General features: G+C 33.9%; 15 protein-coding genes, 1 non-coding gene and 3 pseudogenes across 24 annotated transcripts; 10 read left to right on the top strand and 9 right to left on the bottom strand.

Moving 5' to 3' along the window:
* Positions 1-164: 164 nt before the first annotated feature.
* LOC145578378 (subtilisin-like protease SBT2.4) lies at positions 165-5,359 on the top strand (annotated as a pseudogene).
* A 386-nt stretch (positions 5,360-5,745) lies between these two features.
* On the bottom strand, positions 5,746-10,710 carry LOC145579593 (O-fucosyltransferase 15-like). 2 transcript variants are annotated; one of them, XM_081636828.1, is made up of 10 exons: positions 10,284-10,710; positions 9,715-9,804; positions 9,499-9,598; positions 9,345-9,406; positions 9,143-9,231; positions 8,380-8,500; positions 8,143-8,286; positions 7,683-8,017; positions 7,008-7,248; positions 5,746-6,562 (listed from the first exon to the last, which is right to left on the bottom strand). In XM_081636828.1, exons 1-10 carry the CDS (start codon positions 10,557-10,559, stop codon positions 6,254-6,256), a joined length of 1,767 nt encoding a protein of 588 aa, XP_081492954.1. In that variant the 5' UTR covers positions 10,560-10,710; the 3' UTR covers positions 5,746-6,253. The 2 variants fall into 2 exon arrangements, with proteins under 2 accessions (XP_081492954.1, XP_081492955.1); XM_081636829.1 differs by having other exon boundaries at positions 9,499-9,592.
* Positions 10,711-12,244: 1,534 nt separating this feature from the next.
* Positions 12,245-19,276, bottom strand: LOC145579592 (protein STRUBBELIG-RECEPTOR FAMILY 8-like). 2 transcript variants are annotated; one of them, XM_081636827.1, is made up of 16 exons: positions 18,745-19,276; positions 17,674-17,806; positions 17,479-17,550; positions 17,334-17,399; positions 17,162-17,233; positions 17,001-17,072; positions 16,782-16,853; positions 16,624-16,689; positions 16,452-16,517; positions 16,056-16,375; positions 15,312-15,559; positions 14,610-14,881; positions 14,387-14,522; positions 13,769-13,908; positions 13,521-13,677; positions 12,245-12,749 (listed from the first exon to the last, which is right to left on the bottom strand). In XM_081636827.1, the coding sequence occupies exons 1-16, from the start codon at positions 18,836-18,838 to the stop codon at positions 12,597-12,599; spliced, it is 2,139 nt and encodes a 712-aa protein (XP_081492953.1). In that variant the 5' UTR covers positions 18,839-19,276; the 3' UTR covers positions 12,245-12,596. The 2 variants fall into 2 exon arrangements, with proteins under 2 accessions (XP_081492953.1, XP_081492952.1); XM_081636826.1 differs by having other exon boundaries at positions 15,312-15,568; positions 18,745-19,274.
* An 8,423-nt stretch (positions 19,277-27,699) lies between these two features.
* Positions 27,700-27,772, top strand: TRNAV-UAC (transfer RNA valine (anticodon UAC)). Its single transcript has one exon. It is a non-coding gene; the product is annotated as a tRNA-Val (tRNA).
* Positions 27,773-28,821: 1,049 nt separating this feature from the next.
* On the top strand, positions 28,822-35,523 carry LOC145577560 (uncharacterized; annotated as a pseudogene). Its single transcript, XR_014098820.1, has 15 exons — positions 28,822-28,977; positions 29,202-29,311; positions 29,771-29,861; positions 29,971-30,096; positions 30,187-30,367; positions 31,385-31,522; positions 31,611-31,701; positions 32,534-32,592; positions 32,692-32,769; positions 32,943-33,026; positions 33,243-33,430; positions 34,131-34,259; positions 34,442-34,514; positions 34,725-34,810; positions 35,387-35,523. The product of XR_014098820.1 is annotated as an uncharacterized LOC145577560 (transcript).
* Positions 35,198-37,348, bottom strand: LOC145577561 (chaperonin-like RBCX protein 1, chloroplastic). Its single transcript, XM_081635051.1, has 6 exons — positions 37,167-37,348; positions 36,888-36,982; positions 36,340-36,457; positions 36,222-36,238; positions 36,075-36,137; positions 35,198-35,809 (listed from the first exon to the last, which is right to left on the bottom strand). The coding sequence occupies exons 1-6, from the start codon at positions 37,312-37,314 to the stop codon at positions 35,741-35,743; spliced, it is 510 nt and encodes a 169-aa protein (XP_081491177.1). The 5' UTR covers positions 37,315-37,348; the 3' UTR covers positions 35,198-35,740.
* Positions 37,349-39,858: 2,510 nt separating this feature from the next.
* Positions 39,859-43,973, bottom strand: LOC145579591 (vacuolar iron transporter 1-like). The gene is made up of 4 exons (XM_081636825.1): positions 43,657-43,973; positions 42,841-42,926; positions 42,249-42,363; positions 39,859-40,363 (listed from the first exon to the last, which is right to left on the bottom strand). Exons 1-4 carry the CDS (start codon positions 43,890-43,892, stop codon positions 40,066-40,068), a joined length of 735 nt encoding a protein of 244 aa, XP_081492951.1. The 5' UTR covers positions 43,893-43,973; the 3' UTR covers positions 39,859-40,065.
* Positions 43,974-53,960: 9,987 nt separating this feature from the next.
* On the top strand, positions 53,961-63,632 carry LOC145577559 (hyperosmolality-gated Ca2+ permeable channel 1.1-like). 2 transcript variants are annotated; one of them, XM_081635050.1, is made up of 12 exons: positions 53,961-54,318; positions 55,202-55,554; positions 56,285-56,431; positions 57,183-57,318; positions 57,869-57,970; positions 58,063-58,182; positions 58,268-58,348; positions 59,220-59,560; positions 60,219-60,464; positions 60,885-61,209; positions 61,613-61,846; positions 63,109-63,632. In XM_081635050.1, the coding sequence occupies exons 2-12, from the start codon at positions 55,241-55,243 to the stop codon at positions 63,355-63,357; spliced, it is 2,295 nt and encodes a 764-aa protein (XP_081491176.1). In that variant the 5' UTR covers positions 53,961-54,318; positions 55,202-55,240; the 3' UTR covers positions 63,358-63,632. The 2 variants fall into 2 exon arrangements, with proteins under 2 accessions (XP_081491176.1, XP_081491175.1); XM_081635049.1 differs by having other exon boundaries at positions 55,151-55,554.
* Positions 63,633-65,248: 1,616 nt separating this feature from the next.
* Positions 65,249-67,640, top strand: LOC145577558 (large ribosomal subunit protein eL15y). The gene is made up of 4 exons (XM_081635048.1): positions 65,249-65,344; positions 65,439-65,605; positions 66,572-66,769; positions 67,242-67,640. Exons 1-4 carry the CDS (start codon positions 65,341-65,343, stop codon positions 67,485-67,487), a joined length of 615 nt encoding a protein of 204 aa, XP_081491174.1. The 5' UTR covers positions 65,249-65,340; the 3' UTR covers positions 67,488-67,640.
* Positions 67,641-72,165: 4,525 nt separating this feature from the next.
* LOC145579588 (uncharacterized) lies at positions 72,166-72,962 on the top strand. Its single transcript, XM_081636823.1, has 2 exons — positions 72,166-72,250; positions 72,337-72,962. Exons 1-2 carry the CDS (start codon positions 72,235-72,237, stop codon positions 72,960-72,962), a joined length of 642 nt encoding a protein of 213 aa, XP_081492949.1. The 5' UTR covers positions 72,166-72,234.
* Positions 72,914-73,656, bottom strand: LOC145579589 (uncharacterized). Its single transcript, XM_081636824.1, has 2 exons — positions 73,250-73,656; positions 72,914-73,162 (listed from the first exon to the last, which is right to left on the bottom strand). The coding sequence occupies exons 1-2, from the start codon at positions 73,601-73,603 to the stop codon at positions 73,040-73,042; spliced, it is 477 nt and encodes a 158-aa protein (XP_081492950.1). The 5' UTR covers positions 73,604-73,656; the 3' UTR covers positions 72,914-73,039.
* Positions 73,657-76,982: 3,326 nt separating this feature from the next.
* On the top strand, positions 76,983-82,707 carry LOC145577557 (lysine-specific demethylase JMJ26-like). 3 transcript variants are annotated; one of them, XM_081635047.1, is made up of 12 exons: positions 76,983-77,189; positions 77,916-78,517; positions 78,611-78,826; positions 78,935-79,070; positions 79,154-79,217; positions 79,327-79,978; positions 80,884-81,213; positions 81,392-81,661; positions 81,832-81,904; positions 81,991-82,076; positions 82,166-82,285; positions 82,381-82,707. In XM_081635047.1, exons 2-12 carry the CDS (start codon positions 77,918-77,920, stop codon positions 82,459-82,461), a joined length of 2,628 nt encoding a protein of 875 aa, XP_081491173.1. In that variant the 5' UTR covers positions 76,983-77,189; positions 77,916-77,917; the 3' UTR covers positions 82,462-82,707. The 3 variants fall into 3 exon arrangements, with proteins under 3 accessions (XP_081491173.1, XP_081491171.1, XP_081491172.1); XM_081635045.1 differs by having other exon boundaries at positions 77,904-78,517; XM_081635046.1 differs by having other exon boundaries at positions 76,984-77,189; positions 77,904-78,517; positions 78,938-79,070.
* A 7,136-nt stretch (positions 82,708-89,843) lies between these two features.
* On the top strand, positions 89,844-97,316 carry LOC145577556 (leucine--tRNA ligase, chloroplastic/mitochondrial-like). Of its 2 annotated transcripts, XM_081635043.1 has the most exons (20): positions 89,844-90,300; positions 91,020-91,164; positions 91,275-91,331; positions 91,560-91,679; positions 91,761-91,865; positions 91,986-92,209; positions 92,302-92,368; positions 92,453-92,607; positions 92,770-93,034; positions 93,188-93,382; positions 93,582-93,661; positions 93,849-93,911; positions 94,026-94,107; positions 94,389-94,466; positions 94,538-94,639; positions 94,788-94,960; positions 95,083-95,260; positions 95,535-95,612; positions 95,905-96,036; positions 96,594-97,316. In XM_081635043.1, exons 1-20 carry the CDS (start codon positions 89,912-89,914, stop codon positions 96,834-96,836), a joined length of 2,931 nt encoding a protein of 976 aa, XP_081491169.1. In that variant the 5' UTR covers positions 89,844-89,911; the 3' UTR covers positions 96,837-97,316. The 2 variants fall into 2 exon arrangements, with proteins under 2 accessions (XP_081491169.1, XP_081491170.1); XM_081635044.1 differs by lacking the exon at positions 89,844-90,300 and having other exon boundaries at positions 91,031-91,164; positions 91,279-91,331.
* A 1,606-nt stretch (positions 97,317-98,922) lies between these two features.
* LOC145579587 (glycosyltransferase BC10-like) lies at positions 98,923-108,046 on the top strand. 2 transcript variants are annotated; one of them, XM_081636822.1, is made up of 11 exons: positions 98,923-99,087; positions 99,268-99,578; positions 100,386-100,502; positions 100,586-100,686; positions 100,871-100,942; positions 101,120-101,213; positions 102,856-102,936; positions 103,187-103,228; positions 106,970-107,029; positions 107,192-107,338; positions 107,570-108,046. In XM_081636822.1, the coding sequence occupies exons 2-11, from the start codon at positions 99,309-99,311 to the stop codon at positions 107,711-107,713; spliced, it is 1,128 nt and encodes a 375-aa protein (XP_081492948.1). In that variant the 5' UTR covers positions 98,923-99,087; positions 99,268-99,308; the 3' UTR covers positions 107,714-108,046. The 2 variants fall into 2 exon arrangements, with proteins under 2 accessions (XP_081492948.1, XP_081492947.1); XM_081636821.1 differs by lacking the exon at positions 98,923-99,087 and having other exon boundaries at positions 99,261-99,578.
* A 486-nt stretch (positions 108,047-108,532) lies between these two features.
* On the bottom strand, positions 108,533-114,143 carry LOC145579586 (peroxidase 29-like). The gene is made up of 3 exons (XM_081636820.1): positions 113,887-114,143; positions 109,862-110,207; positions 108,533-108,949 (listed from the first exon to the last, which is right to left on the bottom strand). The coding sequence occupies exons 1-3, from the start codon at positions 114,109-114,111 to the stop codon at positions 108,549-108,551; spliced, it is 972 nt and encodes a 323-aa protein (XP_081492946.1). The 5' UTR covers positions 114,112-114,143; the 3' UTR covers positions 108,533-108,548.
* A 1,941-nt stretch (positions 114,144-116,084) lies between these two features.
* Positions 116,085-117,750, bottom strand: LOC145578376 (uncharacterized). Its single transcript, XM_081635706.1, has 3 exons — positions 117,405-117,750; positions 116,518-116,538; positions 116,085-116,413 (listed from the first exon to the last, which is right to left on the bottom strand). The coding sequence occupies exons 1-3, from the start codon at positions 117,610-117,612 to the stop codon at positions 116,085-116,087; spliced, it is 558 nt and encodes a 185-aa protein (XP_081491832.1). The 5' UTR covers positions 117,613-117,750.
* An 821-nt stretch (positions 117,751-118,571) lies between these two features.
* LOC145579585 (pentatricopeptide repeat-containing protein At4g04370 pseudogene) lies at positions 118,572-121,199 on the bottom strand (annotated as a pseudogene).
* A 4,636-nt stretch (positions 121,200-125,835) lies between these two features.
* On the top strand, positions 125,836-126,315 carry LOC145578375 (uncharacterized). The gene has a single exon (XM_081635705.1). It carries the CDS (start codon positions 125,836-125,838, stop codon positions 126,313-126,315), a length of 480 nt encoding a protein of 159 aa, XP_081491831.1.
* A 1,606-nt stretch (positions 126,316-127,921) lies between these two features.
* LOC145578374 (LEAF RUST 10 DISEASE-RESISTANCE LOCUS RECEPTOR-LIKE PROTEIN KINASE-like 1.5) lies at positions 127,922-133,715 on the bottom strand. Its single transcript, XM_081635704.1, has 4 exons — positions 133,297-133,715; positions 132,614-133,017; positions 132,461-132,505; positions 127,922-128,090 (listed from the first exon to the last, which is right to left on the bottom strand). Exons 1-4 carry the CDS (start codon positions 133,713-133,715, stop codon positions 127,966-127,968), a joined length of 993 nt encoding a protein of 330 aa, XP_081491830.1. The 3' UTR covers positions 127,922-127,965.
* Positions 133,716-141,624: the final 7,909 nt, after the last annotated feature.

The raw sequence follows: 141,624 nt of genomic DNA, 5'->3' as shown, positions 1-141,624 counted from the left end.
CGAGTTAAGCTATACCAAAAGGAAATTAATAAATGGCCATTTTCTATATAATTTCCTTTATTCACATTACAAATGTGATGGTGGTTACTTAATCATTTCACTATATTAAATTGAATTTTCAAGTTGATTCAATAATTTATTTTATTTATTTTCTCCCTCAAAAAATGAAAACTGTGAAATGCTTGTCTTTGTTTACCTTGGTTATTGTCTTGCCTTTGCTATTTTTTCTAATCATCATATTAAAACCATGTCCTATATCTCCTTCCTATGCTAAACAAGAAAGATCTTTGTACATTGTTTTGGTTGAAGGTGATTCATTAGCTTTTCTTGATGAAAAATCTTCTCATGAAGAAACGAGGTTTTATCCTAACAGGTTGGTTTGTAGGAGTTTAAGAAAACATGTTTACTTATTATATATGAATTTTAATTAAATAGGAAGGTTATATTAACATCTTATTTGGTATATATGTAATATGTTAATGAAAAAAAGAGATCGCATGAAGATTAGAATATGAGACTTCTAGTAACACAAAACAATATATTCTCTTCTCATTTCTTGTATTTTAATGTGTATGTGCGGCTGTAAAGAGAATAACCCAATCAACATAGATGAAGTATTATTTGATACGAAGTAATATTTTGTAAAATCATAAGATTTTTTTTATTTGGGAAAAGCCTTTAATTATGCCAATGTTGTTAAATGTAACACATGATATGTCCCTGCATAAGAGTTAATTGTAACATATATCAGCCTCATCATGTTTATTGCGTAATTAGAACGCATAAAACACCATTCTCGATGCTATGAATACATGTAATAATTTGTCTTTTATCATCACTCTCCCTTTGTTCCTTATATACCTTTCCTCTTCATTTTTTTTACCACCTTTTTCACTTCAAACTTTTACTGCCTCCCGCAAATTATGTAGCATGCACAAAGACCATTCTTAAACATTAATTTTATTTATTTATTTATAATTTTTTTTTTTTTTTGGCTTTTCATCACTTTGGGATTAAGCCTTTTTCATGATTTAATTCATTATTTTTTTTTTATCAATTTAATTCATTATTAATTGATGTATAATATTTTTCCTTTTTTTTAATTTTTTATTTTTGCATGGATTTTCAGTGAAGCTTACCAACAACATACAAAGCTTTTAGAGAAGTCTCAAAACCAACTTCTCCAAAGCACCCTAGACTCCGGAACCTACAACAAACTCCATAGCTTCACCCATCTTGCTAACGGTTTCGCCGTCCACACCACTCCCTCTCAGGTACATACTATCATATTATATTAACGGACCAATTCAACTAAAAACTTAAGCTGACGGTTGAAATTAAGATTGATTTATATATTCTATCACGCCCTCTCACATTATATGAACCCTGGCCTTCTCTTTCAATCACATTCTTAAAAATCATAACATTTTTTTTTTCTCATACACATATAATATTCCTAAATGCAAAAATAAAACAAAATGTGCGTATCATTCATATTGTGCCTTAAAAAACATCATCCTATAATTTATTTGAATGATTTATTTTGTTTAATTTATTTAAAAAAAAGGCAGAGAAGCTAAGAAAGAGCCCAAGAGTGAAGTTGGTGCAAAGAGACAGGGGAGTAAAGTTAATGACAACATACACTCCTAAATTCCTAAATTTGGCACAAACTGATGAAAAAGGAGGTGACAAAAAAAATGCAGGAGAAGGGATTGTTTCATCCAAGCTTTGCTAATGATGACTTGTTCATCAACACTAGCTTAGTCTGCTCGAATTCGAGTCGGTTTTGCGGTGGTTGTGAGACGGGCCCTCGTTTCCCTGCGAGTTCATGTAATGGGAAGATAGTTTCAGCTAGGTTCTTTGCTGCTGGAGCTCAAGCTGCTGCTCATCTTAATGCTTCTCTTGATTTTCTTTCTCCTTTTGATGCTGTTGGTCATGGCAGGTAAAGTAATGTAACATATTTTTGTTGTTGTTTTGTTTTAATTTACCCTACTTAAAATAAAATACTCGTATCTTATAATATATAGTATAAAATGTCCCCTCCATCTCAACCTTATTTTATTTTATTTTCTTTCCTAGAAACGCCAAATGACCAAAATAATTTAAATATTTACTTTAAGAGATTTGTGTATCAACCCTCGAATACATTATTAGGGTATTTAATTATTTGGAATGTAATAGTTGACTATCTTCTCCTAACACGAATGTTATGATATCGTAACATATAGACCAAACCAATTATGTCATCTAATTAGTCTTGTTCTGAAAAACAAATAATTTTATATTCTAATACTATTTCATTGAATCACACAAGTACACAACTTATCTGCATGTTAATATGTTATGAATAGATTTTATTTGGCTTGTTCTTGTTAGTTTGGTTAGAAATAAAGTTGTAGTCTGTACACACTGTATGATTTGATGCAGTCATGTAGCGTCAACTGCTGCTGGGAATACAGGAGTTCCGGTGGTGGTGAATGGTTTTTTCTATGGAACAGCCAGCGGGATGGCGCCACGTGCTCGGTGAGTGCTAGAAAATATGACTGTGTGTGGTTAATTTTTGGGTTAAACCCTTACTGGTGTATATGAGGTTTTGAAGGTAACTAATTTCCTCCCAGAATTGCAGTTTACAAAGCTATATATCCAACAGTTGGTACTCTCACTGATGTCTTGGCTGCAATTGATCAAGTAAGCACTTCTCTGAAGTTGGAGCACCTTGATTATACATGTATGATTTAGTTAACAGTAAATAATCTCAATGTATATACTTGTATATGATTCTTGCAAGCTGAATCCCAAGAGGTTTTGCTCCTCAACAATCAGCATTTAGGTAGCGGGAACACTTTTAAAAGATGGCATGTCCTGTATCTGAATACCAAATTGTGAATATCATGTTTGTATACGTATTTGTTTCTTTCTGTGTAATGTACTCAGCAAAAGAATCTATGATTCCCTTTGAATTTTTGATAATTGCCATGGTAATTAAGAGTTTTGAGGTCCACTCGATTATTTCAGGCAGTAAAAGATGGAGTAGACATCCTGAACTTGTCAGTGGAACCAGATGAACCAGGAGAAGATACTATAACTTTCCTTGATGTATTTGAAATCTTCACACTGCTAGCAAGAAGAGCAGGGGTTTTTGTGGTACAAGCAGCAGGAAACAAAGGGCCTGGCCCGAGCTCTGTGGTTTCCTACAGTCCTTGGTCTGTTGGAGTTGCTGCTTGCAGCACAGACAGAAGTTACCCTGCTACTCTCTTTCTTGGAAATGGTCAGAACATTTCTGGAGTAGGTTTATCAGGTAAGTCTTTCGAATTTATTCTTGTGTTCTCTAAAGCTTTACATCCAAATTTGCTGAATTGCAAATATGATGTCTCAAATGCAGGGCCAACCTTTGGAAATGGAATACTGAAATATAAACTGGTGCTAGCAAAAGATGCTGTTTATATTAATGGTTCTTTCCCAAGAACTCCACCTTACATAGAGGAATGCCAGTTTCCGGAAGCTCTTGATCCCACAATAGTGATAGGCAGCATAGTGATCTGCAATTTCTCTGCTGGATTTTACAACCAGACTTCCACTCTCACTTCCATCATCAACACTGCAAAACATTTGGGATTCATGGGTTTTATCCTGGTTGCGAATCCTGCTTATGGCGATTTCGTTGCAGAACCAGTGCCTTTCCCGGTGCCAGGGATCATGATCCCCAAAACTGCAGATGCAAAGGTATAGATACATTACCTCAATCCCAAAAAGATAGTAAATTTCAAAATCTAACCAACCATAATATTACAATCTTTTCGAATTCTTTTTTAAAGATGATTCTTTTCGTAGATCATATCTAAATATTACGAAGAGGAAACAAAGAGAACTGCCCAAGGATGTGTAGTAAAATATAGGGGGAGAGCCTCCATAGGTGAAGGGAGAATCGCTTTTTTTGACAGACAAGCGCCTGCTATAAGCAGATTCTCTTCTAGGGGACCTGATATTATTGATAGCCATAGAAACCCCGCAGATGTTCTCAAGCCTGATTTCGTGGCTCCTGGACATCAGATATGGGCAGCTTGGAGCCCTCTAAGTGTCTCAGAGCCCATATTTGAAGGTAAGTAAAAACAAGAATTTTTCATGATTTCATGCAGAAAATATTATACTCCGGTTCTCCCTCCATCCTTCCAAGTATACATAACCGTATTTGGATGTCCCAAATTTAAGTATACATTCCGTTCATTGAAAGTTTTTCCTCTATTTCTTCTCTATAGTTAGGCTCCACACCCACCTTCCCACTTATTTCCCCTTTTCGCTCTCTCTAGTCCCATGCAAAATGCTTATGTATACTTCTTAAAAGGATAGAGGGAGTATAAGCAAGGATTGCACAATTTTGATTTTTTTTTAAATCCAAGTAATAAGAAATAAGTATCTAATCACAGGGCACGATTTTGCTTTGACATCTGGAACTAGTATGGCAGCACCTCATATTGCAGGAATAGCTGCATTGATCAAGCAACATAACCCTTCATGGACTCCGCCCATGATTGCATCAGCAATCTCCACAACAGCCACTAAATACGACAATTCTAGAGAAGTAATACCCTCTGAAGGATATGATCTTGGTAGCTTCAATCCTTCTACTCCCTTTGACATAGGTGGTGGATTGGTGAATCCGGCAAGAGCAGTAGATCCTGGTTTAACATTCATCCCAAGTAAGTTGTCATAAAACCAGAATATGGGAAGAAATAGGAACACTTTTATGAAAAAACTATGAATCTATGATCCACAAATTTTCTACCACATATTTCTTGTTTTAATTTAGAAAGAGGGTTTATGAAATTAATATCTGTACAATCTAAAGTTTTTACTAGTGCTAGAAAAGTTGTGCATTCCTGAAAATTAATTCTTAGACTGAGCTGTTAACCCCATGTTAAGTAGGAAGATGTTTACTTGCTGTTCAGGAGAAGGAGAATATGTAGCTTTCCTGTGCTCTTTGCCTAACGTCAACAAAACAGAGGTTGAAGCTGCAACAGGTGGCTCATGCAACCATCCACTCGCGCATCCAGCGGACTTGAACCTACCATCAGTGACAATAACATCTCTTGTTGGATCTAAAATAGTTAGGCGGATTGTGATGAACGTGGGAAGCAAACAAGAAACATACCTGTGTGCTGTGCTTCCACCAAATGGGGTCAAAGTTGATGTATCTCCAACTTGGTTCACCATTGCTCCTACAGAGACCCGAGATTTGGATATAAAGCTAAGTGTTACCCAGGCAAAGAAGGACTTCAGCTTTGGAGAGATTGTTCTAACAGGAAGCTTGGATCACATTGTGAGGATGCCCTTGTCAGTTTTACCTGTTTCAGTATCATAAGAGATCGATACCTATAAGCAACTATAGTTTTACTGATGGTCAAAATGAGCTATTAGAATTTAGAACAACTTCAGTTCATACAAAAAAATGTATAATTAGAAGTATGCATGGTTAATTGTGACATGCCTCAATAGCTGAGGGTCAAGTTATAGTCCTGATTCTTTACTGAAAGTAGTTGATACCAATATAGCAAAGCTCTGTTTTTAGAGGCACTGTACCTGATTCATGATACTTTTGCCTTAGTCCCATTTTGTTTTGTAAACTTGCATTTTTTTGGAGTCCCAAATTAAATGCACACTCGACTTTTCAAGTAATAATCTCTTGCTTCTCTACCAATATTCCAACCCCAATTCATAATCTTGTGCCAAAGACAAAGGTGCAAAATAATGTGGGATGCAGGGAGTAATTATTTTAGTCAACAGCAGTGTAAAAATGTCGAGTAGAAATAGAATAGATGGAATTTCAGATAGGGTGGAGGGGGTGTTTACCTGTAATGCAGTATTGCAGTCTGCACAGATATCTGAGAAATGGATTCTTCGAGGGTTTCACCAAAGGCTGAAACTGTCATCATCAAAATTAAGCAGGAGAGCAAAGAGAATAGAAATATGTTGAGACGCAGCAATAAAAAAAAAAATAGCATTGGCATTACAAAATTCTGTATTAGTGTATCGTACAAGAATTGGAACAACACTACAAGACTACAACTCAATACAATAAAAACCCGTTGCTTGCCAAAGTGGAAGCCATCAGTTTGTACTATGTAATTTCCCTTTAATGGGTAGAAAAAATCAGAGAAACTTGTCAATCACAACCTATGCATAAAAAATGGTGGATAATATAACCTGACAAAACACCAATATACAACAACTATTCTATGTTTGCTATTACAACACTCTACTCCAACAAGCACATACACTCTTTGCAACGAGGATGCCTATATATACTTCTCGCTGTTGGCCGTCGGTGAACTTGTTTAGTTTGTCTCACTGCTTTCCTCACTCTCTGCTCAAAAACCTTCCATTCTATTGTATTATTTTTCAAGAAAATGTCTGCAAGTCTTCGTTTGTTAGGCCTTATTGTTGGCATTTGTCCTCCCCCATAATACATGCGAAAACCAGACACTAGAGCTGACAGCTGACTCCCAGAATCTGTCATGGCGAAGGCTGAGGATGCTGTGCAACCTATAAAGTCCAGTGCTGCCAGCTAAGAAAGGAGGGAAAACAATAAGATCATCATAATTTAGCAAACCAATGAACAAAACAATTACTGTATATAACACATTGGAACCAAACCATTTAGAAGATTTTAAACATAACAGTGGTTAACTTATCCAACTAAATTTTATGAGAAATGGCCTGGTTGGTGCCATGGATGGATGACATATTGACACCGGCCAAAAACATAAGGCCATTTCATGATTTTTTTTTTATTCATTTATTTTTTTTTATTTTTTTCCTGCTACCAAAACTTATGTCCACAAATAAAGGGCTACCAATGAGAGCTTCCCAATTTTAAATCAAGACTAGATGACTGAAGTGATATATGAAAGGGACCAATCACACTCATTGCGTAACCAAATATCAGGCCACTGTTTACTCACAAAGATTTGCTAAAGTTACGAAACGGTAAGATTTTGTACTGCAATTACCTGAGACGAATAGTTCTTAAATGGTTCGAGTTCAGATGGTGAAAGCAAATTTTCTTTAGTAACCAAATGAGGATACAAGCTAGTTAAGGAAGCCAGCCTTGATTGTCCTCCATAAATTTGAGCACCAGCCAGAAATATATGTGTCTTACGGTTGAAACCCAGAGCAGCAAGCATAAGTACTGCTTCTTCAGGTGTTAATGGGCAAAGACCCTCTGACCTTAGTTCATCAGGAGTAGGTAACCTGCAATACAATTTTTAAAATTAAAATTGGAAATCACTAAGAAATTGATAACAATACAAAATTGCCATCACTGACTAGAGACCAGCTGAGGATATATCTGGAGATATTAATCAGTATACTCAACTCAGAAGACAAAAAAGGATTATGAAGTGCCCCTATCAGATATTCCTTCTGCCTCTTATCCCTATTACAACCCAAGCCTTCACCCAAAAAAAAGGTTTGATGTAATGAGTCCAGCATAAATTAAAAGGGAAGAGAGTCAAGAGACTCTATCTGTAAATTCTAAGTTAGGAAACTTAGGTAAGGCCTAACTTATAGGTAGCTTGTGACAAAGAAGAACCAAGATATCAAGGGAAAAACACAACAACGTGTTTGGCTCATACTAGTTAAATGGAAACTTGCTAGGGAATAACAAACACAATCATAGCACATACTTGTCATTCTTCTCAAGACGTGTTAATGCAGGGAAATGGATCTGGCGATATGCTTCCAACTCCTTCCTCTCTTCTTCACCCCCACCAAACTTACAAAGTGAATGAGCCACCATGTCAATTTCAAATCTCAGGTGCAAAGCTAGGTACTTTGGGCCTTTCACAGAATGACCTTTTTTTCCTTTCACCACTTTCTTTGCATATGGGCCCACAAGATAACTATCCAATAGTCCAGCATGAGAAGAGTTTTGCCTTATTCTTTGAAGAATCAACGCACCACCTTCTTGAATCTTTGGGACAAATTGCAGTGCATAGAAGTTACATCTGCATCGGAGTCTCTGAATGTAATCCTCAATCAGGAAGCATAACAGTTGAAGCAAAAATACATAATGAAAAGAAAAGGTAGATTATAGATCATAGATGCTCTAAAGGAGTAAAGGAACCTCATTCTCAAACAATTTACCTGAAGCTGAGATGGAACTGGATCGAATGCCAAGCGGTTTCCAAATCCAAGAAAATGGAGGATTCTGTTTCTTAATAAGAGAGGAAGGATATTTTTGCGGTAAAAGCTTGGCTTGGCCTCCTTCATGATGTCTTCATCAGTCACCTGAAGAAGCTTTCTAGTCAGAGCAGATGCAAGACAAAGAAGCTGAACCCAAATTTGCTACAAATAATTCTTTATTAGTTCGGGAAAACTGACCACACTGTCAATTGCATCTAGATCTAGAGACTGCAGTTCTTCAGGAAGTTCCTTCACTATCCGGATATCAGGTTTCAAGTAGTTGATAAAATGCTCCTCCTGGTAGATATCGCCGAATTGACTAAGAATTACGGAATATGATAGTCACTCTTCCATTCAAAGCACTAAAATGCTTGAAAACATGCATTTAGTCACTACATTGTTACGAATGATCACAAGTAAATAACAAGTTTACAAAAAGCAGTCTACCCTTATCAAGTTTTAAACAAAATAATCCAAGAGAACAATTCAACGGCATGCAAGATGCAATACACAACCACACATAGACAAGAGCATCTGCCGAAAGCAGGACAAGTCTAGGAACACAAGAACAAAAACAGTTTAAGCAAATTAAATGTGCTATCCGATAATCAAGCAAATAGCAAACTCTCTAGAAGAACAGTACAGAAATACTTCAGATATCTTTGACATTTTACAGCTGTAGAAACCATCAGCCCACAGTTAAGGTCACTACATTCGCCAAACAACTAACTCCAAAGGCATCATAAATAACGCATTAGATTTGAAAGGGAAAAAAAAATAAAAAAATAAAAAAGAAGAAGAAGAAGCTCCCCAAGCAAATAAAAAACCAGTTGACAATTTGAGCATGACAATGAAAAGAAAAACATTAAAGTAGGGGGAAAACCACACACATTAACTGAATTATTGATACAAAGTGATTGATGGAAAAAGAATTAAGCTGTCGAAGGATTCAGGATGATACCTCGCATCTCTCCAAACACTACTGAACATAAATTTTGGAAGGACGAGAGTTGCATTAAGTAATCGTGCAACAGCTACAGCATTGCATACCTGTTGTCATAAAAGTAGAGTAGCATACTACTCAGAACCCTTACTATAATCATGAGTAGCTCACCCACAGTTGCTTAATTTCTTTAGAAAAACAAGGGAGAAAGATTGCTTACTGCAACTCTCTGCTGGTTCAGCCCACCATTAGCAGTAACCATTATGTATCCATTGTTTCCTTCTGGTGAATAGACACAGCAAAAGCAGTGTCAATACAAAGAATTAAGGGTGAAAAACAATAGGGTACATAGGACCATGAAAGGTATTACTTACCACTAGGTTCCCAATCACGCTCCTCAGAACAGGGCTTCCAGTTGGAAGCACGATCGTAAGGCTCTTCCCACAGCCCTTTCGGTTCCGGCTTATTCTGTCCCTACAAATTGTGAAAGATGTGAACTTTTAACAGACTAAAAGACTGGATAGAAAATGCACGTACTCAAATAGATACAAACACTTAACTAAGCGGTCAACGCAAGAAAGAAGGCATACCTCTGCTAATGCATGGGCAGCTAACTTCAACAACCTTCCAAATGGTGTCTTTTGAGGCTTATTCACTTTAATTATCTTTCTCAGGTCTTCCTGCATTCAGTGACAAAAATCAGTATATATATATATAAATTGCCTTCAAAATGGCTCAAGCAGTTGTCAGACTAGTCTATACCAACAATGAACAAAGAATTAATATTGTTCTGTGATCATCCATTATTGCAGCCACTAAACAAACCGCGAATTTAAAGAAGATTAAATAAATCAAGGCTACTTGTACAGAAAAGGCATACAATATTAGGTCAATGCAAATTGAAAATAAATTCAAAGCTAAATTCCCTTAAAAGCAAAAATGAATAAAAATTGACACTTTCCCTCCAAATTTCCATTTTTTCCCTAGATGATCACAAGATCTTTTAACTTAGGCCGATACCTGGCCCGTTAATACAAAACCTACTAGACTCCGACTAATCCAGATTCGAACCAGGTCGTGCTTCCTTTACTATTGGCAATTAAACAACATACCATCCATCAAAAATAGAAATAATTATATAATTCAATTAGATTTATACCTTAATAACCACGGGAGACTTGGATTTTTTGAAGGGAGAACTAATTTTGGGAACAAACCCAGAATGATTTAGGCGGGAAAGCATCCACCAATTGACAAGAAAGAACAAACCCAATAATCCAATCAAAAATCCCAATCCCTTGAAACGTTTCCAAGGTGAAACCCTAATTACCCGTTTCTTTGAGCCCCGTTTTTTGGAGTGGTAAGTGGGTGTATCCAAGGATTGATCTGAATCAGAGAAATTCTTCGAAACGCCATTAATGGAGCTCAAATTCATTGTTTTGAGCTTGAATTTTGTGAGGAGAAAGAAAATGGGAAAAGGGGAGCTTAAAGAAATTAATTAATGGAGGGTTTACTAATTTAGGGAAGAATTAATTTGAGGAAAGATTGAAGCAATGGTTGAAAGGGTGGAACTTTGATGGAGAAAGTAGGGAGAAATTGGAGGGAGGAGAATGACTTGCGTCTTTTAGTAAGAATATTATTATGACTATATTTGACTAATTACATTATTATTACAAGATAATTGTATTTTTATTTTTAATTTTTTTTAAAAAAAACAGTTTATTTTGGCAAATGAATTTTTAATTTTTTTAGAAAAATTTCTCAATGTAAGATTCTTAGCAAGCAAGAAAAAAAAAAAAAAAAAAAAATAAGGGACAAATTTTGTGGACGGACATGGAAAAAATACTCCATAATACGAAGTTTTTTTTTTTTTTTTTGCAGGAATAATACGAAGTATTAGCAAAAAAAAAAAAAAAAAAAAAAAAAAAAGGGACAAATTTTGTGGACGAACATGGAAAAAATAAATCCATAAAATTATTATTTTGAATGTGATTTAAGCAAAACTTTTGACCGTTATAGTTACAAGAAAATCAAATTGATTGCGTGGAAAGAAGATTAAAATTGTACGGGTGGTAAGTAATTCATCATTATCATATTTTTTGGCCATGTTTAATCATGAGAGAAATTAGTAATAAAATTACATCTTCCAAAAAAAAAAGAAAAAAAAAAGTAATGGTCTGTTGTATTCAGATTATTTCAGTTCAGTTCATAATTTCTTTCTTTCATAAAATATTCAGTTCAGTTCAGCTCATTTCAGTCAATCAGAATAGACTTTGAGTTCCTTTTAAAATTTTGTGTTAGCACTTTAATTCCATATGTTACTTGTTTGATTGTGCATTCTAATTTTGTTGCTTCTTTTGATATGTTTTTCATGTTGGCCTCATTATAACACCAGCAATTTCATGTTTTTTAATGGTAAGGCTTCAATGCTCTTCAGCATCTTTCTAAAAAGGGTAAGAAAAAAAAGAGAAATAGAATTTAAGAGAATTATATCATGAAAATGCATGGCATGTGAATAGTAACAACCCTATATTATGTTGAGCAATATACTCTGTATTCTCATGTTACATGTTTGTTTACAAAGGTATACCATGTGACCAGCCTGTACTAATACAATATCATACTCCCACTTTGCTTGATTGCCAACCCTTTGTCTCTGGCCTCTTTGGCTGCCTCTTATGCCACAGCTCCTGTATTCAAGAGCGAGAAGAAGGATGATCAATGCGTATTCTTGGTTATGTATAGAAACATTTTATGATGCATAACCTTAAATACGCATTGATTTTATTTTTGTAAGAAAAACATCTGAGATTCAATAATTAAGTTCATCTCTCGAATGGGGTTATCTGACTTAAGAAAAGGACATCAAAGTAGGTTATAATTATATTACATCATCAATAATCATTTTCATTGTCGAGTAATGAGAATCACTTCAACATAAAACATCGTAAAGGGGTAACTTTTATGTGATGTGAGGTACATTTTTATGCTGATCTACTCGTAGTTGAAAGTTAGGATGGTTTCAAGAAGTTGAGACCAAGGAGTAAAGTGGATAGTTGACCTAGAATATATAAAATATCTTCGAGATGGGAGTACACCAGGAAATCAGCAACATAGGTATCAGAAATGCAGCTCATATTTGCAGCTCGGAGTAATAAGGTGTATAGATCCATGGAAACAGGTGAAGTGTTTCCAAAACAGTAGACGGCAAAAGTTCTGACTTTACACTCAGTATTTCTATTGGATGAAAAAAATTAATTACATTGCCAGTGAAATAATATATGTACCCAGGACAAGTTCTGTTACATGCTTAGAGACTAATTACAGATTCTATAGACTCCGATTATGATCAACTCTCGCACTCTCCATGTCTTCCCCCAAGGCTTCGAGCACCACAGGTAGAAGCGGTAATACAACTCAGTTAGGACTTCAAAACAAAATTGGTGCCGATTAATCTCATTTTCCGGACTTTTTAAAATGACATGTCGATTGCCTCATGATCTGGCGTCCTGAACCCAAAACCTGATTCATCACTGGATCGCCTTTTTGCAACACCTGCCCTCTGCACCAACCGGACTAATGCTTGTACTACTTCTGACATTGGTGGTCGAAACTCTGGCTCAGGCTATAAAGAGAAACAGATGGTTTTGATGTAAGCTTAATTTTACAAGATTTGCATGATAGAAGAACGGTTATGAGTTATGATCATGTCACAATTATTCCGTACAATAACTAAAAAGACTATTGTAGGCTGTAGCACACGAACAATATATCCTTGTCAAAGTTAAACAACTGAGGCACAATAAATCCACCTCTAAGGTGATATTATCCGATATCCAGGGCCTTTCATCTTCTGAAAAATACTCTTCTATCTAGTCACTAAAACCCCAAACAGCCCAATGTATGTCCTATATATATACGGAGTATTAAATTTTGTCACAAATATTGGATTTTTGTTGACCAGGCCCCTCTGAAATGGTTGAACTACCTTCTAGGTTATAAAATCAAGAAGATAAAATTAAACTGTTCATGGATAAGTTGTACGGAGTAGAATACTTCGTGTATCATATAATGCATGACATATATTGTCAACACAGAAAGATAACATGTCAAATCAGATGATCACAGTCATGTTCAAAGTCTGAATAGGAGCAGAATCCTACCATGTTTGGCTCAAGGTGAAGGTAAACAAACCCAAAGTTTCAGCTCATTAAGAGACTAACATATACTCCATAAACAAATTACCGAGTAAGAGGTTGCAATAGTCCTTCCAATAGAGAAAAAAAATCCTATTAAATGGTTTAAGACGCTAGTATATATTTGCAATTTTATGCTTTGGCTACTTATGATGCTCGTACACCATCTATATTCAGCAAAGAAAGTCAAAAGATGTTACCTGAACACAGAGAGCAATGATGTCAGCAAACCGAGATAAGGATTTTGCAGGATACATGCCATTAAGAGTGGGATCGACCATTTTGGCTAGAGCGTCTATATCATGCAGTTGTGGTGTAGCCCATCTTACAAGTGATTGTTCGGACCTTGGTCTAGAACTGAAAAGGACAGGATATTCTTAAGAAAAAAGAGCAAGCTAACATAAATGAACTATGAAACAACAAGAAATCAAGCGGAGGAAGATTGCACCTATCTAAAGGCTTACGCCCTGTCAAAAGCTCCAACATCACCACCCCAAAGCTATATACATCACTTTTTGTCGTGTATATTCCAGATAAAGCAAACTCTGGAGCACTGTAACCAAACGAACCTACCATTTGGGTTGACACCTGTTTTGGGGGTGTACCAGCAAATATATTAGATTCCTTAGTAATATATACCAGATTTTCTTTTACTCTAAACATTCACTGATCTAAAATGTCATGTTTCAAGTAAATATATTGATAATCAACATTGAATTTTAAAAGAAATGATAAATTTTTGATATAGGGTTTCAAATCCATGCTCTATAATCAGAAGAACTCAATACATCATTGGTAAAAATGGATCCAAAAAGTGTGCACTAACATCTGTTAGTGGGAGTCAATTTTGCTCAGGTATGATACTTGAACGCAACAACATGACAACATCCACTGAAATATTTGAGACTGATGATGATTAAACCATGAGAATACTACGTGATTGCTTATTATTTATCACACCACAGATAATTAAATTTTCCACACCATTAAAGAAGTCAAAAGGAAAGGTTATGCCTATCATAGTTACTATTGAGACAACAGAGCTTTTTTAGTCTTAATTATGTACCTGTCTCTCTGTGTTTGGATTCAAAGCAGCCAGTCCACAATCTGACAAATGAGGGTTGAACTCTTCGTCAAGAAGAATATTTGCTGACTTGAAATTTCGATGTACAACAGATGGCAAACAGACTTCATGCAAGTACCTATAGAAGATCAAGGTCTTCAGTACAAAATAATTAACAAATAGGAACAACGTTGAGTTTGTACAAAGTTAATGCAATATAGCTTACTCTAGAGCTCTGGCTGTTCCAAGTGAAACTCGGACTCGTGCATTCCATGTCAATCTCTTGCTTCCATCATCAGAGAAGTGTAGCATATCATGCAGACTCCCGCTCCCAATGTATTCATTCACTAAAAGACGCTGCCCATGTTCTGTGCAGTATCCTACAAGTGAGACAATGTTCGGGTGTCTGAGGCGCGACATATTTGACACAGCTTCAAGAAAATTATCCTCCTCTTGCAAGGATAATGCTGAATTATCAATCTTCTTAACAGCCAAGACCTGAACTAGCACACAACTTAAATGTAAATAGAAGGAATACGGGCACATAAATTACAAGCCAGGTCCATAGTCTCCATGCTCACTAATGAATGTTTTGTGTAAAACAATTAATCTGGACACTAATATGCAAGCAGCAATATGAGATGGAAATGCTGAAATGAGGATGTCACTGCATATGAAGCTTCTACTTAGGCAGAAATCTAGTGATTAGAATTTTGATACTTAAAGCAATAACTTCCGAGAGCACCTATGGGGATATGTGAGACTAGGGTGGACATGGCGCAGAGTTTACTTAACCATAACCATAATGAGGATTTCAGCCACCACAAATTTGAAAAGGCAGTAGCTAAACATAGGCTAATATTGCTTGACTAGTTGATTTCTTATCAATTACTACTTCAAAACCAAAACACGATGTTCTAAAACATACCTTGCCATTAGAAAATTCTGCTCTATAAACCCGACCAAGTGAGCCTTCACCAATAATATTTTCTTGACTAAAGCTGTTAGTAGCAAGTTGAAGAGAAGCAACTGTATATGAAGTAGCCGTAATAGGGGATTTTGCTCGTCTCAAAGATCCATTTTTCCCATGCATTTTCTCAACCACCGAATTTTCGGTTGGTGGGGGCTTCAGATCAACAACTGCAGCCGTGCTTGTGACCCTCTGTTCTTGCATCTCTGTATTAACTGAAAACTCAAGTCAACAGCACAATTACAACAAATAAAGGAGAATCCAAGCACTACGTGATATTGACCAAAGAACTTTAAATTTCAAATCATGAAAATAAGTACATCAAAATTCTAAATATCAATGGTTGATCCAATAGTACTTCATGAGCTAAGCTAGAAAATAATTAATAGAAGAAGCAATGGCAAGTCTGTTCAGCATGGAAAAAGACTACCAAAAGAAAGAAATAGCAGTTGAGCAGTATGAGCACGTGTTTCAGACTCTTTCACCACACTATATTGTCTAGATACTAATTTATAAGATAGCATGCAAAGTTGCAGATTTATCCAAGAGAAATCACTAATGATTAATGAATGCTGAATAAAACTGTAGCCAAGAAAAAGGACGAGCCTGTGACTGATATGGACTCATTAACCAAAATATTTATGTTTTCATATTTGTGATCAAAAGAGTTATTAAGGTTAACAGACATTGAAGGTTTTCTACCTTTTTCACTGCCATTAGAGGCACCTCGTACAGACATTCGACCACCATCATCTTTCTTTCTCCTTTTTCGCTTGCAGAAGAGAAGAGCAAGCAGGATGCCGAATAATAGCAAGAAAACAACACCTAATACTACCCCGATGACAGTTCCAACATGCGAAGATTTTTTCTTTCCATGGGAGGCCTGGCTATCAGGACTCTCAGGCGACTGAGAAGTACCTCCTGAATTTCTGTGCCTTCGCTTAGAAGGTGTTCCAGGAGGAGGTGGAGTGTATGGTGGCGGTGGAGGAGCTGGGCCATTATCAAATGAGTTACCATTATAACTGTACAAAGACAGCCAAGTTTAGGATGATAATCCACAGAAACAGTAATAAAAACAAAATGAGAACTACAACTTACATAAAGTTGGGTAATGACTTGAGCTCTTGTGGTACCCAACCAGTGAAGTGGTTGTTTGCAACATTTCTGTTCAACACCGTGATCAATTAAAAAAACTTGTAACTTTCTCTGTACAATAATCATAATTCATAACCACAGGCATCCGAAAAGAAAATTTGAGGGAAAAACTTACAGATTATCCAAAGGCAGAGGAACAAGAATATCAAGAGAACCAGTTAACTGATTGTTTTGAAGCTCACTGCAGTATTAACAGGATACTATGAGATGTCTGATCAACAAATAAATTAATAAGTGGAATGGCTGAAAGAAATGGCTTTAGCAAGAACTCACAGTGTTGAAAGATTAGACAAGGCACTAAAAGAAGCTGGGATATCTCCAGAGAAATTATTGTATGACAGATCTCTGCATTACATTGCAAATCAACAGGTAATTCTTTCTGAACAGTAAACATATTGTAATGCTTAAAAAGCAACTCAACTAGATAAATTTTTGAAAAAGAAATGGTATTACAGAATACCGACAATAACTGTGCGACTTTAGTAGTCTTACAAGGTTGCAAGGGCAGTATGATTAGCAAACACATCTGCAATTGGCTGGGACAGTGAATTACGGCTAACATTCCTGCAATAGTGTGGATTAACAGGTAGCAGACTAGTAAGAGAACCACAATATGACAGAACACGTTATGAAAAGTAAGAGGAGTTGCTTACAAATAAGAAAGTGAAACCATGTTCACAATGGAGTATGGAAGGCTTCCACTCAGATTATTGTGTGCTAGATTTCTGCACAACAAAGAACCATAGGTTACAACTGATGATGATTCGATTAATCTTTTCTCAAACGAAAAGAGTGTCATATACACATACACAACTAAAATCTTACAAGGATGTTAGATTTGGTGGCATTGAAAATGGGATAGGATCGTGAATATTATTATTACTCATATCCCTGCCAACAAGATTAAACTATCAATAATTGTTCAGCATTGACAAATAAGAGTAAAGAATCATGCAAAAAGCTTTCTCACAATGTCTTCAATGAGGCAAGGTTTGAAAGCAAATATCCCATGGTTCCGCCTACTCCTAAACCGGAAATATCCCTGTCAACCCAACAACAATGGTGCCATAGGCTCATTAAGTTACATGAATGCACAAGAATAAAACCATTAAACAATGCATTACCACTTAAAAAGCACACCATGAGTAGAATTGTAGAACCATACAAGGAAACAACAGCCGAACCATCACACTTAACCCCTTTCCAAGACTCTCCACATGGATCACCGCCACTCGTTTTCCATCCCGTCAACTGAGAAGGATTATTCAATGCACCATACAAAACTTGAAGTGCTTGAGCTGAAAACCATAAAAACGTTACTCTATATTCTACTAAACCAAAAAATTAATTGTTTGCGTAAAAAAAGCTGCCTTTAGCTCCTGAAAAAGTACAATAATTAAGGGAAGAAAGGAATTCAGTTTCCTTTCTCCCCTTCAATAATCTTCACAAAGACGACAACCCGGAATAGTTTCCCTAAGGACGAGGCATAGAGAGGTTCAGATGTACGCAACCAAACCCTAAAAGCTCATAAACTAGTACAGTTTGAACATGTGTATAAAACCCCACAAAAAATCCACCACCAATACCCATCAATCCATCATGGCCAAGGGTCTAGTGAGGTCCAATTGTATACACAATCATAACCCTCAACAACTAGTCATGAAACAATCACACAAAAACTCATAAAATCAATCAAATTTTAAAATATAGTAACAACTAACAACAAAATAACTAAGCACACTGAAATTAGCACTGAAATTAGATTGTACAACAACATGCAACATTTTTCCTTAAAAAGGTTCCCAACTAAAAACTTCTAAATAATCCAAAATAAAATTAATACTATCCTTCAAAAAAGGTCCCCCCTTCTTATTATTCTCTTCTACTTTTTAACCTTATCAAAGGTTAATTTTTGGCCACATTAGTTACAAATTTCAGAAACTCAAAGTAACAACAACACAAAACAAATAATCTGGACCCACTTCAAGAAAATCAAATTACTCCGTAGTAATAAACCCAGAAAAACTGTTCATTTTTTATGAATCATGATAATGTGCAATTTTCCAGAATTTTTTTTTTAAAAATTTTTGAGACTAAAATTGCAAAAAGACTCAAACTTTAACATACCCAGATGCAAAAAATACTTGAAATAAACCAAAAAATTATGAAATTAACCACATAAGATGATAAGATCAAAAAAAATTAGCTACTCGTAAAAAAAAGATGAAATTCTTACCGTCATTGGCATCAGTATTAGCTTGGACAAAACCCAATGAAACAGAGAACAAAATAAAGATGTAGAAAGAAGAAAAGATATAAATTTTCGCCATTTTTATTAAATTGAGCAACAAATTAAGATTTCAGAGGAGGAATAAATGCAGAGTGATGATTACATTACATTGTAGAAAAAGAAGAAGATGTTGAAAGATGAAGAAGGAGGAGAGAGAAGGAAGAAAAGGGTAGAGAGAGAAAGTGAAGGCGGGTGAGTTTGATCGCCATTAAAGGAGGAGAGAGAAAGAAAGGAGAGAGATTCGAAGCTTTGGTTAGGGGAGAGAGGAGTAAATGAATATGAATTGAATTGAAGGAGGGAATTGAAGAGTGTGAGTGACAGAGTGAGTGAGTGATTGATTAGTTGGAGATTTAGTAATATTTTATTATTGTAATTAAATTGAATTTGTTTTTTTTTTTTTGAAGATAATTAATTACAGTAAGTTAATTATTTTAGTATTAGTACTAAGTTGGGTTTTTTAGGATATTTGAGGATTTTAATGACTTTGTATTTTGTCGGCATCAAAATCAGGAGGAATAAGTGGGAGTTGGGAAATGGGGTTGTTATGTTATGTAGGGTAGTTCTTGACTAGGGTGAAATGTGGTCAAATTATTTGATTTCTTCTTTTAACTAAATTAATTATAATTATAATTAGTCATTGTCTTTGTTGAAATTTTGACTATTGAGTTTATGTTGCAATACCAAGTAATATGAAGTTTATGTTGTGTGGTCGTTAAAATATATGACTATTAATCATATTCTTAGGAGTAAAACCAAATTCAGTTATCTTGTGAAATTTGTGATGGACATAAGATGATTTAAGAAGCACTAGTCACAAATATAATGGTAGGAATTTTATATTACATATTTAGAAAAAAATCGGAAAAAAGTTGTTAATGATTCTAGCATTGAGAATAACAATAATGTTGTGTTAACAACGTGATTATTAATACGTGAAATGAAATAATGATTTGAAATATGAAAACAATTAAATATTTTTGATTAATTACTTTCATGCAAGTAGATGATTATTTATGGTTCAATGCAACATAAAAATCAAGAATGTAGTTAAATTGAATCCAATAATGTTGTTCCATTTGTTTACTTAAATTAGAAAAAAAAATATAAAAAAAATATTCAATTACACTACACTACACTTCACTAAAATAGGCATATAACACATTTGTTGAATTAGTAATCCATATTGTTTTGAAAATTTATGAAAAATCATGTCAATTTTTACCTAATATTTAATTTAGCCTATACTTTTATTTCAGGCCTCTTACAAATATATGCAACTCTAAGGGTCTGTTCTGATTAGCTGAACTGAACTGAACAGATTGGAGCTGAATTGAACTGAGCTGAATTGTTTATGAAAGAAGAAAATTAGAAACTGAACTGATTGGAGCTGAACTGAAATAAAATGAAGCTGAACAGAACAAGTCCTAAATCCCTAATATTGTGCATATCCTAAATAATATTAAAAAAAAAAATAAAAATAAAATTAAAAACTAAAAACAAACTAGATTAAGAGTGCTCCCTTAAGTGCCTCTTTCTTTAAATAGACAAATACGAGTTTAGGACATTGTGATTTTAGGTCATTGTTCCTAATTTGTCAATCAAGCAAAGAACCTGGAAACCTACAAATATATATGTGTGCAATGGAGCATGAATTTATAGGTTGTCGGTGAAAATTTGGTAGGCTCAAACCATGCTAAGTGTCAATAAATTTTCATGTGGAGATGGTGTCACAACTCACAACATTGGGACAAAGCTTTTGAGGGATTAAATAAGTTAGGCCCCTCATTTTTTTCGACTTATCTATGTATTGGAAATCATCATCTATGATCCTTCAATTTAACAAATAATAGTTGAAAATATAAAGAATCTAGTGGTAATAATTAGCTAGTGATATTGTAAGACAATTAAATTTTATTAACACTCCATGTTATTATAACGTGATATTCATTTTGGTTTTTAGGGTATGAATTATCATAAAATCTTGTATGGACCTAGTCCACAATAATATTATTGTGGACCTAAGGTTTATACACACGTAACTGGCATTATATTCAACATAGTGACCCCTAATTTTAATATAGTAGCCTTATTTTTAACATAGTAACCTTTTTTAAAACTTGTGTGACCTTTAATGTTATTATGAACATAAAGTACAACATTATGTTGAATAGTGACCTAATTAACACAGTGATCTTTATTATTCATATGGACCATTATATTAAAAATTTCATTTAAAAAATTAACCTCTTATAGTTTTTATAATGTCACACTAATTTTTATTTCAACATAATAGCCTTTATTTTAATATAATGACCTTTTTTTTATTAATAAAACAATTATATTATCTCTAATATTGGTGGTCCACAATAAATTAGTGTGAACCAGGTCTATTTTAAGAATTTGTAATGAACTATTAATTTTCAAAAAAAATATTTTGAAAAACATATATTGAGATAAATTCAATTACATTACATATTAATATATTATCTTATACTATCATTTTGATTTTCTACATATTAGAAAATTATGATCACAATGAATATTATAAATAGCATAAATAATCATAGTGAAACACCTAAATAAGATAAAGGGAGTACAAGTAATAATTCTAGTGATGGACACACTCATTTGTAGAGCGTTTAATTAGATTGAGATGGGCCATTGTATATTTGTATGTGTCTTTTTATTGACTTTCCTAATTACAACATGAGAAAAGGTCATTACATCCAATCATCAATCATGATCAACTAAAAACTCTCATAGAGTAGGAGCCACATTGAAAATGTATGCTCCACTAACCAATGGACGACATGAGTTAACTACTTTATTAGTTCTACTTGATGTCATTTTAGGGGAATTAACGTTTGATCATAATTAATAGTCATACTAGTATAAGAATTAGTTATTATATTATATTTTAGGTACAACATGTAAAATGATGATACCACGTTTATATTCCTTAAAATACGGATAAAATTAGATTTTACCTGACTTTTATTAAACCTTAGCTTCTAATAATAAGAAAAATGTAGGAGGCAAACACATCAAATTAAAGCATGTTCTAACACTTTTCATTAAAAATGTTTTAAATACGGAAGATAAGAACAAACAATAAGAATTAAAAAAAAAAAAAAAAAAAATACACCCTTTGAGGAATTTATAAATTTACATTTTCTTTTTATTACAAAGTTTTAAATTTTATATCGACCTACTCAACAATTTTTTTTATAAACTTTTTACATTAGGTAGGGTAAATCTCTTTAACTCGCTACTATTGAGGGCAAAGTGATAATTATGTTAACGTTTAAACATGCATTGGTACATGGTACCCACCCATTAAAAAGCATGGGAGTGAAAAAACAAATTTTCTTGGAAACAATTAAAAAGAGTATACTCCATTAGCACTTTAGGTAAAAGACACCTTAATTATGTGGTAATTTTAAAAGTTTCTCATTCTATTAGATTTTAATGGACCACTTTGAATTAAAAGTACTACTACCTCCGTCCCCAAATGATAGTCCCTTATGGGCAAAAATCACGGGAATTAAGAAACTTAAATAAAAGTAGTAAAATTACATTGGAAATATAAATTTACATTGGGTATGTAAAATAGTAGAGAGAGAAAGTAATAAAAGTACATTGAAAAACAAAATTTACATTGAAAAGTTAAATTTGCACAAATATTGTTGCAATTGGAGAGAATTTTGATAAAAAAATTGATATTAATGGTACTTGAAAAAAGCAAATGGGACTATCAATTTAGGATTAAAAATAGGCCATAAGGGACTATCATTTGGAGACGGAGGGAATATTATTCCTAGAACAAACTTTGGTATAAAAAGAAAAAACAAGAGATTTTCTTAGCACTATATTTATGCATAATTTGAAAATTAGGAAAATATATTTTTTACAAGAAATGGACTGAAAACGACAATAACGTCCAATATTAGAATTATTGGCAACTATGTGCAACTTTTTCATGAAAAATTTCAATAATATTTGCTGTCTTTTGCTCGTGAGTCGTGATCTATTATTAAAACCCCACTTTACCTTTTTTTTTGGTGGATCATGAATCATTATTTGGGTGGCATTCATAATATTCTTTTTTATCTTTCTAACATTAGAAAGGAAATTAAAAAAAGTGATTAATTATACTTTAGGCCGTCTTGGTTAAAATAAAAATATACTTTCGTCATTTTTTTAGATGTATCACTTTTAAATCATAAAATGTTAGATAATTTTTGGAGATAAGAGAAATTGAGAAAAAGAAAATAGGGACACATTACAAAATCTATTCCACATTTGGTAAAGTATGTGATTAATAAATTGTGAATCTTGTGATACACACGTTTTAATGGTCGATAAATATACTTCGTGTTTAACAATATTATGTATATATACAGTTGATACATACATTAAATAATACGAAGTGCAATATTCCTTAATAGAAGAATGTGATCTAAGTTTCTTCATACAACTATAAGCTCGTATTATATAAAAGGCGAAAGCTAACGAATGCCCCGGGGGCGTTGGATAAGCTAGCTAAAAGTATAAGATTAAAATAAAATTAACATTAATTACACCGATCGACGCGTAATTTTGTCATGCTTTTCCAAATTAATACCACTTTAGGTAATATTTTAAATGCTTACAAGATCCTTAAATAAAAGAGATGAGATTAAATAGAAGAATGTGATCCATAATTAGATTAACGTTACTAAAATCCGATCTCAGCTATAATTTGGCGTCAAATACAATCAAATACTCCGTATTTAATAATTGTACGACAGTATATGATTAAATTAGAATCTGGTAGATCACCTGCTACAACTTTCTAGATCCCATACTATTCTTTAATTATAATTTTAAAATAATTAGTAGGTCTATTATTGTCAGTATGTGTTTAATTATTACTCCGTAGTTAATAAATTCATCAAATTGCATGGTCCAATATAATTATGAATTAACACGATCGAGTACTAATATAGCAAGCTATGAATACAGCTACCTAACTAGAAACCTAGAATTAGGAAGATTTATTTCACATTTTCATTACTAAGCTAGTAAGAGATTGCTTCATGTTGTTACAAATGACCTAAAGTATACTAAAAGCATGTTAATACATTATTTATTTAAGGTATTAATTTTCCAAATCAATGTTAATACAAAGTCAGTATATTGAGTAGAAGCAATGTATTAATACTAATATTAGTAGTAGTAGGAATTTCTTTATTTAATTGACCTTCAAGAAATTTAGACTGTGCAAAAAATACTCTGTATTATTTTACTAAAACATATCCTAAATACTCATATAAAAGAAGATTGACTACACGCACAACTTATATTTTTCTCCATGTAAGGATTATACTGATCTTGATTTTGATTGACCTTCAAGAAGTCTCACCTCATTGATAGTCTTGTCGGCAAGAACGATAAGACAAATTTATATAGTAAAATTAGCTAGACATTAAAAATTACAAGTTATGTAATTTGCCGTCCCTACCCCTAAAAAAGTTATCCTAAAAATGACATACTATGTAGATTAAATAGATATAGCTAGTTTGCACATGTCATATATAGTGCAACCATTATATTTCACACTGTTAAAAAATAATAATAATAAAATAAAAAAAAAGAAGTATAATATTGCAACTAGGGCTGTTCATCGGTCTAAGACCCGACCGGACCAGACCGAAAATTAGAATTTCAAGAACCGAAGATCGGGCCGATTAAGCTGAGACCGGACCCGAGCCGAAAAAAATCGGTTCAAAACCCGGACCGAACCATTTTGGACCAATTTTAGGATTTATTAAGAAAAAATCTAATTTTTTTTATGGAAAACTATTTTTTTTTTATGGAAAACTAAAAAAATAAAGGAAAAACAATATTATAACGTCTTTTTATGAATGATTAGTATAAAAAGCTCATTAATTTTTTTTAGGCATATTGAGGATAATTTTAATCATTATTGAAGGTTTTATGCATATTTTTAAGTAAAAAATCGATCCGGTCCAAGACCGGTTTTTATAGGGTTTTGGACCGGACCGAAAAATGAATTTCTCAACCTGAAGACCAGACCGATTAATTTGATCCGGTCCGGTCTATTTTTTCGGTCCGGACCGATTTTTTAACACCCCTAATTGCAACAATTACTTTAATTTCCAAAGGTATAAATGATATGTAGCCATTCTTTTTGCATTGAGAGGCAATCTTTTACAAGTAATGAAAACACAGGAAGGAAAAAAAAAGGTTAAAGGGTTCAATAATGACTTGTGTAGAGCTTCCATCAAATTCATTCCTTTTTTTTTTTCTTGCTTTTCGGATCGCATTGACCATAAATCCAACGTTGTGTGATTATAATGAGAATTATGTGATGGAATATGAAAAGGGAATTCCAATTTCCTCTAAAAAGCAAACTATATTGGCAATTGCTCAGAAAGTTGGAGATTTTGCATGTCTTTCATGAATTTGTAACTTTATAATCTTTTCGGACAAAGTATGATTGTTTTCATACACAACAATATAAAGGTATGTACGACTTTTTATTTATTTAATTGATTAATGTGCTTGAGAAAAAATTATTGATCATGTGTAAAACTAAACGTGCATTAGTTGATGATTATAAGATGCCATCCATGAAATAAATAAATAATATAAAAAAAAAAATTAATGTTAATTATCTTGTGAAAACAAATTAAGCATGTAATCTCATTCAATATCATGGAGATTCTCTCCTTTTCTAACTCGATCACTTTCACTCTTAACTTGTACAATATAGGATAAATTCCTTGTACTGAGGGCTTCCAACACACCATTTCCAAATATTTGTACTCATGTCATCGATCACACCACTCTACATTTGCATATGTTCGAGCACGTACCAAGTCACCCATTTGGCCTGGTTTCTATGTTTGTCCGATCCTAGCCAAACCATTAGCTTTGATACCACTTGTATTGGACCCTAATCTTTTCACTTAAGTTGTTGGGCCGCATGCTCACCTTGACTCTGATTAGATGAGTAATTCAATATAATATTGTTCGCTTTGGACCTAGTTCACACATAATTGTTTTCAAACATCTTTCTAAAAGACTTCATACCAATGGAGTTGATGAACACATATAAACATGTCATTACTTCCTTACTGTATCCATGGGACTTGGATTGTACACCACCCGACAGAAGTATAGTCATACATACATTTCATTACAGAGTAATTAATATTCCAAAAAGATTATAAATTTTTGAATTAACATAGAGTGATCTCTTAGCTTCCATTGTTGCATGCATGCATACATACATACATGGTTCACAATAGAGGAAATGTACAACAACTCCCACATTAAAGAGGGTTTTTTTTAAAAAAAAAAAAAGAAACCATATAAATTAAACCTAGCTAAAAACAATCAATTAAACCATGTTACTCCATCTCTTACAACCAAAATAAATCTTTTATACAAAAATGAGCTAGACTTGCAAGATCTATCGAGAGTATATAGCTAACTAATGAGAAACGGAGAAAGTAATATAATACAGAGTAATAAAAAATACTCGTATGAATTATGCATTTCAAAAAATCCTATTGGATGATTCTATGCACCTTCTTTTGGCAAAGCACCAAATATAGTAGTACAATACAATTTGGCATTGAAAGCAGCAAAGAATAATTTGTAGTGGGTTAACTCTACGTTAAGGCAAGGAATTGAATTTCTATACCTGCCTAGTGGATCAACTTTATAACTTTCCCATTTTTCTCTTCAATCCTAAGCAAGGCACGCATATTTTTGTTTCAATATATTTCTTAATCTAGCACTAATATATATATTGAAGTAAGGCACATGAAGTATATAATATTATTATTAATATTAATAATATGTACAATAATTTAAATATAATATTATTATTAATATTAATAATATGTACAATAATTTAAAGTGATAATGTACTAATAAAGCTGCATGCAAGGTCCATTTTTAGTTTAATGAAGTAGCAGGTTGATATTAAGTGAATTTCCAAGGAAATTATTGGTGTTTTCAAAGACTTTATAAGTAAAGTTTTAGTTCATATAAATTAATAAATTAATCTATCATAACTAATATTAAAGCTAATTTGTCTTACTTAAACCTTTATTTGTTCTTGGCTTCTAGCTTATATACTAATGCTACATTATACAATTCAAGAAATTAAATATGCATGAGTGAGTCAAATTATAATACAAGCACTAAAATTTTTAGCTTAAAGCGAGAATGAAGACAAGGGAGCACATGCAAACAGGAACTTGTACATTTATTGATGCATGCATTTATTTGAGTGATGTGTGTTCAATATACAAAGGAGTATTATCCGAGAAAGGCTCATAAAGCATATAATAGGCGTAAATGCGTAATATGTAACAACTACATAAAAACGTGTGGAAGTAGGGTCATATTTACCTTATTTCCACTTATTTCATGAAATAAAGTAAGTTTTGAAAAAAAAAAAAAGATTATTTAGATATAACTTGATAAGGATTATAAGACTACATAATACGATGTAAAATACACCTGGCCTAATAAAGCAAGCAAGATATAGGATGGTTTGAGTTTTGTTTTAGACTTCTACGAACCAAGCATAGCGTTGCATAATAGTGAATTAATCTATATTTAATACAAGTAATATGATAACGATATTAGAATTTGCTGAAATTCATATTCTGATAATTTTTCTACTACATATATGTTATTTGAAGCAAAATTTTCTACTTCCTCTGTTAATTATTAATTGCTACAATAGAATATTTTATATCTTACAAATGATAGTACTCCTTTGTTGCAATTAATAGTTAACAGAGAAAGTACTTGTATATGTTATTTGAAGCAAATTAAACAATCATAATCATATTAATTGCTTAATGAACACTATCGGTTGCTGTGGTGTAGTGGTTATCACGTTAGTCTTACACACTAAAGGTCCCCAGTTCGATCCTGGGCAGCAACAGTTATTTTTTGTATCATTAACTTTTTTGTAAATTGTTTAGAATTTGGTTTTTTAGTCGTAAGAAGGAAGCTGATTTCAATTCTTCTGTTCTTACCTTAAGTGCCAAATGTTTGGGCATGTTTTATTTGGGATTTTTGTAGTTTATCTCCTTGATAATGTTTATCAATTGTCAATTTCATAATTAAGAGAAATGTGTAGTTAACAATCTTAACAAGTTTGTACATAAGGTTTATTTAATTGTGTATTGACTCCTTTAAGAATTTGTTAAAATACGATTTTTAAGATGATAATGTACAAGTATATGTTTGGAATATATATTATCATAATAGCTATATATAATTTCAATTTTTTTATTTTAAATACATTTTGAATATAAGTAGATCGATTTAGTAACTCAATATATATATACAGTATAGTTTATGATTGGACCGCACAATGTTTTTATTGATATTTATATGCTTTGGTTATGCTATCATGGTAGGGTGTCAATCCTACACCATGAGCACATAGAGAGGAGAATGTAAGGAGTAAATCTACAACGAGAGCAGCCAAGCACAAGCAGGTTGGGGGTTGATTTGCTGCACAGCCTGCAACAGCCATTAGGCTTGTCTAAGCATTGATTTAGAGGTGATTATCAATGGTCCGCGCCCGAAAAAAGTACGGGTTTGGGCAAGGATAAAAATGAATTTTTAGTCCAAAAATCGACCCAACCCGAAAAAGCACAGAATCTTGTTTTGGCCCGACAAGCTTAATATTATTTTACAGGTTACAAGGTCTTATGCATGGGTTCGACCTGACCCGATATTTTATCACCTCTACATGGATTAGTCACTTGGTCGATTGATCCTACACTCCTACACCATCATCGAGCAAATAGTGAAGAAAGAATATAAGAGGGTGTAAAATTACAATAGGGATAAGCGCTCTGCGCAACCGGGTTGAATTTGATATGCTGCAAGGCCTGCAACAGCCATTGGGCCTGTCTAAGCAATAAAACTCATCAAACCCAATCAATCAAAAAAGGAAAAAAAAAAAAAAGGCAAGAAAAACCAACGAATAAACAACCGGCAGTTAAGGAAAGTGATATGTAAACAACAGAATACTTTTCTGGAGAAAATCCCCGATGAATTATGAACAAAAAAGGTCTTGCAATTTTGATGAGAACTCGAATGAAACCCACAAAATTTCCTCTTTCTCCTGATACTGTATGTTTTCTATTTTAATTCTTTCGTAATTTCTAATTGGGTGGTTTGGTTTTGTTTTGTTTTGTTTTTTTTTTTTTTTTAAAGAATGGTTTTGATTTTATTGATTATAAGCTTCTTAATTAAATTTCTTGATGTATCTATATCTCCAATAATATTGGGTTATCAATTGATTTTTGTCTGTTTTTTTCTAGCTGTTATATATTGTTAATTTTGTGTTTATATAGAACAAAATGTCAGCAAATTTAGAGGGAAATGAACCCAGAAAACCAATTTCTGCAAATGGTGGAGACCCAAAATTTGATCACAAGCTCATTTCCCCAGAATTTCATGAAAGGTCCTTTCTTTATTTCTTAAGAATTCTGGATTCTTTTAGATGTTTTAGGGGTTTTGTTCTGTTAGTTTTGGATTTGAGTGATTTTTGTAGCTCACAATATTATTATTTTTTGGGCAAAATATATGGTTTTAGGTTCATTGTCGTAATGTATACGAAGTATATAATATTATAGCTAGTTTATACTAGATACTTCCATAATATATGCTCTTTTTAGAATATGGTATCAGTCACTTTAGAATATCAATGTAATAATATTTCACTATGAATATCAGTGGGCATAATTAACAAAGAACTTATGAACTTATTTTTCTTACATTTATCTTATCCTAATTTTATGTAATAAGGAATTCATAGTTATGCTCTGGTCGTTTATAAAGCATTCCCGATTTCAGTTTATGATATCGATATTGCTGTTTATTTGTTGTGTGACATTGAGGGATGATAACTTGTTAAATGCAGAGGAATTGAGCTTGTGCGCGAAAGAATGCACACAGCTATATCAATGAACAAGACTGAACTTCAGGATAATGTTCTAAGTGATTTCTCTGAGGTGGTTTTTATGCTCACTTTCTTATACTAGTATGTTGTATTGTATCATTATATGGGTTCTTATAACACCTGTGAGGCTTATCATTATAATCACTTTTTATATAAATCAGGGTTATTATGTCTTTCTATTGAAGACCGACGAGAGTTACTTATGGTACTTGCCAAAGAGTACGATCTCAACAGGACCTATGTTCGTGATCTTATAAAGCAATATCTTGGCCTTCAGCTTCCTGCTGGTTGGTCTATTGACTTCATACATAATAATTTTTGGTGCATTTGTATTGTCAAGTGAAGAGGAGTTTTTAATACTGTAAGCTCTCTGATAGGCGATAAAGGTGAAATTGGTGTTGAGGATGATGGCTCACTTTCCACTTTTTACCGCACTGAGAAGCATTTGAGGCATGCACTGCAACCAACTTATGAAGTTCTGTTTGAAAGGTTGAATACCCATCCTGGAGGATTAAAATTCTTATCAGTATTTCGTGCTGATATTCTTTCTACAATCAAGTAAGAACACGTGCTTATCATATATCACAATTGCTTTTCCGAATGCAACTTACAAAGTCACTATGTTTATTAGATTGGCATCGTTATGTAACTGTAAAGCTTATGTAAACTTGAGGAAATAAAATGTCTTGATGCTTGGAAAGTATGTTTAATGTTGTGAAGAGCTATCTTTCTTGAAGAAGTTTCGCTAGTTTAATAATAGGTATTTCTTCTCCTCTCATCACCTTGGATGGTGATGATTGTTGGCCATTACAGCCAACATATCTCAGTTGTTTAATCATTGTGGATTGGGCATATGCTTTGTGTTATGGACTCACTACGGCTGTCGGAAATGAAGGTGATTAAAGCAACAATTAAGAGAAGGAAGGTTGAATGCTTGATTACTAATAGAAGAAGGATTACAAGTTAATAGCTTTAGGCTATCAATCTCACCAAGTAGCTTGAGGCTACTACTCTCACCAATGTGTTTACACTCAATTTCTGGATATCCTTCCTATTGCCAAGATTACTCTACTTATACTAATATGGTCAAGGATGACCTTGAAGCCTAACATGTGATACTTAGCTAAATTAGAAAAACATAAATAAACAACAAAGAAACTAAGTTGCTTTCTTTCCTTCTCTTCTTCTTAATTAGTTTTGTCTTCTTCTCAATTGGAGCTTTCATAATTCATTAGAGTGTTTGCTGGCTGCTTTCTCTCCACCTTGGTTGACTTGCCTTCTTCTTGTATAGACCCTTATGGGTGGTTGACTTGGCTGGACATCTTGACTATGTGGATTCGTGACACTTTGACAATGATAAATCAAGATTAGGGAAATGTTGTATAGTTCTTTACATTCATGCTGGGTAAAATTTACTCTGGAACATACAATCCTTTCTGATTGATTATTAGAGTGTGGTACAACTTTGCACTAGTCTTGCTATGATCATACATTTTCTTTTGCTTGTAGTCTATTATTAACGAAGACATGAAGAAGAACATTAACCTCTGTATATTGGCCTTATCATCTTTATAGGGAACACAACATTCCATCTTTGCGAGCACTAGATTCCTACTTAAAGGAGAAGCTTATCACATACGGCCTGCATTGGAGCTTCACCACATAACTTGGGATGATCCCGCTTCATTGTTGGAGAAAATTGTTGCTTATGAGGTTTTTTTCCCTTCCTTGATGCTTTTAGATGGCAATTTAAAATGCTCGGCCAATTGTCTAATAAAGATCTGGTCATTCTGGTGTAAAGGCTGTTCATCCTATCAGCAGCCTACTTGATCTTAAGAGGAGACTAGGAGTAGGTCGTCGCTGTTTTGGGTATTTGCATCCTGCAATTCCTGGTTAGCCCCTCTCCTTAATGTTTACCTTCTTCCTTTCCTTCCAATAATCCCTATATGTATGGCCGCAGACAAACTGCTTTATTATAAACTTGTTGAATTCATGAGTTTCTCGTTGACTGGATGACTGGTCTTCAGTGGCCTGGTGTAGTTCTGCTGCCTTCCTAATAGCATACTCTGTGTATAGTGAGGGCGTATGCTGTTGCTCTACTGCTTGATCTTTATGCTATTTTTCTTTTCTTTCTTTTTCTCCTGCAACGGCTTGGTTTTTTTTTTTTTTTTTCCTATTCACTTCCTACTTATTCATCTGTGTTCATATAATGTAATGTTTGCCTGTTTCCATCATTCTATGTCCTTTTATTTTTGTTTTTGTTATTATCTATCTGTGTGTGTGTGTGGTGATTGGGGGGGGGGGGGGGGGAGCATCAATATTTTCACTTGTATCAACTGGACTCAAATACAAGTGATGAAGCTGCAAGTTTGTGGCTAAATAACCTACCACACTTCTTCTATGTAACAAGTTTAGTTGTCAACGTTAAAGGCAATGGATTTCAGTACATGGCTTTGAGTCTTGTGACGGTGTGTTTTACAATTTTAGTCGTCAATGTGAAAGGCAATAAATTTCAGTACATGGCTGTGAGTCTTGTGACGGTGTGTTTTCTGCATCTTCGTGTACGGAGTAATAATTTCTGTTTTTGAAGATGATTTTTGATGCATGAAAAAACTGTATTTTGAGTTTGATTATCAAATTAAAATCTTTAATTTTATGATATATGATAAGAACAATTGTATTAGCGCTAAATCGCTAATCTTGGAAGGAATAATCAAATTTCAGGTGAACCTCTTATCTTCATAGAGGTAGCATTATTAAAAAATGTTGCTCAGACTATACAGGTACCATTTCATATTCATTTGTTTATTATGCAGATCTCAACATGTTTTCAGCTTCTTCCATATAGTGTGGGTATTTGTTAATGCTTGTTAATTATTCAGGAAGTTCTTTGGGATGATCCTCCAATACTTGAATGTGATGCAACTTGCGCATTATTTTACTCAATCTCATCTAGTCAGGTGAAATACAAGTAGTCTCCTAACGATGATATCTATTGAAGTATAGAATCCATCAAGCTTCTAATCTTAACTCTTTTTTTTTTTTTTTTTTTTTTTTTTTTTTTTTTTTTTTTTTAATGTATAACTATTGGGTCTTATTCTTTATGCCTTAATATGCTTCTCAAATTTGGCAGCCAGGCTTGGCAGGAATTAACCTTGGAAAGTTTCTTATTAAACGTGTGATTGAACTGGTTAAACAAGATATGCCACATATATGTGTGAGTACTTCTGGCACCCATTGTATCATCATACAATGGAATATTACTACTTAACTTCTTTAATAAATTAGGTAGCCTTTTACAATTTCTTAGATCTTCTGTGTTAAGTGCCTAGTGATGCTAAGCTTAGTAAACCTTGCAACGGCAATATATATATAATTAAATCAAGCTGTCCTGATTTTGACGCATAGTATTTTATTTCCCTTTCTTGTGAAGACATTTGCAACACTCAGTCCAATCCCTGGGTTCATGAGCTGGCTGATATCAAAGTTGGCATCACAATCTAAGCTTGCGGAAGCAGAGACTATAGACATGTCAGGTTCTTCCGAGGAAAGTACAGGTTCTACATTCAGAGAAGATGTGCTAACAGCAGAGGAAGAGAGAGCAGTCCTAGATAAACTGGGGTGAGCTTTTATTTACTGCTCTGTATTGTGCAATGTGCAAGTTGAATAGCAGCAACCTAAGGATTTCTTCCATAGCTTTTTAATATGCAATTATCCATAAATGATTCCTGCTTTGTATGAGGCTTTCATGCGAGAGGAAATCATTAAAATTTATGTTGAAAGATGAGGAATTGTTAATATTATAAGGTGGACTTCTTCGATAATGTGTTTGATGTTGCGGCCTTGTGGGTGCATGTCTTATTTTTTTAGAGAAATCTCTATTGATTTTATTCTTGTTTCAACTAATGGTCATCACATTTCAAATTCTATATTTGAATTTATCTGGTGTTCAGGACATGTAAGAAAAGTTGAGTGCTTTCTTTCCCTAATCTGGATGTTGCGGGTGGGAGAGAAGGTTAAATATATTTGCCTTTGTACTGAATCAGGAGTTTAAAATTCAGAAGGATATGAGTTCTCTTCTCCTCCTCTAATCCTCTCTTACTGGTTTATTTATGTTGTTTTTTAAGCTCTGCTGAGTGCTGATCAATCCTGAAAATATGCCTTGCAAATGCCTTAATTGATGAGATTGTCGCCATTGGTTTTCTGTGTTATGATGTTTTCAAAATTTGATTTTCTCATAACCATTTTTTGTTTGTTTAAAGAGTATACTTAGTAGACCTGTTAGATTCTTAGGCTGTTATTCTGACTCTATAAGTTGCAGGGAATCTACATCCGGAAAAACGGGCATTGAAGTCATACTGAATTTGCTGAAATCTCCGAACCATGAATGGAGCAAATCTGATAGGGTTTTGTCAGTGCTGAAACCTATTTTGATGCGACTTTGTGCCAGGTACTAGATACACTTATGGGATTCTGAAATCTTCAGAGTATTTGACATAATGAGAAATAATGTTTAGTAATAGAACACGGTTGAATATGGTCTTGTGAATGATATAGAAATTTGCTATGATGCCTTCTAGGCAATCAATTTAAGTTGTTTTGATTCTTCAATATTATTGAATTTCTGTTCAGGTACCTTCTTCGAGAAAAAAAGAGAGGAAAAGCTCTAGATGCTGTTGCAAACTTTCACTTGCAGAACGGAGCAGTAGGTTCAAGAACTTTGAGTTTTGTTTTCCAGAAGCTGATTAATTTTAAGACTGGTCAAAGAAGGAATTTGCAATATGAACAAACAATATGAGTTTTTTCTTCATTTTCTTTCCAGGTTTTAGAGTTTGAACTTTATAACTCAGGGTGCTTAATTTTATGTTGAAATAATATCTAAGCATTGACTCTGTATCATGCTACTATGAAACAGATGGTCGAGAGGTTAAACTGGATGGCTGACAGATCAGAGAAAGGACTCTCGCAAAGCGGTGGTATCATGGTTAATTATATGTACAGGTAACATGCATGTTTTATCTGTGCCCATCCGTAAGTAGTAAGGATTATCTTGGGTTTCTTACTTTCCATAACCTAGGAGCTATTGGTATGATGGTATGCATCCTTCATCTGAAGTTTAATCTCAGATTAAGGTGCATGACAGCATGTTGGCTCAGTTTGATTACTAGGATATATCGCCCTCTGCTCCTGTTGTTTGATACTGGTGTGGGAGGGTAGGAGGGGGGGGGGGTAATTTTTTCATATTTTTCTGAGTCTAATTGCTCTTTCTATTCTTGAAGGATTTTCTTTTTACCCTCTCACTTCACCTTACATTGTAATTTTTTACCTTCCCTCGCCAAAAAGGTTCATATTTTGTGCTGTAAAACATACAAGCAGAACATAGGGATGTTTCCCATAACCAACTATGGAACTATAAATGAATAAAATCTCTTTTGTTCAGTTGAAACATTTTGCAATTAGAATAAGTTTAGTGCAAACCCCAACCAAAATGGATCTTTAATCTCCCGCACACATATGTTTTGTCAATTTGTCATCCTCACCTCTGTATAGGCTTGAAAATTTTCAATGGTACTGCAGGTTGGACAACATTGAAGAATATGCCCAATCATATTTCAGCTCGGGCAATGTTAATGCTGCTTCAGACCTTTGGAGACTTGTGGAATAAAGGTAGAATACTAATTTACACTAGTATCACTTGGATCTTTATACATGTGCAGATTTTCTTCTACCAGCAAGCACGGCATAACAAGTTGAAGTTTTCCTGTAACAACTAAATGCTTCAAGTTTTCTGGTAAAAATGTACAAATTATACATATCAAACAGAATTCATCATGTAAATGCCTTGAAATCCTATGTTTTGGTTCACTTGTTAAATGCTGCTCTTCGTAGTGTGCTGGCCATTGTGATTATACACGATATGTTGTCCCACTTCTAACTTTCGACCTGACTTGTTTCCTTGACATAATCCCTCATGATTTTTGTGTTCGAGTCATTTACCATCTGCATATACAGGTCAGTGATTTAATGAGATGATAGAAAACAACAGCTGTAAGATATTTTAAGATAAACACCAGAAAGCTTTTCTGGGATGTCACTATTGGAGAACTAGTGATTTTCCGTGGTACTGCTAAAGTATGTAGTGTGGTCAACTCCTTTCATCCAGAATTAGTAGTCACATTAACTAGTTTATTGGGAAAAATCTGTTACATTTACTATAAAAGTTATGCTTGGGATTCCTGAGTTAAGATGGAGTTTATTTTGGTACCTTGACAGCCAGCCGATTCAAGTTGTCCCACTCAAAGTCGTTCTTGCAGTAAGCAGAGCGAACCTGGATAAAATACGAATCAGAACTGGATTTTCATAACTTAACTACTTAAGTAGATAACCTTAAAGAAGCATGTTAAGGACTGACCTCGAGAATTCGTAGTGCTGAAACAGTGATGTTTTGTGTTCGTTTCAAAGCAAGTCACAAACACTTGTTAGTCGCTTGAATCATGTTGAGAGTTATTGTTGAGGTTAAAGAAACATACCTAAGCTTTTATGCATTGGGGATTCTCTCATTAAAGCTGCACAAAACTTGTCTCCATCTTTCAGAGAGTGTCTATCTAAGAATTCCATCAAATCCTTGTAGGCTTCAGGGTTATAGCTCTGCTCTGACAATAAAAAGTAATCAGAATTGAAATTTAAGTTCACATTATTCTGAACTGTAATGTCTCTTCTCTGGCACAGTTGATATTTTGTGTTGGGGTAATTCTGATCGGATAATCGGATATGGGGTGCTGTTGTCAGGTCTACTCACCACAGCCCCACACACACACAACACAACACCAATATACTCACATTCTCATAATGCAAAGGTTGTTATATACACCTGGGTGCACGGTGCACCCAAGGTATTTTTTGCTCATTTTGATGATTAAATGAGGATGATCATCGCTCATTTAATCACTAGATGAGCAAAAAAATAACCTTGGTGCATCTTGCACGCGGGTGTATATAAAAAATTTCATCATAATGATCATAAGTCACGGTATAAAAGTCTGAAAAGAAATGTAAGAAGCAGAAATTGTTGAGTTACCTCAAGTTGGGCAGAAACTATTTTGACTGCAATGTAAGTGAAGAACTGGTGGAGATTATCTGCTGCCTGCGCTTCCGGAGATGCTTCTCCAAATCCTGCAGGAAATGAAAAGTGAGTGACAAATGAGTGCAAGAACAAAACAGTTCATGTTTTTTTTTTTTTTTTTCTTAATCGTGTCTCTGAAAAGTCTCCCATGAATTTCGACTCTGTAGCCAGGCTACAGGATCGAAAACTCGTACCTCAAAACAGAGGGAGAGGGAGTAAAAGAGAAAAGTTTACCAGGGACAAACATCTTGCCACAGTGCAGATGAGTAGGCAAAGAAGTTCTGAACTTCCATGGAATTGATGTGTGAGATTTAGTGATGTTTGGTTTTGGTGTTAGAAAAGAGGGAGGAGAACAAAGCCTAAAGATAGCAGAGGATTCCATTGATGAAACTTCAAAAAAAAAAAAAAATGAGTTTTGCTGCCACAAATGCAAAGCTAAATATCATCCATAAATTGACTTGATATTGATATTGAGTTCAACTAAAAAATATATTTGTCCCATTCTAGAAAGATAAATAAATAAATAAATAAAATCTAAAGCTTTGTTGTCATTAAATTTAAAAATTACAAAGTAAATGTTTTGTAGAATATATGATCAACTCATTTGTGATGACAAATTATTAATGAGTAATGATTTATGAAGTAGATAAATGATTTAATTATTGCTCTTTATTTTTCTGGTTTTGGAGGATTTTCAATGACTGAAGTCTTATTATGACCACACAATATACTAGTACTTCGTATCTATTTATTTATTTATTTATTTATTTTTACTCGTATAAATTTATCTTCAAAATTACTCTATTATAATTATCACAAGAATATCGAACCAAACTACACCCCAAAATACAAATAGTGAATTATCCTTGGGGGATGTTTTTTCATTCTTAATTATCTACCATAAACTTGTACGGAATTTTTTTTAGTGGTCAAACTCTACAAACTTCGACCATATAGATACGGAGTATTATTTACTACATCCGTTTCTTATTAGTTGCAATGTTGCAAGTCACTTGCAATTAAAGAGTTTTTTGTCTCATAAATGGTACCCTTTGTTGCAAGTTTTGCACTAATAATAATAGAGCTAGTATACAAAATGTAAAATGTATTAGAAACAATATTGTCACGTAAGTACTTGTTAGATTTGTATTAATTTGTACATAATTAGACGTAGTTATGGCCAAAATTTGTATTGGAGCATGTTATTAAAATATCTTGCAATTCACTTAATTAAGAACTGATGAAATATACTTTGTATAATATACACTGATTTGGGCAAGTCAAACTGGTTACTTTTAGTCATACTTGTTATAGAACTTGTCCAGGATCAATATACTACCTCCGTTTCATAAAATGTGCAACAAACTTAGTTGCACGTTTCTCAAAACGAAATTTGATAATGCTTGATTAACAAAGTGAAGGGTATGTGATTAAGGGTAGGAGAGAGAAAAAAGGAATAATTAATTAATCAAGGGCCACCACCACTCCACCACCAACCGCCATCTTCTCCTCGAACCACCCACCGACAGCACCACTAATGCCGCACCAGCCAACCCGCACCACCCACCAGCAGCACCACTTACACCGTCCCAGCCAACTCGCACCGCCACTAAATCCCGAAACCCCACCACCCTCTCACCACCAAGATCCGAAACCCCAACCACCATCTCACCACCAAGATCTGAAACCCCACCACCTTCTCACCACCAAAATCCTAAAACCCCAACCACCCTCTCACCACCAAGATCCGAAACCCCCACCACCCTCTCACCACCAAAATCTCGAAACCCCACCACCCTCTCACCACCAAGATTCGAAACCCCCACGCACCATAACCACCAAAAACCCCTACCCCACCTAACTTGCACCCACCAAAACTTACCCACAAGGAGGAGCGGCGACTTTGACAAAGGAAGAAAGGAGATGGTGGCTTTGACCATGGGAGGAGAAAGCGCCGACAACAAAGTGGGGAGTAAGAGGGGGGGTGTGGCAAACTCAGCGGCGACTGGATCTGAGTGGTGGTGGTGGTGAGAGAAGAGAGAAGAGAGAGAAAAGTGGTGTTGCTGGTGGTTGAGAGGGAGGAGAAAGAAAAATTGGTGGTGATGGTGGTGGATGTGGGCTGTGAGGGAGGAGAGATAATATGGGTTTGGGTTTTAATTATAGATTGATTAATTTAGGTTAATAAGTTAATAGGTGGTTTATTTAAGTTAAATAAGGGTATATTGGTAAATTCACACAAAAAAATTACTATATTAAGAAATTTTTTTTTGTTGCACATAATGTGTAGCTTCCGTTTTAGGAAACTGTTGCAGATTTTATGAAACGGAGGTAGTATCTTTCATAGAAGTACAATGATCATACCTGGAATATGTTGCTTATAATAGAGAAAATACAAGTTGGTATCCAATATCAAAACTTGTTAATATCAAAGGTTTTATTGTAAATTCTTAAGCAAAAACTCGCTTTCTCTCTCCTCTATCACCACTTACATTACCTATTGGCTACTGCATCGTCACTAGCACGACCATCCGACCACCACCACCACCAATCAACCACTGCACAGCCATTAGTACCACTAGACGACCGTCACACCTCCGCGAGCACCACTTTTTCCCTAAGGGAGTAAGGGGTTAGTGTAGGCCCACTTTACATATGTCCTACTAGCTAGGGTGTCTTTTGCTTGGCCGCCAACAAGTTTAGACTATCAATGGTGGATGGTCGGCAAGGCCGTGGGAGGGGAGGAGAGACAAAATTGAGTGGCTATGGGAGGGAGGGGGGGAGAGAAGTGATTTTATTTTCCAAAATGTGACTATATTAACAAGAGATGTTAATATATGATATTTATAGAGACTAAAGATGGGATTGTTTTTCCAATTATTTAGTTTCAATGAACAATCTAAATTCTAAAGCATCACCCAAAAGGAAATCAGGCAAACATAAAAGATTTATAAGGATACCAAATTACCAATGCAGTCATTTGAAATCAAACACAAAGAATTTTGCTAAAAGACTAATCTAAAGCAAAAGTACAATTAAAAGGAAACTAAAACTCAAAAAACTCTCTACCAAACATCAAAACACTAGAACAAAATCCAAAATCCTATTAAAAAAGGTTTGCAACTTTGCATATGTGCTATCCTTGAACAACCTTAGCCATGCCATATGCAGCAGCAGAAGCCAGAGCACCAATCAGCGCGGTTTGAAGAGCACTCTTGATCGGTTTACTGCCAGTGAAGTGGCCTTTCGCGTAACCAAAGATGAACAGCGCGATTAAGGTTACAATAATGGATGCAACCATAGCTTTCATTGCCACAGGGATGAACATGTAAGGAAAAAGGGGGACTAAACCACCAATTATGTAGGCTATGCCTATTGTAAATGCACTTTGTAGGGCTCTTCTTGGGTCTGGTTTCTCCAAACCTAGCTCAAATCTGCAACATTGTTCATCACAATTAGTATAATCCGCGTAAAATCATCAAATTCAATGTTGGCAGTAGGTTTATTGTAAATTACATTGTACTTCAAAGACTTGTGATGATATTAACAATATTAACTTTGGTCGTGTACTCGTATGTAAAATTACTCCGATTATGAGTTTACTATGACCAAAATTTGAGATCAATAAATTTAGCCCATCCACATAATCAACCTATGAACCTCCAACCAACATAGAGTATGGACACCTCATTTTGGATCAAAGTTGTGATTTTTCACAATATAGTCAAATTCGACACTTGAATACATACCCAAACCCGAGTGTTGATTTGGCAAGTAGCAATAGAAAGTCAACCGTGACCACTGACCAACATTATATGTAAGCTCAAGTGCTCAAGTGCACTGCCAAGAAACAGAGAAAATGCTGGTAAATCTAGGAGAGAGAATAGGCATTGTCTCAAGGTTAAGTCAGTCTGATATTTCGTATAATATAGGGTATGTAAAAAGCTGCAAAGTCAGAATTCAGGAGTTTGGCTAATTTGGGGACCTCAAAGATTGGACCTAAGCTTATTAGATGCTCAGATTCTGGCTTATACCTCTGTAAGATTCCATATTCCAAATATTAATTTGAGCATGCATATACATGAGAGAACAATACAATGAGCCAGGCTAACGACATTTGTATTTTGATCATTTTCAAGGTAAAAGGGAATCCATTCATTATGCTTATTCTCATTCTCCATAAATCAAAGTTAATAATTTTTTCTAGCAATTTTTATATGCTATTACATTTCAAATCTAATCTCATGGATTGAGTGTACAAATAAAGATTCCGAACTTTTATTATTCAACAAAGTTTCTGTCGATAACTACTCTAGTCATCAATATTAATAATAACTAATATTCAAAAGATGTTATATTGCATTGGTAGTTTTAATATGCCCCCACCCCCTCTACACGACAACCACCACCCTCCACCAGAATCCACTTGTCTTGCATCCTCTTCCCCTTTACCACCCGTGCGACCTCATCCCTTTCCCCCTTCCAAGGATAGGTGTACGTGTATAAGATAATACTTGGTAAGAATTATGCTTAGCACTAGATCAAATGGCCTTGATATCAAAGTGGTAAAACATGTATAATCTTCGTCGATAATTTGTAAGACAAAGGGAATACACAATAGTGTCAATAGATGTACATGTTGTATGGAGTATATATTTAGTGAGCAATTTCTCATTGATTTGAGCTAATTATTTTTTCTTATGTTCAAATAAATATGTGTCACACTACTACTATTCCACATAATTCCGAAATTCTTCGTATGGGATAAAAAGAAAATTACATACAACGTGCCAAATATTACGAGGAGTTCAATATTAATCCAACTAAATACAAAAAACAAATTAAAAGACAATGATGCTGCGTTGACAACCTAGTCGTCTAGTCATAATCACAAATTTGTCCAATTCCTAATTATGAATATTAGTGAATCTCTTTAAAGAGAAAAACTACAAAACTTTGTGACTTGTAATGCACTTAAAGATGTCATCTGAATCAACTTAACTAACAATAATTCAAACGATTTAAATTAATAAATTAGGGAGTATGATTTATAAGCAAGCTAGAGTTATGGTTACACTACCTAAATCACTTAATGTGCCTTTTCTGAAGTACATATATGGAGACGGAATTGTGCTAGTAATTTTAGATACAACTCATTCTTTGATGGACCAACCATTTTATGAAAAGCGTCAATGCTTATATCTATAACGTGTCTAGCATCCAATACGAGTATTTATTAGATATAAAACGAAGATTACGGGCAGTATAAATACGTGCAATTATGTACTAACTTCGAGGGTAGAGAAAAAGAGGACTAACTTCATCATAAAGTCAAGCCAAGCTTGAGGCTTTCTTCTAAGTGCATTTACAACAGGAGCATACTCATGTGGCTCTATTCCATACTGCGCCAATATCTCTGCTACCTCAGCAGCCTCTGCATTTTTCATCCATTTTATTATTTTCATCCATTTTAGTCAACATTTTATGAATAAATATTTTTAAACGCGCAACTTATACTCTTTCCGTACCACAATATATCAATATCTTACCTATCTATATGAATTTAGAGTCATTCAGGCAATAGTCATAGTGCACATTTTACTAATATACTCATTTTCGAGTTTCAACACTCAATACACCCAGCTGTCAAAAAAAAAAAAAAAAAAAAAAAAAAAAAAACCACTCAATACACAATTTACTAGTACTCGTTTTAACATGCACTTTATACTCCGCGAATTCAATGCAAGATGTGACTCCCACTATCAACAAATATGTCATCACGTTTTGTATATTATCTTGAATACTTTAATTATTGTGATTGTGATAATGTGGAATAAAGATAACCGCAAAATTCTCGTAAACAAAAACTAACAAACAAAAAGATAATGACCAAAGCAAATAAGCTAAACACCTGTGTCAGGCACTGATATTATCTCGTCTTGTTCTCTCTTCAATTCCATTGCATAATGATCTGCCTCACTCTTCGCCGCCAAATACCTTCAAAATAAATTAAATTAAATTAATTAATTAATTAGAGAATTAAGAAATCAACATATATGCTAATCTTATGCTTTAATATACTTTGGTCAAATATTTCAGGGATATTTTCCAACAAACTAGGGTCATATGATCATATCCATTTTTACTAGATACCTTTAAAAGTTGATACGTAGTACGAAAATGACAGGGTGTCTGAGTTATTCGAATTATTTTTCACAAAATCTTACGAGTAGTACATTGATATTATATTAGGCCCTGTTCATTAATTAATTTTAATTCATTAAAAATACTACATAATTTAAGTTGGCATGATTTCAAATATCAATATTTTTTTTTATAGGAAATATCAATATCTTTAATGATAAATAGTCGTAAAATAAATTGAAATTAGAATAGATACCTCGTATACATTGATAGAAGTATTAAACATAAGTAACTCGTATAAATAGCGTTAAAGTCAAAACGTGTAAACTTTTTAGAGAGATGAATATGATATTTTGAAAATTATATACTTCCTCCGTTTTTTTTTAATTGACACATTTCTTTAGTCATGTTTGTTAATGCATAACAAAAGTTGATATTTTGAAAATATATCCCGCAACGAATCTAACAAGACTCTACATGATTATATTTTTATTACGTATAAATTACAAACACGGTGTAAGGGAGGTGTATAAATAGTGCTAAAGTCAAAATGTGTCAAAACTAATAAAGAAAAGTAACGTACCCGCCAAGGCCCATGGAAATGGCGCCGGCAGCGACTTCAGCGATGCCGGCAGTGAGGACAATAGAGGAGGAAGCATTAGCCCCGGACAAGCCGGCAGCGAGGGCAAAAGGGACAGTAAGGCCATCGGACACGCCAATGATAATGTCACGCACAACTTCTCCTGCGGTGAAATGCTTCTCTTTGTGTTGGTCTAAAAGTGCCGTTTTTTGGGATACTGAGGTTGCTGTAAAAGCCATTTCGATTTCTCTCTTGTTTTTTTTTTTTTGAGAGAAAGTAAATGAGTGAAATAAATGATTACTGAAATGTGATTTTTTTTTTTTTTTTGGGGGGGGCGGGGGGGGGGGGGGGAGGATTTTATAAAGGGGAAAAAGAAAAGGCAGAAAATTTGATGAAAAAAAATGATTAAAGAAAAAAGAAAAAGAAAAAGAGAGTGTGGTGTATTGGCTGAAGTTGGTAAGTCAGTCACTCGAGATTTTATTTGTTTGGTTTTGCATAATTGTTAGAGAATCTTTCATATTCTAAGATGTGTTCACAACTGATAAATGTCATCAAGTCTAATATTGCTTCCAAAAATTAAAAAAAAAAAAAGTCTAATAGAGTTTATTGCCTAAATAACTTTTTGTGGTTCGTTGCATTTAACCATAGTATACAACTATATGATAATCTTTTCTCTAACTTGGATGATGGCGAGCTTTTGTTGATAAAGAATTGAGATTTGCATACTTCATTTGTTTCAAATTAGATGATACACTACATTTTTTATATTATATTTTTTTTTATATTACATTTGTTAATGTAAAAGTTCAATTAAATATATCTTTAATCATATTATTGTAAAAAAATGCTCCCTTTGTTTTTTTTTTTTTTTTTTTTTTGCATCACTTTCTTTTTGTGGGTGTCCTTTTTTAAATGTATCATTTTTATATTTAGTAACTTTATACTATATTTTATCATTTCTCTCTCTTACTTTAAACTACACTCAAATTATTTTATCAATTCTCTCTCTTTTATGGTCCCCACTTAAATAATAAAAATATCTATGTTCTCTCGCATACTTTCTCTTTCATGGTCACCATCTTACTTTTAGTATAATAATTTATTCACACACTCATAATATTTTAATACCCTCCTCCTAAAACTTTGTGCATTCTCAAGTGATGCAAATAAAAAAATGGAGGGAGTACTAGGAAAACTCTCTTTGGTAACACTGTAATTTTTTTATTTTCTCAGTGGTAAATTGTAAAAATCTTATTATCGTTGATAAACTTAAATTTTTTATACTACTCCAATGGTAGCATTAATGAAATTATAAGCTTAACCCTAGTTAACTAAAGCTTAATGACTAACTTAACCCTACATATTCAATTTTAGCTTTCACTCCAAAAGCCTTTAACCACCATGAATAGCCCCTCCCCGTCATGACCAAGCCCTTACGGCAGCAATTCCTTCCCCTGCCCTCGCTGGCCGGCCGTCCCAACCCCTCCCCCTCCCTCGCCAGTCGTCCTAGCCCTTCCCCCTCCCTCCTCGGCCATCCTAACCCCTCCCCTCCCCTCCCTCGCCGTTTTTCTTTTGTCGCCGAAATTGATCCCACCCAATAGTGAATTCTGGGTTTTTCGTTTGTTAAAGTGATTTTTGGGTGTGGATCGTTCGTCTGATCCGATTCAAGATCTCAAATTGAAGAAGGAATTAGCGGCTACTCGACTAGGGTTTAGAAGGTGGGGGGACGACAGATTAGGGTTTTTGAGGGTTGGTGGATGGGGGATTTTGGGGAAGGGATCGAAGTGGTGGTTCAGTCGTTCAGGGGAGGGGGGAGAGTTGTGGCAGGGGCGGGGGAGGCCGGGGCGGCAAAGGCAGGGGAGGTCGGCGCGCCGGCATGGGTTGGGGTAGGGGAGGCCGGTGTGGGTTGGGTTGGAGTGGTGCTTTGGTGGTATGCTTATGGTTGGCAGAAGTAGTTTTTTTAAAAAAAATATTTTTAAAATCATTTAAATGTTAAAAAAATAAAATAAATCTAACTATAGTTAAATATTTAGCTTAAATTTATCATTAATGTTATAGTTAGCTTTATATAAAAAGTTCAAGTGTACCAAAGATAATAAAATTTTTGACAATTCACCACTGAAAAAAATAAAAAGTTGAGTGTTACCAAAGAAAATTTCCCAAAATACTAATTAAATACACTTTGAAATGAATCTCTAACAAAATCTCAGATGACTATATTTTTTTATACTTATAAATCACACATATTAGTCAATGTAAAGCTAATAAATAGTATTTAAGGTTAAAACGTGTCATCTAATTTAAAATGGAGGAATTATATACTACGTAATATTCACTCTATTTGTTTCAAGGATTTAAACATAAAAATTTGATTAATAAGTTTGTATTCACATTGGAGCTGGGTGTAGATGGGGCCAATTCGGTATATAAGCCCAATGTAGACTTATAGAAAAATAGTGGATCGATAGTCCATGAATATTATGCACTTTTTAACCAATTGATAGGAAAATTTAAAACTTTTACGAGGAATTGTTGGCACGATACAACCTGGGACAATCTGGCTCATGGGTCAGGCACTCGGGCCACATGGTTTATGCATATAGAAGTTAGACATGAGCGCAAATTTTTAGTTAGTCTCTCATTGTAAAAATGAACATTTAATATAACAAGAATGAACATTTTTTTGCTATACAATATTATTTCTTACAAAATTAAATGTTTATTTTCATACTATCAGACGTTCATTCTTATAAAATTAATGTTTATTTTTATACTACCAGATGTTCATTCTTATAATATTAATGTTCACAATTTAATATGACAAAAATAAACATTTTTTTGCTATAAGATATTTATTCTTTCAATATTAAATGTTCATTTTCATACTATCATATGTTCATTCTTATAATATTAATATTCACAATTTGGCAAAATGTTCATTCTTGTAATATCAGGCATTTATTCTTATAATATTAGATGTTCATTCTTAATGTTCACAATTTGACAAAAATGTTCATTCTTGTAATATTAGATGTTCATTTTTTATAATATTAATGTTCACAATTTTCATACTATCAAATGTAATGAATTAATCAAAATTGAAAATGTAGATAAAATCACAATTTTCATACTATCAAATGTAATGAATTGATAAAAATTGAAAATGTAGATAAAATCAACCAAAATTGCAACGAAATTTGGCAAAATTCCTCCATAATAATCAAATAAAATTTGCTACAAAAAGTCTAGCTTGTAATTAAACAATTATGCTACTAGTACAAAGAAAATTGCACAATTACCGTTTTTTCCGAGGTCGTTTTTCATATTCTTGGGACGCTGCTCTACTTTCATCTCGAATATCCATGTTTATGCATGTCATTTTGATCTCTAAGCTTTGTAGTTTGATATATTATGGTGGTTTTGAGCGGAAATAGAGAGAGAAAATGATGGTTAGAGAGAGAAAGTGGGTATGACAGCTTTTTAAAATGAAAAATGTTTTTTTTTTCTTTTAAAGAGGTTTGTATCTGATTTGACAACATGTGACCTGTTAACGTCACGCGCACATCAACGAGGGACTATACTTACATAGGTGGTCTCCAGACCAGCTATTAGCAACTGAGACATGAGCTCAACACAAATTTTTCTAGGCTCATTGAAACACAAGACCCACTTGTATTAATATGTGGGCTTACATAGCTCAGCTTGTGTCCAACTCTAATTCACGTTGAGCCTTAGGAATTAGGATTGCAATATTGGTGTAGGGAGAGTATTAGGCTCAATCCAACTTGAGTAAAGATTAGTTAGAGTTTGAAAGAAGTTAAATAATAGGTGATTCACCATCATAAATTCATAACTCGTAAGTTGGAAATTCCCCATACTCTAAGTCTCTATAGCAAATCGGCTCGAATTTGTGATTAAGGTGAGTTATCTACTATTCTACTATCTCCGCTAAATTGCTTGGCTATGGATCTACCTCTAAATATTATACAATACTTCGTATTTCAAAAAAAAAAAAAAAAAAAAAAAGTCTACTTAAAATATTACTCTTATACTTCGTATATTATACGAAGTATATTATTCTTTACCATTAGCATAATGTATGGACTAACCTTATTTGGGCTTCTTCTTTTTGGACTCAAACCTCAATGTGGGCTCGAATGTTTCAAAAGCATATCATTGAAGTAAACACAAAACAAATGGGTGTAACATCTAAAAGAAGTTCTATTGTACAGTATTTACTTAGATATCGTCCTAAGAAGGGTGGCCTAAAGTACTGGACCTGCTATTGCTTTGCTTCAAAGCAAACATATACCATGAATCAAATCGGGAAATAGAATACGAGGAAGTAGTTTGCTTTCGATTTACCCTCCTTGGATTGATAATGTGGAGGAAGTAATCGATATTATTCAACTTATTTTAACTTAAGTAAACTTATTCGTTTATATTATTCCTAAATCGTGGAAATAAGGTGATCATATATAATAAGGCCTTGGAAATATTAATACAAAATGATACACAACTTGGCTATAAAGTTATACGGAGTATTATGTAAACTAATTAACATATAAATTGTCTGCTAATATGCAACTCGATTGGCTTTGCGATAAAGAAGGAATAAACACAACTTTTGGCCATTTTGAACTCCATAGCAAGGGACGACTATGATTAATAATAATTGCAATATGAGGTGAATACAGTAGTGGAGCCAGTTTATAAGCATAAAGCGTGCTAATATGTTGAGTCCAGGAACAATCCACATGTGAGCATTCTCTTGTCCCACACTAAAAGACTAAAGGGGGAGTGTAGTGGTAATGGAATCCCACGTTGAAAGAATTCAAGAGTAACCATCACTATATAAGGCTAAGGGGCTACTCCCCTTATTGCCATATGGTTTTGAGGTGGAACCTCCTTGGTCTTGTGAAGTGGTGGACTTGCACTCTCCCGTGACGGGTGCAGCCCAAACCCATATCTAACATAATATCTGTAGTAATCAATATCATTGTTCAATTTAGACTTTGGTGGAATATAAAATCCATCTAAGAGTTTCAACCATGAACTTAAACTTTTAATTAAGTTAGTCCAATGACATGCTGCTGTTGAAACTAGTGTGATAAGAAGATTACGAGTTTAAATCCCATCACCTTTTCCTTACCTTTACAAAGTGTAACATTTGTTTTTTTATACTTATCACACCGTATGAAATACAGAGCCTAGATTATATTACTCGTATTAAAAACTGATTTAGACACACCGAAATTTGGTTTTGTCATATCTCTGTTACATTAGAATAGCATTTATTAGATACTCGTATAAGATATTAGGTGAATGAGAATAATTTCGTAATAATGTATGTTTGCAACGTCGAACATCACCAAATAAGATGATTCTAGTAGCACTGACTAAGTCTCGACATTCCATATTTGACAATGAAATTAATCAACGTCAAATCAAAGCAATTTTTAATTGATGTCTAATAAGTTCGTGGATAGCCACTAATTGCATCAACTTGGCTTGCTCACTCTTGCACAACTAATTTCTACTGTGTTGTTTACTGCCTTTTTTTTACTCTTATACTACAAGTATGAAGACTTTCTAGCTAATTGATTGTACTTGCGGTACAATTCGTACATATTTGACCTACTTTAACCACTTTTAATACTTGTATTTAAATTTCAAGAGTACTCAAAAGATAGCTTATTATATACATCCGGGTTATTTGCTCATTCAATCAACAAATGAGTAAAAATATTATTTTCTCATTTGTTGATTGAATTAACAAATGACCCCGAGTGTACGGCACATCCGGATGTATATAACAAAATCTACTAAAAATTTAATCATATTGTTTTATTGAAAAAAACTTTCATATTGGATGTTATGTCATTCGGAATAAATCGATAATCTGAGTGATGATCTAAAGTCAAGCTTATCCCTATTCAAATCATATAATTTCTATTGTACTAAAATTACAAGGGATATTTTGATATATTATATATCTCTTGGCATTGTATCTTGATAATAATCATGTCAAACATCATACTTTGTATCCACTTATATACTATTTGATTCTTGTATATGATCTTCAAGTTAATCAAAGAGATTGTAACACTATAAATTGTTGAATTCTTACATAAATATAATTTAAAATTTTCAACTTCATTTTTCTCAAGCCTACAACCCGATTCTTCGCGTATATTTTAAAAAGACTAGGCATACATCAAGTCTCTACAATTCTTATTATGTACTCATATATGAGTATAATAATTAGCTAGTCAAACTAGTTAATCGATACGAGTATTGTAATAGCAAAACGAGATTGAAATGGATTGAGATATTTGTAAGGGTATATGTGTCCTAAAATTGTTGAAAATAACGGAAGAAGAAGAGATGGGCCTACCACAGTAGTAGTAGTTACATGTCCAAAATAAAGTGGGCCACAATTAAAAAAAAAAAAAAAAAAAAAACCTATAGTATAATAATCTACTCAACACAAATGGACAGTTGAACACGTAGTAAACACAATTCTCACGCGCCACCTTTGTCTTTTTTGATAATCTCATCTCATATGATTGCGCCAGACTTGTATGCATCATGTGTGCTACCGTTGGAACTTGCCGACAATTATTAACTGTTTGTTTTTTAAATTCTTTGATTATTATTTTTTGAATTTCTATTACTTTACTTTAATTAAACACCACCGTATAGATCTATCAACTTCAACTAACTTGGTAGAGGTATTTTAAAACCATCATGTAATGTAATCTTAATAATTTAGCTCTGTTGTTAGCTTTTTGGAGTGAGCTTTTTCATTAATTAACTTGTAACAAGTATAGCTCACTTTTTTGACTACAAAAAGGTCATACATACATTATCATTTTATGTAGCTTGAAGTAGATTATGTATGTAGTCAACAACTCAACTACTCCCTATTAATTATTTTAGACATTTCTATGGTGGTAAATAGCTTGATTAACATTATTTTCCTTTCACCTTATTTATACTAATTTCAAAATTATTGTCTGTGCGTTTGTATAGTGTATAATTTGTATATACATAGTATATAAGTTGTTGATGATTAAATACCGCGTATAAAGGATAACTATTTTGAGTATGGATTAGAAAACTTGTGAACAGTTTGACTCTCGGGCTTTGATTTGAAACTTGCATATATAATTAATATGTCAGGTATCTAGGTTTGTTTGTGCAAACCAGATGTGATCTCAAAGTCGATGAAATTTGGTATTGACAAATTTACGTATAATTCAAAAGTGTTTGTAAAAACTAAAGAGTAAATGTTATTTACCTTTAATTTGGGATGTGACGTGGGGGATAATTTAGTATACAAGGAGCTCGAGGCATGTTCCAACTATGGGTACGGTCACCCTCGATGCTTATCAAGTGGATAAGGGGGGGATTGTTCACTTGTATAGGAATACAAACCGGTGACAATATTGATAAGGATGGAGTTGGTCTAATATGTTATATATATGTTCACTATAGCTATATATGGTGATTTAAGTGTTTTGATTATCATGCCCGTATGACATCTGGTACAATAACCAAGTTCAGTTTATAACTAAAATATGCACAAAAGTTTAAAAACATTCGGATAGATTTAGATAGGTTTAAATTAGTTTATATAGGTTCAAGAGTTGCTAAAAATAAACAAACACACAAAAAAAATACGGTCAAATTGCATTGATCATATTGTCAATTGTGTAACTTGTGTTGCCCTTGTCAATGATAACCAATGTAATGTTCAAAAGAATAAAAAATAATTTGATTCAATTCAATTTGACTTCTTTTAACAAAAAATGAAATCTGTATTTTTTTGCCTGGAAGAAACCGGAAAATTATATTAAACAAGATCAAGTTTCATCAAAGTTTAGAGGCTCTTCACATTAACTAATAGTTGAAATATACATAACATGGTTATGAAATAGAACTCGTCCAAAAAAAAAAAAAAAAAAGTTATGAAATAGAAATGTACCTCCCCATATTAACTAATTGCTCACACATAATTTCTTTATTGAGGTTTATAATACATATCTCTATTAAATAATATTATATTTAATTACGCACAACTAATGTATTACTCCCTCTGTCCCTATTTTATTGCTCCATTTGACTATGCACGGTCTCCAAGACATGTATTAGAATGTTTATATCTTTATTTTCATACACGTAAAAATTATAAAAACGTGATATTAATAAAATATAAAATAAGACGAATCTAACAAGACCATTCATGACTATATTACCTTTTATAGATTAACGACAATTTATGGTCAAAGTTTTCAAAATTTGACCCAAAAAATGACAATGGGGCAAAAATAAAGGGACATAGGGAGTACTAAAGTAAAAACGATACAAATAAATGTGTTACCTTTTGAAATAAGTTTTCACATGATAATGCACTTGCTTATATGTGGTATTACAAAAGTAATTAGAATAAGATGCATAACAATTTCATATAGTTTCTATATTAAATTTAACTAGTCTTTTGGCCCGTTTAATGTACGGGTTGTTACTTGGTTATTTCATATGTAGTTATGCTTTTCAATAATTGAAACTTTTGATATGAAATACGAAGTAATTGTTTCATTGTTAAAACATAAAAAAAAAATAAAAAAAAAAAGAGAATGAGGGTAGAGCTGTGGAAGAAGATGAAGGAATTTAGTTATATATATATATATATATATATATACACACACATAAAGATTGTGGGATATGAAATGACTTATTGGTTTTATGTCTATTTTAAGTCTAGGAGTTGAAAAAACATTTTATTTTTTTTTTTAAATTTTTATTATTATAATTCATATGTTTATGCGATGTGTATTAATTGGTTCAATTTAATTTTTTTATGGTGGAAATAAAATACTTTATTTTCTTACTTGAATTTGCAAGTTATAGAATGCATAAAGAGTTAAATAAAAAGATTAAGAGAAGTGACATGTGTCATATGGGGTATGAATGAGTAAAGATGGGCACGGGCCGTACCGGCACGACTCCGGCACGGCCACTGGCACGGCGGCCCACTTGTGGGCCGTGGGCCGTGCCGTGAACAAAAAATTGAAATTTGGCACGGGCACGGTCGCCGGCACGCCGACACGGCCCATGCCCAAATAAAACTTAATTAATTAAGTTTATTTATATAAACTTATTTAATTAATAAATAAATAAGTTTATTTTATATAAACTTATTTAATTAAGTTTATTTATATAAACTTATTTAATTATTATAACACAATAAATCAATTTATATATATATATATATAAATAAAAAAAAATAAAAAATAATTAAGTGGCACGGTTTGCCCGCGGCCCGGCACGGCACGGCCCGCCAGGAACGTGGGCCATGCCATGGGCTGGGGTGTGTCAAAAAAAGGCACGGCACGGCCCGGCCCCCCGCGGAGCCGGCACGGCACGCCTCCCACCGCGGCACGGCCCGCGGCGGCACGGCACGGCCCGTTGCCCATGTTTATGAATGAGTAGTGATGACGTATCATATGAAAAATTTGTGGTTTGTGCATGTTTTTAAATACTAAGTATAGATATAGATTTACGAAGCATACTGTGCTCAAACTAAGCATTCATGGACACTAGTGTGTATTTTTATTCACTCGACTCGATTCCCACATGTTTGAAGTACTCTTAAGACACTAAATTTTAAAAAAAAATATATATAAACTTAATAAGAGCTTATCTCCCAATTCTAGAAGATCCTAAGACCGATTTTCATTGTCTATCTTTGTGATTCACACAACAAGGACGACAACGGCAACAAAAGCAATTTCATAAATCCTTTAATAATTAGCCACCTCACCCTATAAGTCCCTAAACTTTCATTTCTAATTTAATTAATGCCAACTCATCAGTTCAAAGTCCCTAAACTTTGCATTTAAAATCATTAAATTTGTTGCCACATGTGTACTAAGGTCCCTAAACTATACTTAGTCAGTTAATTTGTACCTGAAAAGTGAGTCATTGGTGGTTGAGGGACCATTTTACCTCATTTGAAAGTTGAGGAACTAAAATGCTATAAATACCAAAGTTCAAGGACCGTATTTTAGCTTAACTCTTTGTTATTACCATCATGTAATAATTTTAAATAAGCTTAATTAGGACAGGTGGACAGCTAATATATTTTGTCACCTTCTACATTAGTTGTAAAAAGGAAATAATTAATCACGTCGTATTAATTAAGTAGTAAATACATGATTAATTGACAAATTTATACACTTATACAGTTATTATACGATACAATTTCCCCATAAAAAACCAGGAGTTATAACTTTTTTTTTCATTGTCCTGCAACTTCTGTCTCATCTCCCATCATCAATTTTCTCTCTCCTCCCTCAAATCTGTCACACTCTTCCTGTGTGAAAGAGGGAGGAGTTTTATATAATAGAATTTAAACTCTATTAATTTTAATTAATTACTCAAAATCTTATAATAAAAAAAAGTGGGAGTTTTGCTTTTAGAAGAGAGGGAATAATTTTCTTTTCTTTGATTGAGCATTTAAAGCAATCAAAACATACCCTTCTCAACAAAGCTTCTATCTTTGTCTTCCTTACTCTTTAATAAATCTTTCATTTTCTGGGAATTTCTTAATTTTTTTTGAAGATTTTGAGGTCAATTACAGGGGAAATTCACCCACAAGTAAGTTCATTTTATTCTCTATTTTAATCAATTTTGTAATTTTTTGCTTAAAATATTGTTATGAATATGCTGTTTTTTTTACCTGAATTTGGAATTATCGTGTGAGAAAGATGGAAGTTTGAAATAAAGTTCTAATTTTATGTTTTTCTGTTGAAAGTTTGAATTTTTCCGTGGAAATATGAATGATTCTTTCAAGTGATGGCAGCAATTTTGGGTTTTTAATTTCAGCTTTTTTCACTTAAAATGTGCAGAAATTGTGTAGATATGGCAGTTCTTAATTTTGACCAGTTATTCAGTGAATACTTTGAATTATGCTTTTGTTATGTGAATTGAATTTATTTTTGTGGGTATTAGTTATTCTGGAAATTTATTGTTGAAAGGTTTGATTTATGAATCAATTTATATTTTGTTTCTAATTGAAATTAATGTCTTTGGTTTTTAGTTGTTCAAGCTGCGTTTTTTAGGATATAATTCACTTTCATGTGAAATAATGAATATTGAATCAATTCATAAACCTTGAAAAAACTTATGTTGATATATGGGAAATCATAGGTAATGCAAATTGGCCTATATCTTGAAGATGCATTATATATTATAGACCCTTCTCTTAATCATATAGATCATTGGTGGTTGCAAACTAGGTAGAATTACTCGATTATGCTTGGAAATTCCAATATGTCCGAACGAGGTTTCGTTTGAGGCAATATTGCATAGCTTATGTGGTGTTCTGATATAATAATCATTGTGATTCTTGCTTGAACCCACTGTTGCATATCTTTACTGTAATTGTGTTCAAGTGTTAACATGATTCAGTGAAATTTTGTTGATGTAGATGTAGTTATTGTGGATTTGTGGGTGACATTTCCTGATCACATACGTGTAGGAAGTTTATTAGAAGGTGCCAAACTTCTGAAGAAATAGGATGGCTTCCGTCTCTGATATAGCGGTTTCTGCTGGGTTTAATCTTTTAAGTGCATTTGTCTTCTTGTTGGCGTTTGCACTTCTGAGGATTCAACCCTTCAACGATAGAGTTTACTTTCCAAAATGGTATCTCAGGGGGTTAAGAAACAGCCCACTTCACACAGGAGCTTTTGTGAGCAAATTTGTCAATGTGGACTTCAAGTCCTACTTGAAATTCTTAAATTGGATGCCAGATGCCATCAAAATGCCTGAATCGGAGCTCATTGAGCATGCTGGATTGGATTCAGTGGTTTACTTGCGGATATACGTGATAGGGTATGCAGCCACTTGTAGATTAGTGCTTCCTTGGTGCACTCTCTTTGCATTCTGTTGTTTGTTGTAGCAATGTACTCAAGAGTCTTGGTTTGTCTTAGATGCATGAGATCATTTAGATTTATTTAGTAGCTTTTTAAGTTAACATAAGATTTGATTTGCTTTCTTTCTAATAGTTTTCAATTACATTAGATAGGAGGTTGTATATGATGGAGACAACATGGCTGCTCTTAAGATAACCATATTTTTTTTTCTCTCTGTATTGCATTTTAGCTAAATAAGAATGTTTAGATGGGTTTGAACTTTGAAGTTTCCTTACAGGATGTACATTTCTGGAAGTCAAATTAATTTTTAGTGAGCGACAAAACCCAATGTCTGAGAGCGTATATCCTAAGAATGATGGTTTTATTCATATGTTCAAGATGATAGTAGGGAAAACAGTGAGTGAAGTTATCTAGGATATTGCATGTCAAGGTTTGAGTCGGGAAATTTAATTCAGTCTGTCGGCACTTAGCACTGTTGGCTTCTGAGTTTCCAGACGTGTAAGGATGTAACTGTGGATGTTCAGCATCTTCTGTTCATTTATTTGAGAAAGAAGTACTGGAGAAAATTTTATTCAAATGCTGAGAACAACATATTAGAAGAATTAAGCATGCTGCTTTTGTCTGTAGACATGCATCTGTTTTAATTACTATTGTAGTATTATTAGTTTGATGCCTTTCGTTTTTTGCAGACTTAAGATTTTTGTCCCTGTTACGGTGCTTTCAATGCTGGTTTTATTTCCAGTCAATTTTACAAATGATACATTGAAAGTATCCAAAGCAGTCTTCAACGGCATTGATAAGCTGTCAATTTCAAATATACCGCTTGAATCTCCAAGGTTTGGACCTTTTTTAAGTCTGGCTTTTATCTCCTTGAGATTATCTTATACTTTATATTACTTTGGTTATGCTGTCCGACCTGTTATTTTATTCTCTTGCTCCCAGATAAACTTCCTCTTTGACTATTATGGTTTCCAATAATTACATACTACCTCCTTCTATTTGGGTTCTACTAAGAACTGAGGTATTTAGATTAAGAAATATTGAAAAGGGGGTGTAGCTGAAAAAGATGGTGGATAAACTAATAAAGTATGAGTGACGGAGTAATAAGTTGGGCAAGTGTAAGAAAAGGTAGATAACGTAAGAGAGAGTGAGTGGAAAGGTGTAAATACTTTGGGGTATGAGGGGTAAGGCATAAAAAAAAGACTTAAATGGAATACAAGTTAAACAAACAAGGGGTAAGATAGTGGATGCTAAACTGCTAATGTGGTATATTCAAATAAACCAACGAGCTCTGGTGTTAGGGGGTTGGATGTTTATGATCTGCTAAATCAAGACCATAACAACACACATTATGGGGTTCATTGCTGGCAGATTTGTTGAGGTTGAGATGTATGCAGAATTATTTTGGATAGAATACAATGCTTGATCAAAGTAGTGGTGTATCATAAATAAAACCTTAGGTAGGCAATACAAGGGCTTTTGAAGTGCTAGTTGTGCATTGGAGCTTTAATTTATTTATTTATTTTTAATCATGGCTTATATTCGTGGACTGTCTTTGCTCACCTGTTAGTTGTTTCTAAATTGCAGGTTTTGGGCTCATTTAGTGGTGGAATATGCCATTACATTTTGGTCATGCTATGTTCTGTATAAGGAGTATGCAAAGGTTACAGCTATGCGACTGCAGTTTATGGCAGCAGAAAGACGTCGTCCTGATCAGTTTACGGTAAGATCATCTTTTGTCTCTTGCGATTCGATTTTAGCTCTTAACTTATGTTAGTCACACCTCCTTATGTCCAGATCCCTACAGTTGCAGCGAGACTTCTCTTGCTATAAAATTTTGACTGAGAATAGTCATTGACTACTGGTCTTCCTCCCTAATAAACAAGAACTAAAAGATATTCTTTAGGAACATTTGAATATTTGATAGTCACTATCGTTGTAAACTGAATATTTGTGTAACGGTGATTCATTGAACTTTGAATAGGGTGGAATTATGTTCCCATGTTTTATGGATAATTAATTTCCAGTTTTGAAAATTTTATCAATTCTAGAATGTAATATTAATAGGTTTATGCCTGCATTATGGAAAGAAATGAAAGTGAGTGAAGGTAGAACTCGTAGAAGTGAAAGAAATGATTACAATTAGTGCTGTGCTGATTCGTGTTTATTCAAGTATAATACATGCATCTGATTTGTAACTTGAACCATTTTTCACCATTGATCTTCGTCAACCTTCCTTTTCTGTGATGATATCTTGATTGATTTATTTCCAGGTCCTTGTACGAAATATTCCCCCAGATGCTGATGAATCAATTAGTGAGCTTGTGGAGCACTTTTTTCTGGTCAATCACCCTGATCATTATCTCACTCATCAGGTCAGGCATCTTCAGTTTCTTGCTCCCTTTTATTTATTGAATCTATGAACGTTAAGTGTGAATGCTCATGAGGGGTCGATTTGGCAATTCAGGTGGTTCATAATGCAAATAAGCTGTCAGATTTAGTTGAACAGAGGAAAAAGAAGCAAAATTGGCTGGATTACTACGAACTAAAGTTTTCTAGAAAGCCGGATCAACGGCCCATGACGAAGGTATTATTACTGAAATATGCAGCCATGCAATGATTCGTTTAACACACATTAGCATCTAATGCAAGTTCTTTTCTTGATATTGCAGACTGGATTTCTTGGCCTATTTGGACAAAAAGTTGATGCCATAGATTATAATGCTGCTGAAATTGAGAGACTAAATAAAGAAGTGAGTTCCTTTTTTTTTAGCTTTTCTGGTTCTTTTGTTCGTCTAATATGTACATTTGAATAAAACTATACAAGATATGAGGCAAATATGATTTTTACTTTCAAGCTCTTCATTTTTTACAATAAGAAATTATCTTAATTAAGGATAGTAATTTTTGCTATCACACAAACGAGGCACATGAGCTTGAACATTGTTATTAGTTGTACCATGCTATTCTATCCACACTGCTTCTGCTTTTGATGAGAGAATGATATATGTGAGTAGAAAATTGTGTACCAAACAAAGAATATTGTGCTGAAATGTGCTTTTGGAATCCAATGAAGTCATTAAGTGCTTCCTCCCTGTACCTGATATGTTTCCTAGTATTGGGTGGGAGGGTCATTAATGGCTTGGGAACATCTCAGTAAGTCAGGGGATGGTAAGTATTGGAAGGGGATGACTGAAAATTAGTGGACATCCTGGAAACAGCAATGCCCTCACTTGTGTTGGTTGTGCATTCCCTTTCCTTTAGAAAGTAGTCAAAGGAGCTGCAAATTGGTTAGTGTAAATCTACTGCCAGTGGCTGATTTCACCGAGCTCCTGGATGGGGCTCGATCACTAGCTTTCCAGTCAGCCCTTCCATGACATGAGTCTCCCTCTCCTTTATATCTCCATTGTTTTCTCTCTTCCTAACTCTCCCTTTCTCCTCCTTTGCTTAATTGCCTTTGCCATTTTATATCTGGCAGTTTTAATTGATAGATTTATCGCTGGTGCTTGTCCATGTTTTCTTGCAGCATAAGTTAATATAAGTTTGTTTAAAATGATTAATGGGCCCTATCTTTCGCGTATTTTCATAGAGTTCACTTGTTTTGATTGAATCTCTTCATGCCAGATTGCTGAAGAAAGAGAGAGAGTTGAACACGATTCAAAGTCTATCATGCCTGCTGCTTTTGTTTCCTTTAAGACTCGATGGGGTGCGGCTGTATGTGCACAGACTCATCAAACCAGAAATCCAACGATTTGGTTGACTGGATGGGCCCCTGAGCCACGTGATGTCTATTGGCCCAACTTAGCTATTCCATACGTTCATCTCAGCATCCGAAGGCTGATAATGTCTGTTGCATTTTTCTTTCTGACATTTTTCTTCATGATCCCAATTGCCTTAGTACAATCACTGGCAAGCATTGAGGGAATTCAGAAATATGCTCCATTTCTAAATTTTATTGTAGAGCGGTAAGTCTGCTTTGCAGTAAATTAATTACGTTCTGCGAATATGTTAAATTGATTTAAACCATATTGATAGAAAGAAATGATCTCTTTTTCAAAAGAACAATTTTTTAATTTAACCAGTTCGACATAGATATAATCATGCAGTCACTAATGAAGATAGCTTAGAAAAAAAAGGAACTTTCCCTGATAACATTGGTCTGACGCTTATTGCTGTAATTACCCTCTCTCTCATTGTATGTGTGTTATCTTATTATTACCTTATGTACTTCTCTTGCTGCCTTTTCAAATTATTTCCTGGTAGGCAAAACTGTTTCTTTGATAGACTGAATAGCTTCTTGTTTCGTTTGAATTCTGCATCAACAAATATCTTTCTCCTTCTCATAGTAGTTCTCTCTCAAACTCTTAAGAATATTAATAGTTGTGACATCTCACATCTTATTATACAATTGATGAAGTAGCAAATTTAGTATAATAGAAATAGGCACAAACATAGTTAATGTACCACCATACCGTGTATGAATCGTTTAACATTTGATTTTGTATGAATTTTTACGATGTGATTGATTTCATCTCTGATTAAGAAATAATGTTGATTGCATTTTGTTGTTGTCTGAAAACCATTATTCCTTCCTCACTGATTAGGGAATTATTCACCATGCAGGCCATTTATCAAGTCATTCCTTCAGGGCTTTCTACCTGGACTTGTTTTAAAGCTTTTCCTCATCTTCCTGCCTGCAATATTGATGATGATGTCTAAATTTGAAGGCTATGAAGCATTATCAATTCTAGAAAGAAGATCAGCTTCGAGATATTATATGTTCAACTTTGTCAATGTATTCCTTGTTAGTGTTGCAGCTGGTACCGCAATGCAACAACTGAAGACATTCCTTAAATCGCCACCAAATAAGTATGTCACTCTCAATCTATGTTTTACCATACATGTTCTTTTGTTATCCTGTGGATGAATGTAGAATAATGTAACTATTTTATATAATATTTGTACATATCGTCATATATCATACATATGTATGTTGCATGTATACATTTATGGACATATATAAATTCGTGTACCTTAAATTTATAGATCGAACTTGCATATTGTTCTTGTGTTTGGTAATTTTATTGTTTTTTCAACTTTTAATTAATTGTAACAAAGTTGTACAAGAATTAAACGGGGTCAATTGACCCCATTACCTTGAACATGACAATTTCATTACTGAAACTTCCTATCAATAATATTACTGGTTGCTTATGTAGGTTCTTTTAAATCAGTTATGTAGTTTAGATCATCTTATGTGAAATTCCATCTGATGCTCTGACTTAACAGGATCTTTGAGATCGTTGGTATGGGGATTCCAATGAAAGCAACTTTCTTCATAACTTACATAATGATTGATGGGTGGGCTGGTGTTGCTGGTGAGATACTGAGATTAAAACCTTTGATTATATACCACTTGAAGAATTGGTTCTTGGTGAAGACTGAGAAGGACAGGGAGGCAGCAATGGATGCAGGAAGCATTGGGTTTGACACTGGGGAGCCTCAGATACAATTGTATATATTGTTGGCTTTTGTTTATGCTGTGGTCTCTCCAATTATATTGCCGTTCATTTTGGTCTTCTTTGGCTTCTCTTACCTTGTGTACAGACATCAGGTTAGTTATTATTTTTGTTTTCTTAAAATCAAGTTACATTAAGTGAACAAAAATTCATATATTATTTTTTACAGGAAACTTTTTCATGAAAGCTTTGTCGGATTCACTGTGTTTTAGGCTTCATTTTATTTTTAAAAAACCTGAAGACTGCTTTTATGAGCTTATTAGCCCTTATCTTGTTACTCATGTCTCTACTTATTTTGTGGGTAAACTCGTTTCTCCTGAAGCTTATGTTTTAGGTGAAAAGAACAAATTCCTTAATGTGTGGTATGACGTGAGCTTATCCCTTTAGTCATGTACTTAATTGTTACTTGCTCAAATTGGGTGTGGTTCAGAGTTTCCTTTAGGTGAAGGAACAAAATCCTTAATGTGTCATTTTAAGTGCTTGGTTGCATGATTGCAGATCATAAACGTTTACAACCAGGAGTATGAAAGTGCTGGTGCTTTCTGGCCTGCTGTCCATGGACGAATTATTACTGCAATGGTTTTCTCTCAGTTGCTTATGATGGGACTGTTGAGCACTAAGAAGGCTGCTTCATCAACACCATTTCTCATTGCACTTCCAATTTTTACCATATGGTTTCATAGGTACTGCAAGGGTCGATTTGAGCCAGCATTCAAGACTTATCCTCTACAGGTCAGTCAGAGAACAGTGATTATTGATTAATGATAATATAATAATCGATTGCGCCACTTTTGTTTAACATAGATGATTTAAGCCAATATATAATACACATCCTTCATGTAACATGTTTCAATTTTTTTTACTGGCTTAAGAAACTCTGGATTCCTTCAGAGGTCTCGTCTCTTTAATAGTTTCTAGGTAGTTGTGTTTGATCTGGATCTGCAGTGTGGTACTGGTTAGGTGGGGATATTCAACAATTTCTTGTTTTCCTACTGAACACTTATTAGATTTTGGATAAGCTCATCAATTAGCATCGTCTGGCTGCATAGAAATCTACCTTTGCATAAGTGCAAGCTAGAACAATTTGAACAGGAAGGCACATGCGTAAATTACTAAGTTCTACTCCCTCTCTTTTAATAAAGTCTTGGTTTAAATGTTCAAAGAAGCTTTACTTTTATAACCCCTCTGCCAAACAAAATTTTTCATATAAACTGCAAACAAAGATTGATTGATTGACTACACGGAATAATCAAATTTGGTTCATGTTAGCCGACCCCACTTTTGGGATTAAGGCTTTGATTGATTGATTGATTGAAACTGCAAACAATTGAACTGGCTGTAAGTATATAAGTTCCTTGAATGGACAAGTAACTTTGAATGAAGAATGCTCTTGGACTTCGCTACAAATAGAATTGATAGAAAGGTTCCAAGTTCCTCTATATTTGCGGTTGGTTGTATATTTTGGTCTAAGTTTAGGGCTAGGGCATCCAAGTATCATGGCACATACTGTCTAGGGTTGGTCATGGGTTTTTGGTGTGGATAGTAGAGTTTGTATGACATGGTTAAATTGGGCACTTATTGGTTTAAGGTCAGGGTCATGGGCACAGTCGACCCTTCATTTCACCAAGTATTGGCGTCAGATTTTGACACTATGACATGGCACATGGATATGGATACTTGAGACTTAACTGTTCATTAGATACCAAAGCCTTGAGAATTTTTCATAAAAGAGCTGTATGATGCTTAGAGATGTATCTGTGTCCAACCAACAGCTCCCCTTCCTTGCCTTTTGGCCCGTCTTCTTCATCTGTATACTTTTGCACTTACCTCCCACCCTCACCCCTCCCTGCAGGAACCCCTGGTTAGGAAAAGAGTAATTCAAGTTACATATTTGTTTACTATGGCAATTTCATATGATATGTTTCGATCTTCAGTAGTCTTCACACTATTCATTATTGTAGAATGACTAATACTGTGTTTTCTGGAATTTTCAGGAAGCAATGATGAAAGATACGCTAGAACGTGCAAGGGATCCCGGATTCAACTTGAAAGCTTACCTTCAGAATGCCTATATTCATCCTGTGTTTAAAGACGAGGGTGATGAAGATGATGCAGTTCAGAACAAGTTGGAGATGGAAGCCGAGCTTGTTCCCACTAGACGCCAGTCAAGAAGAAACACTCCAGTGCCTAGCAAAATGAGCAAGTCATCTTCTACTTCTCCAAGTAAACACGTCGATCTATGAAGAGTGTGAGAAAACTTATGGCCTTATGGGTAATGAGCTTAGTTCATAGCAAAGAATTACAGCATTGTAGTCAGATTGTGCAGGCAAATGCATCAGTAGGTCTGTTTTTGTACTTTTTAGGGAGGGAATGTAGTATGGTAGATCTTATGGCTCTCCCTTCTCGTTCACTCGTGTTCATGTATAAAGCACTGACTGTCTCTTGCATGTAAATTACTTCAGCTGTTCTGGTCTATGAATGTCAAAACCTGCTTCAAGCTGGTAATTTTCTGCTGCAATTTTTTTTATTCTATTTTGTGTGTTATACTCCTGGAATTGAATTTATGAAGCACTTTTGCTCCATATTAGCCTATTTTAGAGGTCTTAATTCCCTCCCAAACCAAGTTGCTCCCTCTACCTATTAATGCTAAAATCTACAAATGTTATGATTAATTAGCCTACTATGGTTGCAACTTGTAAGGATAAAACTTTTACCATCAAACACCCTATATATACTGGAGTTATATAATCAATTATGGTAGTCCATTCGTTTTTTTTTTATTTTTAATTTTTTTTAATTGTGTTTTCTACTTGAAATCACAAAAGGTCAAAGTAAGAACAATATTGTGTTTTAAACTTGCAAAAGAACAGGGATATTGAGTAAAAAGATACGGTAGTAATAAACTTGCAACATTGCCTAACGCTTCTATTATTGACTGTCTTCAATATTGTCATTTATTTACTTCAATATTAATTAGAATAAATTCACAAAAAAAAAAAAAAAGGACTAAAAATTTATCTTAGACTCTTAGTAAATGCATATAACAAATAAATATCAAATATTAGCTGTGTTTTTCATTTATTTTGTTGGTGCAATGAATTATAGTTTTGTGCACAAGTGCTAAAAAACGCTTACAAATAAAATATTCCTACTACTCGCTAATAATTTACTCATGTTTAAAAATCCGATATAAGAAATTTTCAATCCAATTACATGTTAACGTAAGTTAAATTATTACGATTACATGACCACCGTATTAATATACAATGTTCGACAATAACACACTCCATAAAGTGAAAATCTTCTCAAGTTACAGTTTCCAAGAGTATATAATGAAACTCACCCTTTATTCAAAAGTAACTAAGTAAGGGCGACAATCGTAATCATTTTTACGGTTCTCTCTCTCTCTCTTTTTTTTTTTTTTTTTTTTTTTATTAAAAGAAGTCATGGTCTCTTAGTATTTACTTGCTTTGTTAAACGTTTTTATATATTCGCTACAAGTATTTTCTTCTTATTATTACTTCGTGTTTTTTTTTTACTAAATTACTAGTTATTGACCCGGGCGATGCCCCGGATCATCATAAATTATAAGTTTGATTAAATTAATTTAGAAGAGTTAATGTTGAACAATATTAATAACTAAATAAAAATGTAATAAGAGGTCAATATGAAAAGTTTTTTAATTAAATTAAACACTATTGTATTATATAGCATTAAAGTTAGACCAATGAAGAGTTTTTGCTAAAGAGACTAAACATTAATACAATTCAATATGATAAGAGAAGAGGGATGACACATAGGATGACATGTAATGCATATGGCATATGAATGACACATGTCGTTAGCATATTGTTTCAATGAGTTTTAATAATATTATTATTATAGATTATAGATTATAGATTATAGATAGATTATAGATTTTCATTTTTAAACCTTAAAAAATTTCTCCAATCCAAACTTAATAAGTATTCGTAGGCTCAATTAGCACATTTGGTCATTTGGTATCGTTAAAGAGTAAACAAAATAACAATGGATTTTCAAAAACATAATTAAAAAAAAAAGAATGGACCAAAAAAGTCGGCCCATTAAAAGAAAGCCCAAAGTACATCAAAGAAAACCCTAACTCTCTCTTAAAACCCCCTTTTATTCCTCCTCCTTTCATTTTTAGGCCGAACCACCAAAACCCTAATTTCCTCCTCTCACTCTCTCTCTCTGTTGCAGCAGCCATGGGTAAACTTTCTCTCTCCTCCATTTTCATCTCTTCAATCTTCTCCATCTTGTTCTGGATTTTCTTATTGATTCTGGAAAATTGATGAAATTGCAGGTGCATACAAGTATATGCAAGAGCTATGGAGGAAGAAACAATCCGATGTGATGAGGTTCACTCAAAGAGTTAGGTGTTGGGAGTACCGTCAGCTTCCTTCCATTGTTCGTGTTACTCACCCTACTCGCCCTGACAAAGCTCGTCGTCTTGGTTACAAGGCCAAGCAGGTTTCTCCTCTTTTTCCTTTTGATTATTGTTTTCGAATGCTTTTTGAATTTTTTGATCTTTGATTATTGAGTTGTTTGTTGTATTTTGTGATGAATGATTGTTGTTTTGAAATGTGGAATTTTGGTTTATGTTTTTTGATTGGAAATGATGTTTATATGGCTGGATTTTTGAATGTGGAATTTTGGTTTATGTTTTATGATTGGAAATGAAGTTTATATGGCTGGATTTTGCGCGATTATTGTGTCAATTGATTAATTTAGTATGGTTTTTGTAGAGAAAGTGTTATAAACCCTAATGCAGATTTGGAGGGGTGTATTTTTTTGACGGTGATGATGCTGATAAAGTTGTGATTTTTCTGGATAATTATGTATGTTGGGTTGGATTAAAAGAGAGTGCATCGAGGATTGATTTTCGACAAGTATACTGATAATAATTGTGTTATTGCTGCATTTTTACACAGATTGATTGAATTTTTTTTCCCCCCTATTGTGAAGTATTATATAGCAATTAGAAATTATAAATGAAAAGGCTTTTTCAGGATTTCTTTTTAATTAGGTTTAGTGTAGCTTATAGTGTATGGTCTCATTGCATTTACATGTTAGTTTTTGATGCTGCTTCAAACTCACTTAAAACATTTCCTTTAGTTGATTTTTGCATTGTTGTGGTTTGTTTTAATCACCAGTTTGTTTGCACCATCTATAGGTAGTTGTAAAGCTTGTTATTATCATCATATTTCTTACCCCTTTGATTAATGCAATAGAATTATTAGTTGAATTGAACATTATCGCGTGTTAGCTTTTGGTTTGATATTAGGGAAGTTGGTCATATTTTGTCTCAAGCTTGTTTCTTTATAGCTTTGTGCTTCGATGTCACTAGAGATGTTATAGTGTTGAGCAGAGGTGCTGCTGTTGTGCACTCCAGTTTTCACATCATTACTTAAGAAAGTTCTTTTGTCACAATTCTAGGGTTTTGTTGTTTACCGTGTCCGTGTGAGGAGAGGTGGTCGCAAGAGGCCAGTTCCAAAGGGTATCGTCTATGGTAAGCCCACCAACCAGGGAGTTACCCAATTGAAGTTCCAGCGCAGTAAGAGGTCAGTTGCTGAGGAGCGTGCTGGTCGCAAATTGGGAGGTCTCAGGGTTCTCAATTCTTACTGGATCAATGAGGTTTGTTCCCCCCTCTTGTTCAATCTTGTGGCTTAATTTTATTGATTTTGGTTTTGTAATATTGTAAGTATCTATGTTTGAATTCTTGTTTTGGTGAGCTGTTGATCTGTATTTTTTCCGTCATATTTTTGTTTTTCATTCCTGTTCACCCCTGATAACCGGATTCCCATTTATCGCTTGAATCATGTGATGACTAGGTTTTCTATGATGTTCATAGTGCTTAAAAATTCACTAGCTGAAGAATGTAATATTATGCCTTAACTTAAAATACCCTTGACATAGGCTTGTAGATGAATGACTTTGCTTGAAATTGTGATATAAAACCCTCTAAAGTTGTTGGCCATATTACCTTGCCAAGGAAAACGGTTGAGGATAGGGGAAAAAAGTATTATTCTACTAGAGTAGCAATCTAAAACTGACTAATTGCTCTTGTATTACTCACAAAATTTGTGTAATGCCCTTTGTCCTGCAGGATTCCACCTACAAGTACTTCGAAGTCATTCTTGTTGACACTGCACACAGTGCCATCAGGAACGACCCAAGGGTCAACTGGGTCTGCAACCCAGTGCACAAGCACAGAGAGCTCCGTGGTCTTACCTCAGCAGGAAAGAAGAACAGAGGTCTCCGTGGCAGAGGACACCGTTACCACAAGGCCAGGCCTTCTCGCCGTGCAACCTGGAAGAGGAACCAAACACTCTCTCTTCGCCGTTACCGATAATTGTCTTCAATCAAAGTTGCTTTTGTTATCAGATATGGAATTCTATTTGGAGTACTTCTTAGCTATGTTGAAATTTCTGCCCTTGAGTTCTAGACTTCTGAATGGTTTTAAAAATTTTGTTCCGAGAATTATGTTTGATATCTTTTAGTTCAACTGTCTGCACTCAGCTTGATCTTATATTAATACTGGATGGTTCTTAATTTTGTGCTTGTTTACTGTTTTTTCTTAACTCACTTTTCACGTTGCCATATCACCAGTTTAGGATAACCTAATTGAGAAGCTGAGACTTGAGAGTTGAGACTGTGTGAGTGATGCCTCTGGCTTGCGAGACTTTGTAGATGGCTTGTGTGCTGGGCTTCTGTGGTCTACTTGGTCTTGAGTACTGCCCATTGGGCTGGTTGTGCAATGGTGTTCTAAATGGTGTTTTTATCTGCTCTTTTGACACTTCCAACAACCTATATATCAGTGAATCAGGGAAAATGCTGAAGCTAAAAGTTAAGAATTAAGCGTGACATCGACACGTAATTTAATTAAGCATTGCCAAATTCCTTCAATCGTGTTAGGGTTGTATTTGTATATGGCAATACATGGTAATTGGTAGACCTGTAATTCTACCATAAATCATCCATAGATTTTTAAAGGGAAACACTATGTAGTAGTGTAGTGACTGTAGTCTGCATTTCTATTAACACATTTTGTAAATGGGCCATCATTTGTATATTGGGCCTCCTTTCCCTTTTGCAATAAAAAAAAAAATAAAAAAATCTGATAATTATTTGGCACATTTCTTTTTTTTTTTTGACAGGAAATGGTAATTAGGAGTATTTCTTATTATAAGGCTAGAGTTTACTCATTTAGTACGTCAAAATAGATTTACAAGATTGATTTTTACCAGATTTTCAAAATATTAAGTACTCCGTATTATTTCCATTGAAAATTAGGAACGTCTTCTCACAAGACCGTAAGCTAATTTGTCAATTAATTACTCAATATTCCTGCTTTCCATAGTAAATAAAAGAACAAATGCTGTTTCTCCTCTCATCTTTCCCTATATTATTCAAGAACCTTGGCAAGTTGGCATCTTTTGCACTGCATGATTTATAAAAATTTTACCATGTGGTATTATTTTTGGGTCTTCAATATTAGGACAATCACCAACAATTAAATTCAATTGGGTTTTACGGAATGGTATTCCGGTGCCACAAATGAAACCCTAAAGGACTAAACCTTTATTTGGGAAGAAAATCATAGGATTTTAGGTAAATGATGTTAAAACCTTTCTAATCTTTTTGAGTTCATAGGATTACCATATTGACCATAAATATACGTTGTATCATTTTTTTGTTTTTGTTTTTTGAGTTGATAATTTTTTTTGTATAGAGGAATTAACCAACTCGATCCAAATAAACCCAATTGTTACCACGACATATATAGTCTGTCACACACGCTAGCACAAGCAAAACACGAGAAAATACATATAACCCCTCAGTGTTTTAGTAAGTGTTACAGTTTGAGTTTTTTCACTATTTACATAATGGTTTTGACTTGATTAATTTACTAATATATAAAAAAACAAATGTTATTGTATAATACATTATTGGAATCGTTATAATGTATACTTTCATATTATAAAATTTTCTATGATTTTACTTACATAAAATTAGATAGATTAAGGGTCAAAGTCGTGTCTCGACATGCTTATTTGGTCAACATGTAACACTTATTAAAACACAAAAGGAGTACCGTCCATAGAATACAAGTGGTGCGTGTCTGCGTGATGTATGCAAATTCTCATAATCCGTGCAACAACCATATGATATATACCGGGGGTTGTTATTTAACGCCCACAAATTACTCAAAACGCCCGCAAAATTACAAAATAATTACGATATTAACCTTGACTCTATTTCTTACCCTCTTCAACTCTATTTGTTATCTTCCATCCCTTTCATAACTCTAACTCTCAAAACCGAGCTAAAGTAAACTCTACCACCACCGAACACCGCCACGGTTACCAGCATCAACACCACCGCCAGCACCACCAACACCCAACACCACTACCACCACTATCACCACCACCACCACCACCGCCACCACCACCAGCACCACCACTATCGCCACCCGGTTACATGTCGGAGGCGGAAAGCAGGGTGTCCACCCCGCCGGACCCACTTGGTGAGGTAAATTTTTAATTTTTCTCGCCGAAAATGTACAAAACCGCCCGAAAAAACCGGTTTGACCATGGTCAAAACGCCCAGGAAAAGCGATTTGACCATGGTCAAACCGCCTAGGACAACCGGTTTACCGTGGTCAAACCGCTTTTTCTGGGCGTTTTGACCATGGTCAAACCGCTTTTTCTGGGCGTTTTGACCATGGTCAAACCGCTTTTCCTGGGCGTTTTGACCATGGTCAAACCGGTTTTCTAGGGCGGTTTTGTATTTTTTTTTTTAAAAACCTCTTTGCTTTAAATACTATTATTATTATTATTATTATTATTATTATTTCTATTATTATTATTTCTATTATTATTATTATTACTATTATTATTATTACTATTATTATTATTTCTAATATTTTTATTATTATTATTTCTATTATTATTGTTATTATTTCTACTACTATTATTGTTATTTTTATGATAAGTAGAATTAAGTTGTGATCATTGTTGTGATTATTATGTTTTTTATTTCCATTATTATCATGGTTATTATGCTAAATTTCATGTTATTTCTTTGTTTAGGCGTCATTGCCGGATTATGGGGGTGATGGAGTTGACTACAGTGCAGTCTTTATAACGTCAACGATGTTCCCAACTTTTGAAGAGGCCTTTGAATGGGCTCAAAACATCTCTATTGGTTGCGGCTTTTTCCTTACAAAGTCTTCGTATAAGACACAACGAGATGGTCGGCCGGTCAAGTATCTGAAGTGCGATCGTGCCCATAGAAATACAGCCGAAGACAGGGATATGGAGAATGCTGTACGAAAAAACACAAAAAGAAAGGGTATCAAATGTCCTTTTCGGATCAAGATCACATGTGTGGTAGATGATCTTGGGTGGCAAATAATTCCTGTATCTGGTTTGCATGGCATGCACAACCACCCTATGATGGTTTATCGAGAGGGTCATAGACAAGTGAGTGGTTTAAGTCCGGCTGCGAAGCAATTGGTTCGACAAATGAGTTCAGCATGTGCAAAACCTAGTAACATAATGGCAGCTGTGAAAGATGCGTATCCCAATGAGAACCCTAACATGAGGCACATCTATAATTTCAGAAGTCGTTTAAGGGTTGATGATAGTGAAGGGAGAGATGTCGTAAACCAGTTTCTTCACTTGGCCAACGAGCACAAGTACGTTAGTTGGGTAGCTGCTGACCCCGACACACGTGTTGTCACCCATGCCTTTATGGCACATCCAGAGATGGCGAATATGTTGCGAACTTATCCACATGTCATAGGGATGGATTCCACATACAAGACAAACAGGTACAACATGGCGTTCTTCGAGATTGTTGGGGTCACACCGACAAACCAAAACTTTTTGATCGGGTATGCTTTAATGAAGACAGAGTCTTATGAGAGTTACAAGTGGGTGTTGGAGAAATTGAAGCTGTATATGGGTTTTGAAGTGACTCCTACTGCGATTCTAACTGATCGAGAGTTGGGACTGTTGAAGGCGGTGAAAGAGGTATTCCCAGACACAGCTCACTTGTTATGTAGATGGCATATCAACAAAGATGTGTTGGCCAAGGTATATCATTTGTGTAAGAAAGATATGGTGTTAGCTGAGAAATTTAGAAATGGGAGGTGGTCAAAACTCATGAATGCAACAACTGAGGCTGAGTATGAATTTGAGTTGCGTCAAATGAGGGATACTTGGGGAAGATCATGGCGTACCGTTGTGGATTATGTGGAAAAAACTTGGCTTGTACACAAGGAGAAGTTTATCTTGGCATGGACGAATCAGGTATTGCACTTTGGCAACGTGAACACGTGTAGGGTGGAGAGCCAACATTCTGTGCTTAAACAATGGCTCGGTAGTTCCAGAGGGTCGTTGGATTCAATATTCAGTCGTGTGCACCGCGCCACAGAGGGTCTGCTTATTGGAATTCGTCATCATTTGGAGGACTCCAGACGACGAATTGGAGTGGAGTATAGGGGCATGCCGTTGCACAATCTCAGTGGCCATATGTCCTTCCACGGTCTCAAAATTCTGAAGCATGAGGTGACCAGGATGAGAGAGTTATCTGATGATGTGTACGAGCGATGTGGTTGTGCGTTGTTGATGACACACGGCCTACCATGTCCTTGTACCATATATACCTCGATTCAGGGTGGCACGGGTTTATATTTGGATCAGGTCCATCCTTTTTGGAAGACTCTCGTCATTGGGGATGGTGTAGGCATTCATACTTTTGCTGATGAGTCGGAACAGGACACTGCACAATTTAGATCCCTAGTTGATGAGGTTCTACAACGCGACCCCGGTTTTGTGCGGAGTGTGAACCGAGTGTTGTTTGCGGAGCTTCACCCTGAAGAAGGAGATTACGAAGAACCTGAGATAAACGAGACAACCAGGGGTCGACCACAAGGCCAGCAGTGGTCTTCGTCTACTAGACGGGATGCAAGTGGGTTCGAGCACATTCCAAGCAGTCGTAGTCGTGGTCGTGGTCGTGGGCGAAGTCGTGGTAGAAGCAGGGGTCGTTCTACATCCAGCTCCGGTCGTGGAATATCAAATGAATCTGTAAACATGAGGACGCCACCTGGTATAAATTGTTATTATTATTAATATTTTTGTACATTACGTAATGAATGGCGAATTGTAATTAATGCGTTGATGATGTATTTACAGGTAATCAGATGAACATCGACGAGTTTTTGTACGTCGATTGGTTTCCAAATGTCATGTTGCCGTATTTGGAAGGATGGGTAGACCCTATCGGTGATGGCAACTGCGGATTTCGTTGTGTTGCAGAATTCTTTTGGGGTAACCAGGAGGAATGGATATTGGCCAGGACTGTGATTGCGAATGAGATAACCAGGCATCCTAACGTCTACTCTCACATTTACGGTGATCAATTGGAAAATGAGGTTCGTCGTATCACGTGGACTGGTGGTAGGTGCACAGGCGACCATTGGATGGCAGTGTTTCAAGACTTGTTCCCGATCGCAAATCTGTTCAACGCTGTCATTATGCTATTCGGTACAGGCATTGATGGTGTAGGTGTGTATCCATGCATCACTGTGTTACCGTGGAGTGCCCCGTCCACTTCCACGGGCCCGAGTAGGGAGCTTGCACTACTAACGGTGGGGAACTATCACTACGTGCGGTTGCAAATGTCTCCTAATTTCCCTGTTCCCCCAATAGCCGGATTTTGGTATGACGTTCGTGAATTTAGCGTCCAAGATTGGGACCAACGATATGCAAGTAGGATAGCAACATGGCATAATATTAATAGAAATTCTACTTGTAATTAAAAACGCAATTTAAATTCCAGTTTTAATTAGTTTTTAATTACAATTTTAGTTATAATTAAAAATTACATTAAATTCTATTACATTCTCATCATTGCATCCCACGCCGCAATAAGCTCCTGGGCCTCAACCACTGTTGGGGTGACCTCACCGCCCGTGTCTGCAATGAATCGCCGAATCACATGCATGGAACGACCCATCCACTGCAAAATACAAAGCAAATAATCATAACGTATAATATTTTGTACAATAATAAAATAATACAATGATGCACTTCATAAAATACTTACGTAATCAGTGTTCGTCCTCTCTGGAACTGCCGGAGGGGCTAGTTCCGCAGTATCGCAGATAAGCCGAGGATGGGAGTACGTAAAAAACCATGGCAAATAGTCAGGTGAGCATGTGGGAATCTCATCTAGTAGAGGTGGATGGACATGCAAGCCGAGACAGCAGCTCCCAGGACCGAACTTCTTCCATAAGACCTGACCCCGAAAAGTGACGCTGTACGACCGGACATTAGCAGGTCTATACGCCTCGTCAGGGACAAAACCAGGGAGCGGTATCCCCTGCACGTGACCAAGTTGCCGTAAGACCCTGTCTGGGTTATACGGCTCGACGATGTCCCGACACTGTATACAGCCCATGTAAGTGGTCCTCGGGACGTCCTGCGCAGGGGTGAGAGAGTAGGGCCGCCAGTTAACCTGCATATGCAATAACAATAAGAATGTTACGTTACATGACAACACGTTAAACAATATTACACATTTAATAAAACAATAACCATACCTCAGCATCAGTCATCTGATCAAGTCGGGCCCGAAATGATGCGAGTTGGTGCTCATCCCTGGACTGTGCTCTAGTATCCCACATCGAGGCACGAGCCTCACCAGGCTGTACCACCAAAGCTCCCTGACATGGCCGAAAGGATGGGAAGTACTCATATATCCATGCCTGGAGAAGCGTGAGACAACCACCAATGGCCTTACACTCAACACGGGAGGCGATACCCAACTGACGATAAAGGAAAGCAAGTGCAGCTGACCCCCAAGAGTAACGGTCAAGATCGTCAGTAGACTTATTCAACTCCAAAATGCAGGAGGGAAGAAGGCGGTTACCACTCTTGTCAACGAATAAGGTGCTACCGAAGAGTGTAACAAAGAAAGCCATGAACTGAACGTCGGGAACCCGATCCAACAACTTGCACCGCTCATAAATGGTAGTCACCGCAACAGCACCGTTTTCCCAAACTGCTCTTGGTTTCACCAACAGCTCATCCCTACTCAACCCCAGCAACTCCTGAAAATCAGCCTGGAGAGACGCACTGTCGCTGACCATGTCCACCAAGTCCCCGTCAACGGGGATCCCAAGAATGTAAGCGACGTCGTGTAGCATGATGGTCATCTCACCAAAAGGGAGGTGAAAAGTGTTCGTATCCGGCTGCCACCGTTCAACGAACGCAGAGATCAGAGGCCAATCAATGTGGGAATGCATGATAGACGGCAAGTGTCGTAGTCCAGTGACACTAACGCGCTCACGTAAATCAGCACTCAACTCTGTCTCCCACTCCTGCAGCGACTTGCACCACTGAATCCTACTGTGGCACCTCAACGGCTCACGATCCTGTTCGACCCAAATACGTGACGCAATATGAGCCGCGTAGCTGGGAATAAGACTCCCATCAACTGGACCCCCCGGCATCGCCTCCTGAACAAGCCAAGTAGTATCCGCGTCTCGAGCAGCACGAGACCTACGAGTACGGCCAGTGCTCGTACTCGCACTACTAGAAGCCACAAACCTCCCTCCTCTACCTTGCATGACGAAAACCCCTGATGGCGCCTCCTCGTGCTCGCCTCCTGCGGAAGTCGAGGCATCCTCCATGTAGTCATGATCAGGATCATAATCGTACATGTCATCATCCGCCGCTCGAGAAGCTGCCCTCTCCCTCCTAACAGAAGCATCAACACCTCGAGATCGTGTATGTCGAGGACCTGATCCTTCGTCATGTGTGAACTCGATGTTTAACCTCCTCATGTTTCGTGGCTGTCATTTAATTAATAAATGTAATTGGTATACGATTCAATAAATTTAATATATATAGAAATATAAATGCAATTACTTTTTTTTATCTAATTTCCTAAATATAATGCTATTAATATATAAACTAAAATTTACCAAATATATTAATTAAACTCAACGTAAAATATAAAACTATACTAGTTGATTATCTAAACATACACCTAATTATTTTAAAATTCAAATACACAAATACATTATTTTATTTCTAAACATAAATTTAATAAAGCTACACATATAAAAAAACAAACATATACAATATCATTTTTTTCCTAAACATATAATTAATAAAGCTAAACATATACGAACATATTATTTAATTTCTTATACATAAAACGTGAACTTAAATTAAACAAATATATATAATTAATATTTTTTTAAATTATACATAAAACGTGAACTTCAAATAAATATTTTTTTTTTACTAAACAAATATTAAAATTAATCTAAACAATTAATAAACAAATATATTATTAGTATAAATTTAAATTAAAAAAAAATAATAATTTAAATTCCAGTGCTCAAACCGCTCAAGATATCCGGTTTGACCATGGTCAAACCGCCCAGTGAAAACGGTTGACCGTGGCCAAACCGGATATCCTGGGCGGTTTGACCATGGTCAAAACGCCCATGAAATCCGTTTCGACCACGGTCAAACCGCCCAGGGAATCCGGTTTGGCCACGGTCAACCGTTTTCACTGGCCGGTTTGACCATGGTCAAACCGGATATCTTGAGCGGTTTGACCATGGGTAAACCGCCTATTTTGGGCGATTCGGTCAAGCGTTAAAAAAAAACCGAACCTGCTCCTCCGGCACGCCGTCTTCCTCCCTCGACCGTCCGACGTTCTTCGTCCTCGGCATCTTGGCGGTTCTCCGGTGGTGTTTTTGGGTGCTTGTGGTGGTGGTGGTAAGGGGGTTGGGTGTTGGTGAAAGTGGTGGTGGTTTTTTGTTTTTTTGGTTTGAAGGGAGTTGAAGAGAATGGTTTAGGGTAGAGTGGTTCAAGGGTAGAGTGGTAATTTCGTTGTAATTTTGCGGGCGTTTTGAGTAATTTGCGGGCGTCAAATAGCAGTTCACTATATACCATATGCTCTATTTATGGAGCACACATGCAACATGTTGGCATAAGGCAGCTTCACCTAAACGCTAATACATAGTACAATTCCGCTCTTGACTAGGATTTGTGATGCACATTGTTTTCATCACACCGTTTGTTTTACTTTTCAAACTAGGAAAATTCAATAAACTAAACAACTTGCAAAGACTTTATACTTTTTAGTCAAGCTAACCTTTTTCTCACGTTCTTAACTTTCCATATTTTGGATAACTATTTTTCCATAATTTTTACCATTATTACAGTATTTTTTATGTTTAGAAAATTTATAACATTTTGATTTTGATGTTTACTTTTGTTAATAGGCAAAAGTTAACGAACGTCTCGGGGGCGTTGGATAAGCTAACTAAAAGTAGAAAGATTAAATTAAAATGAACATTAATTATACTGATTGGAGTGTGATTTTGTAATACTTTCCCAAATTTGTACCACTTTTAGTAGTATTTTAAATGTTTATCCAACGTTCCAGAGGCGTTCGTTAGCAAGATCCTTGTTAATATAGGACTACTCCAAGAATGTTAATATCTACAAACAACTCATATGAAGTAACTTAGCATTAATTACCACATGAGATTTTAATTCGATGAAGCTTATTTCTATTAATTTCTCTATAAAATACATTAGATAAGATTTATACAAAATTACATTTACTCAGATATTATACATTGATACTTATCAATTTGATACACGAACTTTACAAAATTATACACGAACAAAAGTAAGATAAAATCATAGTGATGCGATTATTTTTTATTTTTTTATTTTTTTATTTTATTTTATTTTTTTTTTATTTTTTTTTGAGGAAAAATAGTGATGCGATTTTATTTCTCCTAAATTCCTAATATACATATAAACCACACTTTTCCTCTGTATTACTCTATTTTCACCTACTTTCCATTCTAACATCTAATAATCTTTCTCAATCTACGCCTAACGGAGTTCCGTCGCCGATCAATATCAACCGTCGGAAAACCGATGAAGGCGGCAGCTTTGTAGCCGACGACTCACAAGAATCGTAATCGCACTCTGATTTCTGATATTCAATGGTATAAACTCTTATTTGTCAATTCTTGTAAATTTTGTTTATTGAAATTCACATTTTTTAAAAATCTTTTTATTAATGCTGTATGATTATCTTGTTTTTGATTGTGATAATAGTTGATATCGGATAAATTTTTGGTTAAAGTTTTAGCTTTTAATATTCGTGAAGAAATTTATTGATTGAAATTCGGATTATCTTTATTCATTTTTTTTTTTTTTTTTTTTTTTTTTTTTTTTTTTTTTTTATCTATCAATTTTATGTATTGAAATTTGTTGATTATAGTTGTTATTGAATAATTTGAGATGAAATAATTGGAATTTTTTGATGTAATTAATATGATTAACGAATTGATAAGATATAAATTTGATCTTAATTGATTTTTGTTTTTGATGTTGAATATTATTATTGTTATTCATGATGTTGATAGTGTTAGGATGTTCTGTCTCCGATCCAAATTAAAATTCATTTAACTAAATATAAGTCGTTTTAGATAAATTGTTTTTGACAAAAATGTTAGTCGTTTTATAAATTCAATTTAGCATAGGATATAAATTTATTGAATCGTATGCTATTTTTCTGTACCATACAAAAATAGTTAAATTCGGATTCTTAAAATTGACTTATATTCTGGTTAAGGTACGAATAAAGTAAAAGTAGTTAAATTTATTTTTATGATATTTAGTGTACTTTAAAGTAATTGATGATTTATTTTTTTCAGTGAAAATGTCAGTGATGTTTGCAAATGAAAGGCCTTTGAGGAGAGGTATGCAAAGGACAAAGGTTAAAAGGAGTTTCGATGATCTGTTGCATTCCGAAGGGAAACAAAAGAAGGAAATAGACGAGGTTGTTTCTTCATTGAAGCAACGGCGTTTGTGTAAAGAGATACAGAATTATTTGTTTGGCGATTGTGGAAATGATGATTATGATGACAAAGAGAGTGTTGAAGTAAAGGAAGTGTCAAATGATGATGTAGAGAGTGTTAAAGTAGAGGAAGTGTCATATGATGATGATGAAGCGAGTGTTGAAGTAGAGGAAGAGTCTGATGATGAGGATTTTGAGATTTCGATGTGTAGAAGGTGGAGGAAAAGGACTACTTCTGTAAAGAGAAATTCGACAAGGAAGAACCAAATTCGACCAGTGTTTAAGAAAACTAGATGTACTGGTAGAGCAAGGCAGTGTAAGCCTAACAATTGGGGGAAGAACATAATTGATTTGTCGAGTACTTGTTCTGAAGATTCTGATAACTCGCTGCATTCTTCACCCACATCAGGTTCCCAACACTCACCTATTTCAACATTGAATGCAAAATATGATGTAAAGAGAAATACAAGGGTAAGTTAAAGTCTGTTCATAAATTGTTTTAAATCCATACTTTCTGTTAGCCAATAATCAAAATATAATCTCACTTGCTTTTGTGTGTTACAGGGAAAACGAGAAAAGAAGCTCAATTGCCACCAATGTAAAAAAAATGATAGACCAATTGTCGTTCCATGCTTAAAGTGTAAGGAAAAGCAATATTGTATGCGATGCATCAAGCAGTGGTATCCTCACATTTCAGAGGTGAAACTTGCATTGTCCTGCCCCTTCTGTCGGGAAATTTGTAATTGTAACGAGTGTCTACACTCCTTGAACTCGATCACTGTGAGTACCTATGCTGTTATGTGCAATTATAGCATTACAGTTTATATGAATTCATATTGACATATTGTTATACTAATTCATATTACTAATAAGTTTTATATTATTAAGCAGACATTAAATCGAGAAAGTTTTAACCACGAAAAGGTTCAACACCTCACATACTTGGTTACAAAGCTGCTCCCATTCATAAGACAAATTCAACACGAACAACGTTCAGAATTAATATTGGAATCCAAAATATTAGGTATGCAATGATACATACATTTCGTAGGCAATATTACTCTTTTTGTTTTTTAATCTTGCATGCTAATTATAATATATGTCCAGGCAAAATTCTCAATGAAGAGGATATACAAGAGTCTTCTAGCTTTGATGATGAGCGGATCTATTGGTACTTTTTTTTTGTTTTTTGTTTTTAATATCTTAGTGATTAATGAAAAATAATGCTTGCGTTACCATTTCTTATAAATTTTAACTCTGATGTTTTTTGTTTCTTACAGCAACCAATGTGCAACTTCAATATTTGATCTTCATCGATGTTGCCCTAATTGTTCTTTTGAATTGTGTTTGAGCTGTTGTCGAGAAATTCGTCAAGGGAGGCTCTCAGGTGGCCCTGAAATAACTCAACACAAATATACTCATAAGGGATACGACTACGTTCATGGAGGCGATCCTTTGTTATGCCGTTCAGTTCAATATGATGCGCCACATGAATTGAGTACTTGGACGGTTAACGAAGACGTAATTCCCTGCCCTTCAAAAGACCGAGGAGGGTGTGGTGTTGGAATTTTAGAATTAAGAAGGATTATTTCATTACGATGGTTATGGAACTTGGAAGCGAGAGCAGAAAAGGTTGTAAAAGACAAGTTTGTTGAACCAACCCCTACAAGTAATTTGAAGGTTACTCGACAAGCAGCATCTAGAAAATATTCTGGCGATAATTACCTATATTGCCCATTAGCTAAAGATATGCTTACTAATGATGGCAGAATACACTTTAGAAGATATTGGGGGAAAGGTCAACCAATAATTGTTCAAGACACCTTGTCTCAAACACTAGGTTTGAGCTGGGAGCCAATGGTAATGTCACGAGCACTTTGTGAAAATGTGGACTCGCAGATCAAAGCAGTTGATTGTCTAGCTAATTGTGAGGTAGCAATTCAAATCATCTAACTTTTATAATTCATGTTACTGTTCCTACTTAAATCTATCTGTTATTTTGTCTTTTTGATGGTTGCTCATTTTTATTATGTTTATAGTTTTGCACTTGCCTTAATCCATTCCATGCTGACTTGTTAAAAATCTGCATTTCATTTCAACCCTTCTGAAATTCCTGGCGGAATGTTTAATTAAGGTACGAAAATGTGATATTCCTATGAGATTTCAGGAGAGAGTTCAATGAATGTTTCAAGATGCAGGAAGTTAGTAACAATAAGTGAGTAAAACATTAACCGACCAAATGGTAGTACAAACTACCAATTGCTGACTAACATCAATATTTCATTTTACTTGACAGTATAAATAAAATATATTCGAGTCTGGCAGTTTATGCTCTGGCCTTAAACAATAAAGGGGTTCCGAAAGTTTCTATATGTTGGGATCAATATTGAAGCTCAAGGTTGGTGTTTGTTTCAGCAGATAGATCAGGCACCAAAACGAACAAAATAGCTTGTAGCTTTTAGAGTTAAACATGGGTTTCTTATTTTAAGAGGATGCTGCTTATATATTGTCCGACCTCTAAAACACTGTTAGTTTGCACTACTAATATAAAGCTCTACTAAAATGGATCTGGAGATGACATTTAGTAATTGACTCTAGGAAGCCCAAGTAAATGGAAGTTGCTGTTTGAACCTGTGTCATCATAATTTGACAGTTTTGGTTGTACTGCTAGTGTTCAAAGACAAACATGCAAACCTTAATATGTCAAGACTGTAGTTTGCTTTCGGAGTTTGTTTTCTAGTCTATACATCATACTTCGTATAGAAATAAGCACTAATATATAAGCAAACTGATGTGTGCACTACATGAAGTCTGACATCAAATTTTAATGCATGCAGGTTGAAATTAGTACTAGGGAGTTTTTCAAAGGATACAAGAAGGGTAGAAATTACGCAAATTTCTGGCCTCAGATGTTAAAGCTGAAAGATTGGCCTCCATCTGACAAGTTTGAAAATCTTCTGCCAAGGCATTGTGATGAGTTTATTAGTGCATTACCATTTCAAGAGTATACTGATCCTAGAAATGGTATCCTGAACCTTGCTACCCTTTTACCTTCGAGCATCCTCAAACCTGACTTGGGACCAAAGACGTATATAGCTTATGGTACTGCTCAAGAGCTCGGAAGAGGAGATTCCGTGACTAAGCTTCACTGTGACATGTCTGATGCGGTATGTTACATCACCTGCTTAATTTTTATGAAAGGAAACAAAAGATATTATTAACTTAATGTTAATCTATAGAAACAGAGTTCCCCTGTCTACATTTGATCAAAGGGAAATCTTGGGTAGACTAGTAATTGACAAATTACATGCTTATTTATTTTTAAAATTCTTCTCATTGATGCAGGTAAACATCTTAATGCATACGGCTGATGTTTCTTTTAGTGAGGATCAATTGTCTGCTATTGAGACGCTCAAAAAGAAACACAAAACTCAAGATCGAAGAGAATTGCAGTTATCAGACTCCAAGAAATTCGATCTTCAGACGTGTGGCATAACAGACAAGGGTGCTGCTCTTTGGGACATTTTTAGGAGGGAAGATGTACCAAAGTTAGAGATGTATTTGAGGAAACACTCCAAGGAGTTCAGACATGCTTATTGTAATCCTGTAGAACAGGTAATCTTCAAATCTTCTGTCATTCTCTTAAATCTCGAGCTTTGTGTTTCCTTCTTTGCATGACAACCATAGAACTTAAACCTCACTAAACACAACATTAAATTGCATTACCACTTTACCAGCCCCAATGATGATATGGAAATAACAGTTCTAATTCTTCATGTGATCAGGTCATCCATCCTATTCATGATCAGTCCTTCTACTTGACCACAGAGCACAAGCGAAAGCTGAAGGAGGAATATGGTTAGTATGCCACACAATTATCATATTATTACATATTAATTTTTTTATCAGAATATATAGATAAATGCTCATCTCAAACTTTTCAGGTATTGAACCCTGGACATTTGAGCAAAGGCTTGGAGAGGCAGTGTTCATACCTGCTGGTTGTCCACATCAGGTTCGAAATCTCAAGGTAAACTACTTACCCCATTTTTTTTACTCAAAAGTCACAGGAGGCATTTGTTGATGTACCGTGTACCTAATAATATGGTCGTTTTGCAGTCCTGCACAAAGGTAGCTGTAGATTTTGTTTCACCAGAGAACATTGGAGAGTGTTTTCGGCTAACAGAAGAGTTCCGGAAACTCCCAAAATTCCACAAGGCTCGGGAAGATAAGCTGGAGGTAACAAAGTCGAGTTTCTTCTTATTGATTGTGGTTTGTTTGTAGATTATCTCATCATACAAAGACACTAACGCTTCTCTTTCAATGTTAACCAGATCAAGAAGATGATTCTTCATGCAGCTAATCAAGCAATAAGACATCTAGAGGAGTTGCAACCAAAGCAGGAGCCAAATTGATTTTCTTGGCAAGCAATGTGTATCCCTGCGTTCGAGCCCCAGTTTTGTACAGCAGAAGATAGGGGGCAGTCAGCAGTGTCTGTAAAGTCGAATTTTTGATCAGTTGTCTGACATGAAATAATGTAAAGATGAAACCAATGAAGAAAAGCACACATATTTCTTTTTCATGATATGTGGTCTCAAGTTATGTTATCAGAATAATTCAGAAGAAAATCAAATTAATAAGATTTGAATATTTTTTTCACATCATCATACATAAATTCTTTCAAAAAGTTCCACATGTTAATATACGGATTACTTCTGGAAGACTAATTGACTATACAATTCATCATCCTATTTACTAATTTCATCTCTCCAATACATGAGAATATGAGATATACAATTGGAAATAAATCATACTCTACATTTCATTATAACACAAATTGTTCACAAAAATTGACATATTCAGCTCTTGGAGTTGCATGCATTTATTTAAGATTTAAGACTTTTATACACCAAGATGCATATACCGTCTATTGCTACTTAACATGTAACTTTTTTAAAACCATTTCAATGTATGGTATCCAGAATACGAGTAGAACAAAAGGAGTACATCTTAACCAATAATAAATTATGTCTCACACTCAAAACCTCCTCATATTCCAAAATTTTTATTATACTAGGTCAAACATATGCGATTACAACCTTACTTGATAAAACTAGTGATAATGGGTACGTACCTGATAAAGATTGGCTGTCAAATAATTGTTGATAGTATATTGCTCGACAAAAGTTGTCGTGTTTACCGAAAATCTGATTCATAGATCTTTTTAAAGATAAAGCGGATGGTTCTAGCCGGTCAAATGATCTCTTGGGGTGTTATTTGATCCATGGGAGCAATCGCAGCATGTTTCCTTTTTAAGGCAGGAAATATTAAATAAAAAAAAAATCGGTCAAAATTGAAAGCTACCAACTCAGGGTATTAATAAAACAATAAAAACCAATTATTGTGAGCATGCTAACTACAACCTAAAATGCTATCGCCTTATAAAACTTAAATATGATGAAAAAGATTAATAAAAGAATATAAAATAAAAGAAAGGTTTTGGATGAAATAATGGTAAGAAAACTAGATTGACATAGGGCCTGTTCACATTTACTTAATTTCAGTTCAGTTCAGCTCCAACCAGTTCAGTTCAGTTCCAATCAGTTCAGTTCAGCTCTTAATTTCCCTCTCACATAAAATATTCATTTCAGCTCAATTCAGTTCAGTTCAGTTCCAATTAGTTCAGTTCAGTTCCAATCAATTCAGTTCAGTTCAGCTCAGTAAATATGAACAGGCCCATAGATTCAAAATCATTTGCACAACCTAATTCTTGAAGCCAAAAGAAAATCATTTACCATTTGTTAGTTTACAAAACATAAGCTAAACAATATATTGCTCTAATATAACTAAACTTTTCTAATCCTATATAATATCAAATTCCAACTAATGGTAAGAAATCTAGATTGGCATAGGTTCAAAATCATTTGCACAACCTAATTCTTGAATTCAAAATAAAATCATTTACCATTTGTCTATAAAGACCATATTTATAGTTTACAAAAGATAAAACTAAACAATATAAAACTCTACTATAACTAAACTTTTCTGATCTTATATAATATCAAATTATCATAAAACTATCTTAGAGTATCACTAATATATATTATTAGCTAAATAGTATCATAGTAGTAATCAAAACAATACTAAAGTACATTACTCACAGTGCATAACTATGACTAGGAATAGGAAAATTATGGTTATGTGGGATCTCAATAGATGCGTCTAAATAATTACTACTATCTCCATTAAATATTAGTTGTAATTTTGGGTATTATTTGTGTGATACTCCCTCCATTCCTTTTTATTTTTTTATTTTTTTTTTTGTTTGGAATTATGCGCGGTTATTAAAAACTTGTGTAAAGTAAAGGTATATTGGAATAATTTTACTTTTAAAAAAGAATATTGTACCTGTGGGGTGAAGAAAGTAAGAAAGAAAAGAAAGAGAGAGGGATGAGTATTAGAAAACCATTAAAATAGTACTAAAAGTACAAATGTAAAGAATAAATGGAAAAGTAAGGATATTTGAGTATTTAAATTGTGAAACAAGGGTAATTTTGTCTAAAATTTATAAAAAATATTAAATGTAAAGAATAAAAAGGAAACTTAAAATGAAAACGTAAAGAACAGAATGGAAGGAGTATAAAATATTCCAAAGTTACAACTAATATTTAACGGAGGCAGTATAAGATAGTAATTAACAAGTTATATGACTATTAATTTCGCATTTATGTAAGAAAATTATTGTAATGTGTTACAATATACTTCCTCCGTTTCATATATTTGAAACGGAGGTAGTATAACTATTATACTACCTCTGTTAACATTTACTTGCAACTTTGGAATTATGTCTCTAAAATAATACCCCGAAGTTGCAAGTAAATGTTAATGGAGGTAGTAATTTTTAATTACAGAAAACTAAAGTTATTGATGGTTAAAGTTATGCGTCAATAAGTGTGATGGAGAAAGCATATAAAGTTGATGTATTGACAATTCATAAGATCAAATTTGATAATATTTTTTTTATTATACACAATTAAACATAATTAAAACTTTGAACACTTCCATTAAGTTAATCATGGCTTGATCAAGTATAACTAAAAACATTCCACATCAAATCTATAGATGACTTAACAAATCAAAGACAACAAATTAAATAAAAATTGATTCAATCTTGTAAAAAATAAAAAGAATATTGGAATAGGTTCAAATCCAATGCTTTTCTATATCTTTCCCTTAGATCTAATCATACAACATACACAACCAATTTCATAAATAAAATTTCATATTTAAAAAAAAAAAAAAAAGTAATATAGATCTGTTGAAAAATCATAATAACCTCATGATTATTTCAATTCTCAATCACAAATACAAATACAAATAAGAGGAAGAACTTACAACTCTCCACAAAAACAACCCAAATCCTATGTTTCTCAATTGCTTTCTCATAGATCTAGAGCCACCTTCCATCTCTTTCAACAAACCTTCAAGAAAATTGTTTATTTCAACCTATTTATACCCAAAAGCAATGATAACTTTAGGGTTTTAATAGTAAAAAGACAAGATTACCCTTTGTCAAGTAATGAATATTCCCATAAATATGACAAGTGTATGTCACATCAACCATGCTTTTTAGTCTTTTTGCATCAAACTAACATTGAGCGACAAGCATCCAAAGCTAAAACTTTAATTTGATAAGATCAAGCAACCACTTATTTCAATAGAGGAATCTCACCGACTTCTTCGTATAAAAATCACGGGGATTTCGGTAACCATCCAAATAAAGAACGTGTAGTGGGAAGCAACTGGAATTATTTGACAAAATTTTACTCCCTTTGGTTTATTACTCTATATATGTTTCAAAATATTTAACACGTAGTGTTTTCCGTATGATCGGCTGAATACCCCAAATTATTAAACGGGTAATCGTGATCGATTGAGTAATCCTAATCGATCGAGTAATCATAATCGATCGAGTAATCCTTAATCAAATAATTTCTAATCGATTAAGTAACCCAGTGATCAACCATATACAAAACTTGTGAACAAGTTATACCTTTACAATATTCATATGCTACTTACGTATTTCTAGGTTAAAATTTTATCAGGTTTAATTGTGTACATATTACGGAGTAGGAAAAAAAAGTCATCAAGTTGGGTCTAATTAAATTCGTATTGTTATGAATTTTCAATATATCATCTTTGTATAAATTTTCCTAATTTATAGTTAGAGAAATTATATTGATGGTCAAAGTAGTACATAAGAGCACTCACACCAATGAGAAGAAAAGTGTATATGAGAAGAAATAAGGGTATAAAAAAAAAAATAACCTACACTAATGAGAAGAAATAATTTCCTCGTGGGGGAAATAATTCCACAATAACATTGATATACGTTTTTTTTGCTTGAACAGTGTATCTTTTTAATATAAATAACTAGTGTGTGGCTCGGGCGATGCCCCTGGTTGTTAGTCTGTACTTGTTTAATTTGATAATTAAATTCGACTATTTAGATAGTATGACTTGTTGGTTTTGAGTTTAAGTCTTGCTATAAATATTTTTTAGTTGTCAACTCAATCATTACATAACGGAAACAAATAGTATAATAAGACACAAATTAACTTATTTAAGTTAATTATAATTTTATTGGATAAAAAAACACAATTAATAAATGGCTAAGATGGTAAGACTCTTAACTTATGACTTGTTGGTCTTGAGTTTAACTCTTGTTATAAGCATTTTTTAGATGCAAACCTAATACATGTGAAAGTGACATGTCGTGTTTATAATGACATGTGGCGCATATTGCTGACATGTCGAACTTGAAAAAAGTTAACACGTGGAACATATTCTGTATTAGGAACGCTTTTTAATATATAAGTATAGATTATTAAAAAAATAATTAGAGAAAATAAAAAAGGTAATGTGTATTGTGGTGGGGTACAGGAAAAAGTAGAAGAGATAGTAGCGAGTTTTTTTTTTTTTTTTTTTTTTTTTTTTTTTTTTTTTTAAGCATTGATGAGATAAAAAAATTTACTCTTGAGGATAAATGGGCAAGAAGAGTGAGAAAGTGGGTAAAGAGATAATAAGGACAATTCTCCTTATTAGTGTGAATGCTTTAAGAGACCATGTTAAATACAAGTGAATAATACTTGGGAAAATAGCAAAAGTACTAAAGGCTCATTTGGGAAAATTGCATTTCATTATTTTCCTAATAAAATTCATAGGAATTTCCTAAATTTATTTGGTTGGCAATGTGAAAATTAAAAATTCCCATGGATTTTGATGGATTAAAAAGAGCTTGGTACGAAGTAATTAACTTCTCATATTTTGTGTGTCAAGTTGTCAACCAAACAACTATTCAACTTAATTTTGACCGTAGGTTTTTAAAGATTGGTTGATTGAAAGTAAGAATTGCAATTTTTTTGGAAATTTAATTTTTCATGTAATTTGGTTTCTTAAAAAATTCTAAAAGGTCTTTGTAAACTACAGGAAGTGAAAATTTTCATAGGAAGTTTCAAATACCTAGGTATTAAGTTCTCCTATTTTGTGAAAAGAAATTTAATTTCTCGTGTAATTTCATTTTGTAAGTAAGATTAAGATTTAAAAGAATCAAAACGTGTCACTAAAAACACATAGGAAATATATACATAGTGACGTAACCAAATTATTGAGAGTATTTAAGAGCGAATGGTATATATGTATGTATATATGTATAAAAGCTTATATAGTTACTTTTATCAAGCACTAATACTATTAACAATTACTTTGATATGACTGGCTCTAGATATGACCTTTGCCTGCTATTGCTTGTAGTAAGGGCCGAGCAAAATAACTGAAAATCCGAAAACCTGATCCTTAACCGTTTCGAAAATTAGGGAATCCGATTTGATAACCATAACGATTTGGGTATCCGTTCCGATAATTTGTTATTGAGTATGGTTATTAAGTATCATTTTAAAGTTAATGATTACCTTATCCGATAAACAACTTTTGTTTTTTTTTCCCTACTTAAATCTATTTTTCCAAAATTTAAACTCTTACTTTACTTCATAATCACTTTATAATATCAATGTTAGGTTTTTGTTAGATATTTTGTTTGAAGATGTGTGGGTGTTAATTTGTTACTGAGTTCACGTATGATGCAAGCATTTGAGAGTGAGGAATGGTCTAGATGGTTTTAGTTTCTCTCCTAGTTTAAGAGGATTTTGTTATCAATTCTCATCACTAGCACATATGGTCTTTAAACACACACACAAAAGAAAAAAAGAAAAAAAAGACAGAAGCGTTAACATTTGTTGGCTTTCAGATCTGATATGTGGTGAAAGGTTAAAAGCTAGGTTCGTAAGGATGCATGAATCTAGTAACTTAGTTGCATATTTGTAGCACTTCAGAGCAAATCGAAACTCTGTATCAAAAGTTAGCATATATAAAGGGCTTGTTATGATCGGCTTAAATTCAGTTCAGATTTAATGAACTAAGCTGAACTGAACTGAACTTATTGGAGCTGAATTGAATTAAAGTGAACTGAATATTTTATGAGAAAAGAAAATTAGGAACTGAACTGAACTAAATTGAATATTTTATAAGAGAAGGAAATTAAAAACTGAACTGAAAATAAGCTAAAAAGAACAGGCCTTAGTCCTTATTATATCAACACTTTCATATAAATCATGTTTTTTAAGTTCTGGTGACCATCATGCTGCTACTAATAAAGTTCCCAAATTAATACACTTTGTAGTTGTAAACTATGTCAAATTTGTCCTAGAAATCCATCACATTTGGACTAAACTTCTCATTCTATAAACTACAATCTACTTATATATTACTATCGTATGATAATTGGGGATTTAAGATTGCTTTCGTCAATTTTCCAACTTTGGTCCTGTATGGCAAAATTAATGGTAGTAGGTAGCTTTTAGCGATCGAGTAGAAGGTATTTGTTAGAGTAGCGAATAGCTATTAATTAGTAGTGGAAAAAGGTTGTAGCGTTTAATAGTATGAGTGTTTGACAAAAATAGCGGTTGAAATGTTAAAATCAATAAAAATACATGCATAACATTTTTAAGTAAACAAAATTTTCAAATGCTACCTGCTACCTTTCAAACGCTAATATTATTAATGTTTGACAAAAGTTATAGCCGTGTTTGGGGAAAAGTTGAAAACTGAAAACTGAAACTGATTATGTTAGCTGATTTAACTAACTGACTGTATTAACTGATTTGACTAACTTATTTTATTAGCTTATTGTAGAAAAGTGTTTGATAGATTGCAAATTGTTGAAAACTGATTGATTATGTGAAATGACCAATAAGCTAATTGTGGGGTAGATAGTTCATATAAAAATTTTAATTAAATGGGGGTATAAATGTCATTTCACCATAAGAATTGAATAAGCTAATTGAAAAAGCTCCTAAAATTTTTTTTAAAAAATTTATTTAGTAGAACAAGCTCTTTAAATAAGCTTCCCACCAAACACCTTGAATTAGCTTATTTAGTAGTCAATAAGCTAATGTTGGTCAAATAAGCTAATTTTACTTAAATAAGCTAATTCTAAACTTAACAGCTACATGAATCCTACCATACCGAATACACTTATTTTTTCTTACTAGTGTTTTAACTTGATTCAAACGCTAAGTACTACCTAAAACACTACCGTCAAACGGGACTTCTGTTCATAATGCTTCACCTCCTTCCACAATTACTGGGCTACAAACTTAGCAAATTCATGTCAAAGTCCCAAAGCCCATTTTATGAAAGAACATACATACACTTTCAATGTAAAGCCCGCCAATAAAAAACCAAACTATGTAACGAAGTTGCATTATCTTCTTACTTTGAAACTCTACCCTTCTTCCACCCAAAAAAATGGAGACAAATCTTCAACTACCTTTACAAATTCATCACTTTAAAACATCTTCTCTAAAATACCCACCATTTTTTTCACCTCAATATCAATTTTTTCATAAACCCATCTTCAATTCTTCTACTAATTTTGGTTTTTGTAGTAAAAATAGTCTTCAATTGAAGCTTAGAAGTAGAATTAGAAGAAGAGGTAGTGAAATTAAAAGTGGATTGGCTAAATTTGAGGAGAAAGAAACAGTTAAGGAGCAACAAGTTAAAAGGGCATACCCATTTCATGAAATTGAGCCCAAATGGCAGAAATTTTGGGAGGATAATAAAACTTTTAGAACCCCAGATGATGTTGATACTTCTAAACCTAAGTACTATGTTCTCGACATGTTTCCTTACCCCAGGTAGAATCCTTTCCTTTATCTTTTTATTGAATTTGTAAGAATTTTTCGTAATTTGCTACAGTGTAAATGCTTTTAGTAAATGCAATGATCCTATTACATTATCACTGTTAATTGACTGTTTGAAGGTTCAAAATTTGTAATTTGGACTGTTAATTGAAATGGGACGAGCTTCAAATTTGAATTAATTAGCATACTGTTTCATATTTGGCAGTTTACAATTGTTAATTGACATGGGTGCAAGACTACATTTTGACAATTGTTTTTCACTTTTCTGATAATGTGGAAAGAAATTAGAATGATTGATGCTGATGACATTTCTTGGTGTAATAGACTGATAGTTGTAGTTGGTTTTAGCTGGTAATATTGTTCATTAAGGTGTAGATTGTTATCGTTCCTTGCTTTATCTTTGTTTGAAATACTTAATTTCTCATACATTTGAATGACAAGTTGTCTTAATAAACTATCTCCTTAGTTAGAAATTTGATGTCACTTGTAATAATTTAGATTATAAATGGTTAGCTATCTTAATGGTATTATTAGGTATTGAACTAAATTTCTTACTCAGGATGACTGGCTTCTGTTTGAACCTCCCTCTTGCAAAGTTCTTTTGGACCAAGATAACTTCTTTTGTCTTTCAATGTATGAATATTCCTGTGACATAATATATTGCATCTTGATTTTCTGCTGAATTTTACATGGAGCAATATTACATTTTGCAGCGGAGCTGGGTTACATGTTGGCCATCCACTTGGATATACAGCTACAGATATTCTCGCCAGATTCAAAAGGATGCAGGGTTTCAATGTTTTGCATCCAATGGGATGGGATGCATTTGGGTTGCCAGCGGAGCAGTATGCTATTGATGTATGTTTTGATTTTGATTTTATTTTAAATCCTAGGACATGGTTTATCACATGTTAGTTTACATTACCTTTTTGTTACAAATTATGGTCATCAGCTTAAATGTGTGACAGACAGGTACCCACCCTAAAATCACAACTATGAGGAATATTGGACGTTTTCGATCACAGGTCAGTTACTTTTCTTTATTCGTACTTTGGAAACCACACCTGTTCAGGGTTTTGTCACCTGAAAATATATCAATTATCTCTGAAAGGAACAAATGTTGTTGCATGTAATGTTGACTTAAATATTTTGATGCCTAACACTGCAAATTCTCAAGAATAGGTTTATTAGATAATATGCATTGTCTTTAGCTGTTTGTAACTCTTCCATTATTTACGCTTGCTGCATTTTAGCTTAAATCATTGGGCTTCTCATATGATTGGGATCGTGAAATCTCTACAACAGAACCAGAATATTATAGATGGACACAATGGATATTTCTTCAGCTCCTGAAAAGAGGATTGGCCTATCAGGTTAGTGTCATACCAAAACTTTTTACACATGTATAGCCCCCTCCCACAAGATGATTTTTATGGGGTAACTATGATTATCAGGCAGAAGTTCCTGTCAATTGGTGCCCTGCTCTTGGCACAGTGTTGGCAAACGAGGAAGTAATAGACGGTGTCAGTGAACGTGGGGGTCATCCAGTAATACGAAAGGTATAGTGGAAAGAAAAGTCTAGAATGCTAAGTTTCGCTTGTGTTTGCTTCTTATGTTGTCTTACTTCTATTTCCTTTGAATGTTTTCATAATTTCAGTATCATTGTTTATTACAAGCAGCCAATGAGGCAGTGGATGCTCAGGATCACTGAGTACGCAGACCGCCTTCTTCATGATCTGGAAGAGCTTGACTGGCCTGAAAGTTTAAAGGAGATGCAAAGAAATTGGATAGGGAAGTCAGAAGGGGCTGAGCTGGAATTTCCGGTGCTTGCTGTTGATGGACACGAAAGAGGGGTTGGAATTACTGTTTATACAACAAGGCCAGATACTATTTTTGGAGCAACGTATGTATCCGGAAGTTATCCCTCTAGCATTGTTCTAATCATATACTATAAGCATTTATCATCATTTGGATTGATCTATCTTTTATTTGCAGCTATCTTGTGCTGGCACCGGAGCATCCCTTGTTGGAATCACTAGTATCCACGGACCAAGCCAAATATGTATGCCTGTTATATTCTCTATCTGAAAAAAATATCTGCTTCTACTTGTTATTTAAAGTTTGAGTTGTATTACTCTTAAAATAGGTTGAGGAGTATAACGAGCTTGCCTCAAGAAAGAGTGACCTTGAGAGGACTGAGCTCCAAAAGGAGAAAACTGGAGTCTTTACTGGTTGCTATGCAAAGAACCCTGCCAACGGAGTGGCCATTCCCATATGGGTGGCAGATTATGTTCTAGGAAGGTGTGGCTGAGTTTTCCTTCAATAATATATTTTTTAGGCCTCACTTAAATTTCAGTGATAACTGCAGTCGTTGGGGATCTTGTTGTGCATTTATCAATGTTGCTATATATACTTTAATCTGTATTCTTAGCTGTTAGCTGCCATGTATGGTCGTTTATGCAGCTATGGTACTGGAGCTATAATGGCTGTTCCTGCGCATGATACACGTGACCATGAATTTGCTTCAAAGTATGATATACCAATTCATTGGGTTGTCAAGCCAGATGATGAAGACGGCAGCAGTCTAGGTAAGGCTTATCCTGGAGATGGTATTATCATGAACTCATCCAGTTCGGCAACAGGGCTTGATATCAATGGCTTGTCTAGCAAAGAAGCCTCTGCAAAAGTAATTCAGTGGGCTGAGGAAACTAGAAATGGAAAGAAAAAGGTTTGTTCCCTTTCTCTAAAGTTGATCACTTGATCACCTAGTCACTTGTAGTAGTTATAAATGGAAAGCTGTCACCATTTCTGAGAAAGCTGAAACAGACAAATTTTATGTTTGATTTCTTTTTAATTTTTGTAATCCGGCCTTGTTATTCAGGTGAACTATAAGTTAAGAGACTGGCTTTTTGCTAGGCAGCGCTATTGGGGGGAGCCTATACCTGTAATATTTTTGGATGACAACAGTGAGAGTGTTTCTCTTCCTGAAAGTGAATTACCTTTGACACTTCCTGAGTTGGATGATTTTACTCCTACTGGGACAGGTGATCCGCCATTATCCAAAGCGGCATCTTGGGTATGAGTTCACTTGCCTTAATATAATTTATCATGTGTCTCCCTTTTGTAAGTTGTTTGATTTGCAAAATATAGTCTGTGTAGGACTATAATTTTGTTCATTCATGTGAAATTTTCTCCACATAAAATGAACAAGTCTCAGCCACTTTTGCTGCTTTTACATTCCTGATAGGTATTAGCTCTTTTTTTATTTGTAACAGGTACAAACAGTAGACCCAATATCAGGAAAGCCAGCCAGAAGAGAAACAAACACCATGCCCCAGTGGGCTGGCTCGTGCTGGTAATGTCTCTTTTTTTTTTTTGCACTTATTTTCTTTATCTGCCTTCTTATTTGGTTGGCATTCTATATGATTCATAGAGAACAATGAAAGGACTTTCAGTTGTAGCAAATTTTAAAATGTTAAATTCTAGTGTGACTTTACTGTTATGTTTTCACTCTTTGGTATAACCTTTTGTACTATTTACAGGTATTATTTGAGATTTATGGATCCAGAAAATTCAAAGGAATTAGTCAACAAAGAAAAAGAAAGGTCAGGTGTTTATAATACGTAGTACATAATAAAATATAATCTAAAAAAATGCATGTTTTAAATTGCATGAAGAATACTCCATGGCCTTACCTTCTGGCAGTTGTAACCATGCAGGTATTGGGGCCCAGTTGATGTATATGTTGGTGGTGCTGAGCATGCAGTCCTTCACTTACTTTATGCGAGGTTTTGGCACAAGGTGTCAAGGTTTTCTTTGGCTAAGTTCATGCTTTAAGAGATTCTTAGATATTGAGCCTTGGGAATTCTGTTTTGAAATTTTAGATGCTGATAAAGTTCTTTTCATACTACTTCGATCTGAGAATATTATCCAATTTAACTTAAATAATACGTTTATATCTAAGAGGTGTAGAAAGTGTTGCAAGTTTCTTGAAGAAATGGTTTCATCCTTTGTTGAAGTATCATATCTGATTCTGTCCTTGTGTCATTTGATTGCAACTCTTTATCTTCTTCATTTGTCAGGTTCTCTATGATATTGGTGTTGTGTCTACAAAGGAACCATTCAAGTGTGTCATAAACCAGGGAATTATCTTAGGAGAGGTATGAACTTCAGTGGTTTAATTACATAATGTTGCTCCAGTGTTTCACTATTTTTATGTCTAAATTTCCAGGTCCAGTATACGGCACTAAAGGACACAAATGGAAATTTTATATCTGCAGATTCAGCTACCATGTCTGGTGATCTTTGTCAAGAACAAATTCCTGAGGAAAAAGTATGTGATTTTTGAATTCATAGACCTAGTCGTCTTAATCAATTTAGTATCTCATCAAAATATAATTGCCATTTTTTTTTTCTTTTTTTTTGGTAATTTGATTCCTCAAAAAATCAGAATATGATAGAATCTCTTTGCTTGGGTTAAGGTTTTGAAGTCAGGCGAATTTTTTGTGTTGAAAGAGAATCCAAGTATTCGGCTTATTGCTCGAGCTTATAAAATGAGTAAAAGCAAGGGTAATGTCATTAATCCAGAGGACGTGGTTGCCGAATATGGTGCTGACTCACTCCGCTTGTACGAGATGTTCATGGGACCATTAAGGTTGGTTTTAGTCACTGAAATTGTTTAGTCATTTTTTAATCATTTGTCAAAAATCTGGATTTTACAAGGGGATTGATAAAATGTTTATGTATTAACTAGCAAATCCATTCTGATTATTTCAGAGACTCAAAGCCATGGAATACTAGTGGAATCGAAGGTGTTTATCGATTTATGGGGAGAGTATGGAGACTAATTGTGGGCTCACCTCTATCTGATGGTTCATTTAATGATGGAACAACTGCCGTTGATGAAGATCCTACCATAGAACAACTTCGTTCGCTTCATAAATGCATTGAAAAGGTCAAAAGTTGTTCTCTGTTGTAATTTGGAATGATGGATATATTAGTTTATTTCTGATGGGAGTGTGCAGAAGAATCATGTTTAAAAGATAAAAATGGAATATATGTTGTCAAAATAAAAAAACATGCAATACATATTAAAAAATGATATTATTCCAATTACTCTATAAGCTGAGTTTCATTTGTTTGCTGGTCTCATGAAATCTATATGATAATGGCTAAAAAACTCGTTTAATCGTATGAAGTAGTCACTGGCACTATTGGCTTTCATGTAGGTCACTGAGGAAATTGAATCAACCCGGTTTAACACTGGTATTTCGGCAATGATGGAGTTCATTAATGCAGCATACAAGGTTTGACCTGTTTACTTCCTCGCCCTTCTTTCCTGTGAGCATATATCTGTTTCTTTCTGGAACTTTGGTGGAAAATCTTTGAGTTTAACATTTAGGATTGGATGTCGTTTATGTGATAAGTAAAATTCACCTTGTTTCTATGAACCAAAATTTATCTGACCTAACCTAAAAAAAGTGGTTCTGATGGGTTTGATCCAATTTCAAACAATAGTATCTCAAGCATGATGTATGTTGAGTTAAATTTATGATTGTTATTGCCTTTTCATGACTTAAATTGTTTTCTTCTTATTAGTGGGACCGACATCCAAGGTCAATCTTTGAGGCATTTGTTCTGCTGCTATCACCATATGCACCTCATATGGCTGAGGAACTCTGGTTTCGCCTTGGAAAGTCAAATTCACTTGCATATGAGCCTTTCCCAAAGGTAAATCAAGTCTTCCCTTGTCTTCAGTTTTCAAAATTATATACTCTGTACATTGTTACTTGCAACTATGATGCACATAATGATCAATGCTCCCTACATCTTTAGTAATAGGCCAGAGTTAATTTAGGCTGTCCTAATATTAGTCAATTTTGGAAACTAGTTAGTTGAACTTGGAATTTTTCCATATTGGTGTAGTGAAGATGTACAAATTAAAACAGAGAAAGGACAGTCTTGGTATCTTAATGTTTCTTTTTTTTTTTTTTTATTTAGAGACGGAAGGAATACTATTCTTTTCAAATTCATAGCAACTACGAAGTATTATGCTTCACAACTTGCATTTTGCATGGTTTATTGCACCTTATTTGCTTATGATAGCCAAAGAATTCATTGTACAAGGTACTTTTCCTGGTAATTTCTTCATGAAATTCCATGCTATAGAGGTGCTTAGCGTAAACTGGGGTGCTTCAGACTTATACATGGCCCCTAATTAAACAAAGCTAGCTGTGAACAGATACTAGCTCTTCTAAATTCTTACTTGTGAAAGTTCTTGATTCTAGGCTAATCCAGCGTATTTGAAAGACTCCATAATAGTCCTCCCCGTTCAAGTTAATGGAAAGACACGAGGAACCATACAAGTAGAAGAAACATGTACTGAAGATGAAGCTTTCAGATTAGCCTCCACAGACGAAAAGCTGTCAAAGTATATTGATGGGAAAACCATCAAAAAGAAGATCTTCGTTCCTGGTAAGATCTTGAATGTGATCGTGGTTCCTGAAAACGCCAAGGTTGGTCAGCGATGAACCCCTTTTCCTCGGCCTTTGTTGAAATTTTCTTCTCAGTTGGAGTACAAGTGCATCACATTCCAGAATTACGAAGCCAGTCTGAAGCTTAACTCACTATATCACAGGAATGCAGTATGATCTCATCAATTTTTCTTTCTGAGTAGATTTGTTTACTGGGATTGTTGCTTCTGAGTAGATTCTGCATGATGTGTTCTCTAACTGCAAATGGTGAGTTAGAAGCATATCTATGAAAAGGCCTTTTTTTTCTTCACTCAAAAGTTTTCTCCTTTTCCAGTTCTAACACAATACAAATGCTGAGCTATTATATATTTCGATTCATTTGTGTATAATTATTACTTCGTATTACGTGTATATGTTATGAATAATCTTAAAATTTCTCGTCTAGATATAACTGTCGTTTTACATTTTATGTATAAAAAACTATAATATATGTATTGCTTTAACGAGATATATGCCTCCATCATGAACTTGTACTCACCTTGTCCTTGTCTCAACCTTTATAATTAAATATTATCTATGATTTCCTCGAAATATCTTATAAAATCTTGTTTGTTTTCCATAGATTTCTCTTCCCTACTTCATTTTATTGATATATACTCTGTATAATCGATTTTATGAAATATGACTAAGCTTTTTAGGATATTCAAAAATTGCATATGTGATTATTATTTTCGGATGGAGAAATAGACTATTTTCACAATCTTGAATTTGACTGATGGACCACTCCATATTTACACATACATTTTGGGTTTTTCCAAGTTAAAAGTAGGAGAAATTCTGGTAACACTCTCAAAATGTATCCATAGAAAAGTCAAAAAAGGGTTAAGATTATTATTAGGTTAAACACACACTAATACACTCTGGATTCAATGCTACTCCTTTATGACTAAATTAATTAGGTAATGATATAGTCTATAATCCTACTGTTCTAATTAGTGATCTCCACGTGGGACGGCACCGTTTTATAAAACATTGTCATTGACAACCTTATTTATACAAGCATTCACACAATCTTTGATGCCTTTATTCTCTCTTTTGGAGGTCTAAATTCCTTTTACTTGGACAACTTCATGAACAAATGTGCCTATTTTATTGGGTCAGCATTGTTTTGAAATTGATAACCTTAGCCCCTTCAATTGATCAATATGTTGCACGGGGTACATTTATCAAATAAATGAGTGATGTCAAAAATTAACCCAACTCAACTTGATGTAAAAGAAACTCAATCTAGATTTCAATTTATTTGAGCACAATGATTTTACATGGTTCAAATTTGAACTCTTGACATAGTCACCTCTTGATTTAGCTACCTTAAATTAAATTGATCTAGAGTTGATAAAGTAATGCTAGAGTTTGATTGACTCGATTAAACTCTAAATCAAAATGAGGCTTTTTTTTTTTTTTCTTTTTTTTTTTTTAATAAAAAAAAAACTCTAATATAATGTTATAAACTCTTGATCAAATTTATTTTGACTAATGTGATTCCCAATTCCCAAACTTGGAGGTTAAAAGGTTCTCTCTTCCAATTGAAATAAACCTTTAAAGAAAATAACATTTTAAACAATTACTCCATAATTTCAAATTATAAATTCAATAGTACTATATAAAACTTACTTAAAACCTATCATCAATTTAGAATTAAATCTATAAGCTCCGAATTAAACCTATTAACTCTACTAATAACATAAGATCAATAAATAAAAAACAAATTTTAAACTTATAATTGCACATATATTCAAAGCATAGAATAATTTCGAGATAAATCATAGTTAAAACTTTAGATTAACGAACCACAACGACCCTACTAAGGCCCTGTTCTTTTGAGCTGCTCTGCTCTGCAGTGTGTGAAAGCCATGCTCTGTTTTATTCTGCTGAAATCTACTCCTGTCTAAAAGCTCAAAACAACAAGGCCTAAGGTAATTATTACTTAATCAAACTATATTTGCAAGGTTGGTGACTTAGTGAAAGGAGCATGTCTATTTGTCCAAACTCCAAATGCCAAAAAAGTACAAAAGGAGTACTCTTTACCCTTAATAAAAACATTTATGAAACCTTATTATTATTCAAATTCAATTAATTAAACTTTACTCCCAAAATTATTCAAACTCTCTCATTTCTTCTTTCTTCTTCTCTTATTCATCCTCCCACAACACAGCACGTAGCAACCAGAAGAGAGAGAAAGTAGAGAGAGAAACTGACTCATCACATGCACTTCCTTTTACCTCCATTGATGAACCTCCACTTCAATGTAACTTTCTCTCTCCTCTCTCTCTTTCTCTCTCCTCATCTTCTTCTTCAATTGACCATTTCTATAATATTCTTCTTACTTTGTGATTAATTAATTAATTGAATTGATTAATTATTTTGTAATTAGTGTAATTAATTTGATGAAATAATCAAAAAAAATTGCTGCAAATAATTATGGCAGGAAGAGGAGGAATTCTTCTCCCAACGAAGAAGAAGATAACGATGACGACAGCACCGGCGACGATGACGTCAGCAAAGAAGCTTAGGTTTAGCCATTTTCGACAGAATTTGAAGGTCGTGATTTTAATATCGATTTTACTTTGCATCTTTGGATTCTGGAAATTTCAATCTCAATTTGTATCTTCTGCGAAAACTGCACAATTATCACGGCGCGTGGCTCCCACGCTCTTCGTCGGTCCTCCTAAAATCGCGTTTTTGTTCCTCACTCGCCGGCATCTTCCTTTGGATTTTCTCTGGGGTAGCTTCTTCGAGGTTTTTCCTTTTATTTCTTTTTTTGTTCAAGTAATTTTGTTTTTTGGTTAAATTTTGCATTTATTAATATGATTGCTTCAATAATTTGGTTAATTTTGGAACTTGTGTTGATTAATTTAATGTAGAGTGTTTCCGATTGTTTTGGAATTTGGAAGAATTAATTATAAGCAATTTTTTTTGTTTCTAATTACAGCTGATATGAATTAATTATTGGAAGTTTTTTGGCTTTAATTGTTTACTTGTATCTAAATTTATTTTAATTTGATTATATGCTGTATAATTCTTGATATAAGTTGCATAGGAATTAGGAAGTAATGCTGTATAATTTGTTCAGCTTTACTGAAATGATTTTTCGAGGTTTTTGTCTCAACTCTTAATTGCTTAAAGTATCATGCTTAAGAGTAAAATTGCTCAAAGTAATGATATTCTTTCTAATGCTTAAATTATAGTGTTTGGTTTTGTCAAATTTAGCTGAATTGTTCTGATTATAAAACTCAATAGTTGATGCAAAAGAAAAAGACGTTTGTGATGTATTATTTGCTTAACTAAACGTCTATACTCGTTTACATAAAATTTTCTTACAGATATATACAGTAGTGGTTTATTATCCTTTTCTCAAAGTAGAGGAGATCTAATTTTAGTCATTTGACTATGTATTAGAAAATTAGACAGCTATTATGCATGTACATGAACTTGATTTTGTGACTAAAGCCAAAATCAAAACAAATCCGAGAACTTTGCTTTTGGATTGCGTAATTTTGGGATTGGAGATTTTGCTAATGTGTTGGTGAATGGGGGTATTTCCAGGAAGCTGATGCGACAAGTTATTCGATATACATTCACTCAGAGCCAGGTTTTGTGTTTGACGAATCAACCACCCGATCGCCTATGTTTTATGGTCGGCAGTTAAGCAATAGCATTCAGGTTTGTGGTTTGGATAATGCTCTTCTTAGATCATATGTTCGTGAAATTGCTGTTTTTTGTTTAATAAATCAGTGGGGTGTTAGGTAGCATGGGGTGAATCGAGTATGATTGAAGCAGAGAGGTTATTGCTTAATGCAGCACTTGAGGACCCTGCTAATCAGAGATTTGTACTTCTTTCAGATAGGTAACTATGCTGCTTATGTGTATTATACATTGATGCGGCATCTTTAATAACTAATGCAATATAGGATCAAGTCAACTGTCTTTTCAGTTAAATATTTTTTAGTACTTACTTTTTTCAGAATACATTGCTAGAGTTCATATCTAGTTTGATTGGTTTGCTTATATGCTGATTTCTCTTGTTGCAGCTGCGTTCCTCTGTATAATTTTAGCTACATATACCATTATGTTATGAGATCTCCTAAAAGTTTTGTAGACAGGTAAATTTGAAATCTTTGAACCTGATGATCTTATTAGAATTCTCTAATTTTATTCCTTTGTCAGTTTTGGAGTAGTACTTTTTGTTGATCTATCTTGCTTAATTTCTTAAGATATTTGCTGTGGAAAAGATCATTCTGAGCTCTTGAACTGACATACTAGCTTTTCTTTTGTGTTAGCTTTTTGGATAAAAAGGAAGGTAAAGAGGGAGGACGCTTTAACCCGAAGATGGCACCTGTTATAAAGTTGGATAAATGGCGGAAAGGGTCACAGGTAATATAGTCATTGCCTTTTTATTTGACTGAGCAGACTGACTACTACTTTGTGTCTGCATTACGATCTTTGGTAGGGTATTGAATGATAGTGACTAGCTAATAGAAGACTAAGAGCACTAGTCATATAATTTGGACTTAAAGTAGCTTTCATTTTTTTTTTTTTTTTTTTTTTTTTTTTTTTTTTTGGCATATGCGAAATACATCAGTGTGTAGCATTTGGGACTTTGGGGCTTATTCTTATGGGGATGAGCAATGATTTAGTTTGTTTCTTAAAAATTCTTTGCCTGAGGTTTTTCTGAATAAATAAGGTTCCCTTTGTAAACCACGTCCTATTACATTGTAACCATAACATGTTGTACTAATGTATTTTAGTAAGCATCTTCCACATGCCTTATGGTACGTTAGCACTAATAACAATATAACATCTAATTAGCACGAGCTAACCTTTAAAATGGGTATGTCCATCTCCATTTGATTAGCCACCAAGGACATCAAGTGAGCTTTGGAGCCTCTTTTAGCCATTTGCCTTACAAACAATTATAGACTCTCTATGGTGTATGTTATAATTTAAACTTTATATGGGTCTTATTGATTGTAAATTTGGGTTCTATGTGAATGTCATCTACTCATCTTGGTAGTTGACTTCTTGTTTGGGATTCTAGATTGTGCATCATGGCCAAATGTATATGAAGACATTGTGTTTGCCAGAAAAAGGGGTTCAATGGGTGTTAGCCAATTTGGTTGTTGCATGACATGCATCATGTTGGACTACAATGGTCCTAAGCAGTCACAGAAGATCGTAGACAACTAGTGACGTAGGAGGCCTCCCCTTGACTGCCTTTGCTAAAATGACATGCATTATGTTGGACTATAATGATCCTAAGCAGTCACGGAAGATCGTAGACAACTAGTGACGTAGGAGGCTTCCCCTTGATTGCCTTTGCTAAATTCTAATAGGAGAATTTGATCTGCTTGAGCTGTGGGCTGTAGAGATGTCTATTATCAAAGTAACCATTGGATAAGATTACATCTTGACCTTGGGACCTCAATGTAATGCATATTATGGCCACGAATGAACAGACATGAACATTTATTTATAGCTTATGAAAATTCAAATAATATATATGAACATTTAGCTCATATATTAGCTGTTTTAATATTTCAACACCAAACAGTATAAGTAGCTCAAAATTTACAAACATAGCAAATAAGCTCATGTTCTTTGAACTATGTGTCATTATTTTAGAACTATTTTTCATTCGGGACCATGATGCTCATTGTGGTCCTATGTGCATGACATAATAATTGGGTTTATGCCTACATAGTGAAGTGGTAATTTGAGTAAAGAAAACATTTTGTGCTTGGATGTCTTTATTGTGATTTTAGACAATTGCCTTGATTTGAAAGTTGATCAAAGAATTTTCAAAGTAGGTTATTCATATTATTCAAATTGTGTTTCTTTCTGTACAGTTTCATGTCATATTTGGACTATGTTATCATATTATGTCGAAGCTTGCCATCTTGGGCAGCTGGGCCTCTTTAGAATGCCTTACAGTGGGAATTTTCTGGATAGCTGATCATGATGATCATTTTACTTGAAAGTAAGTTATATTGTTGCTTATTATACTTGGAAATTTCAGTGGTTCACTCTGATCCGGAAACATGCTGAAGTTGTAGTTGATGATGAGCTTATCTTTCCTGTCTTCAGAAAATACTGTAAGGTACACAATATGCTAATTGTAGATGTTTTAATAGCTTATGCACTCTCTATTTTCTTGCATTGTCTTTTAGTGATCTTGGTACTTTTCCATCTCCTTTCCTCTCTTATATCATTCTGCATTACTTTTGGTTTCTGTTAACATTCACGTAAGATCGCTGTTGTTTCTTTGTAAGTAAAAAAGTATATTTAAATTTTTAAATATTTTTCACAAATCATTATGGGACTAATGCTTTGCTGTTGTTGTTTTGCAGCGACGCCCACCAGTTGATGATTCAAAGGGAAAGCTTAATCTGGTTAGTTTCTTACGATAAATTGATTTTTCCCGTTTCAGAACTTTTCTGGATGTTTTAAATCTTAGAACTTTATACGTTATTCATTTAAAATTTTGTTAATATGACCTTGAGGACCTATGCCAATTTCACTGAAAGGTTGTGGGCTTTGTTGTATTCAATGAGATGATGCTGGAACTAGGATTTATTTTAAATAACTACATGAATGCCCTTTATGTATGGCATATATTGTGGAAGGTTTCCTTGTTCTGGGTAATCTTTACTGGGCACATGTTACTTTTGTTGTGTGATTGAGATGTGTTGATTTTTATGAGTATATATTAACATTTTAACAGAGTAAAGTCTGATGCATGTTGCATCAGCCATAACTAGTTTGTCAAGAAGGTAGGTTTTAATTAATGAATGAAAAGAGTCTACAACCCTACCAGATATAAAGTACACAGGCTTCAATGATAGATCTTGGCATGTAGAATGGAGAGACCCTGGAGAGACCCTTTTCCCGTGACTGCAACCCAGAAAAACTAGATAAGTTCATCCTATAATATGAAGATAGAAGTTGTATGCAATCTGCTATCAGAAAGCCATGGTAGGATTTGGTGCTTAGCTTGGTATTAACTCTCCTGAAGGCATGGTAGGCTGGTAGCTTTCTACCCCTCCACCCCAACCGTATACCCTAAAACACCTATGTTTTGCTAAATGAGGGTAGCAGTGCAATTTTGGTGCCAAAAAATGCCAAGTATGAAGAAGGGCCAGGTACAATGCCTAAGTGTGGAGCGTTGGACGGTGATCAGCTAAGGTATGCATACGCCCATGTGTTGTAGGCATGTGCAATAGGACAAGGCATAAAAACGCCGATTTTTGGCACTCGAGGTTAGCGTCTTGGCTTGCCTTAATGTCTATACAAGGCAATGCAAGGCCTAGGAAGGCAAGGCAATGTGAGGCCAGGCCAAGGCACCACAAGGCCAAGACAAAGCATCACAAGACTTGATAATGTAGGGTGGGGTGGGCAAGGCATGAATAGATGCATCTAACCTGCAAGTGTCCTTTGGACACGAAATATCTTGGATGCATAATCTTGTTGGGTAAAAAAAGTCATCTTGAAGCCAATTTAAAGGCTATAATACATGAAATCAGACCAGAACCCATTGTCATAAAATAAGAGAAGCATATCAGGATTCCTAGGGTAATATAATGTTGTTTGGTTATATACGGCCATTAGTCGGTCACATAATCCCCGTGGCGGCATTGAGTCGTATACATAGTTGAATTGGTAATTTAAAGGCAAAAAACGAATGTTTCAACCACCCAAATGGCCTCCGTGGGTGTTATGAGGTCCATGAAAAGCATCTTGACTTGTTTCCTTTCCAAGTCAGTAAAAGTAAAAAAGTGTTCAAAGTTGGAAGCTTATAAATGCACGCTTTTGGACCAATTTTAGAGGTTTTGGGACTAGATGTCGAAAACTCATAGTGCGGTAAGGGATGTATTCTATGGTCATGTAGTGTTGTTTTCAACCATATAGGACCATTAGTTGGTCACATAAAAGCTTGTGGTGGCCTTGGTTAATCAAGGGAGGCGTGTACAAAGTGGATGGTTCCAACCGTTTAAGAGGTGTTGTGATCTCCATGGAAAGAACCCAACCTCCTTTTTTTTTTTTGTGGGGGGGGGGGGGGGGGGGGGTTCAAACAAGTATGTCCAAAATCGAAGGCTATCGAAACTTTCGGGATTGTAGGGGATGAATCCTTATGTTAAATAATAATGTTTGGAACAACATATGACAATTATTTGGTCATCTAAAGTCCCGTGGACCATGGTGGCTTGGTTAATGAACAGAGGCATAAGCTGTAAATGACTAGATTGTCACTTTAAAAACTCAACCACTTAAACACTTAGGGTGTCCACGGGAAGAACCCGGACTTGTTTATTTTTCGGGTCTAGAAAAGTTGAAAATTGTCCAAAACTGAAGGCTATAATCCACTCTTTTCAACTAATTTTTGAATTTTTTTTCAAAATTGAAGTGATTGTGCGGGATGTCTCCTAGGGTCATATCAATTGGTTTGGAACCACAATAAGTTTACCAATATGCATATAAGTCCTCGGAATGAGTTTGTTTGATTTAGGTGGCTGTTGTGGAATTATGTTGAGTTGGTAGTGAATAGCTACAAGAGATATTTCCCGGGTGTCCTATAAAGGCGTCGGGAGCCCCTTCATCTTCATTGATGTTGTTGATTATTCCCAAATTTATTTCTTATAGTAACATCAATATATAATATGGGTGTCTATATTATATTGAATTGGTATTGTGTTTGTTATGCAACACCAATTAATGTCTGATTGTTTAGAATTATTCATTCGTTGGAACAAATGAATACCTTTTTATCTCAAGATGGAAAAGTATCCATAGCCTCATAATGGAAAGGCACCTCATCTCATTTCATGGTTGTTAACAAGAATAGAATATTCTTTATTGATTGATGATCTGCCGACTATCTTGGACAAGTATAATACTAAGAATACATTTCTGTTGTACTCTAAGATGTATACATTTTGGTATCTAGAGTTTGGGGAATTCTTTGCTATATAGAACTTCCCTAGCTATCTGATTTTGTTATGTGCTGTTGATTGTCTGACCCTTTTTGGGAGTAGTCAAGGAAATATCATCAATGTTATAGCTAATTTCTTGCAAAGCAGTCTTACTCTTGTGGTTTTAAAGAAGTGGTTTCTTTTGAATCTTTTTAATGGCCGATCCTTTCTTCTTGATTATTTTTGGTCATTTTTGCAAGGTGCTACCTTAAATTCAATCTTCTCCCTTTTTAAGGATGTACTTCCTCCGTTCCAATAATATTGCAACTATGGGACTTTTGCACTATTCATCACTCTTGTTTAATCATATGATATGATATACGTTGAACAAAATATAGTCATGTGGAATCTTGTTGGATTTATCTAATAAAATACTTTCACTACTTTCACAATATCAACTTTTTATAATTTTTACTCTTATACAGTTATAGATATTTAACATATAAAATATGCTTTGGGATGCGTAATTTCATACTTGTTGCAACTATATTAGAACGGAGAAAGTATTGTTTTGGCTTTCACACTTGGCAATGAGTGACTTCTACCATTAATATTATTAACTATCAATAAGTAAGAACTATGAAAAGTTAATATTTTGTTAAGTTATATTTGGACAAATCTAACAGTATCCCATACGATTATGTTATGCCTCAAGTAAAAAGTACCAAGGATAGTTTAAGTGAAAATGTGATAAATGCAAAAGTAACACTTGTAGTTGGATGTTATAGAATGATTTAATTGTGGTATGGTCATTTAAATTCATTTTCGAGGGCAATTGGGCATGGAAGGTGGATGTTGTCTCTAACTTAATTCTATTTGCAGCCCAAATAACTAGTTCTTTAGTATAGCCCTCCTGCACATTGTATTATGTTTAGGTCATATTGCTTGTTGATTTGAAATAGCACTTGATTCAATCCCTAGCGTCAGCTTAATTTCCCTTGTCAAACATTATGGTAGAACCCTTGGGGCATTTCATAGTGCAAAGATTGTCTAGAGTCAGCTTGTAAGAACCATATAAACCACACTTGGACGACTGGACTGTTGACAACTATATATTGAGTGAATATATAGTTTGTCTTTTTCCTTTCCCCATTTTACACCTATAAATTGATTGGTTTGGTTGATCTATCATCTAATTCTGTACTATTATTTTGTTCAATGCAGAAACTTCAGAAGCAGCACAATTGCATTCCAGATGAGCATTATCTGCAGACATTGCTTACTGTGAGTAGCTTCTCCTATCTTATTATTGGCAGGAGTTTTATCCCCTGCCAATTAGTCTGTGACATTCCAGCAGCTATTGCTGTCATTAATGTTTGTTTTATATATTTTTTCTGCTTTGCGTATATGACAAAATGCATGCTAAAATTGGTTTATTCTTAATAGATGATGGGGCTTGATAAAGAACTTGAACATCGAACATTGACCTATACTCTATGGAATGAATTTGCCTCGAAAATGGAAGGGAAAGGTTGGCATCCTGTCACTTTCAGTCATGCATCTGCAACTGCCCAACGTATTCAAGAAATTAAGGTTTGTATTATTTTCTATGCTCAAGTGAAACTACTCCCTCTGTCCTAGCCCAGGGTTAATATCTTATACATTGATGATTGGGTGATTGCCCTAAGCTTTAGTTCTTTTTGGGCAAATTTCAAAGATGAGTTGGGACAGAGAGAGCACTGATGTTCCCCTGCGCTTTTTTTTTCCCCTTCGCTTATGAATTATTAGCCCCTTGTGTAAGCTGCTACTTTTTGTAATTGACAGGATATCAACCATGTATATTATGAGACTGAGTTCAGAACAGAGTGGTGCCGAACTAATTCTACAGCTGCTCCTTGCTTTCTGTTTGCAAGGAAATTCTCGCAGGGGGCTGCTATGCGTCTTTTGAGTGAAAGATGGTTACAATAGTACTCTGTTGCTCGTTAGGGTACCGTGGTTATCCCTATGCAAAATTTGTAGATCTTCAGTGTAACATGTCTAACCTAAACTCCAACAATACACGATCTTGGACTCCTGGTGGCAGGCTGTGGGTAGTATGATGCCTGATTATACTCAACACAATTATGTAGAGAAGTTTATATAGAGGCATATATAGTGACCCAATTATCGGGAGAACTATACGACTAGGTTGTAGATTATTGTTTTCTTATTGATCTAATTTTGATATTAATAAACATAAATAGATGTATCTTACTTTGAATGTACAAAATTATTTAAGACATTTTTACACGAAACTTCCGAGTTGCTTGTATTTGAGAATGATTCCTCTAATGCCATCAGAATTAAATGCTTACATTTATATTTCATCATCTTAATATTTTGATCTTGGTGAATTATATGTCAATTTTGATACTCTATTTTTTTTTTTTTTTTTTTATTTTTTTTTTTTTGGGGGGGGGGGGGGGGGGGGGGGGGGGGTCTCTATAGAGAGCCACATATAACAGTTTTGTTGACAGGATTTTATACTGAGTCTTCCAAGAAATCGAGCGTAACCTTGCCAACTTAACTAGCTAACATCTACAATATAATATCGATCTTAATATGTTTAATAAGTAAAAATTAAGCGAAGTAAATAACGCACAGGAAGATATAAAAGAAATAAACAGCATTATAGCAAGTGGTAAAAAAAAGGGCCAAATACTATAATGACAATTCTAATTCATATGAAACTCATATACATATATAATATAAACATATATGAGACATGAAAATGTTTAAAATACGACGAATATTAATAATAATGTCATCTATTTACTTGATCACATTGTAACCTAACTTCACCCATGTTCCCAGTAAGAACATTAGCTGAAGAAAGCTTAACAAAAGCAGAAGAAAAAGCTTGGAAAAACAACTCTTGATCATCAGCAAATTGATTGACAATATTAATGGTGTGAGGATCCCTTGAAATGGTGGAGTCGATGCTAAACAAGCCTTTGCCCATAAGAATATCCCTATAATATTGGTTATCAAATATTGTTGGTGTTATATCATTTGGTATTGCTGTTAAGTTTGTCATAGGAATTTTAGTAGGGCAAACAAGTTTTAATGCAAGTTGAAAATTGGGATCCATTTCATCTCTTGGATTTGGCATGTATAGTCTGTCCACAATGTTTATGCAATGCCCTGCTCCTAGTGTATGTCCACCTATAAAAATGAAACAAAATAAAATATTATGACGGCATAGAAACATACATTAATATATACGACGGTGCAGAATATACTTCGTATGTTCTTAGAGGATGATCCAATATTCAAGAAATAAAAAATTTTAGTCTATATTATTTATCTTTTGTGGTTCAAGTGTCTTATTTCACTAAACAAGATTTTAGTTCACAATGCACAATAAAAAATATTGACGAAATTTAGTATTCGATATTGAAAACTAGTACCACTACTAATACAGTACGTGTCAACTATGGTAAATGACATCCACATGACTACATACTACCTATTAAGGTTATTTTCTTAATAAATTGACAACTATTAAAATTTTGGTGACACTTAGGTTTTTTATTTCCACATTTGTATAGGCAATTAAGGACTTGCACCAATTATAATCCATTATTGTACGATAATTATTATGAATGCACAGCTACTTGGTAGTTTAAAGGCCAATATATTTCATGTTACATATTGTAAGGCTATAATTTGGAATATAGTCGTATACTACTCCGTACTACAGTGTGTATCACATGAAAACTTCCAAATCTAATTTTGCTCATAATTCCCTAAACTTCTAATTATGCATATTTAATGTATAAATAAATGTTTCCTCAAAAAAAAATGTATAAATAAATGTGTTGTTTATTGTGAGAATAACGTTGATGTTTATTTTGTTACGTTTTTGCATGCGTTATGTATTAAAGAGAATAGAATAAATATACACAACGGTTTTGCTGTATGTATATACTACTCCGATTTTTATTAGTTACAACTTTGGAATATTTTATATCTCATAAATAATACCCTAAAGTTGCAACTAAAAAAAATCAAAGGTAGTATAATTAATTAATTAATTAGCGTATGATTTTTTAAGAGTTAATAAGAATAGATTACCTAGGATTGCCACAGACTCTCGGAGATTCATTCCTTTGCTCATGAAAATTTGGAGTAATTGATCGACGTTGATGCTGGTGGAAGGAAGATGAACATCAGCTTGTTGGGTGCTACAAGTCCTTGAGTCCTTTCTTCCAAGAGGAATTTGTATTGAAGGTCCACCCGAGAGCGCGACCGAGTCCCTTGCTGCTAGAGCAATTATATCTGCACAAGAGACTTGCCTTGGACATGCGGCTTCCAAGACGAATTTTAGTTTACCAATTGCTTCAAATTTTCTGATCCCGAAGTTCTTGGAACATTTCATTTCCGAGTCTTTTGAATTCAGTAGAATTGATGCATCACATCCCTAAACAAAATTCAAGGTTATTGAGTTATTTGTTTTAAAATTTTGGTTCGATCTAAACCAAAAATATTATACTTTCTCCATATTTTCATTTACAATGGACACTTTTTACACTATGCACGTATTATTTTATTTTGCCTATAATGATGGTTTATACATAAGAAACACATATGTGTAATACATCTTATTATACATACGTACTTTCATCTAACATCATGTACATGTTAACCCAAAAAAAAAAAAAAAATTATGTATATGACGGTTAAAATTATACTACCTCCGTTTTTTTAGTTGATAACTTTTGACTTTAGCACTATTCACACACTATTCTTTGACTGTATTTTGTGCTTTATGCATAATGAAATATATTCATTTGAGATCTTGTTAGATTCATCCTAATATGTATTTTCAAAATATCACCTTTTCATAATTTTTGTTTATCGGTAATTAAAAATATTAATGGGTGAATTAGTGCATTGACAAACGTAACTAAAAGAACGCGTCAACTAAAAAGAAAAAGAGGAAGTAATATATTAATTTATCGACAAGAGTGAAAATCAAAACTTAACGTAAAACCCACGAGAGTAACAGTGAGATACTATAGCTAGAACTAAATTTGGTGGACTACTATTCGAGGATAGATCACACAGTTAGGTCTTCATCAGTCGTGATTGCTTGTGAAAGATAATAAATGAATGAAAGTGGCGGTATTAAATATGGCATGAAAATAGCGTGATAATGTAAAAACATAAAGTAATTTATCAAAAATGAGGTTAAAACTTGAAAGAAAATAAAGGAAATCATTCATCTACTAACTAACGTAAATAAATGATAAATAATGTTATAATTTATTATTAATAATTCACCGAAAGCACATGATGAGTTATGAAATTATGTACATGAATGTATGGACGTAAAACAATCAGAAATCGGAGCTTTTAATTTGTTATTTTCGGACCACAATTACAAATATATATGCTTCTGAATATATTGACCTATCCTTTGTCAAAAATAAAAATAAAAATAAAATAAAAAATTGACCTTCTAATACCCTAATGCAGAAGCACAACCTTTTGTCAACAATCAACAATAAAACTAATGACCATAACGTATCATTTTTCACTTGCTTAGATAAATGTCTTTTAAGGTCAAGAAGGGATTAAAAATGTGTAAAAGTTAAAATGATGCAGTTATTAAGAACGAAAAATGTATCTTTTTGTTTATTCGAGTCTTTTACACTAAATACAATAAGCCATCACTAACATACACTTAAATTGTTTTAAGGTGATCTTAAAAAATAATTTTAAGGTTGTGCACTAGAATTTACAAAGTGATCTTAATTGTGTTTATGTTATTAATTTTAAATAAATTAACATTGATTCATTAATGACATATAATATACAAAATGAAATGTTATTTGAGTTGCCATCAAATGCATGGAGAATGAAGTAGGGCCTGTTATCTTCAGATTATTTGCAATTCAGTTCAGTTTAGTTCAGTTCAGTTCAGCTCCAATAAGTTCAGTTCAGTTCAATTCAGTTCTTAATTTCCTTCTCTCATAAAATATTCAGTTTAGTTCAGTTCAGTTCAGCTCCAATAAGTTCAGTTCAGTTCAGTTTAACTCAGTTCATTCAATCAAAACGGGTTCAAAGTATTAAAAGTGTATGATGACATGTTTATTAAAAGTCAACCTATAAAATTAATTTTGTTTGCTACTCCATAGTTAGAGAGACATATCCTTTTCATAATAAATGAAAATTTTAGGTCTACCTAAGTGTAGATAAGATGTTTAATTTCATGTAATGTCTATTTCAGCCAATGGCAGGCCAAAAATAAAATAAATTATGGAGGTAATATTATAATTACTTACCCTTCACCCACCCTCAAATTATTGAAAAAGTTTGAATTGCTATGATGTATAAATTATATTATCTCATATAATATAAGCTCCAATGCTTGAATTTATAACTATTTCTTGTTACAAGCCAATCATCTAAATATATACAACTCACTCATTTGCACTCCGATCCCTCTATTTTACTATGTAATAGTTTATATAGCTTGACTTCTATACCTACTTATGCACATTGTTAATAGTTAATATTTTCTATTCAGCAAATTATACAAAAGTAATATTTTACTCTACACTAATTTTTTAACGTGATTATATTTCTTTTAGTATATAGCAATCATAGATAGTCACGTAGAAGAACGTGAATAATGTAGAAGGTAGAATGTGAGTAAACTAACAAAACGAAGGAACAAAGTAGCTTAATTGAGGGCCTGTTCTTTTTAGCTTATTTTCAGTCCAGTTCAGTTCAGCTCCAATCAGTTTAGTTTAGTTCAGTTCAGTTTCTAATTTTCTTTTCTCATAAAATATTTAGTGTAGTGAAGTTCAGTTCAATTCAGCTCAGTAAATCAGAACAAGCCCTGAGTGTGTAGCTAGATTGATATACCTAGTAGAGGCTAGTACACTACTAGGACAATTAGTTAACCCATAAAAGTTTAGTTACACGTCACTCTAACTCCATTAATTTTGAGCAACAAGTACTTGCTAAGTTGCCATAAGCCCATAGCTCAATGCTTTCATTATTAATTCTATAGAGTACTTGATACTGTAATTTTTTCAGTTGTTAGTTGGCAATTTAATTCTAAAAGGAACCCCTTTTTTCAAGGGATAATAATAGGAGTATGACGATAGCAAGAAGAACAACATGACAATAGAAAGGTTAAATTCACTAGAAGAGAAAATGAAAAATTATACATAATAGTACGAGTATATTTCTTAGCTTCTTTCGAAATTAGTTGTCACGTGGTCATAAGGGAAGATTACGTATTCTTAATTGACTACTCTTTTCACCCTGGTATGTGGCATAATATTTACTGTAAAATGGGATAGGCACATAAATTTAAAGTACTCCAAATATAGAATTTTAAAAAGAGAAATAAAGAAGGGCGTATGTAGAAAAAGAAATTGAAAATTATGTATACAATCCCGCGAAAAATAGTGCACCCAAACAAGATTCGCTTCTATGTTTTGGATATTGATCACCCTAAGTATTGAACCAAGTTGACATTCGTTTATAAGTAAATTTTGTACTTGTTTATTTGTAATAGTAGTTTGCATATATCATAATAGCTGCAAGAAATTAAATTTTAATAATATCACATATTACTACCAAAGTAGACATTAAAAGTACCCTTGTTTCCCAAACGGAAAACACTACATACCAATATTTGAATATATCACAAACAATGACAACTAAGTGAACTGACTATGAGTACGTACGTTGATATTATGAGCAATCAAAGTGTATTTTTTTGTATTTTTTTTTTTTAAAGGGTGGTTTTTACTAGGAAGAAAAATTATGACATTGGGGGTGGTTAAAGTAGTGGATCAACTAAAGTAATTTATGCGATTAGATATCTAATGAAATCAACAACGAACCAATAAGATATTATTGAGCTAGTAGTACGTACTTCGTTAATGATTTACAAGAATTACAACTAACCTAAAATTTCTATAACAATGGCCTCTATAAGTTCCCGAGATTCCTAAACATCCCCGTTATATGCATTTTAAGTATATATATCACGATTATGAATTTGGCATCACAATTGCAAATACGAAATGATTATATATGAAATAAACTAATGTAGAAGGGGGTATATATGTAATTACCTGAACTTGGCAGTCATGAAACAATAAGCGAAGAAAGGCAGCAGGAGAAGAAACATCAGTTGCAAAGATGCTTAACATCTCTTTTCTAACAATGTCTTCTAAAAATGGACATGAAGTTTCATAATAGTTGTAATCTAATTGATTATAAGCTTCATTTTTTGTAGCACATAAACTAAGTATCACAATACTAAGATGTAGTACTACTATTACTCTCCAACTTTCCATTTTCTCTCTGAAAATTATATTCCAAGATGAATTTAAAGAGTTTGGTATGTTAGTTATGTATATATTATTATATATATATATAGGGTGGCAGTCCAATTGATATTCATCTAGTGGTAAGTTAAATTATTATGAAGCATATATATATATATATATATATATATATATATATATATATATATATATATATATATATATATATATATATATATTATTTTTTTTAATTGATACATTATTAAATTTGTGCTCTATGTCACATTTTAGGGGAAGTAAATGCCTTTTACTTGTAAAAGGGTGCATTCAATATTTTTGTGTTTTGTCATTTACTACGTAAAAATTATCTTACTCCAAAGAAGTCTAGAAAACTACTACGTTTTTTTTTTACATGTTCTTTAGGGTCAAAGTGTCAAGGCTAGTCTAATGTAGTTATTGTGATGAAATTTTTTCTAATTTATGCAATAATATTCAAATACCTAATTAATAATGGAGTAGTACATATATACATAACCATGAGACAGCAATAAAATTAAAAAATCATTTGACTATCATCTTTATCTAGCAAGGATTAGAATTACATAGTTGTAGACTTAAGCCTTATTTATATACTTCACTTACGGTTACAAACTTACAATGATATAAATTGAAGGGTTTTTTTTTTTCATCATATACCCTTAAGTTTTCACTTGTTCATCGTTTTTAAAGTTTGAAAAAAGCTACCCAAATACTACTTGTACCATTAACGCTACCAAATCGCTAACTTGCCAAACACATTTTTTAGCATTATTTAACTTGGTCAAAACACTAATCGTTACTTCAAACATTACCGATGAACATGGCCTTAAGCTACGAAGTATTAAAGTAGTTTTTCGTCCCATTGTCCTCTTCATATCTATTATTCCTTTTCACTTACCACTACATATCTATTACTCCTTTGTATGCACTGTACTTGGCTGCTAATTTGGGGTTGTGTAGTAATTGACAATACAAAGTTTGCAAAAGAATTTCTAGAGTTTTCGTATTAAAAAAAAGTTGAAATTTAGTGACCGACTCCAACAATTAGAGGTTGGTTTGCTATCAGAACTTCTGACAATAAGCCTGCCAAAAACAGAGCAAAAACACCCACAAATTGAGCAAAATTGATTATGAATTGTGTGTCAAAATTTATTGTTGTTATTTTGGTCTTTCCTCTTTTCAACCAATATGCCTCAATACTATGCACATTTCACCAATTATAACTGGTTAGTCGTTGGTTTAACTGATAAGGATTTGTTGTGCATTTATTTTCCTTCTTTCTTTTTCACATGACATTCAACTTTGTCTTTAACAGTTGAAGAAGTCGTGTTCAAACTCAAAAGTACAAGTTCTAATGCAATTTCATGAAAAAGATAGAAAATACAGTAGATTGGTGATTTAATCTAGGTAAAGATTTACTTCCGTAAAAAGGATGATTTGTTTCGATCAGATTGATGTGATAGATCATGAAGGCAAGAACATGAAAGTTACTGGCTGTAAAGGAGCCAAGTTTTTGTGAATTGATTTGTTTCTACTGCATAGCTTAATCCACACATTTCAAGTCATATCCCCGAGTTTTTAGATTAAACTACGGGCAATTTAGCTCAGTGGTAGAGCGCATCCTTGATAATTATGTACTTACGAAAGTCCTGTTATGGAATTGTGGGCTCTGTAATTATAAATGACCATGTTTAATAACTTTCCCCATTCTGTATATGCAACCAATTGAAGAATGACCAAGCAGCAATTTCTTAGTTGGATGATAATAAGATTTCTACTCAACCAGCTCATTTTCCAGCATATACATCCCATTAATATTTCATATGTACTAGTATTATTTTTAAGAATTACTGTAACAAAAATTTAGTAAAATTAGCTAAAGCCTAAATGTTTGTCCAATAATAAAACTGTGATCTGCACTATCAACTAGGAAAACAATCAAGGACTTACAAACTTGAAGCTAATCATTTCTTTTCGTGAGCTCTTCTAGCAACGGTTTCATTCCATCCTTCCTGGCGTGCTCTTTGCTCCCACATTGCGGTTATCTTTCTCTGTGCTTCTAAGGCTTCCTCAGCTCTTTCTCTTGCCTCCTCGCAAGTTTCCATGCCTGAGTTGCACTTATCTGCCTCTTTCTGATACTGAGACGCGAACTTCTTAGCTTCAAGCAACCCCATATCAGATCTTCGCTGGTTTTCTGAGGCTTCGGCCTCTTTTTGTCTCAGCTCGTCTGCCACAAGATCTGCAAAGTGCTTCTCCATTTCTTCACTAACCTCAGGATCATGCTTCATACAATCTGAAAAAGTAAAAACATCCAGAAGAATATCAGTACATCATCATATAATTTCACCCCTTGGCTTGAAGTATATCATGAATTTCGTAACCTTAAAAAACCCTAACCTGTAAATGATCTGTTCAGTCCTGTAACAAAAGCAAACAGATGAATCTGGTTAGAGAGTCGCGAGTTACAAGTGAGTCACAGATAAATCAGTTTTCTTGAGAATGTATTATTAAGCTTAACTAATACTCCTATTAGAGTTATAATGTAGTATAATTTAGAGCAAATTTCAGGTAAATGGTGGCTTGCCATATTCTAGAATATTAAGTATGTTTTAGGTAAAAACTAGGAAGATCCCATGTCCTAAAACAGATCTAACATGAGCAAATTGTATATAATTATATCATCACTTTCCCTTTAACAAAAGAATAAATGAAAAATTAATTACTCATATACAGAAAATAAAAATATTCCATTTATTAAACATTGTGTATATTGTATGGGTTTTTGGACAATCTCTTTCATACACAGGAGTGCCATTCCAAGAAGCCTGTTGCCTGTTGGTGCAGAGAGCCAAATTGTGTGGAAAATAAAAATCTATATAGAAAGCTATGATAATGATTAAAATTAAATCCATAAAAATGCAACATTCATGATCATCAAGGTTACAACATGTTACCGTTCAAAAAAAAAAAAAAGGTTACAACATGTTAATTACGAAAGTAATTAATGGAGGCCAAGATAATTAACTAAAAATAACACGGAATTTAATGTTTATATAAAGCACCTAGTGTAGATCCTATCTTAGACAATTATTTTTTGTCCGAATGAGCTACAAGGGCAACACCGACACAATCTTAGTCACAGATTTACCTACACATCCTAACTCCTAATCGTCTAATCGATCATGATTAGTAGAAACTAATGCAATGCAAACCAATTCATTAGGGTTATAAGAATGATTAAATTACCTCAAGGAATCCGTATAAAAAAAAAAAAAAAAAAAAACCTTGAGGAAGAGATAGAAAAGGGTAAGAGGAAGAACAATCACAAAGGCAAGGAGGGCAAGAAGAGGAAGAGTGAGAAAATGCGGCAAGGCCTTGCCAATAAAGTGGGGGACCCACAATGTAACCAACAACACACATCCCAAGAATTCCAGTTGCCATTTTCACCACTCTTGGGCTGAATATCCCATTTCCTCTCTTTAGATGTACCATTTTTTAACCAATCATAATGCTGCTGCTTCCTCTTCTTCTAATGATGTTACTGGAAATTTCAGATTTTAATCACAAAAAAGTTGCTTTTTGGAATTGTTATAGAATTAATGCGGTTTATTTTTTTTTTAATTTTTTTAGTTTTGGGCATCAAATTTGGATTTATGGGAAATTACCTAGTCAAATGTATATGCTAACAAAATGCCTAATCTTGAGCCAAAATTTTATAATCTGTCTTTATTAAAAAAAAAAAAAAAACATCTTTTTTTCCATTTCTTGATGTTTTATGTTTGGTTCTATGATTCTAACTACAGTAAAAATGACCAATGCCGGGTATGGCTGCACCCGGAAATGTTGGCACAAGCCCGGTAAATTTGGGCCAAGTCAGATTAGTCACCAGAGACTTTTGATGCTATATCAACCAATAGACAAGGAATAATACTTGAATACTCTTTTCATCATAAGCTTTTGGGATAGACGGATACTTACATCACAGAAGAGCATTTCACAATTGTTTCCTCCCATTTACTCACGCCACTCCAGCATACGCCTAGAGAAATGGCTGGTCTGCATCACTGTAGAAAGGATGCATTTCATAACCCATCATACTCATATCCAGCCACCAGAATCAGTCAAAGTGAATGGTCACATACCAGCTCATGTGTACCAATTAATGGTCAAAAAATCGGTTACAGAAAAAATGCGATCACACCTGCATATGTGCATAAACTATCAATATGTCAACATGTAAAGTGAATGAAATTGTAGAACAAAGATACATGCCATATTATATTTGTAGCGATTACTGATCAAAGAATCACTTACACAATAAAATCGTCCCCTGAATATATGCATAAGTTAACCATCCATATGTTCAATCAGTGTACTTTGATAAAATATTGGTCCCAGAATTTCAGTTCCCATTAGAGGGCCTCCGGCCTTGTAACCTTGGCTTTCGTATGCAGATCTGACAGCAGCTAGAAAATGATTCTACAAGCTGTAAATTGCTTAAATAATCACACTCTTGTCCTCAAATTAATCATCAAAAATTTGGTCAGTAAATATGTGGTGGTTATAGGACCTTGTTCACCCAAATAAAACATTATTTTCATTAATATTGTCATTCAAACCACTGTTACTCAGGTTGAACCTCAGTTCATCCATTTGATAACCTAATATATCCAGGACCCAAAACATTTCTTCATTGAGAGGATGATCACTCTGACCATTAAAAAATGCGGTAATTTCACCTTGTTGCTGAATATAACTCCAACCTGGGAGCTTTTTCAGTCCAAGAGCCTTCATTTGAGTCCATGCATCATTCACGCCCTCCCATCTCTTCATAGAAGCATAACTATGAGCCAGCTGTACATAATTCTCAGCACAAGCAGGTTTCAGCATCATGATATCTTTTGCAACAATATCACCAAGTATAGCATCACCCTTTATCCGACATGCATCAAGAAGTATGCCCAAAACATCAGCCGTGGGATTGGAAAACATTGTCTTTATGAAATTATATGCCTCTCCAAGCCTTCCAGCTCGACAGAGCAGATCAACAATGCAAGCACGATGCTCCAGTTCTGGTTTAATTCCAAAATCATGTATCATTGCATTGAATATCCTTAGACCTTCAGAAACCAGTCCATTGTGGCTGCAAGAGAAGAGAACAGAAAGAAAGATGACATGATTTGGTTGAAACCCCAAGTGTAGAAAATCCGAAAACAGCTTTAAAGCCATCTCCCCTTTTCCATGACTGCCATATCCAGTGATAATTGTGCTCCAGGAGACAATATCATGCTTCAGCATCTGATTAAAACACTTGTGAGCTATTTTAAGGTCACCACATTTTGAATACATGTCAACTAAAGCTGTACCAACCCTTATGCTCGACTGAGAAAAGCTTCTGGTGAGAAAATTGTGGATCCACTTTCCTTGTTGCAGTGCCCCTGTGGAAGCACAAGCTTGGAGTAGTGAAATAACGGTTATAGAGTCAGGTTGTTGGAGCATTGATCTCATCTCATTGAGCAAGCACAATGCCTTCCACAAATCACCATTTTGTGCATATGCTGCAACAATTGCGTTCCATGAAACTATGTCTCTCTCACTCATATTGTCAAAAATGGCGTAACTTTGCCCTAGAAGATCACACTTTGCATACATTGTGATCAGTGAGTTTTGAACAGGAATATCTAGAGTCATTCTTTGACGTAGTAGGTACGCGTGTACTGAAGTCCCAAGTCGCAGTGAACTAATTTTTGCACACGCAGCAAGAACTGTAGCTATTGTTGATGTAGAAGGAGTACAACAAGAATCCAGCATTTGACTAAAGACCATCAATGCATTGTATGCACTATCATTCTGTACAAATGCAGATATCACAGAAGTCCAAAGAATCACATCCTTCTCTAAAACCCTTACAAATACTTTAAACGCACTGCAGACATTTCCACATCTCGAGTACAGGACCACGAGTGAAGTTGCTAAATGTGCATCCACATGCAATCCACATGTTACAATCTGTCCATGAATCAGTCTTCCCAAATCAACATCAGTTTGTAAAGTGTCGGAGGCTCTCAAAAGAGCCCCGAATGTCTGCTGGTCAGGGCCGATACTTTCACTCCTCATTCTTTTAAACAGCTTCAATATCTCCTTAAAGTTCCCTGCTTGAGCATAACCCGAAACCAATGAATTCCACGAAACAATATCCCTCTTAAACATCACTTCAAATAAGTCCCTAGCAGCTTTAATTCTCCCACATTTTCCATACAAATTCAACATACAGTTAGCCAAATTAAGATCAGAACACAAACCAAACTGAATTACACTAGCATGTAAACACTCCAACAAAGAAATATCACTAACCCCAGATAAAATATTCAACATGGTAACAGAACTAGGTGAAATTCCCTCATATCTCATCAAATTATACAAATGAACCCCACTATAAACATCCCCAGAACGCGTGTAACACCCAATTATAGCAGTCCAAGGAACTACATTTCTCTCAGGCATTAAATCAAACACATTATGTGCATTCTTGACCCGACCAAATTTCGCATAAAAATTGATCAAAGAAGATGAAATATAGGAATCTGAAGAATACCCATGAATGATAACACGTTGATGTAACAACATCCCAAGTGAAAACTTGTTGAGAAAAGTGCAAGCTTTAAAAAGACAGGGGAAAGTGTGAGCATCTGAGGGAGTGTGGGAGTTGAGCATTGAAGAGAAGGTGGTGAGTACATCACGGTGAGAACCCGCCGAAGAAAGGCGGTTAATCGTTGAATTGAAGGATTCTGTTGTGGTGGAGGACGGCGGCAGTGGTGGTGGTTGCGGCGGTGTTAGCGGTGGTCTTATGTGGGATTTGAGCCTGCTCATTGGCTTAGGATAGTGAAGAATGATGGTAGTTTTTTTTTTTTTTTTTGACAAGACGAACTAAGAAAGAAAAAAGAAAATCAAAGAAAAAACAAAAACTAGTTATCTAAAAAGACCACATTAATAACCGACGTTGACGAGCTTGAAGAGCCAACCAATGGGCCGGAGCAACCCACCGCCGAGGGACTTTCCGAATAGCACAGGAAGTGAAATGACGAAGCAAATCCCTAATCTCCTGAAGCAGCCAGACACAAGAAATATCCCAACGGCCCTTCGCACGAAGATAAGAATGATGGTAGTTAAAATTTAAAATGTAGTTAAACGTTATGAGGAAATTGTGTTGAAATATTTGCTTTAAATTGTTAGGGGTTAGTTAGGTAATTGTGTTGGATTATTTGCTTTAAATTGTTAGGGAATTTGTTAACTCCTAAAGTCCGTTGATGTATGTTCGGGATGCTTATATTATACAACATATTTTATTGTATTACACACACAATTTTAATTATTGATCTTGATTGGTTGTTTATAACTGTCCATAGCAAAGCATTTGTTTGTTTATCTACGCATTTGTATTTTCACATATGTTATAAAGTACAAAAATAATAATAATAATAAATAGATTAATCTTTGTGTTTGAAAGAGGTGAAAAAACAAGCATTGAATGGACTCTTACCTCATTCTTAAGAGTGAGTATTTTTATCTTTTACTTTCTCTGTCTCAAAATGGTTTGAATATTTTTGTAAGATCTATTTGAACTATTTAAATATTTGAAAATGACTTTACTATAAATTAATATATTCTAGCCTCTTTCTGATAGAGTTATGAGAAAGAAAAGGTTTGGAAAGCTTGAATTAATGAGTACAAGAGTATATATAGTACATGAGTAAGCAATAAAATTAGGGCATGTACTCTTCAGCTTAATTTCAGTTCAATTCAGGTCAATTTCTAATTCCTTCTCTCATAAACAGTTCAGTTTAGTTCAGGTTCAATCAGTTCAGTTCAATAAATCAGAACAGCCCCTTGGACTAGGTACGTACATTTGTCTAGATACATTAGACAAAGTTATAGAAATCTTTGACTATCAACCAAAAGAGTAAATCGAGGGATTACACAACTAGCACAATAACTAATAATGATTTGAATATCCTTTACACTATCCACTACTAAAAAAAGTTGTGGCCTACTTCTTTCGCACTTTCAGTGAATACGTTTGACTTTCTTTTATCACATCTACATTTTCAACAAAAATAATTTTCTAATTTTCCTTATCACATTTCAATAGCTTATTGCCTAAAATGCCGTGCTCAAACAAGTGTTCTAACTATATATTATGGGGCTTTGGAAATTAGACGATGCAAATGCTTGTTCTAGATCATTACCATCTCCTTTTTTTTCTTTAGATCATTGAATATAAATACAAGAAGAAACAATTTCTAATTTTGGTATTTGACAATGTTATGACTTGGTAGTCAATCAATGTAACATGACCAGGTTAGCTCAATTTAGTAACTTAAAATCACATTTTATTATTCTTTAACAAACATGCTTCCAGGTGAGTATATGGAAATAATACATAAATTTGCTCAAACTATAGCCAACCATTAGCTTCATCTTTAAGCGATTTGAAGCAAAACGTGATTTTTTGGATTTCATATTAGTGAAGTTGTGAATCGGATCAGATCACTTGAATTGAGACATAATATATGAGTTCATATGAATCATATCTTCCATTTCACTTTAATAATTAAACCAATACGTAGTGTAATTTATGGCAATAGGTTTTTTTTTTTTTTTTTTTTTTTTTTTTTTTTTTTTTTTTGATGGTATCCAATCAAACTCATATTAAAAGTCCAAACAAAAAAATAATAATCACATGTGATCAAACTCTTCTCCAATACATGCCTATAAGGCTATAGACATTCGTAAATTTTCAACTTAACGCTACACCAACTCTGAATCTTATGAACAATTGAGCACAACTATAATTTTTTAACCACATCAATCGACAGCAACATAACATGAGATATACTAATGGCCTAATGCTATTTATATGAATTAATTCGGAATAAAAATGTGACAATCATAAAGTCAAACGAGATATATATGTAATATAATTAAATACGTAATCAAACTCTGGCCATAAAAATAGAAAGAAAGAGAGATGTATGCAAAAACTCTAAGCAAAGCACATTTGCACATGCATGCACAATCACAATTATACATATGTTTTTGTAACTAGCTTTGAATTATTGTATAGCAAATCTTCTACAATTATGCAAACATTGCGTTAATATATTTGCAAATTTAGGGGGTGTCAATTCGGATGATTGGATCGGGTCTGATATGGTCGGGTCGGGTCGAGTCAATTTTTAAAATTAAGTCATACTAAATTGTTATGTCCACGTGAGTCAAATCTGAATCGGATATTTTTCGGGTCGGTTTCGGATCGGGTCGGGTCGGGTGTGCTTTTGACACCTCTATTTGCATTCAGGTTTTGATCAGGCTTGTGATCGAGGATTATCTATTTAGATATTTTAGTGAATTTTGCCTCTTGCTTTTATTTAATTAGTTATTTTTTTTAACCTTTTGTAGTTAATGTCTAATATGTTTGCCAATATTGAATTGGTATATATGTTAAATTTTCATACCGAGTAATTTTATTTTCAAAATTTGAAAACAAAGGGGGCATAAATAACTAAATACTTTAAATTTTACAATAAGGGATGAAGGGAGTAATATACAATAAATGCCTTTGCTGAACATAATCGGTTTATTAATATTACAAAGTGTCTAACGAGTTGAAATAAATAAAATAACAGCAGTAGAAAAGTAAAGATTAAATTTCAAACAAAAAGCGTTGACAAGTACATCACAAAAGTGCTTGGCTAACGGCTAAGAAAACGACTAAGTAGGAAGTTTAAAAGAGATTTCCACGTAACTAATTAAATTAGGCTAATAGCCATTATATTGGTGAAACTAGTAGCTCTATCCAAGCTGTTAAATTGGCCAATTAACAATTATATTATCTTGTTCACATCAAAAAGTCTTGGATATTCCTTTGCTTTGAATAGATAGATATAGTGACAAAATCGAATAACCTTGTTATCTAACAAATATCTAGAATTTGAATGGTTACGTTTAATATCTTAAATTGCACAATTTATATTTGAATAGTTTGACATAGTAAAGTGATTAAATTTTTTTAATTGGTTGAACTCCACCTATGATGTGTAATGCACTAATGCGATTTATACCATACATACTCGAACATGTAATTTCGAGTTTTAACACCAGATGCCTTATCAGTTCACTTTATCAGGCCACAAATTAGCTATAATTCTCTTTGGAGAACAAAAGCTCAAATTATAGGAAATGAAAACATGAAAAATAAAATTTACTTATTAGAAGATTAAGTCATTAATTAAATATATGATTGCTAATTTCAAACAACAATAATAATAAATGTAGTGCATTGCCCGACCCCAAATACTATATGCTAGTTGCTAATAGCATTTGGTTGATCTCGCTTGGCTTTTAAAACAAATTAACCAAAAAAAATATAAGGAAGAGATATAATTCATCATATATGTGTTACAGACTTACAGATTAATAGCTTAACTTTCTCGATCTTCAAAAATATTTAGAGAAAGTAAATGGTCAATGGTGGAAATCCGGTTAGAGGTAGTCTTTTACCACACTTTATCTTTTATTAGGTAGATTTTTACAGTATTTTTTTTATTAGATAATTTCTCATAATTAATTACTAGTTTGTTGAAAACTAAATGCAAACCACGTTGCTTAGTTTCTAAAATTTATTTATAACAAATTAATTAAATACACATTTTTTTTATTCGAATGAGATACAAGACCAAACTGAGAAAAAAACGAAAAACAAAGAAACAACTAGCAGCTACTGGAAAACAAAGACACCTAACTACGGAGGACAAAGCGTGGCAACGCCACACCCCTTATATCCTCCTCTAAAATACGACTAACAAATATTTTTGTCGAACATGTTTAAGTGCGTGCTTAATTACTTGATATTGAATCTAATGAAGTAATTAATTAAATTGGTGTGCGTGTATTCTATGGCTTCATAACCATCCACCTTATATTAGCTTCATCCTCACTACTTCTCCCACATTCCAAATCGCAAGGAGCACTTTTTTCCCCTTTTAAAATTGCCATATGATCAAATGACATTAGATAATAATACCTTGTATGTCGGGGAAAAGAATAGTTTTGCTAGCTATCAAAATCTACATTTCTATAGGATATAAGTTTAATTAGTGTCCAAGAAATTTATTCCCTCTCTTAATGTTTTGACCACAAATTTGTAAGTATCATTTAGCTCTACTTTACTCCTTGGATTGTGTTGGAACTAGTACCAATAATATATAGATCAAAGTTTAACATATAGTTTAATGACATTATTATGATTCTACTAATAATAAATAGATACATATTGATACATAGAGTATGCTAGTTAGATATTGATTTATATTGTATTATTCCTGCTTATATATTATATTATATGATTGATAATTACTTGGCATATTTTAGTAGCTTTGACGTATAAGGTCAAATATATTTTCCACAAACCAAATTTCTGGTTTATTATGACTAAGACCACTCCACTAATTGCTCAAGCCGCCTAAAACGCTTGAATTTATTTCCCTTTGCGTACAACTTATATGCATGCATGTGTTTTATCTCTTGCCTATATATACATAGTACACATAACTGTAAAAATCACAAAACATACATTCATCTTTTATCTTATAATAGCTCCTCTTAGAGCTTAAATTCCATCAACATTATCTTACTTATTCAAATTGTCGAGAAAATATGAATTCATCTCTTAAGATTGCGATTGTCTTAGCCGTTCTCATGGCCCTTCTCATCACTCTTTCCTCGGCACAAACCAAAAAAGAGAATAAGAAAAACGATAAGAAAGGTGAAGAACTAGAAAGATTTGATTCCTATAAAGGATCGAGTAAGTTTCTCAATTCAAAGAAAAAACATCCATTTAGCCCATACAAAGTGATTGGTGGTACCGGTGCACGTGTCCGTTTGACATGTGATAAGTTCCCTAGGGTTTGTCATACTAAAGGGAGTCCAGGCCGCGATTGTTGTGGTAAGAGGTGTGTTAATGTCAAAACGGATAACCTAAATTGTGGAATGTGTGGACGAAAATGCAGATTTCCTGAGGTTTGTTGCAATGGAAGATGTATTAACCTTTGGTATGATAGAAAGAATTGTGGGGCTTGCCACAACAAATGCAAGAAAGGGAGCTTTTGCTACTATGGCATGTGTAGCTATGCTTAAAATGAGGGTCAATTATCAAACACAACTATATCCTAGCTACATATCATATTTTGGTAAAGAATATGGATGCATATAATTAATTAATTAATTAAGTTTTGATTAATGTTCATAATTTTCATACATGTTGGATATTAATTGATTTGTTAAATTGCTTGGAGCCAATAAAGGTGATCGATCCAGCTATTCTGGCTATTAGCTAGGTTGGTGGAAGCTCTAGCAAATAATTAAGATTGGTTATATTCTTTTTTTCAGTTGTATTTACTTTATTATACTATACTATGAATTAATTAAATAAAATTTTTATGTATACTATGGTTAACTATATTCTGTTTATTGAATGAAGTGTTGTTCAGTGTGATGTGTACTTGGTTAAGTAATAAATTACTTCTTTTATTTAAACATCTACAAGTATTATTTATATATGCTTCCTCTATTTAGAATTTGTTGTAACATTTTTATTTTTATACAAGTATATGTTTGTCAATTCATATATGTTTGTCAATTCATAGTTTCAAACATGCATATACTTGTATATGTAATTATCAAGGAAAATTAAAATAAAATAAAACTGATATTTAAATATATTTTGAGACACATCTAAAAGATTCTACATGATTATGTTTTCCATTAAGTGTAAATCACCAAAACTAATAAAAGTAAATAGTATGCGTACCGTGAATATAATATAAATCAAAAGTTGTAACTATTTCTAATCAGAGGAAATTCATAGTAACATTCAAGTTTATCATATCACAATTAGCTAGATTTATGACTACTTCGCTATATTAATTGTGATTATCGATCATATTAGCCATATTTTGGTCATTCCATATAATACCTATTAACTAGTTATCAAACACTTTTTCACAAAATCTTTGATAAAACTGGCCAGCTAACATAGTCCATCAGCAGCTAGCATCTAATACAATCAGCTAAAAACTACGTGTGGTAATAGCTAACCCCAAATTGCCAAACATAGCTAAAGGCACATAAATGATAAATGAATTGAATTGTACTCATTCTAAATCAACTGAATTATCAACAAAAAAAATGCGATCCTCCGTTGACCTTTTGACCCAAAAAATTATTTTCTAATACAACTTTATGTTGACTATACGCCTTGGGTTGGAATTGATTTGGTATATACAATAGTGTTTGTGAAATGTTATAAGGTGAAGTATTAACTAAATTATTAAATCACAAGATATATAATATAGATATGCATTATTAACTTAAGTTTATATGTATCGAAAATATATTTTGGCTATGTTTGGTCAACAAAAGATTAAAGAGCTTATAGTGGATTTAGTACTGCTGTTACAAGTTTGACCGCTCCAATCAACTAGATTTTGTGTTTGGTTGTGAGAAGTTTTGAACAGCTTATTCTCAATCCTCTAATCAGCTGATTGTGATATGAGACTTGGAAAGTCAGTTATGCCTCTACGAAATAGCTAGCTAGGTGCAAATTGGGACTTCTTTTATCCACTCCCAAAAAAAAAAAAAAAAAAAAAAAAAAAAAAAAAAAAAACATATAGTGATGTAGAATGGACCAAAAATGTGGTTTTTTTCTTTGCTGCTGCACAATAAAAACCATGAAGCCATAATGTGTAATGCTAGTAATAATTATTAAAAATTAAAGTTAAGTTTATACTAGAATATTCTATTCTCATTGGTTTGGACACCATGTGTAACTGGTGCAGTTGCTCTTACTTTCTTCAAGTACCATATGCCTGCCCCAATTCCTACTCCTGCTATTGATGCTGCTGTCACCGTTCCTATCACACCACCACACAAATATTAGTATTATATATCTACGTTCAAATTGGGGCCGCTGACAATCTTTAACACGACACAACAATGTAACATATATAACATAAATTGGAGATGAAGTTAGTCATGGTAATTCAAATACAACACGAGCACAAATAATTCTTGTCCTAATCGAATTTGACACATGATATGATTATATTGTTACAAACAGAGAAAATGAAGAACTAAGCAGAGAAAATGAAGAACAAAGAGAGAGAGAATTTTGGGAATTTTTGATCTTATTTCTGAATAATGATTAATGGGAAGAATACAAGTATTTATAGCATAGATATTTAGAACATAATATCTTAGCTCTAATTATTACATCATAACAGAATTCAGGTTGTTGTAACAACCTGCCAGCTAGGACATAATCAGTTATAACAAACTTGCCAGCTAGGACACTGATTCTTTAGAGGAAGTTTCTGGAACGAGCTTGCTTCTAGAATCTGAGTTGCTGTGAGAACACTGTAATGGCATTCGATTTATCAAATGTGTGGCTGTGAGAACACTATCACCCCAGAATTTCTTAGGAACTTTAGAATGAAAATACAAAGCTCTAGCAGTCTCTAAGAGATGTTTGTGTTTGCGTTCAACAACACCATTTTGCTGTGGTGTGTCAGTGCAGCTAGACTGATGAGAAATGCCATGGGAAATATAAAACTGTTTCATGTCTCCTTCACAAAGCTCAGGAGCATTATCAGTTCTGACATATTTGATAGTGCAACTAAACTGATTGAAAATCAAGGCAGAAAATTCTCTGAAAACTTTAGGAATATCAGATTTATTCTTTAAAAGAAAAACCCAAGTGAATCTTGAGAAGTCATCTACAATGGTAAGGAATTATGTACAACCATGATGAGTAGCCACTCTATGTGGACCCCAAACATCTAGGTGCAACAACTGAAACACACTAGAAGTTTTTATTTGACTATGCCCAAAAGGTAATCTAGGTTGTCTAGCAAAATGACAAACCTAACAAGTACAAACATCAAGATATGGTTTTATGTTGACCTCTGGTCTAACCTTATTTAGATGCACAAAAGACATGTGACCTAGTCTTAGGTGCCATAGTTTGGCAGAATCTAGAGCAGACAGACTAGCTATATTAGCAACAGCTAGATTTGAGTAAAAAAACTTGCAGTCTGGAACAACAGGAACAAAGGATTGGTCCAAGCAGTAGAGACCATCCACCAGCTTACCAAGCAGCAGTGGCATTCTCAGGGAAGGCCCCTGGAGATAGCATTTATCACAAGAAAAATAAGCCTCACATTGCATATCTTTGCAAAGTTTAGGAACAGAAATCAAATTAAATTGGAAGCCAGGGACATGTAAAACATCCTTAAGAAGAATGTTATGACCAGTATAGCATCTGGAGCATCATCAGTCATTTGTTTGTCCAAAAGAGACAAAAGCTTGTTATACTGCTCTGCTATAATCACAGGACTCTTTTGTTCTGAAATATTTGTTGTTTGATCATCAGATTGAGCTAGAGCAGCAGCACTCTTGTTTCTCCAATTATCTCTTGAAGGAAAAGAATTAGGATAGCCATGAACTTTCCAGCATCTGTCAATTGTATGACCAGTGATCTTACAATGATCACAAAAATATGGAGAAGGTCTTCGATTGTACTGATTCCAAGGACCTCTAGCACCACTTGATCTAGAATTACCAGATGTAGAATAACCAACAGAATTACCAGTTCTATTGAGACTGTTCTGAGGTGTGATTGCAGTAGAATTATGAATCCTGCTAGAAGTATTCTGTTCATAAAATCTTCTTTTGTGTGATGCTGCAAGAGCCGTTGCATCCTCAGTGTTAGAAGAATGAGTAGAGTTATAGACATATCTGTGTCTTTCATCTTGCATAAGCAATCGATAAGCATGAGAAATAGTAGGAAGAGGATATTGCATCAGAATATTAGCCCTGACTTGACTATATTCTTCCTTCAGCTTCATCAGAAATTGAGTTAGTCTTTGGTCTTGCTGTGATTTGAGGATTTTTCTGGTAATGTTGCAGTTGCACTGAGTACATTGACAAGTAGGCAGCGGATCATTAGCATCAAAATCATCCCAAAGCATTTTGATCCTGGTGTAGAATGTGGAAATATTCTCAGTTTCTTCTTGATGAATCTCAGCAAGTTGTTGCTGAATTGAATAGAGCTATGCTCCAGATGACTGACCAAAGCGCTCTTCAAGATTAAGCCATATATCTCTAGCAGTGTCAAAGTACAAAATACTCCTAGCAATATGAGTATCAAGGACCTGAATAAACCAGGAAATAAGAGTGCAATTGCACCTCTCCCAGGCTTTGAACAGACTTGAGGTTGCAGCAGGTTTAGCAATTGTTCCATCAATGAAGCCTAGTTTATTTTTCGCAGATAAACCTATCATAACAGATCTCTTCCAATCATTGTAAGCATTTCCATCAAATTTCATCAGAACAAGCTTATATTGAGAATCACTAGGATGAAGATAATATGGTGAAGCAGGATCTGAAGACGGATCAGAATTTTGTGTAGAATTACCAGAATTTTGTGAAGAATTACCAGCCATAATTCGCAGATTCAATATCAACAATATCACAATCGAATCAAAAAATACCTCAACAAATTTCTTCAACAATATCACGTAAACAAGCAAAAAATCCTCAAAAAATATTCCTCAAATCCAATCAATCAATCAAATCAAACGAATCTATATTCTCCAATTTCAACAAAAAACAACTCCAATAGAAGAGAATAATGCCGAAAAACGAGCAATGAATTACTTACAAACTGAGGTGAGAATTGCAGAAAAAATCAGTCGATCTTTCAACGAAACTTCAATCGAAGAACAAGCGAAAACAGGATCAAAAAAATGCGTTGAAGAAGAATTTCTGAAACGAACTCAGGTATCGTATTGCTCTGATACCATGTTACAAACAGAGAAAATGAAGAACTAAGCAGAGAAAATGAAGAACAAAGAGAGAGAGAATTTTGGGAATTTTTGATCTTATTTCTGAATAATGATTAATGGGAAGAATACAAGTATTTATAGCATAGATATTTAGAACATAATATCTTAGCTCTAATTATTACATCATAACAGAATTGAGGTTGTTGTAACAACCTGCCAGCTAGGACATAATCAGTTATAACAAACTTGCCAGCTAGGACACTGATTCTTTAGAGGAAGTTTCTGGAACGAGCTTGCTTCTAGAATCTGAGTTGCTAGCGCTTTTCAACATATATATATATATATATATATATATATATATATATGTGTGTGTGTGTGTGTGTGTGTGTGTGTGTGTGTGTGTGTGTGTGTGTGTGTGTGTGTGTGTATGTAAATAATGAGAAGGATTTTTGTGCATATATTTTGAAGAAAATGTGCAAAAGAAAAAATAACTCAAATTCCATGTGCATAATATTTGATTTTGCCGTATATTATATCTATTCCATATCATTCTTAATCTAGTGCAATTTTACACCTATGATGGAACTATAGAATAGTACTAGTCTAGCAATGATATTTCATATTTTTCCAACTATGTGCATATAATCACGGCTGATTTTGCAAAAAAAAAATTAACTTAAAATATGCATAATTTTCAAATCAAATGTGCATTATGTTTATGTAGAATGTGCATATATTTGATTGATTGATGAAAGCTTAATAATGATTTGAACTGAACCTGCAAATCAGACCTAAAAATAAGCAATAACCTCAACAAAAGTTGTCTGAAGTTATCTTATTCAATGATGTCTTCATAATTTAATTTAATTTGCACCAAATTTTTTTTTTTAATAATTTAATAAAATTATGCAACCAAGTGTTGTAATAATCAATTTCAACTGATTATGCTTCATTTAATTGATTAAAAAGTTAATAAAACAAAGACCCCATAATTCTTAGAGAGAGAGAGCTTGTGGAAGGAAGAGAGAGAAAAGGAAAAGTAGTGTTGGTTGAAAGTGCAGCAGAGTGAAAATTTTGGGACGAAAGTAAATTAAATGGAAGAGTGTAAATTAATGGGAGCTAAGGAGGTCAACGTTAAAGCTCCAATGCTCCATAATAGAGTGATATGCAGCAGAGCTTAGGTGAGAGAGATGAAGTAAAGTAACTCTTTTTTTTTTAAACCGTTAGATTGTTTTGTATGAATGGTTAGCATTCCTTCCTATCCTTCTCATTTTAAGATCCTTCTCATTGGATCCCAATGATAATATATATATGATAATATGTGAATAATGCAAAATCTAATCAAAATGAATAATACACTTTGTTTATCTAAATTAGCAATCTTAGTTTAAACCTAATAAGTAATTGAAAATTTTATAGTGGTCGATTGAAATATTTACCCGCGACTGCCTTAGTATGTCCACCGTGTCTTTCAACTTGATGATCTGCCACAATCACAAATACGCGACCATGCTTAATGATATTAAAGAGTTAGAAAATATATTTAATTTGTTGTGATACATATTTTATGTATGTTACTGTATTGGACATACCTTTACAATAAGTAGTGACATTTCTTTCCTCACACAAGCATAAAAAATCTTGGTTTGTGGTATTAAACCCACAAGTACCTCCTCCCTTAGCACGGTCTTGGCAACGAAGGCAGCTCGACGTGAGCGGGGTCTCAAAGTCGACCCTCACGCCATACTCGGGCACTTGATCATAGGGTCGCGAGGTGCCTAGGCCACCAACACTCTTCCAATGTACACTAGTATAAGTATCGCAATGCTTGAGCATCATCCTTAAGGATTCCGTCGCCTTAGGGTAGTAAGAGCAACAAGAGAGGTCTCTTAAGGCCTTATTGTTCGGGGCACATTGCGGGAAATGTCGGCATAGGTAGCTTGCGGGATCACACGTAGTGTCACAACGATCAGGGAACCTCTCGCAAAACATAGGCCTGAAATTTTTGATAATCAATTGTAAATATTAACTATGTACTTCTCGTGTTTGTTAGTTTGACTATAACATTTTGACTTTTGCACTATTCACATACTTAGTAATATGAAATTATACGGTAGGGAAACATGTGCAATAATATGGCATTTGTTACATACTTTATTGCCTTTATGATATAATTTCAAATTATTAACTTATTTAACATTCTGCATTGACACGTATAAAAGTCAAAACGCTGAAAAAGAAATTAAGATCATTTGAAAATATAAGTAAGCCGCACCTAGGTTCCATAATGACCTTATCCGGGCTGCAATTGAAGAAGAGATACTCATTCTGGTTGGATAGAGACAAGTGTGTGCTGCTGTCCAAGCTAAAGGGTCTAGTGGGCCGAAACCGGTCTTCATCCTTGCACTCCCACATAAGAGGGTCAGAGACCAAAATATGGGGATCCAAATAGCTAATTGACTTCACGAGGTACCGGCCTGAAGGGGTCCGGAGCTGGAGGACATCTCCGGAGCACACCAAGATGTGGCGGTAGTATGGACTACCGCACCCATCATCAATGGTTAGAGGGTAGTTAATCGGAATCCCTCCACAGGATGACCTGCAGAAGGATGATTGAGAAGAGACTAACACAACTAAGGTTGTTAGTATTAGGAGAGTGAGTATTTGGGTTGTAGAATTTTTAGGGTGACTCATTTTGGTTGTTATTTGTGTAAGGGAAAATTTTGGTTTAGTTTTTAATTTGGTGTGACAAAAAAGTTGAGAAGCATGAGTGTTATTGGGGTTTTGAGTCAAGTTTTAGAGTTAGAAGCAAAGAATCTTAGCACCGTTATTAGTTAATAGTACTAAGAATTTGTGTTATATATTTGCTTTAGTTCTCTTTATTCACTTTTTTGTTCTTTGTTCTCTAGATTTAATTTATAGCATTGCGAATGTTTTAATTCTTTATTAATTTACTAACTTTTGTTGCTTTTGCTTTATTTTTGCCAGAAGTGAGCACATAATATAAGCAGCCTAGCTTTACATAACTTAGATTTGTATGGTACAGTAATTAATTTCAATTACATATATTTAAATAAATTGCTAAAACAAGATCGATAATAGCGGACAAAAATCACTCGAAACAAATATATTGAAACACATCCAACTAAATAAAATTCGTAGAGGAAGTCACTTTTATGACCAAAAAAAATAAAAGCAATACATCCATAAGATTCATTATTTCTACGTAATTAAGTGCTTAAGCTTGTTGGGGAAACAAGGGAAGCATTAGATCACATGTAAGGTATGCATCCTTGCCCTTAGGTAAACCACGAATTTTAAATTTTTTTACCTCACCACTACGTAGATCACATTGAACAAACGTCACTCCCCCTAAAAATATTATGATTTTCCGTCCATCCTCCGCATAAGCGCAAGGCAGTGGCAGACTATACGAACATGACCGGTGGACACGATAATAACGCTTCCATTCACTATCTAAAACTTGTTTGAGTGAAATACGATCAACCAATTGAACCCACAATTGTTCCGAACCATGATGATTCTTGTTCATAGCCCAAATGCACATGCTATACTCATATACTTCGGGTGGCACATGAGGCAAAAATGCATAACGCATCTTGTAATTTACGACGTGTAAACAACCCCTTAATTCAACTAAATCCCAATTATTCTCCATAATTAAACTATAACTAGGTTGTGGTAAAGGTAGTTGATTATACTCTTCACATCCTAGGTCAAAACTAATAATACAAGTTTTATATGTACTAGGGTTATGATTATTACTTATCCAATGTAACGCATTATTCGACAAAATCATGCGTTTGTTACATGCATAACCAGAATGTGGTGGAGGTGGTTCGATGACTCTCCATGAATTAGTCTTCAAGCTATAAAGCCAACAAGTTTTGCCGCCGTCTACACGTGGAACATAGTAAAAAATCTTGTAATCGTGACCGACGCAATCATAACCAAACCCGACCAAGTAATAGTAATCGTTGTGCCTTGGTATCGACTGAGGTATAGTGTTACATATACCGGTAATTGGGTTATAAATTGAAAACCTTGTTGCCGATATTTAAAGCAAGCCATTACTCGAACCAACAAACCCATGAGAGTACATCTTATGGGTAGAAGAATAACGAATTAATTTTTTGAGCTTTAGAGAAGAAGATTGGAAATGTAGTGAGAAAATATCCAATGACCATAACAAATTATTTGAATTGAAACAACGGAGGGCAAGGGTATTCGGATTGTTTATTCGAATTCGACGTGTGTGTGATGCTATGAAATAAGTGGTGTTGATTTCATCGCGCCAACGCTTACAAACACACTTGAAACGGAGAAGAGATTTAGCCGGAAGCCTTTCGAGAATATTATATTCAAGCTCAAAAAGGAGGCGTCTAGTACTGCAATTATAAGATGTTACTGTATTCTTCTTCTTATTTTTCGACTGTAGAGGTTTAATTTTTGTGAATAATTTGAGGAACATTTGTGAACATGATGATGATGCGCTTTTAGAAGGTTTGTCGACAACCATAATTTGTCAAATTAAAGAACAGATAGAAACTTGGGAATAGATAAAACTGTGATTATTAAGTTAAATATAATATCAATTGATTTATATAATAACTAGTTTTGTGCCATGTACGATGCCCAGGCAGTTTATTAATTTTTAAGATAACTTTTTAATCTATATATTAAATTTTAAAATATATCATTGATACAAAATTAGTTAGCAATTGATGTGCTTTTGTGACGATTTGCTATCTAGTAGGCATGTAATGACATAAAAAAAAATTAAAAATTAGCAAAAAATAAATTAAATAAAAGAACTTTCAAAGCCTGTTGGGTTGACCCGAACCCAAAACTATGGGCAAGGGTTGAACATTTCTTGGCCCGTAACCAAAAATGACCCGATCCGAGATGACTCATGATCCGACCCTGATTGATAAGTCTACATAGTAATAGAATTATAATTGTGAAGTATATCATTTTAACCGATTAGTATATATATTAGAAATGGATGTTTTACGTTTTTAACTACTTCTTTCGCTCCAAAAAAATATTATGATATTAAAAATAAATTTATATAATAATTTTTTAGAATTATAATCTTAAATATTTTTTAAATAAAATTATAATTCAATCTATACATCTAAAATATTGGTATTTTTATCGAAAATAAGCTCTAAATTAACAATTTTATCCTTAAACTCTATCTAAATTTGATTGAAAATAGAATTTAAACTAATTTTTTTTAATCTTATGAAGTGTATCAAAATCTATCCAACGTGGCGTGACACTTAGCGAAAAGTTGAAACGCCAAGTGTCACAATCTCGTAGCCTGGCTAAAAATTTAGAATTATATATTAGTTATATGATGACATTTTAATTAATATGAGAATTTGTTATGCGTTAAGATTTGGTTTCTAATTATCTAGAAGATTAGTTACAATATTTATTAATGATTAACAAGAATAATTTGTGTATTTATCAATGCCTTATTTTTCTGCGTCTACATTTTTGTAAAGTTGTTTCTTGTTAGTTTGTTAGCTTTATCTTTTCCTATCTGTCAGTCAAAAAAAAAAAAAAAAAAAAAAAAAAACTTTAGCTTTTCCTAGTCAACTAGTCAGCTCCTAATGATATGTAAACGTTACCTTAGCTAATGTGTGGTTGTTACGGCTTAAAGATTATGAATTAGCAAAAGTGACAATTTAATATTACCTAATTATATGTTCACCAAAAAAATATTACCTAATTATATAGTACTCCCTCCATTTATTTTGACCAATATAATTGTGAATTATATCTAAGAAAAAATAGTCTTGTGGTACTTATTCAAATCGTCTCAATTGATAATTAAAAATATTATTGATCAATTAAATTTGTAACTTGGATATGTATATGACAGTGCAATTAATTTCAATTACAATAGTAAACATATTTTTATAAACAAGGTCAATAATAATGGTAGACAAAACGCACTCGAAAGTCGAAACCAGTCCTCAGTCTCCTCACTCATTATGTTCTCTTTTAGAATTATTTTTTTTTTTTACTATTGTAGAAACAAACTAAAAAGAATAGAGAAAATACTTTAATCACACAAAGGAGAATAGTATAAACAAGTAAAAATCAAACAAAAGAAGGGATTACCTTCATTCTTTAGTTGAGAAGAATTAAGTACAAGGGGAAACAAAAGAACTAATCCATGGAATAAGATCATATTTAGGAGTTACATAACCTCCATCAACCGGTAAACCACGAATTTTGGCTTTCTTAACCTCACCACTAATTAGATCACATTGAACAATGATCATTCCCCCTAGATCTATTAAGATTTCTCGTCCGTTCTCTAAATAAGCGCAAGGTCGTGGCGGACGATAATAACTTGGATTTTCGGAACCACTACGTTTCAATTCACTTTGTAAACACTTTTTGAGTGAAATACAATCAACCAATTTAACCCACAATTGGTTCGAACCATGATTGTTCTTGTTCATAACCCAAATACGAATGTTATACTTATATATTCTGGGTTTCAAAGCTAATTATTTATAGTACATATTATATTTTATGAGATGCAAACGACCCCGTAATTTAACTAAACTCCAATTAGCCCATGACCGCGAATCAATATAGGGTTGTGGTAGAGGTATTTCACGATACTTTTCGGTCTCTAGATCAAAACTAACTACACATGTATTAGATGAATCAGGATTAAAACCTATCCAATACAACGCGTTATTCGACAAAACCATGCGTATAACGGTGTGGTGACCACGACTTGGCGGAATAGTAGCTATTATCATGGGATGAATAATAATGAGATAATTTTTTGACCTCTAATGAAGAAGATTGGAGATCTAGTGAGAAAATGTCCCGTGACCACCTCTTATCATTTGATGAATAACTAAGACAACGGAAGACGAGTGTAGAAGAATTCGGAACTTGTCGAGTGTGTCATGTTATGATAAAAGTGGTGTTGATTTCATCGCGCCAACGCTTACAAACACACTTGAAACGGAAAAGAGATTTAACCGGTAGCCTTTCGAGAATTTTCGATTCAAGATCAAAAGGAAGGCGTCCACTGCTATAAGGTTTGTCCGCCATGATTATTAGAACAAACAAATACAATTAAATTTGGAGAAAGTGTGATTATCAACTTTGATGGTTTAAATTGATTAATATACTTCGTATGTATAATGGCTTTAATTGTAGGATAAATTTCATATACATATTAGAACACAAAGTCTTTCACTTATCATATTAGAAAGATATTGAGATATATTGTATCAATTAGGATATATTTTTGGTACTTTCCTAGTTGTTACCTAATTATCCTTTTTTTTTTTTTTTTTTTTTGAAGAGAAGTTTCCTAATTATCTTGGTATTAGAGTTCGTATGAAGTTTGTCAATGGTTTAAATAAGTGGTTTGGTTATGATCGTGTAAATCGAAAATTGGTTTAAATAGCCAAGTTGTCATTCATCATTTGACAAAATGTTCTTCCCACGTTTGTCAATGGAACACTTTGACCATAAATATTCATAAATTTATATTCATATAGCGCACTCCAATTAATATTAAAAATTGAGTTGATTAAAGGTTGTTCACTTTAGCTTAATTTCAGTTCAGTTCAGCCCCAATAAGTTCAGTTCTTAATTTCCTTCTCTCATATAATTTAATTATGTGCCTCATAATCACTAAATGGAACTAAATGTGTAGTATATCTTATTTGGTGCAACTAACTAGCTACTTATTAAATAATGGAATGCATGAGGTAATGAAAATGGAAATACTAAGAAAACAAAAAAAAAAAGTAATTACAAAAGATTAAACAAAAGAAAGAATTGAATTAACGTGATTAGTTGAATACGTAGAATTAATCAAGTACTATAACAAAGGGGGAACAAGGGAAGCAATCCATGGTATTACTTCATAATTGCGGTACGCATCCTTGCCATCAATAATAGGTAAAAAAACTGATTTTGACATTTTCCACCTTACCACTACGTAGATCGCATCGAGCAAAAGCCATATTCCCTCTATAATTATTAAGATTTCATGTCCATCCTCTGAATAAGCACAAGGCCGCAATGGCGGACAATACAAACGTGTTGTTGGTACATTTGAATAGCGGTTACGACGACAACTTCGTATCAACGATGCACTATTATAAACTTACAAACGATCAATCAATTTAACCCACGAACCATGATTCTTCTTGTGGTAATTCATTACCCATATACACAAGTCATATTGAACTAGTCATGATTTGAACACCTCAGCATCAATACTAAAACACATAATATGATTTATGAGATGCAAACAACCCCGTAATTCGACTATATCCCAATCATACATGACATGCTCTATAATCGCATGATATTTAAATTGTGGTAAGGGTAAATGTACTTGATGATACTCTTCACTTCCATCCAATGTACTAGGCTTACATACCATCCAATGTAACACGTTATTCGACAATACCATACGTGTTACAAATCCCGCAAGTACATAATCATTATTATTTAGCATAGAATGAGGTTCAATGTTTTTCCATGATATAGTCTTGAAGCTATAAAGCCAACAAAAAACACCGCCTTTGTTTAAAATACAATAAAATAAATCTTGTAATCGTCGTTGACACAATCGTATCCAAATCCGACCAACTCGTAACTGTGATGGTTGTAAATTGGTATCGACCGAAAAATATAGTTGTTATTACACGTACCGGTAACTGGGTTAAGGATCGTAAAGCTGGTAGGCCATATTGTGCCCGTGCCGTTATAATTATGTCCTTCTCGGAAACAAAGCAAGCCATTACTCGAACCAACAAACCAACATTCGAAAGAGTAAATAATATGTTTCTATAACAATGACTGGATAATATTTTGAGTTTTCCAGGAGATTGAAAATCTAACGAGAATATGTCATGTGACATTGACGAGTTAGGATTATACCTAGAATTACGATCAAGAATGGCGAAGGTAGTAGAGTTTGGTTTATTTATTCGAATTCGACGTGCATGTGATGCTATGAAATTGGTGGAGTTGATTTCATCGCGCCAACATTTACAAACACACTTGAAACGGACAAGAGATTCAACTGGTAGCCTTTCGAGAATATCAAATTCCAGCTCTAGAGGTAGGCGTTCAAGCCGTCCACTGCTATAAGAGGTTACTATGTTATTTTTCAATTTTAGAGGTTTAATTTTTGTAAATAATTTGAGGATTTGTGTACATGATACGTTTTTGGATGAAGGTTTGTCGTCCGTCATGATTTGTTTGTCAATGAACAGATACAAACTTGCAGGGGCAGGGCAAAGCATTTTGAGGCCTTGTGCGATTTTTAAAATTGGGCCCCTTTTGATAAAATGATACTTAGTAAATATTAATTTCAATTGTCACCTTACATGATAAATCTTTAATATTCTCAAGAGCGTTTTTAAAGCCAGTTATCTCAAAAATTCTAAGATATAGCAAAAGATATTATCATAAAAAAAATTCAGCAAGTTGTATTAAAAAACTATGTTAATTAATTTATAGACAGGATGTGATAAGTGTTTTAAACAATACTTGCCTATAGATTCTTCAACTAATCATTAATTATGTAAGCGAATTTGAAAAATAGAAAATTAGGTGTAATTTTATATAAGAAATTAAGGAAAATAAAGAGAAGTCATAAACCAAAAGACATTAGAATGAGAGTAGTAAAGATATGTTAAAGAGTATAATAAGAGAAAGAACGAAAAAAAGAGAAAGAAAAAACAAAGACTCAATACGAGTAGTTTTCTATGCAAAAATAAACAAAATAAAAAAATAATCATAGAAAGAGAAAGAAAAAAAAAAGAAAGAAATAATAAAGACTCATAGTTTTCTGTGCAAAAATTATTCAAATGGGTACATTTGGGAATCGAACCCCCTTACTTCCCATCTAAAACCCACTACTCCTTACCAACAAGCTAAGAAAAGCTTTAGTTAACATTGGACTCATAATAACAATTTATATAATTTTGGGGCCCCAATATTCAGGTGTGCAGTCGCCCAGGTTGCACCGCGCCAGCGCCGCCCCCGCAAACTTGGAAATTAAACTGTAATTATGAAGATTGATGGTTTGAATTAATTATCACAAATTTTTGTATGTGTATTCTTTTTTTTTAAAAAAAAAAACCACAACTCTTCTCTCTCCTCTTTTCTTAGCTTCTTCTCCAAGCCAAATCACACATCACCAACAACCAATCTCTACTCCATCCATTTTCTCTCTCCTCTTTTCTTAGTTTCTTCTTCAAGCCAAATCACACATCACCAACAACCATATCTCTACTCCACTTATTTTCTTCTTTGTCAAATTGCTGCAATTAAAGCCTGAAATTGTAGAAATTGGGTGTCAAATTTCTGTGAAAAATTGTGATTAATTATCCTTAAGATCATCAACAACATTTGAAGTAGTGAAATCGATGAGAACCAAAAAAATTTGAGCTCGTTTTCTTCGTGAAATCTTAGATTGAACATTCTACGTCAAAAATTGTAGGGTGTTACTAGTTTGGTCAGGGGTTACTTGTAGGGTGTTACTGATTTTGGTCAGGGGTTACTTGTAGGG

Source organism: Chenopodium album, chromosome 14 (genome assembly GCF_948465745.1).
Source record: "Chenopodium album chromosome 14, dcCheAlbu1.1, whole genome shotgun sequence".
NCBI lineage: Eukaryota > Viridiplantae > Streptophyta > Magnoliopsida > Caryophyllales > Amaranthaceae > Chenopodium > Chenopodium album.
This window is presented reverse-complemented; position numbering and strand designations above follow the sequence as displayed.

Bases quoted from the DNA above. Each gene is read 5' to 3' on its own strand.
- LOC145579593 (XM_081636828.1), bottom strand. From the start codon at position 10,559: ATGAATTTGAGCTCCATTAATGGCGTTTCGAAGAATTTCTCTGATTCA. The intron at 8,018-8,142 runs GTAAATTGTTTG...GATTACATTCAG, and splicing joins CAGTTCCATCTCAGCTTCAG to AGACTCCGATGCAGATGTAA. The intron at 6,563-7,007 runs GTAATTGCAGTA...CTCCTTTCTTAG, and splicing joins TTAAGAACTATTCGTCTCAG to CTGGCAGCACTGGACTTTAT.
- LOC145579592 (XM_081636826.1), bottom strand. From the start codon at position 18,838: ATGGCGAAAATTTATATCTTTTCTTCTTTCTACATCTTTATTTTGTTC. The intron at 17,073-17,161 runs GTAAGCAACTCC...ACACTATTGCAG, and splicing joins ATGGTTTCACTTTCTTATTT to GAATGTTAGCCGTAATTCAC. The intron at 12,750-13,520 runs GTAACATCTTTT...TTCTCTTTATAG, and splicing joins TCATTGCTCTCTGTGTTCAG to CCTGAGCCAGAGTTTCGACC.
- LOC145577561 (XM_081635051.1), bottom strand. From the start codon at position 37,314: ATGGAATCCTCTGCTATCTTTAGGCTTTGTTCTCCTCCCTCTTTTCTA. The intron at 36,983-37,166 runs GTAAACTTTTCT...CATTTCCTGCAG, and splicing joins TGGCAAGATGTTTGTCCCTG to GATTTGGAGAAGCATCTCCG. The intron at 35,810-36,074 runs GTACCAAAATAA...CTGTATATGCAG, and splicing joins TGAATCGGCTGGCTGTCAAG to ATGGTAAATGACTCGAACAC.
- LOC145579591 (XM_081636825.1), bottom strand. From the start codon at position 43,892: ATGGCTTTTACAGCAACCTCAGTATCCCAAAAAACGGCACTTTTAGAC. The intron at 42,364-42,840 runs GTGTTTAGCTTA...TGAAAAATGCAG, and splicing joins AATATCAGTGCCTGACACAG to AGGCTGCTGAGGTAGCAGAG. The intron at 40,364-42,248 runs GTTAGTCCTCTT...ACAATGTTGCAG, and splicing joins TGGCTTGACTTTATGATGAA to ATTTGAGCTAGGTTTGGAGA.
- LOC145577559 (XM_081635050.1), top strand. From the start codon at position 55,241: ATGGCTTCCGTCTCTGATATAGCGGTTTCTGCTGGGTTTAATCTTTTA. The intron at 55,555-56,284 runs GTATGCAGCCAC...CGTTTTTTGCAG, and splicing joins TTGCGGATATACGTGATAGG to ACTTAAGATTTTTGTCCCTG. The intron at 58,183-58,267 runs GTATTATTACTG...TTGATATTGCAG, and splicing joins ATCAACGGCCCATGACGAAG to ACTGGATTTCTTGGCCTATT.
- LOC145577558 (XM_081635048.1), top strand. The intron at 65,606-66,571 runs GTTTCTCCTCTT...TCACAATTCTAG, and splicing joins TTGGTTACAAGGCCAAGCAG to GGTTTTGTTGTTTACCGTGT. The intron at 66,770-67,241 runs GTTTGTTCCCCC...TTTGTCCTGCAG, and splicing joins ATTCTTACTGGATCAATGAG to GATTCCACCTACAAGTACTT.
- LOC145579589 (XM_081636824.1), bottom strand. From the start codon at position 73,603: ATGGGCTGTATACAGTGTCGGGACATCGTCGAGCCGTATAACCCAGAC. The intron at 73,163-73,249 runs GTAAGTATTTTA...TGTATTTTGCAG, and splicing joins AGAGGACGAACACTGATTAC to TGGATGGGTCGTTCCATGCA.
- LOC145577557 (XM_081635045.1), top strand. From the start codon at position 77,909: ATGTCAGTGATGTTTGCAAATGAAAGGCCTTTGAGGAGAGGTATGCAA. The intron at 78,518-78,610 runs GTAAGTTAAAGT...TGTGTGTTACAG, and splicing joins ATGTAAAGAGAAATACAAGG to GGAAAACGAGAAAAGAAGCT. The intron at 81,905-81,990 runs GTTAGTATGCCA...CAAACTTTTCAG, and splicing joins AAAGCTGAAGGAGGAATATG to GTATTGAACCCTGGACATTT.
- LOC145577556 (XM_081635043.1), top strand. From the start codon at position 89,912: ATGGAGACAAATCTTCAACTACCTTTACAAATTCATCACTTTAAAACA. The intron at 93,383-93,581 runs GTATGAGTTCAC...TATTTGTAACAG, and splicing joins TATCCAAAGCGGCATCTTGG to GTACAAACAGTAGACCCAAT. The intron at 96,037-96,593 runs GTAAATCAAGTC...TCTTGATTCTAG, and splicing joins CATATGAGCCTTTCCCAAAG to GCTAATCCAGCGTATTTGAA.
- LOC145579587 (XM_081636821.1), top strand. From the start codon at position 99,261: ATGGCAGGAAGAGGAGGAATTCTTCTCCCAACGAAGAAGAAGATAACG. The intron at 100,943-101,119 runs GTAAATTTGAAA...CTTTTGTGTTAG, and splicing joins CCTAAAAGTTTTGTAGACAG to CTTTTTGGATAAAAAGGAAG. The intron at 102,937-103,186 runs GTACACAATATG...GTTGTTTTGCAG, and splicing joins TCTTCAGAAAATACTGTAAG to CGACGCCCACCAGTTGATGA.
- LOC145579586 (XM_081636820.1), bottom strand. From the start codon at position 114,111: ATGGAAAGTTGGAGAGTAATAGTAGTACTACATCTTAGTATTGTGATA. The intron at 110,208-113,886 runs GTAATTACATAT...AATTTTGTTTAG, and splicing joins TTCATGACTGCCAAGTTCAG to GGATGTGATGCATCAATTCT. The intron at 108,950-109,861 runs GTAATCTATTCT...TCATTTTTATAG, and splicing joins AGAGTCTGTGGCAATCCTAG to GTGGACATACACTAGGAGCA.
- LOC145578376 (XM_081635706.1), bottom strand. From the start codon at position 117,612: ATGGTACATCTAAAGAGAGGAAATGGGATATTCAGCCCAAGAGTGGTG. The intron at 116,539-117,404 runs GTTTTTTTTTTT...CTTTTGTTACAG, and splicing joins TTTTCTATCTCTTCCTCAAG to GACTGAACAGATCATTTACA. The intron at 116,414-116,517 runs GTTAGGGTTTTT...TTACTTTTTCAG, and splicing joins ACTGAACAGATCATTTACAG to ATTGTATGAAGCATGATCCT.
- LOC145578375 (XM_081635705.1), top strand. From the start codon at position 125,836: ATGAATTCATCTCTTAAGATTGCGATTGTCTTAGCCGTTCTCATGGCC.
- LOC145578374 (XM_081635704.1), bottom strand. From the start codon at position 133,715: ATGAGTCACCCTAAAAATTCTACAACCCAAATACTCACTCTCCTAATA. The intron at 133,018-133,296 runs GTGCGGCTTACT...CAAAAATTTCAG, and splicing joins AAGGTCATTATGGAACCTAG to GCCTATGTTTTGCGAGAGGT. The intron at 132,506-132,613 runs GTATGTCCAATA...TGATTGTGGCAG, and splicing joins TGTCACTACTTATTGTAAAG to ATCATCAAGTTGAAAGACAC.